General features: G+C 35.9%; 5 protein-coding genes and 1 long non-coding RNA gene across 14 annotated transcripts in view; 3 read left to right on the top strand and 3 right to left on the bottom strand.

Moving 5' to 3' along the window:
• The first annotated feature begins 3,416 nt into the window (after positions 1 to 3,416).
• LOC121410989 (fibulin-1-like) lies at positions 3,417 to 26,984 on the top strand. The gene is made up of 18 exons (XM_041603435.1): positions 3,417 to 3,994; positions 5,883 to 6,133; positions 8,522 to 8,654; positions 9,976 to 10,104; positions 10,525 to 10,665; positions 11,594 to 11,737; positions 12,629 to 12,766; positions 13,508 to 13,648; positions 14,399 to 14,533; positions 14,792 to 14,926; positions 15,517 to 15,642; positions 16,223 to 16,357; positions 16,658 to 16,786; positions 17,275 to 17,391; positions 17,758 to 17,878; positions 22,976 to 23,120; positions 23,952 to 24,069; positions 24,682 to 26,984. The coding sequence occupies exons 1-18, from the start codon at positions 3,940 to 3,942 to the stop codon at positions 24,837 to 24,839; spliced, it is 2,451 nt and encodes an 816-aa protein (XP_041459369.1). The 5' UTR covers positions 3,417 to 3,939; the 3' UTR covers positions 24,840 to 26,984.
• Positions 18,402 to 21,730, top strand: LOC121410991. The gene is made up of 2 exons (XM_041603438.1): positions 18,402 to 18,583; positions 19,270 to 21,730. The coding sequence occupies exons 1-2, from the start codon at positions 18,564 to 18,566 to the stop codon at positions 19,646 to 19,648; spliced, it is 399 nt and encodes a 132-aa protein (XP_041459372.1). The 5' UTR covers positions 18,402 to 18,563; the 3' UTR covers positions 19,649 to 21,730.
• A 1,790-nt stretch (positions 26,985 to 28,774) lies between the features above and the next one.
• On the bottom strand, positions 28,775 to 35,858 carry LOC121410990 (3-hydroxyacyl-CoA dehydrogenase type-2-like). Its single transcript, XM_041603437.1, has 4 exons — positions 35,698 to 35,858; positions 33,069 to 33,233; positions 31,068 to 31,470; positions 28,775 to 30,773 (listed from the first exon to the last, which is right to left on the bottom strand). The coding sequence occupies exons 1-4, from the start codon at positions 35,719 to 35,721 to the stop codon at positions 30,583 to 30,585; spliced, it is 783 nt and encodes a 260-aa protein (XP_041459371.1). The 5' UTR covers positions 35,722 to 35,858; the 3' UTR covers positions 28,775 to 30,582.
• Positions 35,859 to 43,645: 7,787 nt separating this feature from the next.
• On the top strand, positions 43,646 to 54,343 carry LOC121410992 (transmembrane protein 243-like). Of its 2 annotated transcripts, none has more exons than XM_041603439.1 (5): positions 43,646 to 43,779; positions 48,875 to 49,035; positions 49,868 to 49,918; positions 50,748 to 50,852; positions 51,085 to 54,343. In XM_041603439.1, the coding sequence occupies exons 2-5, from the start codon at positions 48,979 to 48,981 to the stop codon at positions 51,202 to 51,204; spliced, it is 333 nt and encodes a 110-aa protein (XP_041459373.1). In that variant the 5' UTR covers positions 43,646 to 43,779; positions 48,875 to 48,978; the 3' UTR covers positions 51,205 to 54,343. The 2 variants fall into 2 exon arrangements, with proteins under 2 accessions (XP_041459373.1, XP_041459374.1); XM_041603440.1 differs by having other exon boundaries at positions 48,880 to 49,035.
• A 2,576-nt stretch (positions 54,344 to 56,919) lies between these two features.
• On the bottom strand, positions 56,920 to 119,266 carry LOC121410994 (mucin-17-like). Of its 7 annotated transcripts, none has more exons than XM_041603443.1 (12): positions 119,047 to 119,266; positions 113,553 to 113,716; positions 94,045 to 94,109; positions 87,380 to 87,472; positions 86,609 to 86,779; positions 86,139 to 86,300; positions 85,174 to 85,338; positions 84,521 to 84,691; positions 66,011 to 84,049; positions 65,112 to 65,423; positions 63,536 to 63,703; positions 56,920 to 58,967 (listed from the first exon to the last, which is right to left on the bottom strand). In XM_041603443.1, the coding sequence occupies exons 4-12, from the start codon at positions 87,465 to 87,467 to the stop codon at positions 58,792 to 58,794; spliced, it is 19,452 nt and encodes a 6,483-aa protein (XP_041459377.1). In that variant the 5' UTR covers positions 87,468 to 87,472; positions 94,045 to 94,109; positions 113,553 to 113,716; positions 119,047 to 119,266; the 3' UTR covers positions 56,920 to 58,791. The 7 variants fall into 7 exon arrangements, with proteins under 7 accessions (XP_041459377.1, XP_041459375.1, XP_041459376.1 ...); XM_041603441.1 differs by having other exon boundaries at positions 113,553 to 113,719; XM_041603442.1 differs by lacking the exon at positions 119,047 to 119,266 and adding an exon at positions 113,938 to 114,071 and having other exon boundaries at positions 113,553 to 113,719.
• A 3,056-nt stretch (positions 119,267 to 122,322) lies between these two features.
• LOC121410995 overlaps positions 122,323 to 144,179 on the bottom strand; it is a 24,209-nt gene continuing 2,352 nt past the window's right edge. The window contains exons 1-2 of one of the 2 annotated variants that reach the window (XR_005969409.1): positions 142,599 to 142,940; positions 122,323 to 125,548 (exon numbers count right to left, since the gene is read on the bottom strand). This is a non-coding gene — a long non-coding RNA (uncharacterized LOC121410995). Of the gene's footprint in view, positions 125,549 to 142,598; positions 142,941 to 144,179 lie in introns of those variants that run through there. The other variant, XR_005969408.1, reaches the window with a different exon arrangement.

Raw genomic sequence — 144,179 nt, forward strand, 5'->3', positions numbered from 1 at the left:
AAACTGTGGTGTTATACAAGCAAAAACCATAGTTTTTGCTTGTATACTTGGACGTTTTCCCCAAAACCATATATGCTTCCTTTCTATATCTTTTTTTTCTCCCCATGTACTCCGAATATAATATAGCTGAGGGACCATTTTTTTTTCTTTTAAAATCGATGGACACGCTCCAGTATTGACATCAACTCATCAACGGTGAAAAATGAATTCAAATTCTTAAATTAAACTTTTGAGAAGGCCCAATTAAAAAAAATACAACAGTGACATTCAAAAGATATCATTCATCTTTTTATTTTCAAAATACAATTATAAAAAAAAACTTCATATCTTCCATATCAGCAAATATTTCATCAGAATCAGATACTGAAAAAACATTTTTCATTTGACACCGCACATTCAGTGTATTCTTGTCCCTTCTTGTACACCTGCGATTCGGCCTTCTTGTTATTTTACGATGAAGTGATCTGAACTCTGCTCCAAATATTTTGACAGCGATTTCTAAAATATGTTTCCGCCTAATTTTTCTCGACAGGGCTCTTGGTGGTATGAGATCAGATCTTGTTTGAAACCTGTCCGAGATGTTTCCCATCACACGTGGAGGTCCTACCGTCATGAACATTACCCTAGCTCAAGAAGTAACTTAGGAGGATAGTGTACGGATGTTTAATCTCACATTCAAGAATCTCATTTTTATGACAAGCAAAAATAAAAACATTTTACTCAAATTTATCATGACATGATAGAAGAATATTTGTACAATTTAACTCTAAATTTGAAACTAATCAATTAAATTGATATTAAACACGTTATACAATCTTATTTGTAGTTCTTGTTTAGTTTGCATAATAAATATAACGATTACTACATATACTTCGAATTGGCTTATGAAGAAAAGTCGTTGTGTGTATTCCAAGGGTAATTGTGACATAAGCCCCTTCCCCTTGCCCAATGTGCCCCCAATCACTCTGCTCCTTCTGGGCGTGATTTATGTACCATCTCTTTCGTGAAATCTTGTTAAATGTCAAGTCCACCCCAACACGTTGATTTGAATAAACAGAAAAACAAACCTGGAAACTTTATACAATCGGTTGTAAAACAAACAAAAAAGAAAAGTAAAAAAATAAAATAAAGCAATGGCACTGCAACAGTCATGTACTGTGCATAACCCAGATGAAATATAAAAGGAGGGGAGTGATGAAGTGATGATGTCACGTATTTACATTTTTCATATTATTTTTTCCTCATTTAAACATCATTAGACTTCAACATTGATTGGAATCGCCTGTGTTGATATGTATTATGGTTCAATCAAGATCTTCTATTGTCCATATTGTCACAGCTGTAAAAATAGAATAAAGAAATACAATCAAATAGTGAGGATGCGACATCATGGGCTTTACTTGCGTCCCATTTAACCTCACAACTTTGTTATTTCCATATGTTGATAACATTTAATTTGAGAAAGCATTATGTATTTTGATTTTTTTACTTTTTTTAACTTATGGTGGACTTAGACTTAGACATTCATGTTATTTTACTTGTCAATTTTCAGTGCACATTCTTTACATGTCATTACCATTACGTATTTAATATAGTCATTGAAAGTTGCTAAACCACCATCGGACATCGAAACAGAATTCATAAATACCGTTTGTGCATGTCATAATTAAGTGTCGTACAGATGAAGGGGGGGGGCTTGGGTACGCTTGTCCCCCAAAATTTTTCATGACTAAGAGAAATAAAGAGGAACGGAAAGAATAGGAAAGAGAGAAGGGTGAAATATGACATTATTTTCTGAATATTATGTCAAAATTTTAGGTACCCCGGGAAGAACAGGTTGGCTTTTTATGGCCAATCTGAAATTGGTCTTTCTCAGTGATATATTTTATATTACATGCATTGTTAAGTTTAATTATTGTTATATTATATATAATTATTTGATCATGTAATGTTTATTTTGTTTGTATTTATGATTTTTTTTCAGTCATGAATTAAAACCAAACCAAACCAAAATCAATCACAAAATCTGACTTTTTGTAATAACGGGTCAAAAAAATTCTTCGCTCTCAACTCAAAAAAAAATTATTGTTGCCTGATATGCAAAATCCTGCCCCGTCCAAAGTTTTGGCTCATTACGCCACTGTCATAATAACTGAATATTTCATTTAATATAACAATATCAAACCCATATGTAAAGATCAGCAAGCTGTGACCAAATAGAAATTACGCTTTCCTGTAAAGTTGCATATAGGTCCTATTTATGAATATCATTACAATATCATTTTCAAGGTATATGAACTTAAAGATGGAAGACGCCTGACGAGAGGGTATTTCCTCAAGAAGGAACAAGATTGCATTAAGTTTCTGCTCATTTCTTCTTCCTTCTTCTTTTCATTTAAAAAGGGGGGAAATTTGGAAGTTTGAAGTCTTTATTGGGCCTACAGTTTAATCATTGCACTAATGGTGTATATATACATGATATACGTATAGACATGCATGCCTGCGTATAGATGTTTAACAATTTTGGTCAGACCATGCATCAGCAAGGTTTGTCAATTAAGTTTGAAATGATAATCAGATATACGTCTGTCTGAGTTCCGCGAGAAATGTCTGAAATTAAGTCGAATTTCCGCGGTAATGATGCATTTATAATCATTCTTTTGAAACCCAACGGAATTCAGGGCCCCCGGAAAAGAAAAACCGGATGGAAATGAATGTGATTTTTTTTTTACCCTGTAGTACTTTACGGGGAATACGGAAAAAATTTGTTGTTTTTGTTTGTTTGTAAAGCAAGAAAACACTGGGCCTATATCTCTATCGGAAACGACTATGAAATATGGTTTGGATTATAGTGAAATTGCAACATTGTATTAGGCCTACTATTGAGCATCATGGAACTATGGTAATTGTGATCCAACGAGAGGTAGGTGTTACGATGTAGCTTCCCCAAAAGATATAAAGGGTGGGGTTGATTGTTTAGGGAAGCAGTCATTGTCTAAGATCGACTACGCCCAGTGGCCACGCCAATGTGCTATTCAACGCCACAAAATGACAAAATAATGTTCGATGCTGCATAACGAAATTCCAAAATCCCCCCCCCCCCCCCCCCCCGCTTCAGCGGCCCCTGAAGAAGGATGAAAGAGTAAGGAAAGACTAGGCCTACTATTGATGCTAAACTTGTTAACTTATTGAGAAAACCTGATCAGGATATGAAATCTACACCGTTCTGCATATGCCCTATTCTTTAAGTCCGATAACTGTAGATATAAAAGGGAAATTACAATGCTCTGATGTAAATGTCACAGGAAATAATGTGTTGTAAAACAAGCAAACAACGGAGATGTCGTTATGAAGTCTAATCTAGGAAATACCGGTGCGTATCAGTCAATCAGCACAGTGCTCCAAAAAGTTTCCGAGTGTTATCCGGCCCGCGCGAATCTGAAGTCATAAATCAATGGGGTTCACATAACGTTGGCTGCAAGCAACAAGGACCAGTCTCCTTTATTTCTGCATGCATCATTTTGAGGCATAACAAAGCTGGCGGGGGCGAGAGCAACACGTGCAGAGGGTACATCACACGAGCATGAACAGATGAAGATGCACTTGGACAGCGCAGAGATATCTTTTCTTCGATAAAGATCCTTGTTCGCAATCAAACTCTCGGCCAATCAGTTGCAAGTTGGGACCATTCATTCATTGTGAATCTACAAAGAGGATTGTATTTGTTTGGTGGTGCTCTACACAATAGGGAGCTACCCAGTGGATTATTGTACTTGCGACGCGGTGAAGGGGTGAAGTTGAGGGCCAAATGTTTTTGTATATTGATTAGAGTTGTGAACGTATCCGGGAATAATACTACACTACACCAACTGATCACAGACTTGGATATCATTAATAAACTTGTCTACTTAAGTTAAGTTATCGTTACAGACGCTAATCATGAATCTCCACATCTTTTGGATAACGCTTGTCACTTCTTGGAGCTTTTGTTATGGTAAGTGACCAAGTCTAGAGCATATTGTGAAGTTTATTATGATCTAACTTCTGAAGGTTTCCATGGCGAAGAAAAATAGTGTAGTAGGTTTCATGGTACACCATGTATCTTTGTTGGGCAAATGTTGAAAAGGACTACCCAAAGTCCTTTTCAGGACCAACATTTGCCCAAGAAAGATACATGGTGTACCCTGAAATCTACTACACTATTTATTATGATCAATTTTATATTTTAACAAATTATTAGAATGCTAATAAATTGGATAACATGGGGCATTTGTTAAAAATGAGAGTATAACACTACAGAAATTGAAGTGTAAAAGCCATCTGTTAGCATGGAGATTATTAATTTAGAAATAATGTATGGCATACATTTACATATTTTGTGAGATCCAAGTTTTAAGGCTAATTAATACGACAGTACATGGCTCCCCGTGGCATATGTGATTATCTAGTAGACATATCACATATGCCATGGGGAGCCATAAACTGGGATCTCATGTTGAATTTTTATGTTTTTTTAATTCAAATTATGTGTTGAAGTGCATTTTTAACCCGTAATCTTTAATTACTATGATTACTAGTCTCCTCTATCATTCACATTGCAGATATATGCACCATGGCATGGTAATATATGTGTCAAAATGAAAATAATTTCATGTTGTATTTGTAGTTTTGACGGGGAAATGGCGCTGAACAATAATAAATGAGGTGGTTAAAATGGTGAATAATTTGTGGCCATTGTAAACTTGCTTGTCAGGAACAGGGTTCTATGCAGTTTGTGAGCTTTTAATCATGGGGAAGGAGGTATAGGCTCCTCAAATAAACTATATGACCAAAAAAAAAGAGATAGGGGAAGGGAGACAAATGTGGGTTTGTCCTTTTGGTGGCCCGAGTGACTGGTCTGCAGATGAAATTTGTAAATATGGCGTATGCGAGATACTCCCAACATGGCTTAGTATTTCATTTTTTCGAATTTAATTAACAACAGGAGGGAGGACATGCACATGTATAAGCCAGGAAATCACTTTCCCATTGACATCCATTTGAAGCACTTGATTTAAACATATAAGAAAGTGTTGTATTTGTTTCATCTCACTCAGGCTACAGTTGTCCAGCCATTAACACCCCCCTCCCCCAGCCCCAGGGGGGGGGGAACTTGTTACATCTGGGTACATAGCCTACATATAGGTATATTGTAGGCCTATCTATCCTGTAAAGTGGTTAACCTAATTTGTCAACCAAAGGAAGTGATTATGGAGAACCATGCTTTCTTTACTGGAAGTGAGGGGAGATATCTTGTTTTCTATTGACAAAGGTTTGAAACCAGACATGTGCCGAAATATTATGTTAAAAAAAATAAGTTCAAAAGTTCAAAGAAGTTGTTTGTGCCTTGGAAGGTTGACATAGGTCCTGCCTACATGAAGAAAATACTGTGATCAGTATTCCAAGCCACATTTAATTCATTACCTTGCAAGTCCATCATTTGAATGTGTAACTTGGAAGTTAAATTGTCAGTGTTTATCAATTTCAAATTTACATTGATGTATGATACCATGTGTCTGATGCAGTAACTCTGATGTGTTTTAAAGGTGGAAGAAAAGTGCCAGTAGATGGGAATATGAATGATTGATTGATTGGTGTGATTTATCAGTTGTAAGTAACTGATGAAAAGTAATTAAATATTGTGGAATGAAAGGTATGGCATAAGTTTACGAAATATAACATTTATAAGCTAGACAAAATAAGCTTAATTAAGCACTGTGGTTGATAGAACAGAAATCCATTGGCTGTTCATTTACATGTAGTTGCTCAAAATATTCTGCAAATTTATGGGTCAATTTTTCATCACATCACCAAAAACATTTGATTCTCTTCCTTTATGATAGCAAACCTGATAGATGTGATGCCAGACTGTTGTGGAAGGGGAGCCTCCTTTGCCAGTTTGGGTCGCACTTGTGATGACCTTGAGACTATTCCTGACATAGCACCTGAAGATCAGGAGACCTGTATGGTTATAATGAAGTCCTGCTGTGCTCACAGTCTAGGACCCGTCTTGTGTGAAAGGGCCATTAATCACAGAATGTCCGTAGGCAGTTGTCACTCTTTAAACAACAGCACATGTTACTCAGCTGGCAAGGTAAGCTGATATTATTTTTGTTTTTATATTAAGAAAATATGCTGGAAATGATATTTTGACATATGTTAACCCATTTGGAGACAAAAGAAATTGTTCAGGTATGCTTACATGAAACATAAAACATTTCAGATGTTCATCGGAATGTAAATCACTTTATAAAGAATGCTTAATTTGTAAGATATAGAATAATTCCAGGTGAGAGTATTCATACTCTTATATTCTATTCAGTAAAGTATATAAAAATTTCTAATAATATGGTTTTCAGCAAAATAATTCTTTATCGTTACTTTCGTTGGGTTAGACTGCATGTATTCAATAGTTTTAATGCCTCTTCCCTGGGTGTTTTTGTTGTTATATTTTCTGAGAACTTAAAAGCTAGAATTTGAATTACTGCACCCTTAACTTCAAATTATGTGACTCCGTGAAATATTGAATCTACTTTCATGATTAAGTTATTTAGTATTGGTTTACTTTTTTTAATTGAAAAGAGAGTCCCTAGTCTGAAATTTGTTTTGACTTAACCTGTGGTCTAAGCTAGTGGTTTGACTGTGGGTAGCCATATGTGACAAGCAGTATATTTCCAATTTAAGAGATCCATTTTGTAAGCATATTTGGTATGATTATCTTTGACACTTACTCATAACTCTCTAGGAATGATGATTTTATTTTTTACCTTAATAATTTAAACTGAAGCAAATAGTCCAGTGAACACTGGACAAAGAGGATGTCAACAAAATTTTACTTTTGACACGTTCAGCTTTATCTGATTTTAACAGAGATATATATTTAAGACTATGGTTTTAAAGGGAAGTTTATCTCCAACAGAAAGTTGATTTTGGAAAAAAAAAATAAAATGAGATGTTCACTCAAAATTCACCAAAAATCAGATGAAAAATAAGAGTTAAAATGTTTAAAAGTTTCGCTTGATTTCATAACAGTAATATGCCGTAATTTCTGGTAGTTATGCTAATTGGGGAACCAGATTTATCACCAACTCACTATTTATTTTGTATTTTATCACTGTAACATATGAAATATTCTAATTTTCTCTCATAGTGTGACTGATTTCTCCATGGAACTGTTATTGTTGTAACCTATATAGGGATTTCATTACAGTACACGTAGGAGTCTTTTTGTCAAATCTGCAAACAATGAAATATTTTGTAATTCATAGTTCATACAATTCAACTGAAGAAGTGACTGATATTCATATCACTGTGTTGGGCATAACTATCTTCTTTTTTCAAATTTTGTGTGTACTGTATCCAATTCTTTTCAACCTCCTCTGGACCATTGTTTAAATAATTCATTCTGTTTGATCACAGGAAACACTACTTGTGCTTGACCTTCAGTCTTGTCACAAGATTTATCTTGACAAGATCTTTGAAATTCATTCAAGGAAAGTTCAAGATGATCATGATAGCCAACAAAGATGTCAATTTCAAATTAATAAAAAACTGTTACATGGTATATTGATTTCAGTCTTTTTTTTATATTTGTCTTCTAGAAAAGAAGTACAGAACTATGATGTATTTTTAGTGTTTAACTTTATCATATGAACATGATTATATTGTAGAACTATTAAATGTGAAATATTGCACATAATGTAAAAAGGTGACACAGGAAGGAGAAAAATTTGTCACCATCAAGTTGAAGGTCAGCATATAGCTTCAGCACTTGAAATGAATTCCTGCCTATTTACTGAGAGTAGCTCAAAGCAAAATAAATTTGAATATTTTAATTCCCATATTTCAACAGTTTCTTTCTTGTGAAATTAGATGCAGCACAGGGGGTTCATAATGCTATTTTTGTCCATTATAAATCTAACCTGTTGAATGATGTGTTGAGTAGGTCCATATTTTGGGAAGTGTTTTGAGAGAATATTATTTGTTTTGAAAAGCAACCCATTAAACTGTGCTTCTGAGACCCCCTGGATGGATTGTTTATATCTTAAACATAGTATTTTGAAACATTATTGTGCAATGGTTTCACTACAGACAATGGAATATTATCCTGCATGTAAGCATTAGCTACATGGAGTCATGTTGTTTGATACAATCATATTTAAACCCAATAATTAATAAATCTTAATAGGGAATCATCTATGAGAGATATTGCATTATCTCTTCCCATTGTGATGGGCAGATCTTCTATTTCTGTATAGGAACTTCACTTGTATTTTCTCTAGCCTTGGATGGCATAATCTTCAACTTTGAAACACTTACAGTAAAGATTGAAAAAATTATAGATATTCCAGGTAGTAAGTGTCTTTGCTAAATTGAACCGAGTGACATTGAAATTGTATTAATGGTGACAACTAAATGATCTTTTTATTGATTTTCTAATGTATATGAAAGTTTTGTTGGGATGATCTATCCTTTTTGGCAGGAATGCTGTGATTGTTGTGAGCTTGGTATTAATGCATATCATGATGGTATCGAGTGTGAATCCATGAGCACAGGTACATCATGTGACCGTGCCTTCACCTACTGCTGTAATGCAGCTGCCTCCAGCTATGATGGTAAGATGAAATTTGTTCACGTCTTTTGAGAGTGAAAATAATTTGATTTGAATGTGGACTAACATAATAAGTATATACATCTGGATAGAGACATCTGAAATGGAAATGAAACACACTTAATACACCTAAACACTTTTCTGCTCTCTCTCTCTCTTTTTCAGCACTTTTGCCCTTTTTGTAGATTCTTTATTTATGATGCACGATAATATGTTTAAGTTGGTGATTAATCATAAGAAGTTTGTTTAGCATGAAGATGAATATGATGCTGATAATAGCAATGCTGGTGATAATAATTCTCATGATTTATGATTATGATGATGATTATAATAATAATGATAATATTAATAATGATAATAATGATGATAATGATGGTAATGATAATAATGATAATGATTATAGTAATGATAATAATAATAATAATGATAATACTAATGATAATACTAAATGATATCTGCAATGATGATGATGATCAAGATAATGAAGATGTGACATTAATAACAGTTTTAAAAATCAACCCTGAAGACAGCTTAATGTCCCTTGTTCCTCTGAGTAAGATTCTGCTTTGTTTATGAACATTTTATGATACTTTGAATGATACTTTGAAAGCTACCCAATCCATAGTTTGTACCAGTCAGCTTGACTCCTTTAAAGTACACTTGTTTGATAATGCTAATCACAGTTTATTACCCTTTATTACCTAAATCTGGTGATAAACTGATGGTACTAACAATAGAGATGAATTCTCACTAGTTTAATACTCAATTGTATGGCTACTAAAGATCATCTATTGAACAGAACTCTGCAAAAGTGATATTAATCAAAAACTGAGGAAGTGTAGGCTATTAGTGTCAAATTTGCCATCTTGAATATGTGCAAAATCTTCTCAAATTCCATGCCTGATATCCAAATTATTTAAGTGTATTTCTGAAATGAGTGCCATAATGTAGGCCTAATGGTCACATCTCAGTCTTGACCATCACTTGGATAATTGACCCCGACCTTTGTCTGCATGTGATCTGTGTTTCCTACCCGGGTTTCACACTGTGTTTCGACATAAGAAATCACACTGTACTTTTTGTATGTTGGCTTACAGGTGTGTGAATATAGAACTTTCATTAGAAGGACAAGTATCGTTGACCATGTTCCTGTTTTCTTTCTTTTGGGGTTACCTTGATGGGAGAATCACAGCATCATATATGATACATGCCTAAATTTGTCTTGCTTTAATATTTTATGACTTGTTTAAATATACAATGATGTATCAATATTGGACTCGAGCTTTAAGTCAGTGTGAAATATCCGATTGATTATCTCATTGCAGAAAATGAATGTTCCCTGACCACAAGCCATAGATTGTGTACAGAACGATGCATTAATCTGATTGGCAGCTATGTTTGTGAGTGTCATCCAGGCAATCATTTACTAGAGGACAACATAACATGTGTGTCAGGTAAGATAATAAAAGTTCCAATACAGGTCACCAAAGTGCAAACAGACCTGCACTCTTTAATAATGTTTGGTTCTGCATGTCTATCAGAATACTGGTCCATTGTCATTCATAAGTTGCATTGAATGTGGTGAAGTAAAGTGAGCTGATCCTTATTCCACATAACAATGCACATTGTATTGTTTTCACAAATAATAAATCTACCAATAATTCTTATCAAGTGAAAAATATATTCCGATGTTGTATATATGAGCATAAAGTAATATTTACAAGTTTCTGCCAACTGCCTATATGTGACCAAATGAGCAATTTTTTTTCATGCCCTGTTGTTCAAAGTGGCTGCGTATATGTACAATGGCTTCAGTACACTTTTCAAAGAAACTTGTGTACATTTTAGAAGGCCAATTATCTGTTTACTTGCAGATGGTGACACACGACCCCCTCCTGTGGTCTTGATGTGTAGTCAGGCACCTTGCCAGCATGAATGTCGGCAAGTTGGCAGAGAATATGAGTGCTACTGCCGAACAGGATATCGACTCATGTCAGATGGACATACTTGTGAAGGTAGGTAATCATGGAGCATGGATGTTTTTCATATTTTCCCAGTTAAAAAGAACAGATTTCGACTTAAAAAGTCTAAGAGGTTTGCCCTAAAAAAGATAATTAAAGAATTCATAACTTCAATTGTGTAAATTATCCCTTGATATTTACAAAAAAGATTTTGTTGAAACATTTTGTTGTGATCCTATTTGTTTTCACTGTTTTCTTATTATGTAATTAGGGGTTGTTTATTGGGACCTCAAATCTGACAAACAGGCTAGTGTCGACAGATAAGAGATAATGATGTATATGTGGGTTTATTAAAGGGGTACTTGGTTATGATTCTCATTTCAGATGAACTCAAACAGTAGCCTATTATAGTGTTTGGTATTCTAGAGAGTAACCAATGCTAGCAATTTTCATTTGTTTGGCAGAATCACCTTTCCTAAGTTATGAAATAGTTATGTTACCTAGCAATAATCCAAAATGTAAGATTTTAGCCGATTTTGTAGCTTCTGCAGTGTCCTACTTTCAAACTGTGATTGATCCTATGATATCATTTTAGTTACCTTGTCCTGTATGATTTAATTTGTACAGTCTTTTGCACAGATCAACAACAATGTACACAACTTGAAAACAATATTTGCATCATTTTGATGTCAAACATTTAAGTTGAATCTTAATGTGAATCATGACCACATGGAAAATGATTCCTATTGAAAATATTCTAATTTGAATATAATTGTTCTTAGAAAGAATTTATTCTTTACCCTACATAAAAGTTTCAAGATACAGCTTTCATGAATCCAGGAATATATGAAAACACCAAGTGATTGCACTCTTGTCTCAACAAAAATCACTCCAATTTTGATATTATCATTAAAAGTATAATTTTACTTTGCTTTTGTTGTGTCATGTGAACTTTATGATTTCTTATGAATGATTTTTCAAGATATTGATGAATGTGCTGTGACTGATCAGCTGGCATGCAACTATGCAGAAAGATGTATTAATACAATTGGATCCTTTAACTGCATCAGTGATGTTGTGTGCAGGAGTGGGCTCAGATACGACCCTACAAATCAGTATTGTGTCGGTAAGAGCCTTGATTTGATTTTTATTCAATTTCATTTTCCATCTTTGTTTATTTTCTTATTACGTTTTGTGCTGCATCATTTAATCCCCACTTGAAATTGCTCTAGAAAAGAAACCATGAACTTCTTTTTTTGATGATGATGATAAATAAAAGTAGACCTACAAAATATTTAATGATTCTAATTCTAAGCAGGGAATTTTAACACAAACGTGTATGATCGTCAGTCTGACAATGAATGAGCATTTGTACAACTGATTCCACATAATCATCAGTGCATAATTAATCCCTAAAATCTGCCCTACAATAAATTTTAGATTTGTGTTAAAGGGCTCAGTGAATTGGTATCTAGGGGTGATGTATCCCATTGCTGCCACCAGAATGGTGATTTTAAAATATTTTTCAAAATGGCAATACTTCCTGTAGAAGAACAATTCTTGAAGATATGTCCTTAGCACAAAACATTCATGGTAGTAAAATTGTAATTTTAAATTAGCTTTAAACTTTTGGTATTGGTATCTAGGGGTGTGTATCCCACCGCTGCCACCAGAATGGTGATTTGTATATATTTTTCAATATAGTAATACTTTCTGCAGAAATTTTTGGTGAAGATAATATCCTAAGCGCAAAACATTTGTGGTAGTAGAATGGTTAATTTGATTAGCCTTAAAGTTTTGCAGGTATGTAAGCTCCTATTTTGACTGTGACTGAACTAAATGAATGTAAGTTTACTCCCGTAATGAATACATGTATGATATATATATCTTAACTCATTACTGAAAATAATTGAAGTAATAACTGATAGTTTAATACTTTCTCCATGTTAGATGGACCTTTTTTATTTGTATTTATTTACAAGCTAGACTCTTTTAATATCTTGTGATTTTGTGACAGATATTGATGAGTGCGCAGAGCGTACAGATACCTGCGATGAACTAAGCATTTGTGAAAACAGGTATGCCAGCTATACATGTCGTCATGCTAGCTGTCCTGCAGGTTACTACTATGATAGAACTTCATCGCAATGCAAAGGTAATGAATGTTTTTTTATCGATTGCAATGATAATAATAATAATTGATATATTTCCTAACAAAACGTTTTTGTGTATTGAAACTTTATTGCTGCTGGGATGACACAAAATCTTGTATTAAAAAAAGTTGAATATCCAGGAGATAAAGAAAGACATGGTTGCCATAACACTGTATCCTTTGGGATAGTTTTCCTTTTTACATGGTGGAGTGGTTTCTTTTTGTAGGTACTGAGCCAAACTTTGGATAAAATGTCAAGTTAATGATGTTCTATTTATTAAATAAAATCAACCATTGCCATTATTGTGTTTTTAATAAAAATCCACTTTATATGGGAAGAACCAGCTTGTTATGTCATGATTTATGATAATGATTGCAAATATGAGGTGCCACTGCGAGTTTTATTTAATTATAGTGATTTTTGCCTCACCTGCATAGCAGAACAAGATTACAGACACTGCTTTTCTGACAGATGCGATATCATGATGATTGAAATCTTAACCAAGGTCACATGATTAAGGTTAAAGGTCATTAAGATTTGATGAATCCAGATTTTATTTTATAAATGGTGTTTTGTGAATAATCATTCATCTTACTTTTTTTCAAAGTCAGCGCTGCTGCTATAATGAAATGCATAGTGCAGGCAAGACTGCCAGAGGAGTTCCATTTGTTTGTTTCATTTGTTTTTACATTTTCATGAGTTTGATACTGAGAAACATTATCCTGATCATCATTTTTCCTTAGATATTGATGAATGTGCTAGGGGAACTCATGAATGCCTTGATGGAGCTCGATGTGACAACCTTCCTGGAAGCTTTCATTGTACTAGGATAGTGCCTTGTGGTACAGGATATACCATCAATGCAAATACGCAACAATGTGTTGGTAAGACCAGCAGGAAAATCAGTGAAATTTTTATCTTTCTCTTTGTCTGTCAATCTCTATCTCTCTCGCTCTCTCTTTCCTTTCTTATTGTCATTCCCTTTTCCATTTTAACTCATCCAAACCTGTCCAAGCTTACCAATATTTGAAAACGTTATCTGTCTTTTATAAAAGTTGGTTCTTCTAACAGCTGAATCCATATTTTCTTGTTAGATTGTATAAACAATAGTTTTTAGTTTAAAGAAAAGATGTTTCAAATTATCTATGGGCATTATTTTCAAATAATGTATATATATATATATATATATATATATATCATCTTAATTTGCCAAATAATATACAATTATATGTGGCACTTCTATAAAGAGGAGAAAAAAGAATCATGCACAAAAAATGCAAATTGAATACACATATATGGAGAGAAGATAAAGTAATTTGAAAATAGAAAATATGTAGACACTCTTTCAACTGATTAATTTCTTCACTAATGAAAAGCTGAGCCAAAATTTGAGAATATTAAATCTATGTAATGAAATACAATGAGAAGTACCTGTAATGACTGTTTACAATCTCTCTTGCTGAGAATACATAAAGTCAACAAATTTATTTTTCTATAATTCATTTCATTTAATTTTGTTTCCAGCTGCAGGCTTTTTAGTATCTATATAAAGCTCACCATATATTTCATCTTTACTTTTTTACTGGAACATTTTTAGTTATATGTTCACTGTGTTACCCTCTCTTCTCACATAGATATTGATGAATGTAGTCAGGACAGCCACACCTGTCAGAGGACAGAATTTTGTAGAAATATCAGGGGAAGCTATGAATGTGTGCCATGTCCACGAGGTTTCAGGACTGATGGCAATGTGAACAGGTGTACACAAGGTAAAGAAATGATTCCAACTTCATGAAACTTGTAAAGCTCTTTACAGAAAGGGTCACTATTAATTGCAATTCCATTTATCAGATGCAATTTGATTATCAACCAGTCAGAATTGTACATGCAGGACTTGCATCTGATTTCTTCAGTAATGTTTGAATGCAAATCTTAAATGCAACCATGCCCTATTCGTACATTCCACTCCAATTTTTCTTGATTTGAATTGTTTTGATGATTATTTACTACTATTAATTTTTTCTTAGATATCAATGAATGTGAGGAAGGAACATTTGAATGCAACGATGGTACACGATGCCAAAATAATGTTGGGAGCTACACATGTATTTCTGTGTGTTTAAATGGCTTTGAGTACAGTAGAATTCGCCGTGCTTGTCTGGGTGAGTTGTCATTATCAGAAAGCAACATTTTCTGTTCTTTGTTTATTGTTAGCATACAGGATTTTCAGAGCTCAATTATATCACATTTATTTAAAGCATACATAATGATAGTTCACATTGTCAGTATAGCCTCAACACAAAGTAAGTGATTTGCCAGCTTTTTGTAAATAAGCTTAGGGCAAATAAAGATTGGTGAAAGTACAAGTAATCTCATTTCAGAGGTGATGAAACTTGGTATCTATAACAAGCGTAAAAATCAGGAGAATGAAAAAAACATTGCTGCTGTAAAACTGTATTTTGTGGAAAGACCTCCTCTTGAAACTGTAATGTGACATAGATTTGTATATGACATCACTTGATGTATTATTCAGTCATTTCAATAACAAGTGGTCTTTTAACGAAATTTGTAAAATTTTGTATTTTTCACAGGATACATATGCTGATATACACGTACTAAGTGTGTCTTAAATAATTTTTTTTTCATTTGTGATTTGTATCTCAAGTTATTGACAATTTTTATTGAGCTAGTTACAACTGTATCTCTTTTGAATGGTATGATTTCACCTTCCTTATTATCTTTGAATATATAGATGTGGATGAATGTCGGAGAGGGATTGCCAATTGTGCACCCTATGAAATCTGTCAAAACACAAATGGAAGCTTTTCCTGTGGTTGTAGACGAGGATTTAGACTAGGCTCATATGGGCGTTGTGTTGGTATGTATAATTTAGCGCAAAGTAAGACTTTTAAGATAGGATATATGTGGCACAAGTTTCAAATGTTTCAGCCAAAACCTAGACATAGGTCTTTGAGAAAGGGTCCTAGAAGAAGACATAATTCGAGGTCAAGGCCAGCTATATTGCCAGTGCTACGTTTGTGAGTGAGGTGGAGGGATATTGGGAGAACTAGATTATTTCCAGTTGACCTAAAATTGCATTTTGATGTTAAAAAAATCAAATCTATGTAACATTTTATTCAATAACGACAGAAGTGAGACAGGAAATTAATAAATTGATAATTTAAAAATCACTCAAATGAAACACAAATTCGACTCGTTTTCAGGAGTAAAAATGATGGCATTTGTCACTGACTCTCTCAGGCTTTTTAAAGCAAAGACACCCCGATATAAGCTTTTGAAGACGGAGCATAGAACAAAATATCCGACCTCGAGGCATACAGCTCTTCTAATTCTTCTGTCACTTTCATTTGAGCAGATATGAATGTACTTGTACATTATGATGTTCTGTACTTTAAAAAAATATCTTGATCGATCATCCCCATTTCCCTTGTTTGCAGATATTGACGAGTGTCGAGAAGGATTGAGTGAATGTGAACCAAACCAGAGGTGTTACAACCTTCAAGGACAGTACCAGTGTCGCAACATGTGTAGAAATGGTTTCAGGTTCAACAATTTGAACAACTTCTGTGAAGGTAAATATCTTTACAACATTTGGGATTTAGATGTATGTCGCCCGCTGTGAGTATAATAGTCCGAATATGTTTTAAGACAGATAAAATCAGCTTTCTAGTATTCATTTGGTCAACAGTTATCTAAACTTTATTTCAATTTTTAGTGATTCGCAACCCTAACTATTTAATTTTGTAATATTCTTCATTTTCTCATTATTTTCCGTACTATTTCGCAATGCAATGCAAAAGAAATTTCCATTCATTGTATTGTACGATCATGCGAGACATCACTTTGTACTGAAAATTTTTATTGTATTTCAGATATTGATGAATGTGCTGAGGGGCTTGATATTTGTCAGAACAACCAACGGTGTATCAATCAAGAAGGTGGCTATGTGTGTCAATGTCCTCCAGGACACCAAGCGAATAGAAATCAAGCTACTTGTGAAGGTAACTATTAAGATTTATTTTATAAATGAAGAAATCATAAAGGAATCAAGGAGAGTTGCAATGTATTGACAAGTTCAAATAAAGTTTTTGATCAAGAGGTTTATAGGTCATATCTCGCCTATATTATTCTATCCACTAGTTAGATAATAGAATACGATTCTTTGAAATTATTCTAGAATGATCTGTAAGATACCAATAGCATGAAATGCATGTGTTTCATCGTTGCATGTTTCATTTCTTGTCAAGTTCATACTAGCAGAACAAAGTCAGATTTTGACCACGGATATATCTTTTGAAGATGTGAAGTTTGTTTTTATGATACATATTATTGATTGTTGAATCAGTAGCAATCATTTCATTTACCTTTTCTGTTGTTGTTCTTTACAATAATATTAAAACTTCCTAAAGTCTGGTCATGAGTTATATACATTTGCAATGTATGTAAATATTTTGTATTATCAAAATGGGATTATTTGTTCTTTGTTCAGATATTGATGAATGTAGTCTTGGATTATGTAGAGGAACGTGTGAGAATCTACCAGGCTCATACCTCTGCACCTGCCCAACTGGATATGCTCTCATGGAAAATAAAGTCACCTGCAAAGGTAAGAACATTGTCTGCATCAAAGTCAATTTCAAGTAGTCTAAGTGTGCAATGCGTGTTTAGAGGAAATCTGAAATGAGGAAAACTAGCAGAAAAACGTGTACTGCTTAAGTCCTTGAAAAAAACGTCTTCTGATTGTCTTGCTTGTTCTGCTTAACATTTTCAAATTTAAGTATCACCTATGAAGACCTACCATCTCTTCAGAAGGACCTACGTGGGAATCATATCCAAGGCAAATGTCCTTGCAAGGGAGTTGTCCTTTTAGAGTTAAAATTAAAGATAATTCCCAATATTGATACTAGATGTGTAGCATGTAATATTTCTAACTCCTACTTTTTTTTGCTGTCTTCATATCATGTGGATTTAGACCTTGATGAGTGCACAGATGGATCTCATACTTGTATTGGAGATGAGGTTTGTTTCAACACACGCGGGGGATACAAGTGCCAGAGCATTAACTGCCCAGAATACTATGAACTAAGAGCAAGGTAATAACCATGATAAACAACCTTTTAATCTGCTGAACTAGAGATTTAGCAATGATATATTACAGCAAGCACTGTACTACGTTGTGCAAATTGATATTTTCTTATTGCTCTTAATAAACCAATGTTATTCTATGCTGTTTATTTGCTTAACAAAGGAAAAGAAGATTTTCTTATGGTGGGGGAATATCAGCTTGCTTTCATAGATTGAATGAAGAAATCACAAAGTGTTTCTGGAAGGAAATAAATTAGTGCAAGCTAATTACTGTTCATGAATACTCTTATAAATTTTATTTATATCCTTTTTATTTTCATTAAACAATTTAAAAAAAACGAGAGTTATAAAATCACATGGTGAAATACTGTATGCTATATTACATTACATAAATAAAATAAAAAATATAAATTGTTGTATTTGTTAATATTGTTTAATGTTTATGATTAACCAAGCCAGCAAAGATAAAGAAAATTATAAACATCTGGATATACATGTAAATGTGTGTGTATATATATATATATATATATGTGTATATATATTCAATCCTCAATGTTACCATAGATGTGCTCAAATGATCTCTGTTAGTTGTTTGTTGTAATGCTAAATTAAGAGCATTACCAATGCAGTGCTTTATGCTCAGTGACTCGGCTTTTCAGAGCAAATAAACGTGATCAGCATAACCAGCTTAGCATGTGGAGCCTCAGTTTATGGTAAGTTTAAATCAAATCGATTTGCAATTAACTGTGCTGTTAATATTTTCCAGGCTATATATCTGTTCATAGTGCAAAACTTATTAGTGAGCTTTCTGCACAGCATATATATTGTGATTTATATATACTCATATATGTGTGCAATTAAGAATAATTTATGACATTGTTATGGAAGGAAATTTGACTTCTTGACCTGATATGTAGAATAATGTCAAACAAAATAATGTTACGTTGTCTAACCACTTAAATACTAAAATTGTATACATGCATGACTTATACCAATAATGTTTTGATGCAGTTGAAATTTTGAACTGATATATTTCGTTCTGATTGATTGTAATTATTTCTGATTTCCATAACTGTTGAATTATATTGTTAATCATGAAATATATGATTATATATGAGTAAAATTTATTTATGTAAAGCCTTTTATATAGTAGGTACAAAAGAAGTCATTGATGATGTGCTTTATATGAAATTGGGTCAATTTTTCAATTGTCAAGAAATTGCACACAATCACAATATGTTCTTTTCATATCTTTATGATTATATTGTTTATTTTGATGACAAAATATTTATAATTTAATTCATTTCAGGAGAGATTCGGTTTTTTGAAAAAATGTCATTCTAAATTGAAGTTTTTGCATCCGAAATAATCAGTTTGATTTCATTCCTTTTTTATCCAGTGTTGACATGTGCATCCGTGTCCCGTGTGAGCCAGGCAACTCTTACTGTTTCCAACAACCAGTGTCCATCAGACACCGATTTATTGCCCTCCCTGCAAACTTTGACAGGAATCGAATCATCTATAAGATTCAAACAGAGGAAAACCCCAAGTATGACTATTACTACCGCATGCCCAGAGGGAATCGAGGGCAGGAGTTCAGGCTGGTCCAGAAGGGCCCAAAGGCCAGTATCAAGATGGCTCGCTCCCTGGTGGGACCTCTGGATTATATGCTCTACATCTACATGGAGATTTACCTGAAGGATACATCAAGGTTGATCGGAGAATACCTAACCAAACTTTATGTCAACATATCACCTCATGATCATCCATTTGTATAGATGAGACTGTCAACAGAGAGAGGATTGTAAAGTGAATGATGGATGAATTCATGAGAAAACTTATTGCATAGTAAAGAACTTGGTTGAAGACTGTCTAGATAAGTATCATGGAGACTTATTACACAACTAATTGTACTAGAGTGTCATGGAACTGATTTCCAAAGCTTGTTTTAGATATATAGTTTGATGTATCTATCGCTTTACAGTCTCACAGTGAAGTGATTGTTTTTACCAGAGCTGTGGTAAAATCCATTTTTATCATTTGTAACAATTATCATGTATAGAATATTCACAAAAAACATCGCAAGTAATGTTTCATGTAGTTAAGTTATATTATGTAAAATGGATGAAATACTTTTGATTTTAATTCTGTGTTACATTCCTATTTATCTGGAGAGGACTATGTATCTATCAAGAAAGTGTTATGCATATTATATTTGCACTCATTGATTACATTGTTCTTTTAACTTCAAATTTTCCTAACATTAAATTTGTAATTTCTGCTACATATGGGGGTTAGGTAATTGTTTACAGATGACACAAGACTGCATAAATAATAGTTTTCTGTATCGTTCCAATTTTAGTATGCGTCAACAATCAACATCAACAATAATTTCTTATCGATTACTTGGAATAAGTATATTTTTAAAACTTATTCTTCAGAATTATATTTTTTGTATTTAATTTCCATACAATAGTAATTTCACAAGCTTTTTGAGAAATCTAATTTATTTGTCTTTCTAAAGTAACAGGGTATTTAATTGCAATGGAGCATCTTGAAATTGGGCAAGAGCTTTTTGATTGCAATAGATTAATCATCAGTAGCTCCAAGTGACTTAAGTATTTGTCATCAATTCTATGAATAGATGGTAATGACTTTTCTTACAACCATTTTACAGTAGGCCTAGTATTCTGATATTTTATCTCCTATCCTATTACAAAAAACATTAAAAAGGAGGAAGCCAAATGCTAATAGATTCACTAATCCCTGTTGATATTCGCCACTGGAAAAAGTACATCTGAAAAATACTTTTTTTGCAGACAGAAGGCATATATGCATGGGATAAATGTTCATATACTTTTATTTGACGTTGCATATTTTGTCAGTTATGATAATATAATGGTGGTAGCCAATATTGAAAGTTGTTTTGATATACATGTATCAAAAACATCCAAGGGTATGATTTGTATATTTGCAAATGATTGTAAGAGGTGCATTTTTTTGCTTTCATAAAAAGTAAATGAACTTGAATTTATTAGAATTAACTTTAATGCTGATTTTTCGAGTCATTAACTAATTAGTTACAACTTCATTGCATAATCAAAGTAGATCTACAATCTATAGGGAATCAGTCGGGGCAGGTACTTTTGATTCATGAGGCCGTTGGAAGTATCCTTCTCCCAAATACTTTGTAAATGTGCCTCGGCCCGAGGCCAAGACCGGCCTCTACCATATCCCTGAATATCTACATGTCGCATATTCTTTCTGTGAAATTTATTCATTACATTATTTTTTAATAGATATGATGCTTATAGAAGTCTCACACAAATGACTTAGTTAATGAAATGATCTAATCGAGAATGAATTGTGAATTTATTCACTGTGACTTTGTTTATAGTTGTGAATTTCTTTATGTACATACTCTTTTATATAAAATATCAAAACTTTTTCATTTTATCATGTTAATTGATATCAATGTTTTGTTCCATTAATAATAAACTTATACACACTTAATAAAACTTTGTTTTTGTCTACATGTTTGATCACCAATAAGTTTTAAAAAAATTGCATTAAGTTTCTCGTTTTGTGATTTTTTTTTTATTAGACTACATTAAAAAATATATATACATTTATATATATTTGAGTAGCCCTTTTGTTGATCCGTTTTGAGTACAATGGTTATCATGATAGGTATTCAAAATAAAGCTTTAGTAACACATTTAAAACCATTTTATTTTTATTAAGTATTCTCCCTGTAAATATTTAATTTAAAAATGTTCTTCATGTAGAACTGAAATAGATTAAATGATATGTATTCCAAATAATTTATATTTATTAGATGTCGGCAGAATAAAAGTTATTGTTTTATTATAGGAGTCATAATATTTTTTTGGCATTCAGTCCATTAATACTTGTTGTTGAGTTTACAGTAACATCCAAACACTTTCCCGTACTATCTTGCTGAATAGAATATGTATGATGTTCAAAGGCTGTCAAATAAAGTTTGCAAATATAACCTTTCCACTCAGTCTAATCAATCTAACACATTCAAAGGTTTATATTACTGTGAATGCTAAACCGCATTTGAGTGTTGTTTGAATGTTATGGAAGGAAGTGATGGATATCTTATCATTCGATTGTTACTAAATTTACTAGACTTATGACTAAATCATATTGAAAAATTGTAATACTGTTTGATTAGTATGAACATTTCTGAGAAATACTGAGAGGTTATTTAACTATCTAAATATCATTCCTGTCTACTTAGGGGAATTAGTTAAACAACTCTTTGTAATTACCATATGTAAAGAAATCATGCATTTAGTGATGCATTAAGATATGAACTCTGGCCAGAGCAGATGATATTTTCAGTTGACATCCAAGTATAATGAACATACATTGAATAGTGATTAAAACATTAGACTTAATGAAATAGTATGGTAAACTTCCTGATAAAATTTGAGAATGAAAAAAAATCAACCAATTAAATTCAATAATCCTCTTAATTAATCCTGGTTTTACTAACTCCCTAATGTCCTTATCATCATGATATCACCAGGAGATATAAAGTGAATGTAGTATTAACAGAATGCCTGTGTAAGTCATTTAATCCATTATGCAATTACCTTAGGATTTGTTGCTGTAGTCTCACTCTGTCATTTTGGTGGCAGCAGTGGGATTAAAACCAGACACTATAGTCATATAGTGTTTTGGTTGCATTTGTTTTTAGGACTAAACAATATTTGTATGTATACATTTGAAAAATTGCAAAAAAACATAAGGAAAAGGTCATGAACTAAAAAACAATGTTCATGGGTTGTTAATTTGGTGGCAGTTGTGTAGCAATAGGCATGCAACCGAATGGATTGGTTACTCAAAGCCACAACACTGCAGCTGCACTCAATTAGCACTAAAATGTAATAGTTGGGCTAGAGAGAAACTTTTGAGATTGAAATGGAGTATACATTGCACTAATTGAAATCACCTGAACGATGTCCTATTAAATGTATGTGTGTCAACCTGTATATAACTCGTGAATGCATCTTGGTTTGGTACGCACTAATTGTTACTATTTTTATTTATTTTGTTCCATCTTTGATGTTTAGCAATGACATCCAATGTGTGAAGCGTTGTCCACCCAATGCACCAAACTGCCCTCGTGGAAACCTCAACAGTACCATCAGTCATACATTTGTTGCTCTTCCAAGTATTCCATTCCTGCGTCAGCCAATCAGACTGCTTACAATAGGGGTAAGTGCATTGTTGCTAATGCTGTATCTTTACATTTCATTATACTCCCCAAATGTATTGATAGTAACATGGCTTGATTGTGAAATTTCAGCTAGTTATACATTGTCCCCTATCAACAATATGTTTACTACAAGTGTTGTAACACTAGTAGTTAAACAAATGTTGATGATATAATGTCTGATCTAGATATACTCTAGATGAGACGTACACAAGGGTACTGGTATTTGTAATCAACATAAAGGAAATTCCATCAAGAGAGAGAGATGTGAAGTAAGACAAATTTAATTTTAAGTTTAAAAAAAAACAGTTGGAAATGCTTAATAGAGGGGTCCCAGTTAGAATTGATTAAAAAAAACGAGTTTATTGTTTAGACAAAACAAACCAGTTATTACCCCTAAAATCAACTGCTGATTTCTAACAGATATTGTTGAACCTCAAATTGTGATTTTAGAAGTGTTATCTGTTTAAGGGGATTTACATGTATCAACATAACTCATATCAGTAATTGTAATTTCTCTGATATGTTCAGTAAAATTCTTTGATAAGCCAAAAATCACTGGTCTCTTATAATGACAACTATCTTACAATGTCAGCTAGTTAGTACTAAGAGCTTTCTTGACTTATTGTCCTGATGTTTCTAATTTGCATAGATGCTAGTTCCTATATCACAAAGCATGATTGATAGTACTGTTGATTTGTATTATTACTTCATTGCACACAATGATCAATGTAATTAAGTGAAGAAAAAAATCAGTCCTATGATCAATCTCTAAACATTCTGTAACAGGGACATGCTGTTTAGAAGCTTATGCACTGTGTTTTCACTTACAGCTTCCTAACTACAGAAGTGCTTATGGAGGACATTCACAGACATACTTCAGATCAGTCAGTGGAAATGAAGACAATTACTTTGTCATTACAAGGTTATTCCCAAGAGGTTTACCTACAGGTTAGTACAAACAATTCCTTTAATCTCCTGCATAGAACAGGTATCCGTTCTATTTGAGTAATAAAGCTAAGCTTGAACTTTTATGCAAGTTCTAGTCCAATCCAATCAAGTCTAGAAATTTGTGGGTCCATGTACAAGGGCATCACAAAAGTTAAATTTGAAGAGACTTATAGAAACAAGTCACAGTGTGGTGAAAGTGTTTCACTTTATAAGGACGACATGTGAAGGGGGCTGAATTCAAAATGCTGATGTCTATCTTCAGCAAAGGAGGCTAGTATATTATGCATTGTTACTGCAGACTCTGCAGTGTGTTGCAGTCTCGAAAGTGCAAGTCAAATCACGATCAATCAACTGTTTCAACTAATCTTGCTCACCAGGCATATCTTATGCTCGCGTGAAACTCTTTTTCAGAAACTTGTTCCATTTATTCTTTTGATTCTCCCCCTGAAATTCTACATTTACTAAAATTGTAAAGGCATTTTGTACCTTGGTCCTATCCAACTGAACTTAATACATTTTTAGCCGACTCCTAAGTTTGACGTGGACAGTCACATTTAGAATAAAGAATTCAAGTGATGTAATTCCTGGTTTTATTGTTTATTTGCATGCAAGGTTACGTGTCCCTCCAAAAACCCATCTCTGGACCCTATGAAACCGTTCTTCACCTTGAGATTGTCACAGAAGTGAGGAATCCAGTCACACGAAGGACAGAGGTGACAGCAACCTCTTACCTGATGATTCACGTAGATGTAGGAGAGCATTCTTACTAAATCCAAAAACCCAAGTAGATCATGATGTATGGGATGCCACTGGATATTCTTGAGACATATGGACAGATATATGATAAGGTAGTAATAACAATGAAAAATATGAGTCATGAGGAGGGTTGTTCAAGCAATGACCTCTAACCTGCAGTCTTCTGTCATACTGGAATGATTTGATATTGTAAGGATAGAGCATTTTTCAATGTATTTATCATATTACTATTCATGAATGCAATGTGAGCTGTTATGTAGTGAGAGGATTTTGTGCTGTGTTAGCGTGTCATAAAAAGGGCAGTGGAAAAACACCTAGTGCCTGTAACTTAGAAGCTTCGCAATATATAAAAGAATTGTAATTGCAAGTCAAAATCACTGATATGCATATTGTTGAATATCCTCACTAGCAATCAGAATTATACTTTGAAATTTGCAATTGATCACAAATCTGTGTTACATTTGCCCTGTATAAGAGATGGGTTAGTATACAAGTAGTATAAAACAATCAGAAGCATTCTTTAGGATTGGTGCTAGGGTGGTGCTAAATACTGTATATTATATTGTCTGAATTCTAATGTTAAATTATGTACATAGACTTCTTTTCATTGTGCCAAATAATGGTGCTGTACTTCAGTGTGCATAATTTTGTTTTTCCATACATTATATGTATCTAGTAAAGTTCAAATGTTGTTATAATCATTGATAAAAAGTTTATGTCAGTTAATCACAATACTCCACATGATATGACATACTTTCTGATAATATTCAGTTAAAGTTGTATGACAGTTTAAATTGTACATGTTCAATGGCTTTTGAGCTCAGAGATAACTGATAACATTTGCATGGTGAGATAATTCCATCAACTCTTATCCAAGTTTTGGGGGGCAAAGGTCTCATCTGGTTATAATCCATGAACAATTTATTTTTGGTCAAAGTTTACTCTGAACATGACCTTCATAATTGATAATTGATTATACACTGTCCCCAAAAAAAGTAGTCAAGGGTAAAATGTGAAAGTTACTGATTAACCCAATTTGGTCATTATCTTTGCCCTCAAAGTGTTCAAAGTCCTGTGTACATTTAATGATTAATAATCAAACATTCATTCCCTTATAAGGAAAATAGTATTTTGATCTATGCAACATCACAAAAAGAATTAAGAGTAACGTATTTGTTGTGTTCTGCCAATCACTGAAGTCATTACATACATTTTTTATATTCTTTCATCTTATTATATGAATGACTTGAACTATTGCTTAGGGAAGTACACTATTTAATGTGTCATAATTCTAAGTCACTTATAGTATTTCTTACCCCAATTTTGTATCAGAGTTTATTTGATACTTTATATAAAAATGTAAAATAATTTAACTAGATTCTTGTATAATTTTCCTTGGAGAAATCATCTTCATGTTTTACGTAAGCTATGAAGGGATTGCGGAGTGAAGCCAAAGATCAATATAGAAGTGAGATTTTACACCAATTTGAAGGAGACCCGTTGATGTTCTTAAATCAAAATTTTTAAGTACTCTAATTGTCAGTCCGTCTTGTAGTCTGAAGGATGATTTGTTGGTTAATGATACAGTGTGACCTGCATTTTTTTAATCATGATTACTTTTTGTATTATCAATCATGTTTATATACACCTCAACTTGTACATATTGTGTGTGTTTTATATTGCACTTTTTATGTAAAGATTTACAGTTACTGTATGCCTCACTTTACAACACTTTTTTAACCAGCATTATGCACATCGAAAATCAAGATTTGCTTAACTCAATCATTTTATAGCCTATAATCAAGCTGGAGGTTGCAACTAGTGTATTTTGCAAGACGAAAGTGCTACACTTGATGCCGATAGGCTAGAGGATGTGAAGAAGACACTGCCATTCCCGTCTTGAGTTAGTCATTTTTTTTATTGATGAATGTCTGGTTACACGGATCCATATTGAAGTACAGTAGATAAAAAGAAAACCACTACTAAAGCAAGAAAGGGTAGAGGCGGTGGTTGCTTCACACTCACTTTAGTCTCGTGGTATCAGACGTATTGCATACATTTATGGGTAATAAATGCCACTGCAGCCTCCAACTAGATAATATTGGCTTTAGATTTTGAAGCCTAACTCTCACTCATCAAATATATATTTTTAAAGTAAATACTGGTTTGTTTCTCGGTTTGTGTGTCTTGTATTGTTACATGTGTTTGGGGGTATCCATGATTTTGGTAATGATTGTGCGGTCCAGGAGTCGCATTTAGTTGTTCTTCAGGGCTCAATCCTGGTAAAGGCAAATGACTAGATATGGTAAAATTATCAGTGTAAATTTCAATGACTGACAATCTTCTCTTAAGAAAGTTGAACTCCCTTCCCATATTTATGTATAAGCTCCAAAAAGTAATCCACAATAAAATATATAACTTTCACATCTGAATCTACAAACAAAATGGTTTTTGTTAAATACAATAGCCCATATTCTGAACTCGGGTTTAAATTAAACCCTGGTTTAAAGCTGTGGTTAAATTATGGAGAGCCAATTGGAGCATGAATCGATAACAGTTAACATTCAATTTATTAATTCAAATGACACCCAAATTGTTGATAATTGTCTTGGAATGATAACTGAAATAGTTTTCTTCAATATGAAAGCAAAATGAAACAAAATAGTTAACATAAGAAATATGCAATATAAACATAATTTTTGGCTCCCCATAATTTTAGCAAAGAGATAGACTGTGGTCTAAGTTAAACCCGACTTCAGAATACGGGCCAAATTGGTATAGCAACAATTTGAGATGATAAAATTTGCATGAATTCCAGTTAAGGCCAAGTTGAATTACACATTTAGATTACTTATTCCAATGGACATGTACCAAAAAACAAACAAAAAGCTCACTCAATAATACTCTCAGATAATTCATGTTTTCTTCCAAGAAAAATATATTTCAATACATATTTATGCATCTATATTTCATTGCAGAAATCATAATCACCTCAATTTAGATGTCCGAAGACCAGCACATGTAAACATCTCTTAGTTTTTATTTATCTTTTTATACAAATAAGTTCGTAATTTTTCTTGCCTCATTTCATTCCCCCCCCAAAAAAAAGATCTAATTTATCTAATTTCAGGTTTTCAAACCTCTTTCTATGCCTTAGTTTTTGTTTCCACAATACATGTACACCAAAAACACACACATATATATATATATATTACATAGGTCATGTAGATTCGAATCAGTGATAGGTCAATACGCCATCACGTGACCATGGCTGCGAGGATCGCATTTGTTATATTCTAGGTTTTGACGTCACCTCAGGGAATATACCGCGTTGTATTTTCAATTGCGGCGTTATATCCACTAAGGTGACGTCACTCGCTGCATACAAGTTGCGCAACAAGGTAGTTGATGTACGCGCTAGTGTTAACGCGTCGATTGCATGAAGAACGCGCTTAATGTATTTAAAAAAAAAACTATTATGACGTAGATGGATCAGAGCAGTAGCAAGAATTTCGGGTTTGAGCCGGATAATGAATACAATTTCTGATGGCGAATCCACATATACTATATAATATAACAGATATTGCCTGGTCTATCGTTTTAATAAATAACATTTCAACTCCCCTCCGAAGCTATATTTTTTCCCTCGGGATAATAATCGGGCAAAATATATTCCCTTAGGAAAAATATAACTCCGTCGGGGAGAGGAAATGTTATATTCAAACTCTAGGTAGGCAATATCTGTATAATATTTGTATATTTTACAAGACAGATATAAGAAGAATACAATTATTGCTTCAATCAGTACTTATTACATGTAACAATTGTCACTTCTATAGGGCTATGGTGACAATTTTCAATAAAAAGTAACCCTAGTGAATATAAACTGTTGATTCTCATTAGTCTATGAATGATTCTGGTTTCATGAAGATGTTTTTCTCATGTTATGCATGACTTTATAAACAACTGGAATATTAAGTGATGGTTAAGGACGTTCCACAGTTATGTTTGTGTGCATTATGATCTGTGCATAGTTTACACTCTGCGCGCTGACGTCACAATGGATGAACAGGTGATAAATTAGCTGCGGGTATGAGCTTATTTTTCTCATCTTCACTTTAACAGCAGATCCGATGCGTTATTTCATAAAGCTAAAAAATTGAATTATTCCATGGACCATTAAAAAAAAATTCTCTACATTTTCAAAATACTTTACTCACCAGTGCTGCCAAGAATCATGAATATTACCCCGAGTTTGAATAAATGGTAGAGTGGTTTTGATTTTTTTTTTCACATCAATACAAAGCTTTCGGCGCATTTTTGGTGTTTTAAAAGCATGTTTGCTCTAATAAAAATGCTAATAGTTTAAAAACAAGCACATGAACCCCTATTTTGTAATGTTTGTACCTCTTAGGTATACCTTCCTCTACAACAGTGAATTTTTGTGAAAATGACATGGATTTTGAATAAAGTGCAGCATTTATTGTACTTTTGTAGTTTGTTACTGAAATTTCACATTTTTTTATTGGGATTTTGTTATCTTTTACGCCATTTCCAAGAACTTACAGTGTTGTTAAACTTAAAATTGCAAACAAATAGCACTATAAATAGATTCTCCATTTTAATGATACAATTATGAACTCTCTTGCGAAATTTGATGATTTTTTCATGTATTTTGACGGAGTAATAGACGTTTAAACTCATTGTTGTAATCTTGGGCGGTCTAAAAATGCCAAATTCTTTTGAATGCGCAATTCTTAAAAACATCAATTTGGGTGAACTTTGAAGCTCTATACAAAAAAAATCAAGCACATGGACCTATGTTAATTTTTGCATATTTCGAATATTAAAGTTCTACAATATCTATATGCAAAGTTTGGTGAAAATGACATGGATTTCACTTTAACTGTGGAACGTCCTTAAAAGGGTTAAAAATTTTAAATTAAGTTGTTTGTACAGTGAAGCACGACTTTGTAAAATATCAGAATATGACAAGCTACTGGTCCCGCGGTCATATTTTTATCACATTAGCCAAAGTTTAAACCATGAACATACATTATTAGTGTTAGGTAATTGACATAGTGACGTGAAAATAAAATGTTGCACTTTGACTTAGTGCAAAAACCTTTGGGCTCACATTTTGGCACTTTACTTTCTTGTCATTCATAAAACTTTACAATTAACTTACAAATACCGGGTACCTCAAACCTTCACAATTTTTATCAGTTTGAATGAATTTCCAATAATCTTTAAAAATATATTGTTAGGAAATATTGTTGATATCATTATCATTTTGTTTTCCCTTACCTTTGCCAGGAAGGGGAAAGCAAACTGAATCCAGGAATTTACATGTGTGCAGGTGGAACACTACACCGGGGTTCCCCATCCAAATAGTGCAATTGGTTCTAATCTTAACATACTAAGGTGATGACTCTTGTTTACAAAGTGCCTCCATTGAACATCTTACCTGAGGAATAGAGCATTTTCTGATAAAACATAACCTGAATATTAACACACAACACAGGTGGAATCAAGCCCAATAATTTGGGTTTAACATTCAGATGCCTTGCACTGAATTTATATTGAAATCGGTAATGACATATATCAAAATTACATGACCATTCTATTCCAATATTGTTCACTCATTCTCGGTCCATCTTTCATAATTTGAAGAGAATACTGCATGCCATAACAAGAGTATGATGACTTGTCTCACCATAGTTGGTGAGATTTGTCCTATCCTATCTTGGAGAGTTTTTATGGTTGCATCCTGAGAGCCCCATCCACACGTATCACCTCCCCATTCAACATTGGATTTTCAACAATGGATTCTACCATGTGGGCATATTCATCAGGATGGGCCAATCTGTTGGGGAAGGGGATACTCCTTGCCAAGAAGGTACGCACCTTCTCTGGAAGCCCTGCCAAAAGTGGAGTATCAAAGAGACCTGTGCAGGGGGAATAAAAATGAGCAGGACATTACCACTTAAGTAGGAGAAAGTTTTCAGAAAAGACTGCAAAATGTTTTTAACCACATCAAAATTAAATTACTTCCAAGTCAAACAAACTGTGGTCCTTATGAAGTAAATATGGGCAGAGTAAGCTATATTATGGCAAGGTTGTTATATGTTATTTAGATGGATTTTCTTCCAACCCCCTCCCCCAAGCAAAGATGCAGATATTAATTTTCTAATGGTATTCTTTCAAGTTTCAACCGTACAAAAAATATCTTCCACACATACCTGGTGCAATGGTGCAAACTCTAATCCCTTGAGAAGCCAAATCCCTTGCAATCGGCAGTGTCATGCCAACAATGGCACCCTTAGAAGCCGAGTATGCTGCCTGACCCATCTGTCCATCATAGGCCGCTACACTGGCTGTGTTGATAATTACCCCCCTTTCTCCATCAGCATTGGGCTCATTTTTACCCATGGCTCCCGCAGCCAGTCTTGCTACATTGAAGGTACCCGCCGTGTTGACCATCAGGACCCTCTGGAATTCTTCTAGTGGGTGGGGTCGGTCTTTATTAAAGTTGTAGGTCTTGGCCGCTACACCTATGCCTGCACAGCTTACAGCTACATCTAGACGTCCAAACGATTCCTTAGCAGTATCTATGGCTTTCGTTACATCATCTGTTGAAGTGACCTGATGAAAATTCAAATACAAACTGCAAAACTTCAGAAAATATACTACATGACGTTGAAAACTACTATAACTCACACAAGATGTTCAGTGATACTTAGTTACTCTTATTTCCACGTTTTATGAACTAGACCAATACACTTACAGAGATAGGATGGTAATTCAACAAATACCCCCAATGTGGCCAAAGTTCATTGACCTCGCATGACCTTTGACCTTGATCATGTGACCTGAAACTTGCACAGGATATTCAGTGATACTTGATTACTCTTATGTCCAAGTTTCAAAAGTCAGATCAATAAACTTGCAAAGTTATGATGGTAATTCAACAGATACCCCCATTATGCCCAAAGTTCATTGACCTTTGACCTTGGTCATGTGACCTAAAATGCGCACAGGATGTTCAGTGATACTTGATTACTCTTATGTCCAAGTTTTATGAACTAGACCAACATACTTTCAAAGTTATGATAATTCAACAAATACCCCCAATTCGGCCAAAGTTCATTGACCCTAAATGACCTTTGACCTTGATCATGTGACCTGAAACTTGCACAGAATGTTCAGTGATACTTGATTACTATTATGTCTAATACCCCTTTCATAAACCCAATTATGCGGCTAATAGCAGCATAATTTGGTCGTAAAATTGGAGGAGGACCAGAGTTATCCGCATTATTTTGATGCTGCTATTCGCATAATAGCAGCATCGGGACAAGATTTTGAGTTTATGAACGCATTTCCAAATAATGCGGATAATTGCCATGGTGCGGTCACAAGGTCACCCTTTTCCAACACAACCGCATCGGAGGGGGCGTGTCCAGTTGTCATGACGATTATCCGCCTCTTTCAGGACGGGCGCTCGTAAAAATAATGCGGCTTATTTTCGGAGTTTATGAACGCAATTTTTATTGAATTATCCGCATTACTCTTAGGCGGCTAATTGGAGGATAGGTTTATGAAAAGGGTATAAGTTTCATGAATCAGATCCAAACTCTGCTATGCAGGTGAGACAAAAATCTTTTCATAATGATTAGGAAATTTTTTTTTAATGTTTCACAGCAAAGGATGTTCTTCAAATGTTCTCACATTCAAAATAAAACAAAAAGCAGCATAAAATGTTTTTCCAAAGTCGGGTGTAGTTCCATCCATGATACATATTACATGCTCATCTGTGTGCAGTTGATTTGATCTTTAGAAGCTAGAGTCAATTTGCTAACATTTTTGGTAGTTCTTCGGGTGTATAACACACACTTTTTAAGTCCCTTTCACAATTACATGTATTTTGAGGCAGTTCACTCTATTATTCACATTCAAATCCAGAATTAAACTAGTAAGCTTTAATTCTACCATTAATCTTTGCTACAATATAAATGAATCATTCCTAAAATTATTTCTATGTATTCATACAATTTAGTAAAAATCAATTCCATCATTGAACAAAGAAGTTGAATACTTTTCTATCAATTGTCTCTACTACAGACTTTTATTGCAATTGTCTCTACTACAGTAACCTTCATTGAAAATAATTAGAAAAATAATGAAGTAACTAAGGTAAAATACTAGGAAATATAAGATATTCTCCAAAGAGTTTTACTTACATCACCAGGAGAAAATTTGCAGTCATCTCCAAAACTTTTAGCTAGGTCTTCACCGGGAGAGTTTGGCAGATCTACAATGACTACTCTGGCTCCATTTCTTAAGAATCTTTCTACAGTAGCCCTCCCAAGACCAGAGGCACCACCTGTAACCAGTCCAACTAGACCCTTCCAAAAAATAGAAAGATTGTTTACTTCTTTACATTCTTAAATCATATAATTTGTATTTGTACATATTTTTGGTGGAAACAAGGGACAATTTTTAAAATTTGAATGCAAGCTATGGCTTCCAACCAGTTTCTGCAAAGTTCAATGAGAAAAGTGTGCAAAAACTATGACTGGTCCGAAGTCATACTCAGACAATGTTCTATCAGTTTCAAAATAGAATATTTTAAAAACTGTACTTTTTTGTCAGTTATAAATTCACCATCAAATTTAAAACATTGCATATGCAATCGCAAGCATTGCCGTGGCCACTGGCCAGGAATTCTTTTTATATGAATGTTTTGGTGGAAACAAGGGACAATTTTAAAAATTTGAATGTACGCTATGGCTTCCAATATATTTAATATTTTAAAAACTGTACTTTTTTGTCAGTTATAAATTCACCATCAAATTCAAAACATTGCATTTGCAATCGCAAGCATTGCCGTGGCCGCTGGCCAGGCATTCTTGCGATTGTGATGTTTTTTAATTGATGGTGAATCTCTGAGTCAAGAAATATTATATTATACTAATTATTTAGTCATAGAAGTTAGATTATTAAATAAAATCAGCTGTTTGAATTGATGTTTTCATCGGATGTACGTCATAACGAAGTGGTTCAAGGGTCAGGCTGTATTATATTTGCTTTGTTGACAAACGGATCGAGGGATATACAGAAGATCGGTCTGGTAAGAAATATCTAATTTTACAATTTATAGTTAAATAATTTTTATCCCTTTATACGCATATAAGGCACATCAAGGTTCATAGATAAATAAAATTTGACCCTACAAACAGATTTCACCCTTTAACTATGGATTTCCTAGGGAAATCCATCTTTGTATACATGTGTCTCTTACATGGCCAGTGGTTCAAGACTCCATGATGAAGAAGTATATGTTAAAATATTGAGTGAAAAAACATCATCATGGAGTCCTCAAGACCATGAAGAGTAGACTCAATGGTCATAATGTACAAGTTCGGATTAAAACAGGGAAGTGAAGTTGCACGACAGCCGCAATAAGTCACTGTTTTTTTCCTCTTTTATTTTTTATTTTTCCCCGTTTTGGTGCGTTTCAAGCCAAAAACGGAACAAGAATCTTATTTTGGTCCAGTACTTTTATTTTTATGACATAAAGACAAAGATCGATGAGCCCCATCAGGGGGATTTTGCATTGTTTTAACTTTTAACCCTAATAATAAATAGGCAGTGTATACAGCCACACGCGTGTGTCTTTACCATCCAGCCACACGCGTGTGGTTATATCCAGAACACCTATCTGTGGATACCGCCACACGCCGCCAGTAATAACAGTAAAACGCGTATGTAGGTCTGACCGTCTATATCACGATCAAAATAACCTCATTTCTTCATTAAATTCTTACATTCTAAACCACTCTGATTTCTTTAAATCGTTTCAATTTCATTCTCACCGTCTTCTTTCCTTGCTTTTCTTGTCTTGTTACAAAAGGGCGCCTGTTAAAAAACTTGTGTCGATTCTCTACTGACTCTAGGCTATGTGCGTGTACGTGCGTACGTACGAAACTCGAGATTCGTGCATGCTTAACGCTTGGTACGAAAATTATTCGTACCAAACGTAAACGTAACCCAAACTGTGTATGTCTACTGCGCTGCGCTAACGCTGTATGGGTCTGCCACCGTACCGCGAAGGAAGCCAGAATCGACACAAGTAGAAAAAGAGAATTTGCTGTTAAACAGACGACCGTTTGTAACAAGACAAGAAAAGCAAGGAGAGAAGACGGTGAGAATGAAATGATCTAAGGATATCAAAGGGGTTTAGAATGTAAGAATTTAATGAAGAAATGAGGTTATTTTGATCGTGATATAGACGGTCAGACCTACATACGTGTTTTACTGTTATTACTGGCGGCGTGTGGCGGTATCCACAGATAGGTGTTCTGGATATAACCACACGCGTGTGGCTGGATGGTAAAGACACACGCGTGTGGCTGTATACACTGCCTAATAAATAATGGCCGATTGGCCGGTGGCTGTACAATAGCGAGCCATCTGTGTACGATAGGGATGCCAGTTGGAATTGATCAGAGACAGTCAGTGTCAGAGGGCCTGAAAATCACCTAGCCTAGCCCTAGATTATTTTGACAAAATTTTTGTACACAAAAGAACTAAAACTATGTACCGGTATGGCCTGAAAATAAATTGCCAGAGCCTGAATTCAGGATTTTGCCTGAAAACTGGCATCCCTGGTACCAGAAGAAATTTAAAACATAAAAATGTTCAAAAACTCCTCAAAACAGTTCTTGACGTCCTCCAACTCGGGACGGTCCGGAGCCAGAGGGGTACGGATGTCCCTGCGCGCTGCGCCACGGCTAGCTCAGCAGGCGCAGCGGTCTCCAAAGTCTAATCAGAACCCAGAACAAGTCGAGGTATTTCATGCACACTTACCTTCACTGACTTTAAAGATGACATACTGGTGAATAAACCGGCACAATTAAGTCAATCAAAACCGCCAATAAACTTGCGTTAGATGTAAATAAATAAATGGCATGCAAAGAGCACAAGCAGGCAAGCGAGCGAGATGACAAGAAAGAGATAATCGTCAGCGCTACTGAATTATGGAACGCCAATTGTGTGGGGGCGGGGCTTTCCTCCCGGCCCGCCGATTACGTTGACATACCAATCTGTGTTTCAACAACATTTTCATCCTACAAGTTGAGATCTGACATCTTTCTCTGATGTTGATTGGCTGAGAGGTACTGTTACTATGGTAATTGTCGGATAAAATGGGAATTGTCGGATAAAACGTCCGACAGGTCCTTTCATGAAACGCTCCCCCGGATAACTTACGCCCATTGTCCTTTGCCAATACTTATGCTGTAAACTTAAGCCAGGTCTTAAATTTGTCATTATCTAGAAATAGAATTATGTCCTTTGTTAAGAGAAGACGCTCCATCTCAATACATTCTCTCTGCATAGGCTAAATCATGGGATACTATATTTAAGTGGGGAGAGAAACAATGGATCCCCCCCCCCGTGTAACAGAAGTCGGTGGCCAGGCCGGGGGGGGGGGCCAAAAATTTCCCGGTCATATCATTGTATGAACAGGATATTTATGATTGTTTCCCGAGCATTTGATATTTCCAAGGAGAGGTGATATCTCCTTGATATAGGGAAGCTCAATGCGTGATAAGAACAAGAAAGAGGGGGGCACAACATGGCGCGTGCAACGAAAACTTGCTCAATATTAAAAAAATCCCGAGCGAGCGAAGCGAGCGAGGAAAAAATCACCTTTAACTTTAAGATTGATTTTGACATAGTATTGACTTACATCTCGATCCCTTTCCTTTACTTTCATCTTTTCTTTTTTGTTCTCGGTTGTAGATTTTTTCGGGGCCAGTGCTATGCGGATCGGATCCGGGGCAATGGCGGCAACAGGGCTTTTAACCTAAGAGGCAAATAAAATTTTGGGACCGAGGGGGGGGGCTTATTTTGCCTATTTTATTAAAATATCGCGCGAGAAGCGAGAGCTAATTTCATTTCAAATATAGTCCCTACTGACTTGAAAAGGGACTTGTTAAGTACTAGCTGTTTCCATTGGGTCATGAAGATGATATCTCACCAAATTAATAATGCGAGCGCGTAGCGCGAGGTGAAAATTTTTTGATAACATGAGATGATACCTGGACGTTCTATACACTTTTTGTAATCATGAACTAGATGGCTAATTCGGTGAAAATATTTAATTTATGAAAATTATGAATACGCAAGATGTGTATCTCGCTAATTATGAAAACTCTAATAACATATCTTGTGAACAGATAATTTACTTGTCTCAATTATTATCAACTGTGAGCGCGTAGCGCGAGCGACATTTTGAATTTTATATAATGACCTGAAAGATCTATGTTGGTGACCAAAATTGTTGGGAGCGCAAAAACAGTGAATGGATGAAAAAAAAAATCAAAATTTTAAGAACAAAAAAGCGGTTTTGGAGAAATTTTGCAGCTTTAGCAGGATGCTTTTTTCAACAGTAACTATAATTTTTTTATATTTTATATATGTCTTTTTTTTTGGGGGGGGGGTTTCTGCACTGGGGCCTATCCCTTGGTGCCGCAACTGGTCTAGGACGGAGTTCCCGGAATTTTGTGATGTTTTTAAACATTGCAGATGGCCAATTTTTTTTATCAAATCGCGTAATATAATTAACGTCAACGCAGTTGCGGATAATAAACGAAATATTTTGAGGCAGCACAACATAGCACATCGGAAAATTTTGTAAAAGTCGCCAGCGAGCGAAGTGAGCCATAAAAAATTGACCTTTTAAAATGATTTTGAATTAAATTCTAATTATGTGCACTCTAAAAACAAATAAGTCAAAAATGACTAGTTAATAGGGTCAGCTGGGTGCAGCTGTTATTCTAGTAATATTTGATTATTTTCTAGTCATATTTTACTTGAAAAGAGTTATTTCTGACTAGAATATATGTCAGAAATGTGAATATCAGTGATTGCCATATTAGTTGCTCCCAGCTGACTACTGGTCTAGTCAATTTGACTGACTTGTTTTAAGAGTGTGATAGTAGCTTTAGAAATTTAGCGAAAGTAAACATTAAGAGGCTTTTTAAGGTAAATCTATAGACAGCGTAAAGCTTTATTTAAGTCAAAACATAATATAGGGGGATATAACCGCCCTTGGCTCACCTTTGGCTAATGATATTTTTCGCCTGACCATTATGGCATACAATTTACACTAGCGGATCAAGGGTGGGAGGCACACAGCCGAAAATTGCCCCCCCCCCCCGGGAAGCAAAATCAACATTTCATAATATCAAGTTGTCACTTTAATCATTTTGGGAGCAAATTGATATGTTTCTCTTAATACTTGAGAAGCAAAATTGGCATTTGTAATGTAAAAATGCCATTAAAAGAGAGGTGTGCCCCCTCTTTTAAAATTGAAGACGTTTTTGTGCTTGTCAAATTTTTTTCGGGTACGAAATATCCTTAATTTGTGGTTGAAAGCATTTCTTTTTGCGTGTCAAAATTTTCGTCCAAAAAATCCCCCCCCCCCTTCTTGGAAAATCCTGAATTTAGCAAAATCATAATAGACGCCATCCACCTTTCTTCCCGTTCTTTGTGGGTTTTTTTTTCAATCCTCGGCAGCCCGGTCGTGATATCTTTTTTTTTTTCATTTTTCTTGCCCCCTTTCTTCATATTTTGATCTTCCAATTTAGCTTTTCAATAAATATAAATTCAATATAGGCGAACTCTGCGCGTCAAATTATAATATTACTTCATTTTGCATGTGAATATAAAAAAAACGGGACAGATTTGAAGTCTATAAAATTTTTGTTTCAAATTATGATGTCTATATTTTGGTGTTGATAGGTGCTCTAAGGTCTTATCTTTCAAATGCTATTAAAAAATTTCGTTTCGTTCGTGCTTGAGCGAACACGGAATGTTTTTGTTTGGGGTTAAAAAGGAGGCTTGCGCCAAAATGGCATAAAATTATAAATATGATGATCGGACTTCTTGCTAATTAGCAGACTTTCTCTTGTCCTTTTCATTATCTTTGCCATAATTTTCAAATCATGCGATCAAAATTCATTACAGATCTATGGATTTATTTAAATTGTTCTGTTGTTGTTTCTTTTTTTAATATGCTCTATGTAAGCTTTGAATATTCCTTCTTCAAGCTAAAACAATTTTCAACCGAAGTATGGGAGAGCGTGAATATTTTTTCAAATCCTTTCATTGTGTGCTACAAAGGTTATGGTCCCTTTTGAACAGTGCCACACAGATGGGCGGGGGCTCGGGATGCCCCCCCCCCCTCAATCAAAAAAAAAATCATTACCAAGAAAAAAAGAGGACAGGAAATAAAAGGAAAGATAAAAAGTAAAATATGATATGATTTTTCTGAATATTATGTCAAAATGTATCACAAAATTTGATATAATAAAAGTGGGAATATTTGCGTGCTCACTTCGCTCGCTCACAACTTTTTTTTTTATACATTTTACCCGACCTGCCATATCTAGCTCCTTCAAAATTGACTCAATACACCATTGTTCCAGTGTTTCCTGTCAAGCAATTTAACGTACCACTGGTCAAAGAATCAATGACCCATTGAAAAATACATTCATGTCTTTTAAAGGTACATAACATGATTTGTTTCATATAATTAAAGGATTTGAATAATCACAAGTTTTTCCAATTAATGATGCAAATCTTCTTGCTTGGATTGACAAAAAAATCTTATTTTCTCAGTTACTTATGAAGGAAAATCAAAAGGTAAGAGAAGTTTAAATGAAAAAAACATAATAATTTAAGTAATTATTCAAGTAAATAAATAAATTTATGAATAAAATTTGCCAGCATAATTCGAAAATTGTGGCACAAATAATGAAAAGGTCCAGAGGAACTCTCCTGATTAGCAAGAAGTCTGATCAGCATATTACTCATATTTTGCAATTCTGGCGCAAGCCTCTTTTTGAACCCCCAACAAAAACGTCCCGTGTTCGCTCAAGCATGAACAAAATTCATTTTTTTAATTGCATTTCAAAGATACGATATTAGAGCACCTATTAGCACCAAAATATAGACATCATCATTTGAAACAAAAAAATTATAGACTTTTCAAATCTGTCCCGTTTTTTTTTATACGCACTGTAGTGCTTTCCGGTGCTTTATCAGATATCATTTCAACATTTCATAATATCAAGTTGTCATTTCAATCATTTTGAGAGCAAATTGATATGTTTCTCTTAATACTTCCATGAGGCACTCGCTAGCGAACGAAGCGAGCCAGAAAATTTGGCATTTAAAAATGATTTTGAAATAAATTTACCTATATAGGTTAGGACATAATAAAGGGGGATATAATTAGCCCTTGCCTAGCTAACCCTTGGCTAAGGATTTTTTTTTGTCCTGATTGCGACCATTTGCATAAAATTTATAAAGATCATAATAGACGCCATCCACCTCCCGTTCTTTATATTCTTTTTTTCAATCCTCGGCAGCCCGGTCGTGTTATGAAGTTCTTTTATTTTTTGTCCATATTCTGATATTCCGATTATCTACCTTATTTTCCGTTTCTTTTTGCCACTTAAATTTCTCCGATTTTCCCGCAATTCTTGCCGTGTAATTGAATAATATTTTTTTTAATTTTACATCCCTTTCTTGATAAGCGTGATAATGTGGTAGTTTTTCAGGATATTTTGTATTTCATCACAATGATGTTCATATTCCTGTCTTTAATTCTCTCACTTTCTTTTTACTTCTTCCCTTTCCCTCCTTTCCCTTTCCTCTTTTTCTTTTTTCTTTCCCTTTCCTTCCTCTCTTTCTCCCTTTTCTCCTTCCCCTTTTTTATTTCCAGGTGGAATCCGCCAGGAGAAACAGCTTGACCCCCTTACTGCCAGTCTGCCACGCCACTGTTCGCGCAGAAGAATTTTATGTTCCCTACTACTAATTATCTATCATTGTCAATTTTTTTTCTGGTACGAAATCCTAAAAAAGTCTTCAAATTCAAAAGAGTCTTAATTTTTCATTCCGTTTTTACACTTAATTCTGCTTCTCAAAAGGGGTTGGGGCACGTCCCCTGGATCATTTGTGACTCGTCACGGGGGCAGGGGTACATCCCCTGAATTAGTTGTGACTCGTACGTCCGTCGAGGGGGCAGTCTGACCCCCCCCCCGTACGCTAGTGTGAAATATGTAAAATAAATTAACGAAGAAATTATGAAAATTTGGGTACAAAACAAATGGAGAGGTGTCCAAATCAGCCATATTGAAGCAGTACGTTTGCAAATTAATTTGAGGATCCATATCCCCATAGAAAGTTTTAAACGTCCATAATTAATTTGCTTGATGAAACTTTTTTTAAATTGTTCTTCTCACTTTATTCTTTCCAATAAGATTGCTTCTCTTCTTGGGCTAATTGGTTTCCTTAATTTAAAAGTTGAAAATCGATATCAAAATGTCAGGATTAAGTCTGAAGAGAAAAAAATCATTTTAAGTGGCAAAAGGCATGCACCTAGATGCCAGCGGGGGTCAAATAAATGCCCCGATAAATGCTCCAAATTTAAGGGGGTAGACGAAAGGACAGATGGAGAAAAGCTAGCTAAGAGAGAGAAGAACTGCGGTCTAATCCTGTAATTCCTGTGCCCGGGGGGGGGGGCACTTACATTGACGAGTGGATACCATACGCGACCAAAAAAACACGTAAAAAGGATGTCCTTTTCACGATAGGGCACGTGACGTACGTAACGTGATAAGGGTGTCAAAACACAAAAATAATGAAAAGAGGGTCTCTATTTCGCTAGGAAAATTACGTGTCTAGGGTCGAATTTGCGGGGATGATAAAACAAAATTAAAATGTTTTATAAAGGATGTCCTGTTTGCCCCAACACTTAGGGTCCGATTTGCGCGAGGTGTAGAAGTTGGGGTCGTACTAAACCAAATAGGGTAAAGCCGACGACCGAAGGACCCGTAACAACAAAACATTCTTGTACTTGTTTAGGGTTTCATTTCAGGGAATATTTGCCAAGATTATCGTTTTGTTTCCAATATTTGTTAAGGGTAGGGTTTCACACGCCAATACTTGTTAAGGGGTGCATTTTCAGAATATTGAAATTACGTGTCTAGGGTGCTTTTCGAGCCCCCTTGGTCGCGCATGGTATCCATTCGTGAATGGAAGTGCCCCCCCCCCCCTGGGTTCAGGCGCGTAGCCAGGGGGGCGGTGGGGGCGGTCGCCCCCCCCCCAAAACGTCCCCAAAAAGAAAAAAAAGAAGGGAAAAAGAGAGGAGAAAAGGAAAAGGGAAAGGAGGAAAGGGCAGAAAGGTAGCTTTGTGTTTTTTTTTTATTATTATTCTTTATTTTTTTCTCAAAAGAGAAACTCCTTCACTCTTCTTGCTCTAAATTTATACATGAATTTTGCTTCCGCGCTGCGCGCGGTTAAATGACAATATTGAAGTTCTCCATTGTTTCCCCCACCATTTCTCTAACCCTGTTTTTCCACCTCAGCTATGTGCTTTTTGCCAGTTAAAGTTAAAATTGTATACATTAGGGCATGAATTTGAGCCTAAGGTTAGGCCGAAATAAATATATGAAATTCGTGTCGTATTAAATAAAAAAAGTACAATATTTTTTATCAAATTGTATTAAACTTCATGTCATGTCCCTGTATACACTCATCTCCTGTCCTGTTTTGCGCCCTCAGTTTGAAACACTTAAGTTTCTTTATATTCAAAATGAAGCGCTTCAGGATAAGTAAAAAAAAATTAGGCATCCTTTTTTTATATAGATAGATAATTTCAATAAATCACAGAAGTTTCAACTTTTTGCGCACTATTTCCTTGTAATGAAGTTCAATAATCTTAGAAAATCAATTGAATTAGAGCCGATTGGGTATTAGAGATATCGTCCGCCCTTTGAAATTTCAGAGTTTCATTGCTCTGCGCGGGGAGGAATATCTTCCTCTACCAATCTTCTCTGTTTTGCGAGTTAAAAATATGCACTATGTTGCTAAATTGTTTGTAATCAAATCTGATCTTTCCAAAGAGAGTATTCAATATATCTTTGAGAATACCCTTTTCTCGGGCCCCTTTTTATGGCAAGAAAAATTGAGAAAACGCTTTAGCTTCCGCGCTTCGCGCGGAGTTATTATCATTTCGATTTCCTCCATTGTATACCTCTTTTGTGCGTTCACAATCACTTTTGAAAACAAGGTTCAAAATCGCAATATAGTCAACCGAATTGGAGGTACTAGAGACAAGAGAAACGGCTCCTTTTCATTTTAATTTATTAAACACTAAAAGCTTCGCGCTTCGCGCGGGACGGGGAAACTCCCCCTCCCTGCACCCACCCCCTAGGGAGCGCGCTTCGCGCGCTCTGTAAGTGTTGGCACGCTTCGCGTGCATTTACCGCCCCCTCCAAAATGAAATCCTGGCTACGCGGTTGCCTGGGTTCCTGTGGCATTTCGGTTCAGCACAAGTGTTTCATGCGAAATTCGTATTTCATTTCAATAATTGAAATTTTGATCACATTGCCACACTGTTGTTGTTTTTGCTTGTTTTTTTTTACATTTGATAGTTTTACACAATATTGTTACTGCATATCACGCATTGACCCCCCCCCCCCCCCCCCCCCCCAAAAAAAAAAAATATATTTATTAATGATCGGAGTAAGAAAAGAAGGGTGGGAAAAGAGAGATCAAAGGAAAGCGAGTTGGAGAAGAGGAAGGACAGGAGCTACATAAAAGAAGTATTAGAAGAAGAATTGAATGAAGAGATGAAGAAGGACAAGATAATAAACATTTTAGGGTAATAATACTAATACAGGAATCGAGGAAAGCAGAATTTAAATTGGGATTCCCAGGTACAGGTATGCGTCATATCATGATATCATGTGACTGACATCGTCGTGATGGACTGTTGATATTGCCCCATAATAAAGGCACTATTGCCACCGTATATTTTACTGCGTCATCTAAACCAAGAATCACAACAGAACAGACTATGAAGTATGGTGCAAGGTATGCATACGTCGTATCAGGAGCATAGATGTTTTTTAGTTTTTTTTATTTTCACGAACGATAATGTTAATGTATTTTAAGTGGTGGTGACATGACTGCATGGGATGACCGCCTGTACTTACGCTGTGACTGTGTGAGTGTGATGTGCCTGTGACTGTATATCGGTACCGGTACCTCAGCAGGTACCCTCTGCTTCACCTACAGGCAGGTACCGAAGCCACCGACAATGTAGTGCCTACCCGCCGAACCGAAGGGTACGCCTCCAGCTGTGCTACACCATCACGACTGCCGAGGGCCTTACGTGAGTGTCTGTGTTGTAAGGCCACGTTATTACCAATCCTTCGAGTCCCTCTACCTGGCCCTGTCTGAAGCCTCGTCCCAGTGCAAGCGATCGGTAGGGGGGGGGGGCATAATGCAATTTATAATCGGGGAGTACCATCTGCTTGGGGCTCCCCGGGAGGGGTTAATGGACATTGGTAGCAAGGGTGGTGTTATATAGCAATATATATGTATCTATTGGAACCCCCCTTGTGCCTGTGCCCCTTAATAATGGAGCAGTTCATCCCCTCTTGCCACCACCCCTTCTCCTTGCTACCAATGTCATCATTATGCCCTAAAATGTACCCCCAGTGCCACAATTAAAATCCCCTCAAACAGAGGAGGTGTTATATAGCAATATATTATATAAATTGTGTACAATCTATTGTACAATATACTGGATTATATGTACGACAAATATAAAATTATCCCGAGTGCAGGTTTATTTCACCGAGGCCGAAGGCCGAGGTGAAATAGGCTTGCACGAGGGATAATTTTATATTTGGAGTTCATATAGTCCAGTAATATTGTATGATAGAACGTTCACTATTTATTATAGTAAATAGATCCCTTAATCTAAGCCCCCCATCATGGATTTTGCCATCCAAAAATCGAAAGTTATATTGTACATATGTACAATATAACTTTTTGAAGGGAGGTCACGTGGTACAAATCCAGCCAATCACAGCTCGTATTTTACTACCACTATTTACTATATGTATCTATTGCACCCCCCCCCCTTGACTTGTGCCTGCGCCCCTTAATAATGGAGCAGTTCATCCCCTCTTGCCACCACCCCTTCTCCTTGCTACCAATGTCATCATTATGCCCTAAAAATAAATGTACCCCCCAATGCCACAATTAATAAAATCCCCTCAAACAGCATGAACAGAGGAGGTGATATATATGTATCTATTGCCCCCCCCCCCCACCTTTCGCCTTGACTCCCCTGGAGAGCAGTCAATTGACCAGCCAGGCCGATAGGCGATCGAGCGCGCTCGTACGTTCACGGCCTTGTAGCTTGCAGAAGACTTATTCTCATTGTAAGTGCATTTGTGACTTTTGCCTGAAGTTAGCCTAAAATAATTTGGACCCCTAAAACAGAGGATTACCGGTTTGTGTATAGTGCCATAGTCAGTGGCCTATAATATATACATCACATGTACTTGTATTATTATTTCTGTTAAACCATGGGCATGGAGGTACGGTCCGTGGGGGGGGGGCAAAAAAAAGTAGTAGTAGGCCTAGCTAGGTCTGTGCCGCGGGCGAGACAAAGATGAAAAAACGGGGGCTTATTGTAAAAAGGAGGGTCCTCGGAACAGGCTTCGCCTTCGGAACTACAAATGTTTGTGAAAACGGGGGTCCTTGGAACAGGTCGCCTGCGCCTGAGTGCTTATTCATATGAAGTATGGAATAGGCATACTTGCATTTAACCCAGGGAGCTCACCGTGCACTTACTCATACTCACGGGACTAGGGTAGATTGTGGTCACAATAACTTGGAAAGAAAATTGTGAAAAACAGAGATTATGTACTTCCATCGATTATATGGATGAAATGAAGGTCTATCGTGTGGCCGTGAAGCGGCTTTATTTGTTCTTTCTCTCAATAAGACAAAAATGCTATGCCTTGGAACGGAAATTTGAGTGTAAAAATGGGGGTCCCCTCTGCAGCATATTCCCACTATGCATTATATACTGAGTGCCCCCCCCCCTGGACCCAGGGAGCCCAGGATTCGTCCATGTAATACTAGGCAGACATATACTCTCCAAACTGGGGTAGAATGGGGTTGCGATAGCACTCCAAATAAAAGGGGAAAAATAAATTATGCACTTACCTCGATTATATGGATGAAGGTCTTTCGTGACACAGAATCCTGACATCAATCAAGGCACACCTGGACCCTCAAAAAAGGAAAAGTTCTGTCTTGTTCGTTCTCCTGTCGAAATTGAAAACAAAATGGCTGATCAATACCTCTAATACCTCTTTTTTGAGGGTCCAGTTTGTGCCTAGATGTCAGGATTCTGTGTCCCGATAGACCTTCATCTGTATAATTGAGGTAATTGCATAATTTATTTTTCCCCCTTTTGAGAATATATGTCTGCCTGGTATAACATTGTCGAGTCCTGGGCTCCAGCCCATGCAAAGCGGAGCTCCCTGGGTTATACACATGTGTGACCAAAAATGTGTTTATATAAACTTGAGGGGTGTTTTTCAGTTTTGGACGCAGCCATAGGCCGTGCAGGGTATCAAAAACTCCAATATTTTTTTAACCCTTTGAACCCGATAGGCCGGAATACCAGCCTACCAGTAAACGCGCATATACCCGATGGCCGGATTACCAGCCTACAGCCATGTGACTTCAAAACATGGATTCTAAATGTCAGGTGATCTTTTAAAAATGATGTCATCTTTCTAGTATGCGTAGGAATATTTGGTCGATAATTTCAGTCAAGGTTGGCAAGGATTTCGGAAGGATTTAGCATAAAAAATGGCCCAAATATGCCACTTTTTTGTGGTTGCTCATGTGGTATGTGCGGTAATACACAGTGTAATACGCGGCGAGTCACATGCTTACTATGGGGAAGCAATTGGTATATCTGACTTTGGTGAAAACAGTGATTTTGAGCCCAAAACAGACACTTAAGTTGATGTTTCTGTTTTTAGACTAGGTCTACGAGAAGGTAAACAACTTCAGCTGGCTCAGTCTGGGTACTAGATGGGGGAAGATGCTGTTGGGTCTCGATTCATGGGAGTTTGTGAAAGTGGTCGATATGTGCAAATATTGAAATAATTAGGGTTCAAACGGTTAAAAGAGTGGTTTTGAAAGACTGGTCTTTAAAAAGTCAATCGCAGGGTCAATCTAGGTAGATCTAGCCAAATGTGTTAGAGATATGTTTTTTCCCTGGGGCTCTTTCTTCCTTGTTTCTGAAAAGTGTTTGGGTTCTTCCCGATTGTAAGCAACGGGCCTGGCAAACGGCCGGGAAAACTTGTTAACTCTTACTATGCCTGGCCCAATACCCCTCTACTACCAGGGATATTCGAGGAATCCTAAATTGACCGAAACGTTAGCAAAGACTGATTTTAAAACGGTCATAACTCTTTACCCATACAATTTATAATGAAACCTTCTACACATGAAATGATGCAGGGTTCATGGATTTCATCATCATGTTATGACCTTTCAAATTTGTGTTTGGAAAAATTGAGAAAAGATGAAATATTTTACATCTTTTTTTTCAATAAGTAAAACCTAGAAAATTATGATTTCATGAACATTTCAAAGAGTAAATAACCCAAGGAATTGTAGAGATACCAAGAAATTAAGAAGATAAAATGAAAGTTCAATGTTTACCTTTTCAAATGACGTATCTATTGATGTAAGTGAACAAACAAAAATTGGAAAAATAATGCTCTTTTTAATGAAATACTATTTTGCTATTCAAGTTATTTCCTCTGAAATACGAGAGGGTTTATACACACACAATTGAAACTGTCCTTTTCCAAAAAAGGGCATTGTCGTCGATCAAGTGACCAATCACAGCACAGCTGCGATCCCACGCAAACACACACAATAATATATTAGAGCCATGTATCTTCACAGTGCAGCCAACCGTACCCTTACATTCGTGTACATAGTCTTCAAAACAAGACCCTGTAATTTTTTAGAATGCGCGGTATTCTGCAACAAAATTATTAGTGCAGAGTAAATTTTATGTCATTTCAATTCTTGTCAATATTGTCGTAATGCAAAACATGCTTTAGAAAAATCGTAACCTGGATACGATTTGTGGTATGCGATGCACTCAACTATGTACTGTTTTGGAAAATGTAGGCGATTACTATCCAGTGTCGGCAACAAACATTTGCGACCCACTCAACTATCGTTCTAAAGCATGAATCAGTGTAAAGTTTGGTCATAGTTTGTCAGGGTCTATTCGTCGTACATACTGGCTTTTGTACTGTAACAAAGTTATTGCCGGTCACAAGGAGACAAAATATAGAAAACTAAAGATGATACATTGAAAAAGAGGGATCGGACAGATTCAATACTAATACCCCTTTCATAAACCTATACGGATAATTCAATAAAAATTGCGTTCATAAACTCCGAAAATAATCCGCACTATTTTTACGAGCGCGCGTCCTGAAAAAGGAGGATAATCGTCATGGCAACCGCACACACCCCCTCCGATGCGGTTGCGTTTGAAAAGGGTGACCTTGTGACCGCTCCATGGCAATTACCCGCATTACTTTCGAAATGCGTTCATAAAGTCAAAATCTGGTCCCGATGCTGCTATTATGCGGAAAATTGCAGTATCAAAATAATGCAGATAACTCTGGTCCTTTTCCGATTTTACGACCAAATTATGCTGCTATTAGCCGCATAATTGGGTTTATGAAAGGGGTATAACAGGTTTGGGGTGTAAAATCCCACAAAATAATGTGGGCGTTCTTGGCAAAGTACACAGAACTTAGAAAAAATGTTTGTTTTTCGTGAATCAAGAAGAGGAAATGCAGATCAGTTACAAACTTAAAATCAATACAAATTTTCAAAATGAAAATAAGCCTATTTGTTCTGTATTTCTGGTCTGACCCCAGGGATAGAGAGCTACATCGATATGGCGCTGTACAGTGGCTGCCGGGCCTATGATCACTAGGGCAAAAAGAACCTTTGGAGTGTTCTATTTCATTAGAACAATAAAATTTTGATTTGGATTTAGATTGTAATCCATGGCAGATAAATTGACTGTAGATTATTTGTTTATCTCATCCAGTGCAGAATCTACATGTCTGATGTGAAGATCTCATATCATCTACCAAGAAGTTGTACTCTTGAATCTGCTATGAATCGAGACAAGTGAATTTGTGGATAGCCGAGATGAGTGCTTACAATACAGACATTCAAACTCCTCTCTTTGGGGAAACACAGACATGGGTAAGATTGACTTCCAGATAGAGGATTACGACCTTGTTAATCACAAAATATAGATTTAATCAGGGGCTTATCTAGGGGCATGGGTATATGCCCCTAGCACCATATTTAGGGGATACAAAAAGGAGAAAAATTAAGTAAAAGACAAAGAAAGGTAGATGAAAGCCCCAAAGGAACAGAAATTTGAAATTTAGAAATCACATGAGCATTTAAACAAGCCATAATATAGGTATCAAAGGTTGGAAGGGGTACAATTTTACTCATGGCTCAGTTTTTCATACGGGTAGACCACTGGATTTTAGCAGTTAATTTATTGCAGGAGCTCCAACACCAGCCACAATACCTGACTGCCTGATAGTGGGAATGAGGTCAGTCAGTTTCAAGCTATCATTAATGTGATGGCCATCAATTACTCTTGATGTTATTGCTTAGTTTACTCGCCTGAGGGATATGTGTTCTCATTTGAACATGGATGCTAGAAGCAACATCATACTAGTACTTACATTCATTGGCTGAGAGTTGAATTCAAAGCTAATGTTCTTTTAAATTTCACTAGATAGATAAACATGCATTGCATGTTGTACTGGTAGTCTTTTCTTTTATGAAGGTTGTCAAAAATCAAAACCTGAACAAGAATGTACTTACAGAGAATTGAGCTGTGGATCATAGTTCATTTGAGAGGGGCAAAATTATATAATTCACAATATTATTCAATATGACATAATCAGAGTAGATCAGATGACCACTGTATCAATAGATGTTGAAGCTGTGTGTTAAATGAAATAGTCTGATAGTATCTGATTTACAATATGTGCACAATTTTTTTTTATTTCAGGAGCGGGTGGTGAACCTTATAGTTGGTGTTGTCTTGGTTGTCATAGTTACGGTAAGAAGGTTTATATTATACAAGGTAACCCCTTTTATATCTCTGTCTATTCTAGTAATTCATCAGAATTGCCATGAGACCAAAATTGATTGGAAAAACTTATTTCAATTTTCCTGTCATATTTCTATGGATTGTAGAATTGAACACGATATGCCATACACATGGTCATGATTCTTGGTTTAAGCTTGTACAATTAAACAGCCTTTTAATTAGCATTATAAATCAAAAGTGAAAAGGCACGTATTGAACAATCCTAAAAGAGTATTGTGTGAATCGAGTTGATGAGTAGTATCATATCATTAAAAGCAAGATTCATGATGTAAAAAAAAAATATTCCTTTTTTCACAGTCATGAAAATCATGAAACTTGTTTTGTTAAGCTATCCCTTGCTACATGTAGGTGGCAATCTTCATCAGACAGTAGTTGTAGAAAGTGTAGTTGCTTGCAGCCTTGCAAGCGAAAATCTAACCCCCCAAAATGGTTACCTTTTTGATTGTGGAAATAAAAAATCTTAACACATCAGATGGACCTCTGAAGTGGTGATCCATGATTCGTTCACTAATTTTAAGCTTTTGGGGTTTTTTTATCAGAAAATGTTCATAAATATTTGTTTTTATATGATGTGTTATTTTAAGTTTATTGTTTGACTTTGTGAGTATTGTGTGATAATTCTACTTTTTATGATGAATGATTTGTTAGGCAAGGTCTTGCTGTGAAACAGTGTACTTTAAACCACTCTTGAGACAAACCCTTTACTAGAAAGACTTGATCAAATAATCATATTAATCAAAATTTTGTTAATATTTTTCTGTAATTTTTTCCTTTATAGGTTACTTTCATAAGTGCATTAGTCTTCCCTTCATGGCCTCCGTTGCCAGTCAACATTTTCTTCTCTATCTGTATAATCTTCGTTTGCATTGGAAATATACTGCTGGTAAGTACATGCATTAGGCTGTAATTCAAATTTCTTTTTGAAGCAGTAATGCTTTAAGTAAAGCCTGTCGAAAGCTCTGTGTTTGACTTTAATGTGAATGATATGGATGTAGCATTTAACATTTAGTCAAGTACCATTATCCATCATTTGTTCTCAAGAGTAATAAGATCTGGCTAAATGCTGTATTTTTTTTACTAAGATATGTTATCTTTTCTCGTCACAATTTCTTCAGATTTACTGGTATAGACAAGGAGATGTGGATCCCAAGTTCAGATTGTTGATTTACTACAACAGCTTCTGCGTGATCGCTCTCTGTGTTGCTGCCAACCTCTACTTCCATGAGGTATCGTGAAATTTGGAGTTTTACTTCTGTTTAGCCATGGAATACCTGAACTTATGCAAACTCTAGTTACCATGAATTCTGACATAAATGCTGCTCTTAACAACAAATAAGTTTAAGCTTTTTGAAGTTATTCAATGTCAAAATGAATTGAATCAAGGTGTGGAAGATGTGAAGAGGATACTTCAGAGTGGCATTTATTTTCATTTGCCACTTGACACCCAGGAGAGATGAACTATCAGGGACATTAAGGTTGACAAATCCATCAAACCAGGGTGTAAAAAACACAGAAGTGTGCAACATCTTTATTTTGATTATATGATTATTTGAATGAAACAATTAAATGCATATTTTGCTTTTACTTTAGCTTTCATTTTTTTTTTGCTTTTATGCTCGGTCCACTCTTACTTATCCCTGAATTTATAGGGATTATACAGACCCTTAGTTTTTCCCCAACAGAATATTACCAGTACATTTACTTCATTTAAAGTACGTTGTAAAACACACATTTTTACATAAATTACATGTATGATAACAGTCTATTTTTTCTTTATTCAGTTGGTATGAAAAATTGCTGTGAAATAGTCGGTTCTAATTCAGGTAAATACTATAGATTTGATTTTAAAAACAACTTCTTTTTCAATTATTTGTAGGAGTCTTATGACCTTTTGAAATGCATTTATAGTAAAAGAAGAGATAATTTTCATTCATTTGATTTTTTTTTCATGCTGAATGTCGATCAAAGTCAAGAAATCCAAGCACTGGTGACAGTGGTCAGCAGTAGTTTGAATAGGTTGATGGGAGTGCTTGAAGATGTGTTGGTTCTATCAGTATAAATTACATGAATATGTGGTTTTTTAAAGTGGATTTAATGTGTCAGTTATCGATAAATCCAAATAGTTTGAACCATGCTCTGACAATCAATAATGGCATGCTATATCTCTTCATGTATGTCAGTTACACTTTGGATTCGAGCATAGAGGCCAAATCTTTCATTTCAAATCACCATAGATTTAAAAAACCTATAGCAGTGAGATCTTTGTTCATTATTCTTCAAATGTATTCCTTTGATGGATTTTTTTGCCAAACCTGTATTAGTATACTTCTTCTTTTCTGCTTTGATTGATATCAACTTAACATCTGGATGAATTTCCCCCTTAAAACTTGCATGTCTCATTGAGCAATAAGGATTTTACTTAGCTATAAAAGTATCCTCTTTCACCAGTCAGAGAGACAATGTAGTAGAGAATACAATAGATTTTTGTCAATTCACCTTTTTTTTACAAAGCTATGGTACATTGTTCAGACTCTAATACAAGTATGCAATATGGAGATTCATGTCAATGTTTCATTTGTAGAAATGAGATATTAACAACATACATTTCATTATCTTGATAGGAGTCATTTGATTTTAACCACTCATAGTGACAGTTTAGCCTTGGTTCAATTTTTTTTTTTGGGGGGGATGAAAAAAAAAGGTTACTTATATTTCAGTTTTACTTCACTGGATTTTATTTATGACCAGATTATTGATTCGTTTTAACATAAACCTCATCTCTCATTTGCTTTATATTTACTTATTCTCCATTTTCTTTTTATTTCACTTCAGATTTTATTATTAAACTTGTGTGCATGATTTTCTTTAATTTGGATGACAAAAAACTGTTATCAAGTATTAAATTATGACCCCTTGCACAATTCTAGTTATTGATGTCCCTTATGATTTTTATGCAGTATGCACCCACACACAATTATTTTGCAAGATTTCCTTTTATCTCTTCTTTGTAACCCTCTGTGTCTCCAAATAGTTTCACTAGATCAACTGCATATTATAATGCGAGACATATATTATTATGAAAGTATATTATGTTACAATAGAATTGAATTAGAAGTTGTACATACATGAAAATATATACCAAGTATGAACTTGTATCTTCAACTCCTGTCGATAGTAGGTGCTGCATAACATTACCCTATGGCTGTTTAGTTGATTAATATTGGTAAGGTTTACATTGTAAGGGAAGCAAGGTCGGTATAAATATACTGGTACTGACAGGATAAGAAGATAGTGTTTGAAATCAAGGTATTAAATTCCAGACAATCCATAGGAATACCATCCAATACTGTGATCCATATTTGGATCAGTGTTTGTTATGTTGTGCAATATTTGTATCCATATGATAAAACATTATACTAATGATTGTAAACCATATCCCTTAGTCAGATGTTGTGTATGATGGACTTGACAATTACAACTGACCATTAATGAATTTGTGCTTCTGGTGAATGAGGGTTAAGTAACAGTTAATGCTATGGTTCAAACCATTCTTCATTTGAAATATTCACATCCAGGTTTTTATTATGCTTATTTCACATTTTATTCAAATTCATTTGATTAAGTAATGGTGTAAGGTACAAGAAATGTGAAGGTTATATGAGTATTTGCTGAAACAATGCTTAATCCCTTATTTGCCATTTAATATTACACTCTTGTATGTATGTTGTAGAAAACTTGTCATATATTGTGTAGCTTTTAATAGTACCATCACTCCATTAAAGTTCTTCAGAGGGTTTTGAGCTAATGGTAAAAAATATGTACCATTTTCTCCAGGGGTAGAAGGGGGTTTGAAAATTCAAGGGTTATAAATTTACCTTTCAAGCATTCTCAATGATCACACTGTGATCAGAATGTGCAGTACAAATTAATTCGAAGTTAAATGTCATCACTGCATTTCACTAGTTATTTTATAGATTATTAGCAATAGGTGTATATGGATTTCTTTGAAATATGAGTATGTTTTCTTGTATGTTTTATTACATATATGTTTTCAAAAATAAGATTCTTCATTGTAAGTGGTTCAGATGTAATATGATTGTGTTTTCATGTTCATCTTTTTTTCTTGCACCATCCTTCAGTTGTGTTTATGCAGGACTTTGCTAAATTTCTGTATGCTTTACTTTGTTTTACACTCATTTTATGTTCAATTTGAACTTAAACATTAATATATTTCATACATTCTTATGTAGATATTGTAAACATTATACATATTCATTTTATGAAATCTATTTTTTAGAGAAAATCGTAAATCTTTTGTAAATATCCAATGTCACATATATAAGCCAATTTTAGGTCTATTAAAAGCTGAAATTGCTGTATGTGAAGAATTGCTTTTTTTCGGGTATTTTTGACAATTTGTATTGTTTATGATAGTTTTTAGACTTTGTCATTGAAAAAAATGTATACGAGTTTGTGAGATGTCATGGAAACATTTTGCCGAAAAGTGAAAGAAGGTATAAGAGAGAAAATAAAGGGGAAATCAAAGGGGAATCCACCCTAAAGTCAAGTTAATTGTAACATCAGTAAATGATTGAAATCAATAATTGAAATTCAGAAATCCAACAACTTTGGGGCTTTCTATTTGTTCAAGTTTTTAGTTTTGTGATGTCACCTGAAAGCTTCTCTCCTGTATGTTGGGTTATGAATAAATCACCACTTTTGAAATAATATTTGGATGAGTTTTATATCCACCTGTGCATTGAATAATGGCATCCCCTATTGAGAAACATTTAAAACATGGTAATTTTTCCATTTATGTGTGTATAGGAACACTTGAGGGAGCAGCATGCAAGCGATGTCACAGAATTAATGGGGGGGGGGCTTTTCAATCATATTTTATAAAAAAAATTTCAACCATTTATTTTAATTGATACTTGGCAAATTCATTGATATGTTGGCTGGTTTGGTTGTACGAAGCAATGAGATTATTTGATGTATTATGTTATGCTTTTGTTTTTTTTTCTTCACTGGTGAGTGCCTTGATATGATGCATATGAAAAAATCAATCTGGTTTCATTTTCAATCTATTTTTATCACCTTCAGAAACTCAAATTTTACTGACAAGATTTATTTGCAGACAATGTGTCACAAGAAGCAGAACAGTGAATTCTATACTGTTTATTCTATGTTTGAATTGTTGGTTAAAGCATCTTCTACCAAGCTTCTACCAAAGAGAGTATTATCAAGGACATTGAAATTCGGTTAAGTAATTTTGATTATGTGCCCATTTCTGGTAAATTCCATCATTTTCAAATTTTGCAAACTTGGGGGCAATGGATGATAAAAACAAGTGGAATGCCTCTGGCCGTCTCACCTGCATCACGCGGTTCAATATAGCAGCAGTGCTGACTTTGAATACTACTCTAACTCGCACAAGATGTTCAGTGATACATGGTTACTCTTATGTCCACTTTTTATGAACTAGACCAATAAACTTACAGAGATATGATGGTTATTCACCAAAAAACCCCAACATGGCCAAAGTTCATTGACCTTACATGACCTTTGACCATGATCATGTGACGTGAAACTCAAACAGGATATTCAGTGATACTTGATTACTCTTATGTACAAGTTTCATGAATCAGATCCATAAACTTTCAAAGTTATGATGGTAATTCAACAGATACACCCAATTCGGCCAAAGTTCATTGACCTTTGACCTTGGTCATGTGACCTGAAATGTGCACAGGATGTTCAGTGATACTTGATTACTCTAATGTCCAAGTTTAATGAACTAGCCCAATAAACTTCCAAAGTTATGATGGTAATTCAACAGTTACCCCCGATTCGGCCAAAGTTCATTGACCCTAATGACCTTTGACCTTAATCATGAGACCTGAAACTTGCACAAAATTTTCAGTGATGCTTGATTACTATTATGTCCAAGTTTCATGAATCAGATCCATAAATTTTCAAAGTTATGATGGGAATTCAACAGATATCTCCAATTCGGCCAAAGTTCATTGACCCTAAATGACCTTTGACCTTGGTCATGTGACGTGAAACTCATGCAGGATGTTCAGTGATACTTGATTAACCTTATGTCCAAGTTTCATGAACTAGGTCCATATATTTTCTAAGTTATGATGACATTTCAAAAACTTAACCACAGGTTAAGATTTCGATGTTGATTCCTCCAACATGGTCTAAGTTCATTGACCCTAAATGACCTTTGACCTTGGTCATGTGACATGAAACTCTAATAGGATGTTCAGTAATACTTGATTAACCTTATGGCCAAGTTTCATGAACTAGGTCCATATACTTTCTAAGTTATGATGTCATTTCAAAAACTTAACCTCAGGTTAAGATTTGATGTTGACGCCGCCGCCGCCGCCGCCGTCGCCGTCGGAAAAGCGGCGCCTATAGTCTCACTTTGCTTCGCAGGTGAGACAAAAACTGTTGGGAGTGGCCATTCATACATTTTTAGAAGCATATTAATGCATGCCAAGATGAACTAGTGATATGGATTGGATACATGATATACAATTTCAATTTTTTATTGCAAACATATGCAAAATTTGAAAGTGACAGGAGTTTATTATATTGCTCCTAATTCAATGTTCTTGGTATCTTTGGAGTAGAAGATGCTTCAATTAATGATGTTAAAAAAATGAAGAAAAACTGCTCAAAATCCACCATTCTGCAACGGTTTGAAGAAATGATATGGCAAAGCCTATTTCATTGAAATAACAAAACTATGAATGAGATTGAAAAGGGGAATCATACCAAAGTATCAAATGAACAGTGATACTCTTATCAGGGGTTTCTTTCTGAGTAAGTACATTCATGATCATAGATTTTAATATGCATATTTTCAAGGTTTGAATACATCTATTTCTAATTTTTTTAAATTCCAACAAGAAAAACATGCAACCATACTAAAATTATTTCAGCAATAACATTTTATTACTTTATACTTCATGAAATAATTTACAAAAGCTTCAATAACAAATTATTGGTATACATGTATACTATTTCAACATTTTTTCTCTCTGCACTTCTCATATTGTTAGTACAGTCATGAGTGCTTGAAAGAAGATATATTTCATATCATAAGTTATAAATATGAAAGAAAATATTTGCCCCCTGTAGCACAACATTAGTTTAACAGTCGTTTGACAGGAGATTTCAAAAATTACAATTAATGTTACCACAAGTCATCCATAATAGTGTCATATAAAAAGGTTTACGGTTTCTTTATATTTTGTATTGCATGGTCTACTTGTATCACTTACATACATCGAATGCATAGTTTTAAATGACATTATGAAAGTTCAAAAAGGCACATATCACAATATCAAGGTGTCTATACGCACATAAAAATTTGTAGATTTTGTAGTAATACAACATCATATTGTTCTCTACAGAACTCATCTTTGCCCTTTGCCATTCATTGATGGGTCTGCTCAAAAAACTACATTTAAGTCTATCATATGATTTCTTACTCTCACAATGAATATCTTTGTTTGTTGCAATCCTTTTATCATGGTTTCTCCTTTTTCAATCAAATATAAATTGACAACAAATTTTTCATGTTAAAGAATCGGTAAAATAGAATTAGTTACCAATTGCATAGTAACAATAACTTTCTCACTTTATCCACCCCTCCCCTTTGTAACCCCACCCCCTCCCTTCACACTCTCTTGCTCTCTCTTCCTTGCTGTCCCTCCCTCTCTCTCCCTCTTCCTCTCCCTCTCTCTTTTATTTTCTCTACTTCTACCTTGCCTCCAATAAGATAACCACTCTTGATAATCCTCTTTATTATGCAAGGAGTTAAATAACAAATAGCCTACAAATGTTAAAACACGTCAGAATTGTCAAAAGATTTTGCAGTTATTCGTCATCAGGTCAATTTCTTACATTTTGCTTTTCTAATTGCCTGTCTATAATAAGTTATATTTTTGTATGTCATAAGCACCAATGAATGAATATGTACAACAGAAGCAATAGTTTCAAGGAAAATGCAGCATACTTTTATGACGTACACACACATAGCAGCTTCTGCCCACCTCAAGGCAGTAGATACAAATTGAACACTTCTTTAGCTTTCATATCTACAAGCTGAAAAAAAATGTTTGTTGATCATGATTATAATTGCCAGGATTTCTTGTGCTTTTACATGCAAAAAGTCATAAATATGAAGGTAAAGATCATATTACTTTGACTTAACGATTATATATATATATATATATATATTTATATTAAAATCGGTATTTTACAAATTGGCCAAATATGAAAAAAAAAATTCCCTTATTTTGCAATCTTTGCAAATTATTTGTTAATCTATTTGTTTCTCAGGATTTTTGATACGCTTCGCTGTTGTTTTAATGCGTGCAAGTGTTTGCATGCAATAGAAAAGATAAAAAAACAACAGCATAATTTTGGTATTTTTTCTCACTAAGCATGTCAGAGATTCCAGTTGTTTCTCCTTCATAAAATATAGACAAATTAGTACACCTCATTCGTCAATTAAAAGATAACACTTTGAAGAATCCCCTTCACCTCGTGGCCCTCTGCTCATCCATGAATCCATATACATGTCAGCAGAACTTGGCCCTTGTCTGCAGTCAAAGTGATGAACATCCATTTTGATATGACTTTAAAGGACATTGGAAAATAACTTATCACCTTTATAACGTCACATCCATTGCACATAAGCATGTTACACCACCACTTCACAGCTGAAGTAAACACTAATCCCATCACCTCGTATCAGTTTTCATTTATCATATAAATATCTCAAACACGAGTTTCCTTCAAGAGTTTGTCTTACACACTCCATCTGATATTTTTTCAACCCCAGCTGAACCTTCTGAACATATAGTGCTTTTCTGAAGTTCACAGCTATTAGTGTAAGTCCGATTGTCGCTTCCACATACAGGATTGTAAGCAATGGGACACTCGAATTCTTGACAGGTTATATCACCGTTAACTGCGTAGAGAAGAAGAATAAAGTATATATACATTAAGTAATAATGATTGTTAGTATTCTATTAAACATAGATTGCTTTACTTATAGACCACAGTTTTGTGGAGCGTCTGTTGCCTATTCGCTTTACTGTTGTGCAGATTGTTTTAATCACATTTCATTCACATTGTACATTAGTAATGATCGTTCTCGTATTAGGTCTGGTTCGGTTTTTTTTTGTCTCTTTTCTTCCCATTTTACTTGTCTTCCTTCAAACTTGTATTGTCTTTTTCTCTTGCACAGCACACTCTCATTTTCGTTTCCCTCTTCTTGCACAGGAGCATGGCGGCGTGTCTACTCTTTTAGCGTATCTAGTGTAATTCTTCCCGGCTCCGACGTCTGATTTGTCTGACTTCCCATTCAGCTCGTTATGCAACGATGACCTGTTGTCCCTTTCATCACAACACGGCGCTTCGTCAGAAAACCTCTATTTTGATACTTACATAAAAAACTACCTGAATGATAATACTGCTGATCTTAACTCAAACTTTGACCCAAATGACCCATGTGGGCAGCTTATTACTTCACAGTATTTTACAGAACAACATTTTAAATCTTTAATTAATTCTAGCAGTCTTGAAGAAGATATTTTTCTTCTCCATCTGAATATTCGTAGTGCCAATAAAAATTTCGATAAGCTAAAATTATTTCTTGATAGAAATCAGTTTCCGAAACATTCAGTCATTGGATTAACTGAAACGTGGTTTTCGGAAAATCCTTGTTCTCTTTTTGCACTCTCCGATTTTAATCTAGTTGTTAATAACAGAACTCTTAGACCTGGTGGTGGTGTTGCACTTTATATACCCCAGCAATACGAATATAATCTTATAAATAATATGACTTTATCCAATGACGCTTTAGAATCACTCTTTGTTGAAATCATCAATCCAAAAGGAAAAAATCTGATACTGGGAGTCTTATACCGACCCCCTAATTCAAATACTCGACATTTTCTGGAAACCCTCAATGACTTTTTACTCAATCCTTTTCTGAAAAACAAAGATTGTTTTTTTATGGGGGATTTCAACATCAATTTAATGAATTGCAACAATAACAATATCTCGCAAGAGTTTCTCGAAACGTTTTTGACCTTTCTTACCACTTTCTTTCTTACCACTAATCACTAAACCAACGAGAGTGACTAACACTTCTGCAACTATTATAGATATTTTTAGTAATGTAACTTTTCCTACCCCCCAAGCTGGTATAGTTCTTAGTGATATTTCTGATCACTTTTCAATTTTTGCGAAGCTGTCTAAAAATAAACTTTTTAAGAATGAATCATATAATACTTCCTATCGTAAAATAACCGATGATAACATTTCTCATTTAATTAATGATTTAGACAATACAGACTGGTCTACCATTTTTGACTCCACAGAGGTTGATGTAGCTTACGACATTTTTATTACCAAATTAACATCTTGTCTAGACACCAATGTCCCTCTTATCACCCACCGAAAGTCAAATTATAAAAAAATCCCAATACATCCGTGGATCACTAAATCTATTTTACGATCTATTAATCGTAAAAATAATCTTTATTATAAATATATTTCTAAACCTAACGAAAACTCTCGTTCTAAGTACACTTGTTATAAAAACACCCTTACCACATTATTACGTATTGCCAAAAGGGAATACTACACTTCCCAATTGAACATTTACAAAAATGATATGAAAAATACTTGGAAGATTATTAATAATGTACTGAACAAAAAGAAAAAAAGCTCTACAATCACAAAAATAAAGTCAAATAATACTATTACAGACGACGCTAATAAAATCACAGGAGAGTTTAATTCATATTTTTCAAATGTTGGCAACAACTTGGCTAAAAATATACCTCGAACTAACAAATCCTTTTCTGATTTCCTTGACGACCCTAACCCCAATTCTATGTTTTTCAGCCCTACTAATTCTATGGAAATCATAAACATTGTTAGCAATCTACAGAATAAGAAAAGCCCGGGGTATGACGGTATACCAAACTTTCTTCTAAAAAAATCATTGCAGCCATCGTTGATCCATTGGTACATATTTTTAATATCTCTCTTACCACTGGACGGGTCCCCAATAAAATGAAAATCTCCAAAGTCATCCCACTGTTCAAAAAAGGTGATAGCCAACTCGTTTCTAACTATCGTCCAATATCCTTACTAACTTCACTATCTAAAATTCTAGAAAAACTGGTCCATACCAGAACTAGTGATTTATTCAAAGTACATGACATTTTTTCAAACTTCCAATTTGGATTTCGTAAAAATCACAGTACTTCCCATGCAATTTTGTCATTTATAAATAAAGTCACCACTTCCATCGATAATAGTTGTCATACTGTCGGTATCTTCCTGGACTTCTCCAAGGCCTTCGACACTATAAATCATGAAATTCTCCTTCATAAACTATGTCATTATGGAGTTAGAGGGAAGGCCTTGGAGTGGTTCAGGAGTTACCTCACTGATAGGACCCAATTTGTATCAGTGAATAATTGCAATTCGACTACTCTTCCAATTACTTGCGGTGTCCCCCAGGGTAGCCTACTAGGCCCACTTCTTTTTATTACTTACATCAATGATATTAAAAATACATCAAATTTACTTTCATTTATACTTTTTGCTGACGATTCCAATATTTTCTTTTCCCATGATGATATTAACCAACTCGTTAGAACCTTAAACTTTGAACTAACAAATGTTACAGATTGGATCAAGGCCAACAAACTTTCACTTAATCACCAGAAGACAAACTACATGCTTTTCAGTAATAAAGTCAATACTCTAACTGACAGGATTTTCTTTGATAATTTTGTTCTTAATAATGTTTCCACTACTAGATTCTTGGGTGTCCTTATTGACGACAAATTATCCTGGAAGCCTCATATCGATAGTATATGTAAAACAATTTCAAGAAACATTGGAATTATTAATAAACTTAAACATTTTCTCCCTTCCCGCACTTTGTTAACATTATATTACACACTTATTCTACCATATATTAATTATGGAATTATTGCGTGGGGATGTGCAATACAAACACAAATAAATAGAATATTACTTCTCCAGAAAAAAGCTCTAAGAATAATTTTTCAAACACACTTTAGATCACATACTGATATCTTATTTTTTGAAAATAACATTCTTAAAGTAAATGACATATATCTTTTCGAACTTAGTCAATTTATGTTTAAATTAAGCAGGGACGATCTCCCCGCCATTTTCTTTAATATGTTCCGTAAAAATGCTTCCGTACACAGCTACCCAACAAGGCAACGTCTATGTTATCATCTTCCTTTAACAAGAACTTTATTTGCAAAAAACTCGTTTGTCTTCTCCGGGCCTGCCTATTGGAACTCTCTGCCTCAAGATTTCAAAGAATCCCCTAATGTAAATATTTTTAAACGCAAACTGAAAAAAATGTTAATTCTGAAATATTCGTCGCAAACAGGTCAAGCTGAATAACTAAAATAACTGATTTAATTATACTCAACTTTTATGTATATGAGTTTATATTATATACATATAGTCATGTATATTATTTGTTTTACATTATTTTTTCTTCTTAAAACTGCAATTAGCCAAGTACCTGCTCCTGCTGCCTGCCATATTTCTTTTCTACTTAGTGTATTGCACTGCTCTGTCCCTTCTGCCCCCCCCCCCCCCTCACCTCCCCCTCTCTTAAAGTATTGTATAACGTAAATATTTCTTTACATGACCCATCAGTTACGTTTTTTCAAGTGCACAAAAATTGTATTTATTTTTAAACAAATTTATTATTACGAACCAATATTTATTTGTTGTAGTTTTATATTGAAACTAAGTTAGGGGCTTGCCGCCTGTACAAGCTTTGCTTTTTTTCGGCAAGTCCCTCCGTTTTACTTTCAAATACAAATGTCATTGCAGATAAATTTATTTACTCAATTGTGTTCTTTAAATTTATGATTATTTATGTATACATATTATATTTCGTAGTATTTTCGACCTTGTTTTGTTATGTTTATTATATTATTGCTATGTTCATTATACTATTGTGAAACGGAAATAAATAAATCAAATCAAATCATACATTGATTAGTCTTCAACGAAATAAGTTTCCCACTGAAATGAGAAAAAAATTGGTCAGATTTTTTTTTATACATCAACTTTGTCCGAGACGTTGAATTGAAAGATGTATAGAGCGGCAATATGCAAATAAAAGAACCGATGACATCAAACACTATCTATCATGAATATGAATGATTAAAATCTCTCCTTTTTCCTCCGTTTGATATGGTTTGACGGCACTCTGCTCATGTGGAATTGTAATTTAATTTACATTATTATTCGATGAAAAGCTCCGTCATCGTCAGATCTACAAACTGATTTTCTTTATTATATCAAAATAAGCTTGCTTTGAGGATGGTATTCCACATTCATTGATTTTGTTAATGACATGAACCTTTTCATACTAGTGTTGATTCAAGGATAATATTCATTGGACTGCACATTAACTGAAAAAAATACGACATTAAAATCAAAATTAAAAAGGCCTACCTAAGTCGAGGAATCCATTAATACACTCTCCTTGATAAGCTACTCGAAGATCAGCATTTCTTCGTAAGCACGCTGTCTGGTTGATTTTACATTCTGATTGATACGTAAAGCCATCGGTACCACATACAGGACATATTTCCTTCCCACACTGGCCACATTCTCGTATTCCTAAAGGGATAGAAGAAATGGCGTAATCATTCAATACCTGTAATTTGCTCAATCAATCATCTTATATCTACATATATAGTTATTGATAACGTTATTATTTATTTAACATATCAGCGTTGAATTAAAGGCTTTATAATCAATTATATTCTTAGTAAATTAAGAGGCTTTTATAGGAGGAGATAATTTGTTTAACAAATTTTCGGCATTACTCCTACTTGTTTAAGATCAGTATGCTCGATCTGTAATGAAAATCATAAGATCAGTATGCTCGATCTGTATGGAAATCATAAATCATAAGTCAGAAAAAATTGGAACCAGCGGGATTCGAACCTGCCATCTACTGCTTTCCGGGCAGCGACTCAACCACCAGGCTATTCTGGTTCACGGTTAAGCCACGATGAACTGGAATTCAAATACCCTCCAATTTTTTCTGACTTATGATTTATGATTTTCATACAGATCGAGCATACTGATCTTATGATTTTCATTACAGATCGAGCATACTGATCTTAAACAAATAGGAGTAATGCCGAAAATTTGTTAAACAAATTATATTCTTGTTGATCTTCGTTGGATTCTCATATGTTTGGTTATTATTATTTGCAATGAACGAGACATACGTATGGCTCATAATAGTATTTGGTGTTAGATTATAGAGGTATTTATAGACAGTGAGTTGAGAAAATTTTAGGTATACTCTACAGTTCCAAGTACTAAAGCAGAAATAAAGAAAATATGTGAACATATCACAAGGCTGTCAGAAAGGGGAACGACCAAAACTATAGAGAGAAGAAAAGGATAAAAAAGAATTAATGAGTATGAAAAATATAATTGGATCTTGTTATTCATGTCTTCTAATAGAGTGTAAGATAACCCTACCTCTCGGTCAACCTACCCCCCCCCCAACATCATTTTACCAAGGGGATAATTTGTATTCAAAATAGGGAGTTACACGACAATTGCTTCCGGCTTTATTTCTATCAAGATATAGGTTTAGGGTAGGAACAGGTTAAGTGAAGGGTTAAGTCTTGGATACAGTCTAGCGTTGTATCTAAAATTGAAGTTGTTCATTCCATAAGTGTGTTGAGTTTACAGCGGAGAGCAATTGTCCCAGGAGTTTGTCACTATCAATGGTAGATGTGAACTCATTAGATAGAGTAGAATGCATACCATTCTGGATCACGCCTTTGAAACAAATGTGACAATTGTATGCAATAAAAGGAAAAGGGAAATAATTTCCAATCAGCAGGAAAAAAATTTATATAGTAAAATGTGTGACTTAGGTAGGAACAAAAGGTATAATGCCACTGGCATCGATACTAATAAATACTCCTTCTCAATTTGTCACTTGTAATGCCTTAAAGCTCGACTCTTCTATCTTTAAAACAGCAAGTAAATGTCTACATACTGGCCATAAAAGCTGGTTGATTGAGATGAACGGAAGCTGGAACTGCAATTGAATCTCCATCCATATTTCCACTGTATCCATCTGGCTCTTCCGTTCTCTCTGGTACTGCATCTGTTGTGGCTACTATCGCGACGGGTAGCTCACTTGCACTGGTGAAAGACATCGTAACTGATTCACTTGATTGGCTTCGTGTCGTTGGTGATGATGGTAAAGACGTTGAGGTATACCTGTTTACCGATGGAGGTTGAAGAGTGGTCATCATTGGCGGGTAGGGTGGGGGAGGTGGAGGAGTCGATGGTATCCTGACACCATCTATGAAAAGAAAAACAAAATATTGAAATAAGGTTGTGAGTGGTATTCTTAGAGAACAGTGGGGTGTTGATATGAAATAGTGAAACAATGATGAAGTGTGATCTCAGTAAAGAAGGCGTGGCAGAGATGTAGAATGAACCCGAATTCTTCTTAATTATAAAAAAGTATTGGAAGTTATGAAGTGCGTTTTCTTTTTTTTTATCTCGCTAAATAGAATGTAATATATAATCTATATCATCTTCATGCTACACTATTCGAAATCCTTCAAGGTGTATTTTGTTTTATTTGCAACGAAAGAGAAACGATATGTGAATTCTTGAGTGTGCATGGTAACGTGACAGCAAATTACGAGGCTTTGGAATATTTTCAACTCAAACACGGCGCCATGTAATGATGGGAATTATCTTCATCATCATTTCTAAATACTTTTTTTCGCGATCGACACTCGTCTGTCATTGAGACTACAAGATGACACAGATAAATGTATATACCCTCCTAATCTCTATCATTTTCAAATCAGTTACTGCACACTTCAGTCACGTGCACGGAAAAATTGGAGGCAATGAAATGATACTAAAGGTTCTCACCAGTCCGTTTAGTTGTTAATTTTGACTGCGTCGTTTGTCGATCATCAAGGCTGGTTCTCAAAAGTGTAAATAAAGTTGGAGATTGTTGGCCACCATCTGCTACGGTTGTGCTTTCGTCTCCTGACCCATAACTTGTAAAGACCTCAGCTGTAGTCATTGTTTGACCTCGTGGAGAAGATTTAGCCTCAATTATTCTGCTTAATGTTGACTTCGTCTTTGATGTAGGTGATACTTCCGTTTGATTCGATGTAGATGATGAAGTTACTGGTGGCTGCGAAGTTGAAAATATTCCTCCCAATGTTGTCATTGTCAAATTTGTTATATAGTTTATTCCGTCCGATATCATGTCGGTAACTGCAGTTCTTGGGGTAGAAGTTTGTTTTGACGGAGTGATAGCTTCTTGACTTGTTGGTGTTGATACGCTATCGTTCTGATTTGTTTCCTCTGGTGCAATTCTGGTTGGCATTCTTGAAGTAATAATCTTCAAAATACTTGGAGATGTTTTTGATGATGTAGTACTCATATCACTGGAAGTAAGATTTCTAATTATTTTTTTTAACGTGGTATGAATTCTTGGCGATGATGTTGACAACGTACTTTCTTTTTTTACTTCTTGCTGGAGAGACGTAATTGTAATAGAAATTGTGCTAGCACCCCCTTGAATCATGGGGATCGTCGAGCTTCCAACACCAGATGTAACTGATGACAGGTCTGGTGACTTGGTGCTTGGTTCCTGCAGCTCAGTCACTTTTGAATCTTCATCATCCGTTAATACTCTATTAGCCTTCATAGATGTTAACAATTTTGCCGAAGCTGATGGAGACATTTCCAATGTTGTATGCATTGTTGATGATATCGAGTCACTTGTACGGAGTTCGCTTTTACTGGCCATAGCAGTACTGCCTGTGGTATGCGCATCAAGTTCCTTTACAATGGTAAACCATGTACTAGATCGTTTGTCTGTTGCAGTCGGACCAGTTCTTGCTGATGTTGTAGAAATCATACTTTCACTTGTAAATCCAGATCCTACTTCTTCATTGGGTTGATTAGTGGCAATGTCGCTTGTACTTGCTGTAGACGGTATTGAGGTACTTTTAAGCGTAGAACTCGGTTGTTCTTTTTCTGATCCTGTAGGTATACTCGTGATTTCTCTTGGTTGGTTCGAAGGGATGATTGAAATCGACAATACAGGAGTTGTCAAGGTTGGAGATTGTACACTGCTTGGAGTTTCGGAGGAAGGCTGTGTTGCAGTATGCCTTCCTTGTAATTCTTGAACGCCCCGTTTTTCAGTGTAGCTAGGCGTTACCGTCATAGATGAAGGCTTCAATGTTGCCCCTTCTGATTCAATTCCTCTCTTAGTGGTCAAAAGTTCTACAGAAGAAACAGTTTCATTATTCGTGGAAACCGACGTCGGTACTGCTCCATCAGACGGTGATGGCATTTTAGTCATTTTAATATCAGAGAATATTGTAGATACACCATCAACCATTTGTGGTGACATGCCACTACCTTCTATGGTTGTTTCAAAAAGCCATTCATCAGTTGTCTTTTGCTGAATTGTAGATGTTTGTGTAGACGGAGTAGTAGGATCCTCTGATACTTTTGTTTCATTCTTTTGAAGTGGTTCAGGGAGTTTACGTTTAGTTATATCTGACACCAACGGTAAAGGTGTGGTGACAGGAGGAATAGACTCAGTAACAAGCAGAGTAGTTAATGTAGCTATTTCGCCTGTAGGTCCTTGACTTAATTTCGATGTTGATATTATTTCATTTAAAGGGGAAGAGGACATTCCACTTCCTTCAACAGTTGTTTCAAATAAAATTTCTGCTGTAACCTTTTCATCTAAGTCTGTTACTTCAGCAATGGTAGACAGTGTAGGGGACGTAGACGACATCACTTCCAGCTCCGAAGAGTCAGTTTTGGGGTCGGTAGTTGTCTCGTTACGTTTAATTTGTGCCGGCTGTCTACGAGTAACGACATCCCCATCAGGTTTTTTAGAAGAATCTGTCCTATGTGAAGTTGTTAGAGGAGTTGTTCCTTCTGTGGTAATTATTGAAGTTGTAGATTCTATTTCCTTCATAGATTCTGTGACTTTTATTCGATCTGTAGTAGCAGCTGCGTCTTCAGACTTTATATCCATTTCTGTTACAAGTACAGTAGACTGATATCCAATTGTTGGTGACATTCCACTTCCTTCAACAGTTGTTTCAAATAAAATTTCTGCTGTTAACTTTTCATCTAAGTCTGTTACTTCAGCAATGGCAGACTGTGTAGGAGACGTAGACATCACTTTTAGCTCCGAAGAGTCAGTTTTGGGGTCGGTAGTTGTCTCGTTACGCTTAATTTGTACCGGCTGTCTACGAGTAACAACATCCCCATCAGGTGCTTTTGAAGTATCTGTACTTTGTGAAGTTGCTAAAGAAGAGAATGTTTCTCCTTCGGTAATTGTTGATGTTGTAGAATCTACTTCTTTCACAGGTTCAGTGACTTTTCTTCGATCTGTAGTAACAGCTGCGTCTTCAGACTTTATATCCATTTCTGTTACAAATACAGTAGACTGATATCCAATTGTTGGTGACATTCCACTTCCTTCAACAGTTGTTTCAAATAAAATTTCTGCTGTAACCTTTTCACCTAGGTCTGTTACTTCAGCAATGGTAGACAGTGTAGGAGACGTAGACGACATCACTTTCAGCTCCGAAGAGTCAGTTTTGGGGTCAGTAGTTGTCTCGTTACGCTTAATTTGTACCGGCTGTCTACGAGTAACAACATCCCCATCAGGTGCTTTTGATGTATCTGTGCTTTGTGAAGTTGCTAAAGAAGAGAATGTTTCTCCTTCGGTAATTGTTGATGTTGTCGAATCTACTTCTTTCACAGGTTCAGTGACTTTTCTTCGATCTGTAGTAGAAGCTGCGTCTTCAGACTTTATATCCATTTCTGTTACCAATACAGTAGACTGATATCCAATTGTTGGTGACATTCCACTTCCTTCAACAGTTGTTTCAAATAAAATTTCTGCTGTAACCTTTTCATCTAAGTCTGTTACTTCAGCAATGGCAGTCTGTATAGGAGACGTAGACGACATCACTTGCAGCTCCGAAGAGTCAGTTTTGGGGTCGGTAGTTGTCTCGTTACGCTGAATTTGTACCGGCTGTCTACGAGTAACAACATCCCCATCAGGTGCTTTTGATGTATCTGTGCTTTGTGAAGTTGCTAAAGAAGAGAATGTTTCTCCTTCGGTAATTGTTGATGTTGTCGAATCTACTTCTTTCACAGGTTCAGTGACTTTTCTTCGATCTGTAGTAGAAGCTGCGTCTTCAGACTTTATATCCATTTCTGTTACCAATACAGTAGACTGATATCCAATTGTTGGTGACATTCCACTTCCTTCAACAGTTGTTTCAAATAAAATTTCTGCTGTAACCTTTTCATCTAAGTCTGTTACTTCAGCAATGGCAGTCTGTATAGGAGACGTAGACGACATCACTTGCAGCTCCGAAGAGTCAGTTTTGGGGTCGGTAGTTGTCTCGTTACGCTGAATTTGTGCCGGCTGTCTACGAGTAACAACATCCACATCAGGTGTTTTTGAAGCATCTGTGCTATGTGAAGTTTTTAAAGAAGAGGTTGTTCCTTCTTCGGTAATTATTGATGTTGTAGAATCTACTTCCTTCACAGAATCTGCGATTTTTATTCGATCTGTCGAAGCAGCTGATGTTGAGACATCTGTAGTCATTGTTTCCTTGTCAGTCAAAAATGCTGTCGATAAAATTTCAATCGTTGGGGAGGGTGACATTCCACTACCTTCAAAAGTTGTTTCGAATAGTTCAGTGTATTTTGTTGTCTGTTCCATCCCTGTCATATCACCAATTATATTAGTAAATATAGAAAAAGGTCTTTCTGTTGTTGTTGAGACTATATTTTCTGCAGACGTAGGAGTTACAGCCGTACGTATCTCCTGGCTGGTCGTAGTACTGATAACACTAGAAGTTGACATTTGGTCACTTGCCCTGGCCATCGATTGTGTTGAACCTTCAGTCATATTTCTGTTTCCGATGGGAGAGCTAGTAACAACCGGCGTTGTTTCCTCGGCTGTTGACCACAAGTCTGTTTCCTTAAGGGATCCTAATGTACTAAGGTGCTGAGTCTTTAGGGATGATGGTATTCCACTACCTTCAGTGGATAAAGCAGTACTGCTTGTAAAACTAGAATCTTCTGTTATTTGTTTAAAATCTAATTCTTTTGAAAACATTTCAGTAGTAAGTTTAGGTGATGTTACTTCTACGGTTGGTTGGCTAGTGAGTGTAGCAGCAGTAGTATCAGAAAGAGTGATCGTTCCACTTTTCACCGTGGTCAGTCCAAATTGTGTTGATACATTTGGACTTGATTCTGTTGTAATGGTAGGCAAAGTTACAGTGGTAAATAAGTTAGGTTCATCCGTTTCTTCTTTCATATCTGCTGCTGTTGGTGATATTGACGTTCCTCCACTTGTAGATTCAGCTGCAACGGTTTGTCCGTCCACGGTTTTCGATTCGCCACTCCCTTCAGAGATCAAAGCTTGTTGAGTAATACTCATATTCGGTGTCCCTGTCACCCCGGTGGTCTCTTTAGAATAAATAGTTGATGTTGTTCTTGGGGTTCCACTGGTCTCATTTCGTCGAATCACTTCTAGTGACTTTGGTGTTGTCATGTTTACCACCAACAGCGTATCCTCACTAGGTTTAGTAGTTGAGGAATATTTTGTCGTTTGATTAATTTTTCTCAACGTCGTGATTTCTTTTGTTGAAACTTTAGTTGTTTGACCTTGGATTGATGTTGACAACAATGTGGATACTTCTTCAATTATTGGAGAAGAGGATGCAGCACTACCTTCTGTCGTTTTTGTTTCTTCAGGTGTACCATCTATATCTGCGGTTGTGTATGACAGAGTGGTAATTCTAGAAGAAGGCGTTGAGCCACTTCCATCAGTGATCACTTCAAAGAACGTTGTTTCTTCAGCTGGATGTTCAGTGTATTTAGTCAAATCCGCACGATCTCCAGTTAATATTTTTTCTATAGAAGTAACTGGGTCGATGGTCGCTGTGACTGAACCAGTTACCAAAAAGCTTGGTTGGTCTGTTGTAACTTTTGAAGATGTAGATTCAGCAACTGTGTCTGTGTATAAAGTAGTCGAGGAGACAGTGCTTAAAAATCCTGGTTCATCAGTTTCTACTTTCATTACACCCTTTGTTGGAGATACTGATGTGCCTCCTCTTGGTTCTGCAGTAACAACAGTAGATAGTCCTGGCAATGTGGTAAATTCTCCACTTCCCTCGGTAGTTTGGGCCGGTGGTGCACTTTCAGTTGTTTGTGTACCTGCTACTGTAATTGTTTCTGTAGGATAAATGATCGATGGAGTTTCCATAGCTGCTCTGGTTACATTTTCCTGAATCATTTCTGGTGACTTTGCTGTTGTCATGTTCATCTCCAATGACGTTTTCTCACTTAGTGTAGTTGATGGATATTTCGTCGTTTGGTCTGTTTTTCTTATCGACGTTATTTTCGCTGATGTAGCTCGGGTTTCATCTCCAACTGTTGTTGGTAACACTGTAGAAATTATTTCAATTGTTGACGAAGACGGTGCAGCACTGCGTTCTGATGTTGTTCCTGGGTCTTCGGTCTCTGTAACTAAGTGAGTACTCAAGAAGCCAAGTTTTTCTGTCGTAAATTTTGAAGATGTAGATTCATCACCAGTCGTTGTGTATGACGGGGCTGTTACCATTGAAGGAGCAATTGTGCCACTTCCGTCAGTGCTAATGTCAAGTAACGTTGTTTCTTCAGTTGTTTGCTCCGTGTATTTAGTAAACTCTGTATTAACAATAGAGGGAGTAACACTCGTCTCATTCAGTACAATAAGTTCTGGTGATTTACGAGTAGTGCCGTCCAACTCCGGTGATGTTATCAGACCATCAGTTGTCGTTGATGCTGAATACATTTCGGTCTCTATAGTAGATGATTTAGATTTTGAAGGAAGAATTCCAACAGTTGAAGGGGAAGACGATAAGCCACTACCGTCCAGTGTCGTTTCAACATAAAATTGTTCTGTTACGGTTTTATTCAATTCTTTTTGCAGATTAGTAGAGGAGATCGTGCTTAAGAGGACCGGTTTATCAGTTTCCACTTTCATATCACCCCTTGTTGGAGATATTGATGTGTCTCCCGTTGATTCTACAGCTACAACGGAGGTTAGTCCTTTCATTGTTGTTATTTCTCCACTTCCTTCAGTAGTCAAGGCCAGCGGTGTACTTTGTGTCGTTGGTTTATCTGGTAATGTGATGGTTTCTGTAGAAGGTATGGTCGATAGAGTTTCGGAAGTTACAACAGTGTCATTGTGCTGAAACATTTCCGGTGACTTTGATGTTGTCATGTTCATCTCCAATGACGTTTCCTCACTTAATAGAGTACTTGATGAATATTCCGTCGTTTGATCTGTTTTTGTCATTGATGTCGGAACTTGCGTTGCTTCATCTTGGATTGATGTTGGTAATACTGTTGAAACAATTTCAATTGTTGATAAAGATGAAGCCGCACTCCCTTCTTGCGTTGTTTCGCGGTCGGTAGTTGCTGTTACTGAACCATTTATCAAGAAGCTCGGGTTGTCTTTTGTAACACTTGAAATTGTAGATTCCATACCAGCTGCTGTATACGATGGCGTAGTGCTACTGAAAGGAGCAATTGTGCCGCTTCCGTCAGTGCTCATATCAAGTAACGTTGTTCCTTCACTTGGTTGTTCCGTGTATTTAGTAAGATGATGAACCGTTGGAGGTGCACTTGTCCCGTTCTGTAAAATGGGTTCAGGTGGTTTACGTTTAGTGGATGTTGTCAAACCATCAGCTGCAGTTGAGAGTAAATCGATTTTGGTCTCTAAGGTAGAGAATGCTGTCGAGGAAGGCACAATTTCAATAGTTCTTGGGGATGATGATAAGCCACTTCCATACGGTGTCGTTTCCAGATGATATTGATCCGTTTCGTCTATACTCAATTCCGTTTGTAAAGTAGTCGAGGAGACAGTGCTTAAAAAGCCCGGTTCATCGGTTTCTGCTTTCATATCACCCTTTGTTGGAGACACTGATGTGCTTCCTATTGATTCAACAGAGACATTCGATGTTAGTCCTTCGAATGTCGTGAATTCTCCACTTCCTTCTGTGGTTTGGGCCGGTGGGGGACTTTCTGTTGTTTGTCTACCTGTTACTGTAATTGTTTCTGTAGAAAGAATAATCGAGGGAGTCTCCATAGTTTCAAGGGTTACATTTTGCTGAATCGTTTCTGGTGACATTGCAGTTGTCATGTTCATCTCAAATGACACTTCCTCACTTAGCGCAGTAGTTGATGAATATTCCGTCGTTTGATCTGTTGTTCTAACCGACGTTACTTCAGATGTTGGAACTCGGGTTGTTTCACCTTGGACTGATGTTGGTATCACTGTAGAAATTATTTCAGTTGTTGACGAAGATGGTGCAGCACTGCCTTCTGCTGTTGTTTCTTGATCTCCCGTCTCTGTAACTGAATCAGTTATCAAGAAGCCAGGTTCTTCTGTTGTAAGTTTTGAAGATATAGATTCAACACTAGTCGATGTGTATGACGGGGCAGTGCCACTTCCGTCAGTGCTCATGTCAAAGAACGTTGTTCCTTCACTTGGTTGCTCCGTGTATTGATGAACTGTGGGAGTTGCACTTGTCCCATTCTGTACAATAGGTTCAGGTGATTTACGTTTAGTAGATGTTGTCAATCCATCAGCTGCAGTTGAGATTAAATCGATTTCGGTCTTTAAGGTAGAGAATGCTGTCGAGGAAGGCACAATTTCAACCGTTCTTGGGGATGATGATAAGCCACTTCCATACGGTGTCGTTTCCAGATGATATTGATCCGTTTCGTCTATACTCAATTCCGTTTGTAAAGTAGTCGAGGAGACGGTGCTTAAAAAGCCAGGTTCATCGGTTTCTACTTGCATATCACCCTTTGTTGGAGACACTGATGTGCTTCCTATTGATTCAACAGAGACATTTGATATTAGTCCTTCCAATGTGGTTAATTCCCCACTTCCTTCCGTGGTTTGGGCCGGTGGGGGACTTTCTGTTGTCTGTCTACCTGTTACTGTAATTGTTTCTGTAGAAAGAATAATCGATGGAGTCTCCATAGTTCCACGGGTTACATTTTGCTGAATCGTTTCTGGTGACATTGCTGTTGTCATGTTCATCTCCAATGACGTTTCCTCGCTTAGCGCAGTAGTTGATGAATAATCCGTCGTTTGATCTGTTGTTCTCACCGACGTTACTTCAGATGTTGGAACTTGGGTTGTTTCACCTTGGACTGATGTTGGTATCACTGTAGAAATTATTTCAATTGTTGACGAAGATGGTGCAGCACTGCCTTCTGCTGTTGTTTCTGGATCTCTCGTCTCTGTAACCGAATCAGTAATCAAGAAGCCAGGGTCTTTTGTTGTAAGTTTTGAAGATTTAGATTCAACACTAGTCGATGTGTATGACGGGGCAGTGCCACTTCCGTCAGTGCTCATGTCGAGGAATGTTGTTCCTTCACTTGGCTGCTCCGTGTATTGATGAACTGTGGGAGTTGCACTTGTCCTATTCTGTACAATGGGTTCAGGTGATTTACGTTTAGTGGATGTTGTCAATTCATCAGCTGCAGTTGAGATTAAATCGATTTCGGTCTTTAAGGTAGAGAATGCTGTCGAGGAAGGCACAATTTCAACCGTTCTTGGGGATGATGATAAGCCACTTCCATACGGTGTCGTTTCCAGATGATATTGATCCGTTTCGTCTATACTCAATTCCGTTTGTAAAGTAGTCGAGGAGACGGTGCTTAAAAAGCCAGGTTCATCGGTTTCTACTTGCATATCACCCTTTGTTGGAGACACTGATGTGCTTCCTATTGATTCAACAGAGACATTTGATATTAGTCCTTCCAATGTGGTTAATTCCCCACTTCCTTCCGTGGTTTGGGCCGGTGGGGGACTTTCTGTTGTCTGTCTACCTGTTACTGTAATTGTTTCTGTAGAAAGAATAATCGATGGAGTCTCCATAGTTCCACGGGTTACATTTTGCTGAATCGTTTCTGGTGACATTGCTGTTGTCATGTTCATCTCCAATGACGTTTCCTCGCTTAGCGCAGTAGTTGATGAATAATCCGTCGTTTGATCTGTTGTTCTCACCGACGTTACTTCAGATGTTGGAACTCGGGTTGTTTCACCTTGGACTGATGTTGGTATCACTGTAGAAATTATTTCAATTGTTGACGAAGATGGTGCAGCACTGCCTTCTGCTGTTGTTTCTGGATCTCTCGTCTCTGTAACCGAATCAGTAATCAAGAAGCCAGGGTCTTTTGTTGTAAGTTTTGAAGATTTAGATTCAACACTAGTCGATGTGTATGACGGGGCAGTGCCACTTCCGTCAGTGCTCATGTCGAGGAATGTTGTTCCTTCACTTGGCTGCTCCGTGTATTGATGAACTGTGGGAGTTGCACTTGTCCTATTCTGTACAATGGGTTCAGGTGATTTACGTTTAGTGGATGTTGTCAATTCATCAGCTGCAGTTGAGATTAAATCGATTTCGGTCTTTAAGGTAGAGAATGCTGTCGAGGAAGGCACAATTTCAACCGTTCTTGGGGATGATGATAAGCCACTTCCATACGGTGTCGTTTCCAGATGATATTGATCCGTTTCGTCTATACTCAATTCCGTTTGTAAAGTAGTCGAGGAGACGGTGCTTAAAAAGCCAGGTTCATCGGTTTCTACTTGCATATCACCCTTTGTTGGAGACACTGATGTGCTTCCTATTGATTCAACAGAGACATTTGATATTAGTCCTTCCAATGTGGTTAATTCCCCACTTCCTTCGGTGGTTTGGGCCGGTGGGGGACTTTCTGTTGTCTGTCTACCTGTTACTGTAATTGTTTCTGTAGAAAGAATAATCGATGGAGTCTCCATAGTTCCACGGGTTACATTTTGCTGAATCGTTTCTGGTGACATTGCTGTTGTCATGTTCATCTCCAATGACGTTTCCTCGCTTAGCGCAGTAGTTGATGAATAATCCGTCGTTTGATCTGTTCTCACCGTCGTTACTTCAGATGTTGGAACTCGGGTTGTTACACCTTGGACTGATGTTGGTATCACTGTAGAAATTAGTTCAATTGTTGACGAAGATGGTGCAGCACTGCCTTCTGCTGTTGTTTCTTGATCTCCCGTCTCTGTAACTGAATAAGTAATCAAGAAGCCAGGTTCTTCTGTTGTAAGTTTTGAAGATTTAGATTCAACACTAGTCGCTGTGTGTGACGGGGCAGTGCCACTTCCGTCAGTGCTCATGTCAAAGAACGTTGTTCCTTCACTTGGTTGCTCCGTGTATTGATGAACTGTGGGTGTTGCACTTGTCTCATTCTGTACAATGGGTTCAGGGGATTTACGTTTAGTGGATGTTGTCAATCCATCAGCTGCAGTTGAGAGTAAATCGATTTTGGTCTCTAAGGTAGATAATGCTGTCGAGGAAGGCACAATTTCAACCGTTCTTGGGGATGATGACAAGCCACTTCCATACGGTGTCGTTTCTATATGATATTGATCCGTTTCGGCTATACTCAATTCCGTTTGTAAAGTAGTCGAGGAGACGGTGCTTAAAAAACCAGGTTCATCGGTATCTAATTTCATATCACCCTTTGTTAGAGACACTGATGTGCTTCCTATTGATTCAACAGAGACATTCGATGTTAGTCCTTCCAATGAGGTTAATTCCCCACTTCCTTCGGTGGTTTGGGCCGGTGGGGGACTTTCTGTTGTCTGTCTACCTGTTACTGTAATTGTTTCTGTAGAAAGAATAATCGATGGAGTCTCCATAGTTCCACGGGTTACATTTTGCTGAATCGTTTCTGGTGACATTGCTGTTGTCATGTTCATCTCCAATGACGTTTCCTCGCTTACCGCAGTAGTTGATGAATAATATGTCGTTTGATCTGTTTTTCTCATCGACGTTACTTCAGATGTTGGAACTCGGGTTGTTTGAACTTGGACTGATGTTGGTATCATTGTAGAAATTATTTCAATTGTTGACGAAGATGGTGCAGCACTGCCTTCTGCTGTTGTTTCTTGATCTCCCGTCTCTGTAACTGGATCAGTAATCAAGAAGCCAGGTTCTTCTGTTGTAAGTTTTGAAGATATAGATTCAACACTAGTCGCTGTGTATGACGGGGCAGTACCACTTCCGACAGTGCTCATGTCAAATAACGTTGTGCTTTCAGTTGTTTGCTCCGTGTATTTAGTAAGCTCTGTATGATCAACAGTTTCGGTGACTCTCGTCTCATTCAGTACAGTAAGTTCCGGTGATTCACGAGTAGTGGCATCCAACTCTGGTGATGTTCCAGAACCATTGTTTGTTGTTGATGCTAAATCCGTTTCGGATTGTATAGTAGATAATGTAGATTTTGAAGGAAGAATCTCAACAGTCGTAAGAGACTTGGTTAAGCCACTTCCTTCAGGTGTCGTTTCAATTTGAAATTGATCTGTTTGGGCTTTACTCAATTCTGATTGCAAAGTACTAGAGGAGATTGTGCTTAAGAAACCCGAATCATCCGTTTTCATTTTTATATCACCTCCTGTTGAAGATATTGATGTGCCCCCAGTAGATTCTACAGTAGCAATAACGGTTAGTCCTTCCAAGGTTGTTATTTCTCCACTTCCTTCAGTAGTTGAGGCTGGTGGTGTACTCTCTGTTGTTGGTCCATCTGTTACTGTGATGGTTTCTGTAGAATAACTGAACGGTGGAGCTTCTGTAGTTGCAACTGTCTTATTTTGCTGAATCATTTGTGGTGACATTGTTGTTGACATGTCCGTCTGTGATGACAATTCCGTATTAAGCATAAAAGTTGATGAATATTTCGTCGTTTGATCTATTTTTCCCATCGACGTAGATTTAGCTGTTGGAACTTGCGTTGTTTGGACTGTAGGTATTGTTTCTATTGTTGATAAAGACGGTGTCGCACTGCCTTCTGTTGTTTCTGGGGCGGTGGTTGCTGTTACTGAGCTAGTTATCAAGAAGCTTGATTCCTCTGTCGTAACTTTTGAAGACGTAGACTCAACACCAGTCGCTGGATATGACGGGGTAGTACTTAGTAAGAGACTAATTGTGCCACTTCCATCAGTGCTCACGTCAGGTAACGTTACTTCACTTGGTTGCTCAGTGTATTCAGTACGCTCTGTGTGATCAACAGTTGGAGTAACGCTCGTCTCATTGAGCAGAACAATAGGACCAGGCAATTTACGACTAGTGAAATCCAACTCTTGTGATGTTGTCAATCTATCGGCTGTAGTTGACACTACATTTGTTTTGGTGTCTGAGGTATACAAAGATTGCGATGAAGACACAATATCAATAGCTGTTGGGGAAGATGATAAACCACTTCCATCCGGTGTCGTTTCAAGAAGAAATTGATCTGTTTCAGTTTTCCCTAATTCCGTTTGTAGAGAGGTCGAAGAGACAGTGCTTAAAAAGCCCGGTTCATCAGTTTCAACCTTCATATGATCACCTGTTTGAGATATTGATGTGCCTCCTGTTGACTCTACAGTTACGATGGAGGTTAGTCCTTCCATTGTTGTAATTTCTCCACTTCCTTCAGAAGTTAAAGCTGGTGGTCGACTCTCTGTTGTTGGTTCATCTGTTACTGTGATGGCTTCTGTAGAATAAATGGTCAATGGGGCTTCTGTAGTTGCATAAGTCTTATTTTCCTGAAGCATTCCCGGTGACTTTGCTGTTGTCATGTCCGTCTGTAATGACGTTTCATCGCTTAGTGCAGTAGTTGATGAATAATCCGTTGTTTGATCCGTTTCTCTCCTCGACGTGATTTCAGCTGTTGGAACTTGCGTTGCTTCATCTTGGACAGTTAGTAATATTGTTGAAATTATTTCAATTGTTGATGGAGATGGTGTAGCACTGCCTTCTGCTGTTGTTTCTTGATCTCCCATCTCTGTAACTAAATCAGTAATCAAGAAGCCAGGTTCTTCTGTTGTATGTTTTGAAGTTATAGAATCAATACTAGTCGCTTTGTATGACGGATCAGTGCTTGTGAAAGGAGTAATTGTGCCGCTGCCGTCAGTGCTTGCGTCAAATAACGTTGCTCCTTCAGTTGGTTGCTCCGTATATTTAGTAGGCTCTGTATCCAGCGTCGTTTGAATGAATGACTGCTCTGTTGCATTTACACTTATCCCTGTCCGCACAGTATGCAAAGTAGTGGCCAATGAACTGGGTTCACCCGTTTCTTTTTTCATATCAGTTCCCGTTGATATTTTATCACTTGTAGGTTCTACTGTGATAGTAGGAGTTTGTCCGTCTACGGTTACTTCACCGCTTCCTTCTGTACTTAATGCTGGTGGAGTAACATATGTGGTTACTGTCCCTGATAGTGATACGATTTTCGTAGTATAAACTGTCCCTGTCATTTCTGTCGTTGTTCTTGTATAATTCCGTTGAATCTGTTCTGGAGGCATTTTAGTAGTTAAGTCTGAAACCAATGATGTTTCTCCCGTCTTGAGTGTAGTGGTTGCTGAATCTTCCACAGTTAAAAATGTAGTTTCCAATGTTGTAGACTGTGGAGATGATGGCGTAGATGCCGGCGATGAAGTTTCTTCCGGTTCTGTTGGTGTTGTGGCATCTTCAGTCAATGTTTTTGGTGTAGACTGTGTAGTTGATGGCGTAGATGCCGGCGATGAAGTTTCTTCCAGTTCTGTTGGTGTTGTGGTATCTTCAGTCAATGTTCTTGGTGTAGACTGTGTTGATGGAGTCGATGCCGGCAATGAAGTTTCTTTCGGTTCTGTTGGTGTTGTGACATCCTCCGTCAATGTTTTTGGTGTAGACTGTGTAGTTGATGGAGTAGATGGCGGCGATGAAGTTTCTTCTTGTTCTGTTGGTGTTGTGGCATTATCAGTCAATGTTCTTGGTGTAGACTGTGTTGATGGAGTAGATGCCGGCAGTGAAGTTTCTTTCGGTTCTGTTGGTGTTGTGGCATCTTCAGTCAATGTTTTTGGTGTAGACTGTGGAGTTGATGGCGCAGTTGCCGGTGTTGAAGTCTCTTCCGGTTCTGTTGGTGTTGTGACATCCTCCGTCAATGCTTTGGGTGTAGACTGTGTAGCTGATGGAGTAGATGCCGGCAATGAAGTTTCTTCTGGTTCTAATGGGGTTGTGGCATCTTTAGTTATATTTTTTGGTGTAGACTGTGTAGTTGACGGAGTAGATGCCGGCGATGAAGTTTCTTCTTGTTCTGTTGGTGTTGTGGCATCTTCAGTAAATGTTTTTGGTGTAGACTGTGTAGTTAATGGCGTAGATGCCGGCGATGAAGTTTCTTCCGGTTCTATTGGGGTTGTGGCATCTTTAGTTATAGTTTTTGGTGTAGACTGTGTAGTTGATGGCATAGATGTCGGCGATGAAGTTTCTTCTGGTTCTATTGGGGTTGTGGCATCTCTAGTTATAGTTTTTGGTGTAGACTGTGTAGTTGATGGAGTAGATGCTGGCAATGAAGTTTCTTCCAGTTCTGTTGATGTTGTGGCATCTTCAGTCAATGTTGTTGGTGTAGACTGTGTAGCTGACGGAGTAGATGCCGGTGATGAAGTTTCTTCCAGTTCTGTCGGTGTTGTGGCATCTTCAGTCAATGTTCTTGGTGTAGAATGTGTTGATGGAGTCGATGCCGGCAATGAAGTTTCTTTCGCTTCTGTTGGTGTTGTGACATCCTCCGTCAATGTTGTTGGTGTAGACTGTGTAGTTGATGGAGTAGATGCCGGCAATGAAGTTTCTTTCGGTTCTGTTGGTGTTGTGGCATCTTCAGTCAATGTTTTTGGTGTAGACTGTGGAGTTGATGGCGCAGTTGCCGGTGATGAAGTCTCTTCCGGTTCTGTTGGTGTTGTGACATCCTCCGTCAATGTTTTGGGTGTAGACTGTGTAGCTGATGGAGTAGATGCCGGCAATGAAGTTTCTTCTGGTTCTAATGGGGTTGTGGCATCTTTAGTTATATTTTTTGGTGTAGACTGTGTAGTTGACGGAGTAGATGCCGGCGATGAAGTTTCTTCTTGTTCTGTTGGTGTTGTGGTACCTTCAGTAAATGTTTTTGGTGTAGACTGTGTAGTTGATGGCATAGATGTCGGCGATGAAGTTTCTTCTGGTTCTATTGGGGTTGTGGCATCTTTAGTTATAGTTTTTGGTGTAGACTGTGTAGTTGATGGAGTAGATGCTGGCAATGAAGTTTCTTCCAGTTCTGTTGATGTTGTGGCATCTTCAGTCAATGTTGTTGGTGTAGACTGTGTAGCTGATGGAGTCGATGCCGGCAATGAAGTTTCTTTCGCTTCTGTTGGTGTTGTGACATCCTCCGTCAATGTTGTTGGTGTAGACTGTGTAGTTGATGGAGTAGATGCCGGCAATGAAGTTTCTTTCGGTTCTGTTGGTGTTGTGGCATCTACAGTCAGTGTTTTGGGTGTATACTGTGTAGTTGATGGAGTAGGTGCCGGCGATGAAGTTTCTTCCGGTTCGGTTGGGGTTGTGGCATCTTTAGTTATAGTTTTTGGTGTAGACTGTGTAGTTGATGGAGTGGGTGCTGGTGTTCCTTCAGCTTCTGCTGATGTGGTTATATCTTCAGTCAATGTTTTTGGTGTAGACTGTGTAGTTGATGGAGTAGATGCCGGCGATGAAGTTTCTTCCGGTTCTGTTGGTGTTGTGACATCTTCAGTAAATGTTTCTGGTGTAGACTGTGTAGTTGATAGAGTAGATGCCGGCGATGAAGTTTCTTCCGGTTCGGTTGGGGTTGTGGCATCTTCAGTCAATGTTTTTGGTGTAGACTGTGTAGTTGATGGAGTAGGTGCCGGCGATGAAGTTTCTTCCGGTTCTGTTGGTGTTGTGACATCTTCAGTCAATGTTTTTGGTGTAGACTGTGTAGTTAATGGAGTAGATGCCTGCGATGAAGTTTCTTCCGGTTCGGTTGGGGTTGTGGCATCTTCAGTAAATGTTTTTGGTGTAGACTGTGTAGTTGATGGAGTAGGTGCCGGCGATGAAGCTTCTTCCGGTTCTGTTGGTGTTGTGACATCTTCAGTCAATGTTTTTGGTGTAGACTGTGTAGTTGATGGAGTAGAAGTCGGCGATGAAGTTTCTTCCGGTTCGGTTGGGGTTGTGGCATCTTTAGTTATAGTTTTTGGTGTAGACTGTGTAGTTGACGGAGTAGATGCCGGCGATGAAGTTTCTTCCAGTTCTGTTTGTGTTGTGGTATCTTCAGTCAATGTTCTTGGTGTAGACTGTGTAGTTGATGGAGTGGATGCCGGCAGTGAAGTTTCTTTCGGTTCTGTTGGTGTTGTGGCATCTTCAGCCAATGTTTTTGGTGTAGACTGTGTAGTTGATGGAGTAGATGCCGGCAATGAAGTTTCTTTCGGTTCTGTTGGTGTTGTGACATCTTCAGTCAATGTTTTTTGTGTAGACTGTGTAGTTGATGGAGTGGGTGCTGGTGTTCCTTCAGATTCTGTTGATGTGGTTATATCTTCAGTCAATGTTTTTGGTGTAGACTGTGTAGTTGATGGAGTAGATGCCGGCGATGAAGTCTCTTCCGGTTCTGTTGGTGTTGTGACATCTTCAGTAAATGTTTCTGGTGTAGACTGTGTAGTTGATAGAGCAGATGCCTGCGATGAAGTTTCTTCCGGTTCGGTTGGGGTTGTGACATCCTCCGTCAATGTTTTTGGTGTAGACTGTGTAGTTGATGGAGTAGGTGCCGGCGATGAAGTTTCTTCCGGTTCTGTTGTTGTTGTGACATCTTCAGTCAATGTTTTTGGTGTAGACCGTGTAGTTGATGGAGTAGATGCCGGCGATGAAGTTTCTTCCGGTTCGGTTGGGGTTGTGGCATCCTTAGTTATAGTTTTTGATGTAGACTGTGTAGTTGATAGAGTAGATGCCGGCAATGAAGTTTCTTCTGGTTCTAATGGGGTTGTGGCATCTTTAGTTATAGTTTTTGGTGTAGATTGTGTAGTTGACGGAGTAGATGCCGGCGATGAAGTTTCTTTCGGTTCTGTTGGTGTGGTTGTATCTTCAGTCAATGTTTTTGGTGTAGACTGTGTAGTTGATAGAGTAGGTGCCGGTGATGAAGTTTCTTCCGTTTCTGTTGGTGTTGTGACATCTTCAGTAAATGTTTCTGGTGTAGACTGTGTAGTTGATAGAGCAGATGCCGGCGATGAAGTTTCTTCCGGTTCGGTTGGGGTTGTGGCATCTTCAGTCAATGTTTTTGGTGTAGACTGTGTAGTTGATGGAGTAGATGCCGGCGATGAAGTTTCTTCCGGTTCTGTTTGTGTTGTGACATCTTCAGTCAATGTTTTTGGTGTAGACTGTGTAGTTGATGGAGTAGATGCCGGCAGTGAAGTTTCTTTCGGTTCTGTTGGTGTTGTGGCATCTTCAGTCAATGTTTTTGGTGTAGACTGTGTAGTTGATTGAGTAGATGCCGGCAATGAAGTTTCTTCCGGTTTTGTTGGGGTTGTGGCATCTTCAGTCAATGTTTTTGGTGTAGACTGTGTAGTTGATGGAGTGGGTGCTGCTGTTTCTTCAGCTTCTGTTGGTGTGGTTATATCTTCAGTCAATATTGTTAGTGTGGAATGTGTAGGTGATGGTGTAGATGCTGATGATGAGGTTTCTTCCGTTGATGTTGTTGTTGTATCGTCAGCCATTCTTGTTGGTGTAGACGCCGGTTGTTTTGTTGATGGGAAAGTTACCAAAGTCGTCATTTTTTCTCTTTCAGTTGTTTGTGATGTTTCTACTGATAATGTTGTAGACCTCTGTATTTCTGCTGCAGTGGTTGTTTTCCTTTCTGTGCTCGTGGTAGTTTGTGCTTCTGATGGAATGGTCTGTGTAAATTCAGATTTTGGAGTAGTCTTAGTGGCTGCGATCATCCTTGGTGTAGTCTTGCCATCTGGAATCGGATCTGTTACTCGACTTCCATCGGGTGTTGTTAGAATAGGGTCTCGTGTTGGTTTGGTCCGCAATACAACGACTGTTGAAAAATAAGTATAAGAAACCAAAAAAAGGGATTTGAAATAGTATATCATGTAAATTTCTGACTGAAAGTAAAATTGTCACCTACACGGATTTCGGTATTTTCTATTGTCTAGATCATGATTTATTTGAATAAAACCTCCAAAATATAAAATAAGGTCTGTGAGAGACCACATTACTTACCATAGATTAGTATTACTTTGTATTATAAAATCATAAACAAATTCGTTTTACTGATATCATATTTCACTTTATTTATTCATCATATGACGACAAATATAGAAGTAATCACTTTGGTAATCATTACTTGAATAAATAATTATCAAGGTGGACGGTAACAACGTTTATCAAAGAAATGCAATGAAACCTATCGAAAAGTATATACTTTATAAACAAAACTGCAGTATGATTTAACATATTCGATGCCCAAACTTTTATTTAGAAATAATTCTTAGGGCTTTATTAGTACCTTCTTGTCTGCAGACACCAGGGTAAAGAAGCCTCATGTTCCGAATGTCTCTCATACAAGCAAAGTAGTCCATGAAGCATTTGTTGAAATATGTCTTTCCGTCCATCCCGCACACGGGATCGTAAGTCAGATCACATGAATGTTTCCGACATTTCCTTCTCTTCCGCCTCCCTTTCAACAAAAGAAACATATGATATATATCCTAAGATCTGAAATTGTAATAATGTTGCTTGATTTTTTTTAATGCGTAGTTTAAGTTTATAAACGTTGATGTGAATTTTTTTAGACGGTGCTAATTACATGGCATGTCTTTGTATGATCTAAAATATGTGAAATAATGATTCGCCTTTTATTTGATATTTAATGTAGAACACAAATGAAATATTACGTGACTGTGATCACATAAGTCGTCGCATTGCTCTAACAATTCAAACTCAACGGCAACTTCTAAATATATTGTCATTTCTAACAAAATCATATCAGTATGACCGTTCTTAATTTACAATGATGAATCTTATTGCTTAATCAATATTGTAACGATCAGTCAACCAAGCCTTTATTGAATAAATCATTGTGATAATCAAAGTTGTGGTTGCAAAAGTAATACAGAACAAATGGTATAGGTAAAAATAAGACCAATCTTTAAACCTCACCTTTGAATTCACATTCCCCTTTATGTATCGGAGATGCAAGATTTGGATCGTTTTCTATGCAGGCTGTGATCTGTAATATACCTTGGTTGACATACGTTTTACCATCTCGCCCACATACTGGTCTGTATTTTCCTTGGTAATCCAGAGGACATCTTCCCGCCAAACCTAAACCATAGACAATCAGAATAGCATTCAATTTCATATCAGTTCTCTGATAATTACAGTGATTGTTTGAAATAAAACCTTTCAGTCGCCAAATACGGATGTGGAAAGCTAAAAAGAATAATTGAACTACCCATATAAAAAGAAAAAAAGGGAAAATGTTATATTTTTACCTTTTATATTTTGACGAAAATAATTTCAAAATTTCAAAGAAACTTTTTTTCCATGCAAAAACATCATCAATAAAATTGGCTCATGCAATTCAATTCAATTCAATTCAAATTTATTTTCATTCTTCAAAATGATACAAATAAGTACAAGATAGATTGATTCAATTTAAATAAACAATAGCATGAACAAAATTTAATATTGGAAGAAAAAAAATACATATTTGAAGGTAATATAAATATAAATTAACATACATGGCAAATTAAATCAATATAATCAATATCATTAGATATAATTGAATCAATGCAATTATATATCATAAGAAGAATGGAGGGGTCCACTGAAAAGCAAAGCTTGTATAATGTGGACCCCTCAAAAAATTATCAATCATGTGAAATGTTTTTATCCTGTTAGGTAAACGGAAAATGTTAATTTGAATTTTTCTTGTTCAAACCTCATTTCTCCACGTCATGTGTCATTGCCTCAAAATGCGGTCTATGAAATAGGCCTACAGCTATTCTAGTACTTTGGAAGAGCTTTCTCATTTCGTCATTGGCATGATTGGTTAAACCCCCCAAAAAATGAAAGTCAAATGAAGACGGTTTTTAAGCGATTAATCTTCTACAATAAAGTACCTTCTTCATCACAGTATCCAGTATCAATTTTAACTAAAGACGGGTTTCTTGATTCGCATGCCATAGCTTCCAGTAAGCATGGGTTGTCATAACTTCTTCCATCACTGCCGCAGACAGGGGATACTATGTCAGGACACTCTCTTGGGCATTCTTCTACCGGTACTGCAAGAGTGAATGAAAGATTGAAAGAAAGAATGTTACGTGCAATTTACAATCCACCCCTTTCTTATTTCTTATCATGCTAGTAGGGAAAAGGGTTAAGGTAACATTTTTTATTTTATCTAGAACCTGTTGTACGGCCAGCTAATAATTAAAGCTGGTTACCCTTAATAGGTGAGATATTATCATTACAAAAAGGGGGAAAGGGGGGACATTGTTCATGGTGAATAACATCATCATATTTTGTAATTAACCATTTGTATAATGATATATATTTATTCTACAAGACTGTTGAGAATGCATTTACTTACGTACTACGGGATGTCGTATTCTACATCTTCCCTGGTAAGCAATAGTCAGGTTAGGATCTTTTCTGTGGCATTTTATGGAGAACAAAACACATATGCTGTAGTAAGTTTCCCCATCGGAACCACAGACCGGTGCGTAGTATCGTGTACATCTTCTGAAACAGGGATCATTCGCTGATCAAGAGAGGGAGAGAGAGAGAGAGGAAAAAAAAAGCGGGTAGAAATAGCAAATTATATTTCTGTTTCACATCTCATAATTTCTTTGTGAAATATCAGTTGTTCCAAGTATTAGGAATGCTGCTGTTATGGAAAAGAGTAATTGGAATGATGGAGGGTTTGGTAAAAATAACAATGGACATGGGAAACCATTTCTTATTAAAAGCACAAGCAATGTTTAAACATGAAAAAATGTTGAATGGTCCTTTAAACCAACGTTAAAATGACGATTGGTGACAAACCGGTAAAAACATGTATAGCTAATAAAAAAAAAACAAGAATCAAATACGATGCTGTACATTCGCAAGTATGATATATCACGTATATAATTTTGATTATTCTTGAATAAAAGTGTCATCCATTAAATTATTTATCATGAAGTAGTATAAGCGTAAGAAACAAACGTGATAACGCATGACTGTCTGTGAAATACCATGTATTTAATATTGCATTTGACTGGAATTGAAACAGAAGGTTTGATTTTTAAAGTCGGGATAAAAGAAAAACACCCATTACTTAAAAATCACTGACGGATCTTGGGTATATGGTAATACTTACGATCATAGTGGAATGGGTCGTAGGCTTTAACAATGGATAGGCAGCAAAATAAAATACAGAGGAGCGCCCCCACCCGGTCCGCATCCATGACACCTGGAGAAAACAATATTGTTCAAAGTGAAATCAGCAAAGAAAGTGAAAATTCGGTGGAATTTTACCATTCATACATATAAGACATTAAAGCAGATACCAACCAATAGCGCCATCTCGAGTCCTCAACTACTCATACCTGGCCAGTTTCCTGACCCATAATGCTAGTGTAGTCTAGTAGTATAGACCCACTTGAATGATAATAATTTTAATTAACTACTCAATACATTTATACCGCAATAATCATGTTTCCGCGTAGCAAAACAATTACTTTTCCTCTCAAAAACATTTGAGTTTCTCTATACGAACACAATATAGGTCAATTTATTCTCTGTAATATAAGTTGATATCTGAAAACGTATATTATTTTGTATTTATAAAACACAGTCAATGAGAGACCGCACACTGCAGTTCACTCTTCCTTTAATAGCAGGAAGGTAATAGAGAAAGTGGCAGGTACAAAGACGGCTTTAAAATTAATATTGTATGAGTATAGAAATGTAAACATGTAAGGATCTGGGTGGAATTATGATTTTTTTATTTCCCTTTTTCCTATGTTATTCAAAATATTAGACTTTTCAAAGGGTTGCCAATTCCACATCCTTTCCAAACCAATCTCCATAATTCCAATAATATATACCGACAAATCACTGCATTCAGTCTTTGATGAGTTTTGAAACTAATTTCAACTTGAGAATATCTCTCTAAAAACATGGTAATGATAAATTATTGGATATGTAATTAAGGCCTGTTATTCGCTTATCGCTTAGGATTCGTTATGATAGTATCTTTATTATAATAATGTTTTACATTATCAATAGTTACATAGTATCATTATTATTATCATAACCCTTACCATTATTTTTTCATCGACATCAACATCCTCTTCCTCTTTATCGCTATTAATATTGCTCTATTGTCAGTAGTACATAGGAGTAGTAATAATAGCAGAAGTAGCAGCAGCAGCAGAAGTAGTACTTGGAGGAGGAGGAGGAGTAGTAGTAGTAGTAGTAGTAGTAGTAGTAGTAGTAGTAGTAGTAGTAGTAGTAGTAGTAGTAGTAGTAGTAGTAGTAGTAGTAGTAGTAGTAGTAGTAGTAGTAGTGGTAGTATTTTTATCAATATCCTTATCCACATGATTATCATTATCTTTGTTTCCGTTGTTATTATTAGTGCGGAAGTTTTTCCGTAAATACACACTTCGTCAATTTAGACCTTAGATTTATTCTTGCTTTTAAACTTGACGACAGACTTTATGGGGCGAGGGTTATTCCAACCTTAGACTTGTCACTTGAAATCGTTTCATCTCAAAGATAACCTATGTCTGAACCTCTAAATAGTACGAGTGATGATGTTGCGTTTAAGTTGATCTAAACTAGATGAAACTCCCTATCGCTTTTCAGTGTCGTCAGCTCACAATCAGCCCACGCCTATAATTCTATTACGAATATTAATCTAAGCTCTGTCAACAGTTTTATCCGTTTGACAATCACTTCGACACGACAGAATATATCAAATATGGGTCCATTCATGCACTTCATAAAATCCTTATTTTCTCAAGCCTCTCGTCACCCACTTGTACCCCAACACATCTGTATGTACGTTTGGAAAGATTTAGGAAAGATTTTTCTTCAAGCGTGTTCTTCCATGTCCACTGATTTTATTTATATTTTTTTCATATCTCTCCCCTTCTCTCAATTTCTCTCCATTGACCTACATATTTTCTCTCGTTGTCTCTCACTCTTCTTCTGTTCCTTTCTATTCCTCTTTCTTTCTCGCATACACCCACGCGGTAAATTGCCAATTCGTCCACTGCCAACTCGTCCACTCACCACATGATCTACCTTCATTTAGTCTAATGCCATTCCGTCCATCAACGTTTCGTCTAACAATCACTTGGTCCAATAACCATTTGGTCAAATCGTCACTTCGTTTAATCAACAATTCGTCTATTCCCATTTCGTCTAATAACCAGTTGGTCTAATATTCATTTTCTTTTCATTCATTTTGCACAATATTATTGATACTTTAGTTTATTAAAGACCAAATGGTATATGGACTAAATGGCAATTGGACCAACTGATTATTAGACTGAATGGCATTAGGCTAAATGAGAGTAGACCATGTGGTGAGTAGACGAACCTATGATTGACCAAATGGTAGTAGACGAATTGGAAATAAACCCATGCACCCACACACCCCCAACTTTATCCATCATATGCATTTCCTTCATCAAATGCGCATGTTTTCATATAGAGTGATTAAAACATACATTCATCAAATTTAAAATCATAATAACTGATGTAGTTTGTTGATTTCTACCTTATTGTAATTCTTGCACTCTGTATCTCTTGATTTGATAATAATAAAAATAGCAATAATAATAGTAACAAAACCTGTGACTTATAAAGCGCCAAATCCACTGCGTATAGGCTGTACAGTGCTCAAGGCGCACAAGAAGTAAAAAGAAAGGTTTTAGGAACATTTTTGAAAGACTCAACAGTACTGTATTTGTACATAATAGATAGGTAGAGAGAGAGCACTTTTGATCGAAGTTGGTACGAAAATTGAACGGGGAGTCAAAATGTGCCCAGGGGCGAGGCTAGTATATTCCCATCACTGATTTGAAGAGGATACTGGGATAATCCAAGTGCTGAAAATCGACCCAGATCCGGTTCAAGATTCAACCTTTATCCCAAATTCGTTTAACGAACCGTTTCCTCATGTAGACATCACTTTGATCTATATTAAACCATAACCCATATTCTCTGTATACCAGATCAAGGGTTCAAAATATTTTCATGAATCCGAACTGCATCAAAACCGTGTTAAATATTCCCAAGTCTGGCTGATTACCGATGCTCATGTGTTCAGTACTAGGTATCACCAATTTCCTAGAAATGTTATTTGTCAGCACATACTATACCACTCATCTGCACACTCGTGCAAATGGAAATAATGACTTAAACTAGAATAAAGCTTGTCTCAGCGCAAATTTACGAGTAAGCTGGCTTTGATCAAACCATGGACCTACTACATGATCAAACGAAGGAGAGCGACGACATGGTCTTGGACACCCGATTGCTTGGCCATGATTCCCCTTCTCACAGACCTTGGAAAATTGAAGCGCCCTCTTTATATTTGCCATTAATTTCTGTAATACAGAATTGTGTCCTGTATAAACTGGTCCTTAAATTATTAAAATATATGTCCTGCAGTTATGTTAGTGTGAGTGGGATAGAAACCAGAAATATCAATAATATTCTCACCCAATTCAAAAATGACCTTGGAGTTCCTAAAATCCTGTCATTAATATCTTAAAGCTTATTACAATCATGTACCTTCATTCCGAACTTTAATTCTTCCAGGAAAGGACCTGAAATGAACCCGGTCATGTTATGTATTGAAAAATTCTTTATCGGAAGCAGTGAAAACTAATAAACATGTAATTGTTTCATTCTGTGTTAATAACAAACTCAAAATATATAGATCGTGCATAAAAAAGGGTCAGTTAACAAAATAGGTAGATATGACTAAGAAAGATTTAGTTAAAGGTCAAGTCCACCTCAGAAAAATGTTGATTTGAATAAATAGAGAAAAATCAGACAAGCACAATGCTGAAAATTTCATCAAGATCGGATGTAAAATAAGAAAGTTATGATATTTCAAAGTTTCGCTTATTCTTAACAAAATAGTTATAGAACGAGCCAGTTACATCCAAATGAGAGGGTCGATGATGTCACTCACTCACTATTTCTTTTGTTTTTTATTGTTTGAATTATACAATATTTCAATTTTTACGAATTTGATGATTAGGACCTCCTTGCCTGAATCACAAAATATTAAAATAATGGAATTCCACGCGTTTATAGGGAGGAATTAAATTTCATTTCACATGACAATGACGAGAAAATCAAAATATTTCATATTTCACATAATAAAATACAAAAGAAATAGTGAGTGAGTGATGTCATCAGTTCCCTCATTTGCATACCGACCGAGATGTGCACATAACTGTTTTGTGAAATGAAGCGAAACTTTAAAATGTCATAACTTTCCTATTTTACTTCCGATTTTGATGAAATTTTCAGTGTTATGCTTGTTGAATTTTTCTCTTTTTATTCAAATCAAGTTTTTGTTGGGATGGACTTGTCCTTTAAGACAGGCGTATTCAACTTAGGGTGGGAGGCTGATTATATCCACCCATTAAGTCCGTCATCTCGATGTGAAAGAAAATCCCTTAAAATTGTTGGGGGTATGCGTCGTTATAGCAAAGACTTTACTTTAGATTCATTTCTGTAAAGCTATCGCATAGGTGCTTGTCGTGGATGCGCCATTTTTATGGGGATTACCTCCACGGTGAGAAATATGTAGTCTTGGTACGCCTAAATGACATAGCAGAAAAAATAAATGTTCTGATTGATGAAGGTCTCAATTGATATACGCCCAATTTCTAAAAATTAGAACACATTATATGAACACATGCAGTTTGTGCATGAAATATGAAAACGGAGTCCCGCCCTTTCATAAGTTTTCTGTTCGTCTATTGAAAATTTTCCACGAAATTAAAAATAAACTCAAATAAATGAAAGAGATAATGTATAAGGGACAATTATGTAGTCACGAGTAGCTAGGTTATTTGCATGTTATAAGCCGGGCTCAAATTATTCGAATGGAAACTACCTCTCGAAATTTCGCTGAAATATTATGGAACGTTTCAACGCTCGATATGTCACTATTTTAATTTAGTGTGTCCGATGTAAAATTGAAAAAACACATTTTATGGTCTTTATAGCTTTGTATTTACAAGAACTACAGGTGGATTCCTGTAAGGTCAAAATTCCGAGTTGAAAATTGAATTAAGCCGGGCTCAAATTATTCGAATGGAAACTACCTCTCGAAATTTCGCTGAAATATTATGGAACGTTTCAACGCTCGATATGTCACTATTTTAATTTAGTGTGTCCGATGTAAAATTGAAAAAACACATTTTATGGTCTTTATAGCTTTGTATTTACAAGAACTACAGGTGGATTCCTCTAAGGTCAAAATTCCGAGTTGAAAATTGAATTCTCCTGCAATTAAAATATCCTTTGTAGGCTATGTTATTTATTTAATTGCATCACTCTTGTCAACAATTTCATTTAACACTTTTGAAAGCACTGTAAATCTGAATAAATAATTCGCTAAATACAATTGTTAATGATTGTGTAATAATATTATTGTGAAACTTAGTAAAATCAAACTAAAACTTTAAAAAGAACCAGTAGAAGATGATGCATAACCTTCTTTCACTATGGTGATGAACCGTTTTACGTTAGAATGTAGTTTAAAGGCCCATATGCCCTCAACTAAAGTTCAAGGTTGTAATCATTATTCGGGTTATGATGTTGATAATTTGATTAGGGTATAGTGTACTAACGGCGCACGAACCATAAACCGTACAAGTAGAATAGCCACATAGCTGAAGTTTTGATAATACACCTGGATTTAATATCTCCCGTTACAATTAATGTTGTTTATATTCCTTTGCACTTGACTTGCATTGCCCACGTGGTCAAACCATATATCAACAAGTTAAGGAAAGAAGAGTCAAGTGCAACGGTGTACAAACCTGACACGTATACAAATAAGAGTGGTTCCAATAGTTAGGGAAAGTATGTTGCGTACTGTACATTAACTCGGAATTATCATATCATGCGGAGGGGAATTATATTATGTTCATACTGGTCCAGGGCTATAATATAGGCCTATCCATCTCTGTTCGATAAACCATTTAAGTACAAATTTGTCATTGCTGCAATTGTAGCAGTTAATCATAATCAAAGTATCCATGAAAGTAATGATTATTTGAGCGATGATTTGTTTTTGTTTTCTGCGTGAGGGAACATTGTGTGTAAATATTTATACGTATGTATAGGCCTGAATGAGGTAAATTGCCAATTCGTCTACTCCGACTCGTCCATTCTCCATGCACATGGTCTACGTTCAGTCTAATGTCATTCCATCAATCAACACTTCGTCTAACAACCATTTGGTCCAATCATCACTTCGCCAAAAAGACCATTTCGTCTCATAATCAGTTGATCTAATATCCATTTTATTTTTATTTATTTCGCCCTATTTACACTTAGTCCAATTAGACAGAATGAAATATGGAGGAGATGGCTATTGCACTAACTGGTTATTAGACGAAATGATGAATGGAAGAAATGGCAATTATACTATGTGGATAATTGAAGAACCGATAGTAGACGAGTTGGCAGTTGGACGGATTGGCAGTAGACCAATTGAAAATAAACGCTGAAGGATGTCAAAAGTTTATTCAATTTTTTAATTCTTTTGAGAACTGATATCGCATTTACAATAACAATGACACAAAACAAATTTTGCACTGAGGTATAATTTTATGTTGATGTTCTGTTGCAATTTCCATCTCTATATATCAACATTACATCGTGCGATTTTAATAATTCCATAAATCTCCCTTTGCTTTTCATAGCATAAAGTCCCTCCTAATTTTTCGCGTAAATTTACTCACATTATAAAACAAAATCTCAAATAAAACCGAGAGTTACCTTTCTTGCGAGGCGGGTCGCATATCAGTCACACATCCGTCATCGGGTAATGTTGGGAATGCCGTCTGTAACAACGAAACAAACAGATTCACATCAATTATCATCGTTTCCTTCTCATCAAACACCTCAGATTTCTACAATATTGAGATTAATGACTGTTATTGACGAGTTCTGACACTGCTCATTGGTCGTGATCTCGTGATGCTATAAGACGACAGATTAAAGTTATTCTATAATGACGTGAGCATAGGCGTGTCATCATCTCTTGAAGTCTGAAGTCATGACTTGTCTGTTGATGCTGGATGTCAAACTCTGTTCTTCTTTACTCCGCAGATGAAACTGAAAGATCTAGATAAGACAGGCGTATCGAGGGATATTTAGAATATTAAATCAAGATCTTATTTAGTTCATCTTTGTCAACTCGATGGCTATTATCACTTTGCTGTTTAAAAAAGCTTAACAATAGGCCTGTTGTTTTTAGTTTTGAAACAACTTAAAAATTAATTTTGAAGGTGGCAATGAAGAACAGTTAACAAAATTTAGTGAGCATTGTAGTCTTAAAGTCATATGTTTATGTATCATTTAGTATATCGAGTCTTCTTCAAGGGAAACAATATTATGGAACAAAAATATTCATTATGGGCCCTACTTGCTTTCATATACATGATGATTATCTTAACATATTTAAAAAATCACAACCACAAACACAACCCAATCGTGAATGCATGGTCATCGCTGCAGAAGACAGTCCAGACTCGTGGCGGATGACTTGTTATCAAAAAGCAATGAACTTTATTAAGTAATTTCCTATGGTAATTTGCAGTCTACTGTCATCTACTGTTCTGACAAATGCGGAAAAGGGTATCCAACAATTAGGGATTATAGGGCCTACTTTGAAGGTGTAGGATTACCCCGATGTGTTGAGTGGACCAATAATTCATAGTATCCTGCAAAGCTGATGTGAGAAAAAAAAATGATAAAAACACCTGATGGTTTCTGCTCAGATTTAGTTATTGTTTTGTCCGACGACTCATGGTTTAAAGAAAAAAATCATAGATTGGAGATAATCATAAATATTATTTAAGCTTCAAGTTCAATATAAGCTCCTATCACTATCAATTGAGAAGTCGCGTGGCACACTGAACACTTGACTTAATAACATGCAGGAGTGTGCAAATGGTTCGCCCGTAAGAGCTTGACCACAGAAATCTTGAATATTACAGAAAACATAAAGTATGTTAACATATTACTAAACAGAGACATCGAATTGATTAACCCTAACAGTGACATCTTCACTGTCTGTTTTCATTTTTACTTTAATCTAAACGATATACGATAATCAGGTGGCAATAATCTATAAGCATTCCCCGGGTCTTTGCAAATGACTTCAATTTGTCTTAAGATGAAATTAAGTGGGTGAAATTGGGGGCAAGGCCATGGAATATAGGTTTGGAACTGGAATTATTAATCAATAGAAGACGGAATAGTGTAAGATAAGACAGGAAAATTGAGTAAATTGCTAAACGATGCAATCTGTTTGACGATACCTCATCTATGCACGGTGGTTACCTTAGATACTGAAAATAAAACCTCAAGAAACAAACAAACCTTCAAGCGGTTCCAGTATTACAGTGAAAAAATACATTTTCATAGTATGAATAAATTCTAGTTTAGTAAGATATCCCAATTTCATAAGTTTAATTTATATGAATTACATTAAATGTTACAACAACACACTTATATATTTTTGTTTTCCGACCTTTATTCTGTTTCAAGGTGACTAAGGGCCTTTTCACACGTAAATCTTGAATCATCATTAATGATGATTGCAATTCGTCTTTAGAATCATTGGACCTTTCACAAGGAAAATTCGTACCGCAATTTGAGTGAAACTTAACTGGAATTCAACTCCGGAATAGAATTTGAATTCGTGATTCTAGGTTGGTTTCACACGTGCTAAAAACTCATCATTAGCCTTATTTTTCACTGGAAGCATCATTCAATTCCGATTTTTTTACCGTGTGAAAGGGCGGTTATATATATATATATATATATATATATATATACGATATACGATATACTCGATATACGACTGCATAAAAGAGAATGGTTACATGATGATAACCATCACTGGCTAGCCGAATATACCTACGTAACGTTTGAACACAAGGTATAGTATAAAGAGCTTCAGGTTGGAAAAGTATATACCTTTCTGAAAAGATAAGGACATTTTTTTTATCTAATGCTTATTTTCAATTATTGGATTGAATCATGGATTACATCATAGTGAAACTATTCATCATTAAGAAAATTGAATTGACCATTAAATAACAGGTTTCTACATTTAACTGCGCACAATTCATGAACGTAATATTAAATGTATTTCTCGATTTGGACGTCATTTTATGCATACATTACAATGTTATCGCACATTTACCATGTTTACAACAAATACCTTGTTCGTTTTCAACCCTGTATATTACATTGAATAAACCCGATGCACTATTTTTCGTCTGTCAATGTGAACCAACTTTATTACTAAAAACAATCTATTTTAAGTCTCTCTTTTTAAGCAGGAAATTATAATCCGTGCAAAAACTGCATAAATTACGTTTGGGTTCACCGACACTCAAATAATGATAATTTTCTCCATTGCACGTATACTCAACGTGACAGACTGCTATTTCCTCTATATAGTCACCGAATTCTAGTGGTGTTATGTGAGGGAGTGGGGTCGATGACCCGATCACAACACATGACCATGAATACATCACAGGAATTAACATTGCTACAAGAAAATGTAGTTCCGTAACCATGGAAACGTATATGTAAGTAAACATTTGTCTGGACCTGCTTGAAAGAGCCCAGAGTTGAATAATGCATTGATATTTAGTTACTTCCGGTTAAAGTGCTTACCGTTACCAAAATAGGAACAGAATCAAGTCGAACAGAATTGTTATATTTTAGACCTATTCGTGATAAACAATTTATTACAAAATAAATGTTGATTTGGAAAACTATCATTGTATTTTTCGTAAATGGAATAATAATGCTCATGAAATTATAAACCCCTACTTTAAGAATTTTTTTTTCACATTTATATGATCTCAAAATAATGTTTATGACTTAATAAGAATAATGACACAATGGTTTTATGTAGGAGCTACTAGATATAAGTAATTTTTTAATTAACTGACATTTCACGAAAATTAGTATTTCAAAAGGTATTAATAAGAATTAACAGAAAGTTTAGAAATCCTGTTTAATCTGCGCACACTTTTCTTTCGCTGATTTGATTCAAATAATTCAGAACCTCATAAAAGAAATTTAAATAAACAAATTGTTCAAGAAACAAACAGTTTTGAGAAACATGAGTTCCCCAAGATCGTCTGGCAGGAAACTAAAGTATTCCAAGACAAAGGGACTTCCATGCAGGAAGTCATACATTATACAAGAATTTCCATTTCGTTGAAAAACCCTATTCTTATAGTTACTTTGACGTCAACTGTGCACGCAACATGATGAATATCCACTCTTTAAATGTACTAAGTGATTAAAAAATACAAAAATTAGCCAATGACTATAACAACTGACTAACAGGAAGTAAATGATTCTTATTTTAACAAATTTGACATCACAACCTAAAGAAAAATACAACACAAGAACCTCGTCACGAGTTAGGTAAGACAACAAAACCACAAACATATACCATCAGGGGCGGTACGTGTACGCGAAGCGTGCCAAATCTTCACTTTCTTGGAGGGAGGGTGCGTGGAGTGGGGAATCCCCCCCCCCCTGCGAGAAACGCGAAGTCTTCGATTTTTCATAAAGTTCAAATCAAACGTAGATGTCTCTCTCGCGTCTCTCGTACATTTATCAGCTCGAATTCAATTGACTTATTGTCATTATGAAATGTGATATTTGAGTGAAATTATGAACACGCAAAGGAAGATAAGATTGAGGAATCTGAAATAATTCCTCTTTCCGCGGAAAGCGCGAAAGCTCAAATGTTTTATCAAACTATGAGAAAAGAAAACAAAAGGACATTCTTTGAATCATATCAAATGCCTTTCTTGGTCAAATCATATTTGATAGGGCACACATGAGTAATACAGACCCCCATTCACCCACGTGTTATATCATAGCTCATCAAAAAATCATTAAAAATCAATCCCTCGATAGATTTTGCTTTAATTCACTGACATTAGTCACAATTAACAGTGCATTAAGACTTGACATGTTAATCAGGTACTTGACCAGCTCAATCAAAAGTTAAATGGCCTGAAATAAGACTAACCATAATTTCGGCCAGTTCATCGCCAGAAAAACCAGAACTGCATTGTGGGTAATAATGATTAAAATGAAATACAAAAATGCAGTCTAGCCTTCCCAAACGCCTTGATTATGAAAGAGTATGAACATAGCATTATGTCTATCGTTTTTCTTTTGATATACAAACATTTGATTTATTTTTAATGAATTATTTTAATCAACAAAGTCATGTGATCTTTACTTACGCCTGTCCGGCATGCATTGCGCGCAGATGAATTACACTCGTGTGCCCGATAGCAAGAAATTTAGCCATATTAATCATCTTTAACTCGAAGACGGGTGTGCAGGGAGATGATTTTTTTTTGTATGAAGAGAAAAACGTCTCGTTTACATTTTTGTTCCATTGAGATGAATACCTTTTCCCGCTTTCTCCCTTCTTCTTACCATTTCTCCCTTTCCCCGTCTTTTTTTCTCTTTTTGAGACGTTTTTGGGAGCAGCCGCCCCTCTGCTCCCCTCCTGGCTACTCGCCTGCAATACATTCACCCATATCAAGAATCTTTCGAAGTTTCCTATAGCATTTAATCAATCGTGTTTTATTCAAAAAGTGGCCGTTAAAGTATTTTAAATTTGCTATTCATTTACTTCAAGTATATAAAACAATATGATGAGTACATGTTTTAAGTAAACTAAATACTCGTCTAATAAATTAATTGTCATGGGAATCTAGCATTCAATTTGGTGTATGTCACGGTACACAGGTGAATATGACTGCATTCCTGATATACATCCCCATGCAGTTCACCGTCCGCCACGCGTGGTCTCCGGGGTGACCAAATGCAAAGTGATCGCTTCCTCCTGTGGTTTTATGACCCCCCCTTACAGTAGACCTCCGTGCACTTTACTTTCGAAGTTTCAAGGTCATAGACGTGCCTTTGGGGAAGCAAGATGATTTAAGAAAACATCCGCTACACAAGTGAAGCCATGATGGTATCATATGTGATTGTAACAGTTGCAGAGCATGAATGTCAAGACAGGTATTCTGAGGTACGTCGGTGAAATTCAGGGTGTCTCATATACTGAGGTTGTAATGAAAGCTCTGTTACGAAATTCAAAAACTATTATCTATTTGAATTTAGTTGACAAGCAGTGATGCGCGTCCTTGATTAAATGAATAAAGATTTTTTAAAGGAGATTATACGAGCTAAAATTGCAAATCTCTTACCATACTATTCTTATGGAGCACCAGTGGTGCTGATAGACATGAACGCTTTAAACATAATTTTTACAATAATCACAATAATTGTCGCCGTCGTCATCATTGTAAGTATTATATTTTATCACTTTATTTGGATGATTCCGAATTCGTCTGTTGTAAAGACAGGTGAAATATCTTAATGATTTATAATGACGCACGCCGTTAAAATTTCTTTTCAAAGATTTTCATAAAAGTCCCTGCTCTTTGCTAATCCTTCTTAAATCTAACATTGAGTGGGCTCTTTTACTTCACAGTTCTTTTTGACAGGAGACATTCAAATGATTTGATGCTTCGTTTATTCTCACTATTAACAATGAGGTCACTTCGACATCTTATCTCGTAAAAGATATCAGAATGTCGGAAAGAGCCCCCCCCCCATTTTCTTAGCCGTTAGCAACATTTGGAACTGACAGATATGATAATATCAAATATCATTTTACCAAACCAGATGTGCTAGAATCGTTGTTGCCATCAGACCCAATAATCATCTCGTGTCTGTGTACAGTGTATATAGGAGACAGATGGCTACATTTAAGAATCATTTTGTTTTCAGAATGAGGGGTTTAAATCGTGGCTGCATATCATTTTCATAAAGCCATACTCGAGAAGTCACAGAAAGAATAGGTTTTGTAAGATCACGGTGATTTGTCAGCTTATCTATTTCTGTTTAGTTCTGACATAATTTAAGAAAGACAAGCGTTGTGAACTAATCAAAATATATTTTAAGAAAGAAAAAGCAAAAATAGAAAATCGTAAATTCGCAGAAAAGCACATAAGGAAGCGTGTATTAATGATAGCTCAGAAATGTCTATTGACGTATCACCATGATCATTCTTGCTAATCACTGGGACATCATGCCTACATATCATTTACAAGAATCATTTCGAATATCAGTAATTTAGTGGATTCTGTTCACATTTTTCGAATTTTCCAAATGGAACTTTAGTTTTCAATCCTATCCAGATCTTCTAAGTGTGATCATTCTTATTAAAATTCATTATTTGCTGACATTGATATAATACGTAAATTAAAAATACACGCAATATTACTTTATTAATCTACTGAAGATGTAGACTCATTTTCGGTGAAATATAACAAAGAGGAAATTTTAGTATTAATGTGAGATAATATTAACAAATATGTAAGAATAAGGACAAGGAAATGATATCTAAGCTTCATAGCTGGTAATTAGTGGCATTTTTATCACTGTTTTCCCACAACTACCATTTACCGTCATAGGGCATAACCTTGCTGATATACGGCACAAACGACGATATTACCCCCTCTGGGCATATATGAATTAAAATCAAATCAAAGATAAAAAATTGCCGGGCATACTAAATGGGTTTGTTATTTTATCTTTAAAATCATATTACGAATAAATATTTTTGCAGCCCATGCACAGGCAAAACCCATACCGTATTGTATAATACCCGGTTAGGCCAAACTATCAAGTCAGCAATATTTTCATAACCTAGAGAAGGGGTATATACTCTGGTTGGCAGTAGTATACGGGATCATCGGCTATCTATGGCATGTTGACGTTTGTGTTTATAACCAGACCTTTTCCCATATCTGTCTAAACACAAGCAGCTGGCGGACCGTGACTTCATCATGTACATGCATGTATTTATTATACAAACCACGGCGATGAAAATGATGGCCGAATGACAGATGGGTGATAATGGATGATAAATAGGTTGCTGTCTGAAGATGATGCTAGTTTCTTGAGTTAAGGGAAATTACCTGGAAATGATGAAAGTTTGTATTATTTTTCTGAAGGGGTAGACACTGGCCTGATTAGTAACGATTGCGCCAGCTCCCTCAGTTGTGTTTTCGTACAGGAGCCAACATGTAACTATGTTGAAATAAATATTTCATAGGCCTAATAATGAGTAGCCCTATAAGTACAAGTGTATGACCAAAGTAATGTCATTCAATTTCATGAAATTGCTCCAACATCAAATAAATCTCTCTACAACGTGTCCCAAATGAAAGTTCACTGTAATATACCATGGAATAATTAACAAAATCGCATTGATAGTTAACAGTTAGGTCTATATATGTTTTTTGAAAGCCCAATTAATTATGAATTTAATGTTACTGTAAAAGTTCTCAAAGATGATGGGTGAAGACGAATAGCATTACTGCAAGATATTTTACGTGTTAGAGGCAAAAAATCTGGCATTGAAAACTTCCAATGGATTGAAAAAAAACAGTGCTTTTAAAATCAACTAAGCGAGACCAATGAATCTTTTACAAAAATTTAATGTAATATTCAATGGACTTTCTAACTCAGAACTCTTATTATTATACTATTCGGTAATAGGTCCATGATTTCAGAAGGATTTTAGCAGTCTCCCAGTGGAAATCTTTAAGGGGAACACAGTTGTTGTTATTTTATCTTCTTAATGATTATGATATTGTAACGTAGTCTTTCTTGCTGTTTCCTTTCATTGCCTCGCTAAAACACAGCTGACAGCTGATAGCAAGCTATTATGTGATTAAACAAATAAACTTAAACGAAACTCAAATTTGATTCTTAAAAAATGTATGCTCCTTTGAAATGCATGTATCACAATACCAATAGTCTTGCCTATAAACAATTTTATGACCGATTGAAAATAAATCCGGGTACCCTGTTAGAGAAAGATAATAATGACCATGTTTTCACTGCATGCATGTTAGGTTTATTACAACATGATCACATCACCGAACTGGGTATTCGGCGGGGTATTCGGATCAAGTAATATTGATACGAAGGTCAACAAACGTAAATGTGCCCCTTCGATCACGTGTACATCTTGTAATAAATGATTTTGTTTTGTCTTTAATAACGTTATATCGTTGGGAGTTAAGGATTTTCACTATGTTAATGATATTTTGCATTTGATTTGCTCTTGTTTTGGTCTTAAGGATGTGTTAAATATACCCTTAGCAAAAAAGAGAGTTTTTTAGAGGGTTCCATGCTTGTACCGTATTTAGGAACATTAAAGGTTCCCTAAATGATTCTAAATTACCTTAAAAACCACTTTGGAAATCTTTTAGGTTCGTAAGAAAAATCAGTTCTCGAGCACTTAAAGAATCTTTTTAGGAACCTTCTCTCTCCAGTGTTCCAGATAGGGAAAAAAGTGTTCCATTTTACACTTTTTAAAGAGTGGATATTTTCTACTCTATATAGGCCATGTATTTAACCTTTCTCGTTATTCTCTGTATCATGGTCCCATCCTATTTTGACATGTTGTGATATGTCTTGTTTAAGATAGTTCAGGGGATGCGAACCATGACAGCGAAGTGTGGGGTAGAGGAACAGTTTACAGCAATACAAACATATACTAGGCTTGAAGACTGGACGATAGATTGATTAATATGACGTTAGATTTATTTACATGACATCTTTATATACCAGTGAGCAATAATTAATCGGCATCATTGGCAAGAATCCGAACCACCACCCCTCCCACACACTCACACACCTACACACACGCTGGCCCTGGAAACGATTTTTTTTTTGATTTCAGTGGGGGTACTGGGCTGAAATCTCTCCTCAAAGGTGGGGGGGGCACAATTCATTTTTCCATTGTTCTAGTATATTACACACACGTGCAATTATAATGAATTATATGAATACAATTAGATATCAAACAGAAATAACTTCTTAGATATATCAATAAAAAGTGCGAGTTCGAAGCGCAAGCTAAAAAACTGTGAAATTTCACGTATTTTGTCCTGAAAATTGAACATATTCAGCAATGTTTGTGATCCTGAACAAGATGCGTATGTAACAGCGCGAGCAGATATTTTTTATATGCGTTCTGGTCTGATCGAAAAGGTACCTGTCATATAGATTGTTTGCAATTAACTATGAAGTCAAATTTCAACAATCAAGTAATGTGAGCGCAAAGCGCGAGCTGAAAATGTTGACAATCTGACCTGAAAACTGGACATTCTAAGCACTTTTTCAATCATGAACAGGATAAGTATTGATGTATTGATGCGAGCGGAACCAAAATTGAGATTTCAGCCAAAATAACGGGACACTCTATTCATGATTTGTAAATCCGGAAAAGGATTGGTAATTGTGTAGGTTCCTACATTAATATTGTGAGCGCGAAGCGCGAGCAGAAAATTTTTGATATTCTGATCTGATAATTTATCATTTAAGCACTTTTTAAATACATTACATTTAAGCTGCGTATCTGAATAAATATGAGTGCGCGTATTTAGATTTAGGCCTGGAATCTGGGCATTCTAAATACATTTTTTCTTATGAAAATCAATAATGCGAGCGCGAAGCGGGAGCGGAAAATATTTGATATTCCGATCTGAAAGAGGGTGAATTTAAGCATTATTTCAAGCACTGTGTATAGGAAAATTGTGAAGTGGGAGGGAGATTCATCATTTTCATCACATTTCTGTCATTTATCATACCTACCAGATTTCCAGGGGGTGCTGCCTATAGAAAATAACACATGCAGCACCCCAGGGCCATGACACACACCCACATAAATTTCGTTCATTGGCATCATGAGGAAGGCATTTTAGGGGCCTTGTTCGTTTTTTTTTTACATGACACATTTTTATGAGAATTTGCAAGATAGCGAAGCCAGAAAATAATCGACAATTAAATATTTTCATATCTAAATTTGGTTTGAAAAAAAAATCATTAGCCATCCAAATTGATTGTTCAGATTATTTTTTTTTCTTCTTTTTAACACCTCTGTGGCCTCCTGCGTCCCCTCCCCCATTTGTTTTCATATGGCGACGCGAGGAAAAATAGGGAAAAAAAAGAAAAAATAAAAACGTCGGAGATGACACTCTTTTATTCCCTTGCATAGATCACATCATGGGGCAATTTATCTTTCATATTCATTTTAAGTCAAATCCACAACACCACCCCCCCCCGCATGCACTATCCTTGATCTTCAATACTAGGGTTCACTGTACTACATGGCTAAAACAATGATTCACCGTTAAGAACGAAGTTAGCTGATCTGATTACCCAAACCCTTGACTGATTGACAGAAATGATAATGACCATATAATTACAGAACATAAGGTTTTAATCGATGTACACATCTATTTTATCAGTTTGGGAAATCTTGATTCGTTTAGCAAACAGCTAGCCTAGGAAGAAAAAAAGCGAATTAATTTTACAGAACACTCAAACTGATGATAAACATAGACCCTGGTATGAACCAAACTTTTATTTTACCCTAGCATTATCATCATCTTTTCTACACGTTAATCAAATTTCTAGTCGTGGCCTGAAAATTGTTGTATATTTTACAAGAGAACCTGTATTTTTTTGAGAACTCGCTTTTAAATTGATATTGAATATTCTGTTCTGACCTCATCATTTTCATTTTATTGTAAAAAGTATTTTTGCTAAAATCACGATCACGTTTCATGTGTGGGAACTGAACCCTAAAATCAATTTTCCATATTTTTACATGCGACATTAATAACGGTACTTGTCTGGGTAGATTATGAATTGAACTTTCTCTTAAATTATCACCTTAAGGGGTCATAAAAGGTCAAGATCAACTGTAATTGTGCCGAATCCTGATTAAAGCTGAATCCTGAACACAAAATATATTTTTTAGCTGTAAGGTTACGTGGAATTAACAATTCATTGGGTAACTTCAAATATTTATTTCGTATGAACCCAGCCCCTCATTTATTCTCATTATCCCCCCCCCAAAAAAAAAAAAACACACACACCCATACAATGCAGAGCTCATACTCCTTTTGTTGTCCTTTTTATCTGAAACTTGTGCTATAAACTTACTTTTTATAACAAAGTAGCTCCGCCGCATAATTAGAGTAATGAAACAAATGTAGAAATTGTTGTAGGGTACGCCACAGCATTTCGGTTTAATTGCGAGAAAGCGGAGGAAGCGTGCAAAAAATTCGATATTTTTAACATGTTATTAACTTAGATTTGGTGGACAAAACAATTGTGAAAGTGGACAGATATTTAAGGTAATTTTCGATAAGAATTATTATATGAAAAATAACAATACCATGCATTTTTTCCCCTAAACTGTAAGTTTACCATTATCCCACTACAAACATGGGACTGCGTTAACAACACTTCATCAATTCAACTAAGAAGTAAACTTCCTTTATACCTGGCACGTATAAAGCTTAGACCTATAATTTAGGGCCCTTTAATAATGATCAAGAAAAATTCAAAGGAGTGGGGGTGGGGCGATAATTGAGGTCATTATATGCGGTTTCTATTTCCTTTTGCATGGAAATCGGTTGACTGTTAATTGACAAAATATAGGTATATGATGGCGACTTGTTGCCATATGTGATTTAAGCTACTGTAGCTAATAATTTGACACCCCATTGAGATGTAATTACCTTACCTAGTTTTGCTCACGTGAACCTCAACTTAAACTTTGCATTTCTGAGTGCTGGGAATAAACCACTGAGGAAATGGAGCCAAATTCATGCACCGCAAAGCTCTTTTCAGGTCTGCGAAACTGACTGATTTATAACACCAGACGATTTAGCTCCAATGACACACCCAACATTTGTACTTTTCATTTTCTCATACAATACCTAATGACGGTATATGGATTAGTGTAAAAGGGGAGTTCACCCTGACGCAGAGTTGGTTTCAAGAAAAGCAGGCGGAAGAGAAACGTGGATGAAGCTTTAAAGAAAATTCCTAAAATTATAAATGATTTAGATATGTAAGTGTTAATTTTTCGATGTAACATGCGATCTCTTATGTCATGTGAATAATTTCAATAACAATTTTTTTTTCTGCGTTCACAATACATTATCGAAAATATTTACATTGTTTGCAATATACAAAATAATCCATAATGTACAAAATATAAACATAATGCAAAATTTTAAAAATTGTGTGGGCATATACTCCACATTTTAATGATAATAAAAAGTAACATTAACAAATGAGCGCAGGAGACCGCCATCGTGAGCGGTTAAGCTTGTAATTGATGGCGGCCTCATAAAAAGGGTTCGTGACTAGGATTGGTAATTACTGAACAAGTGGGTGCAATGCAGGTGCAGGTGCGGGTGCTGTAGATAGCAGTAGAATTTATTATTATTTCTGATTTGATTTATAGTGCTTAATAAGGATTAATTTGAAGTATGGGATGAATAAGATTGAATATTTCTTTCAAGAGTTGATTTTAAGGAGTATAAAGTGGAACAAGATTTAATGTTGTCTGCAAGATTATTCGAAATGTCTGGACCATGATGTCGAATTGATTTAGAGGTAATTAACAGTCTGGAGTTTGTGAGATGAATGTTTCCAGATGTACGAGTTGGGTAGGTATGGACAGAACTATTGAACTTAAACATGTCATCAAAAGACGACGGGAGAAGATTATTAATATACGTAAACATAATGATAGCTACTTGAAGAGTATAAAAGCCGGCAACTTTTAGTGTTTTCTGTTTGAAAAATAAAGGAACAAGTGGAACGCCTCTAGCAGCAGTGCTTACTTTGAAAACAGCTATTAAATAATAATTCACAAAAGAAAATACTGATATGATAATAAAATACTATGTCCTAAAGACCCAACATGACCTCTGACCATGATCATGTGACGTAATACGTGTGCAAAACATGCTTGATTACCCTTATGTCTGTTTCATAAACTACATGTGTAGATCCAAAAACTTTCTAAGTTATGATGCCAATTCAACAAATACCCAAACACGGCGAAAGTTCGTTGACCCTAAATGAACTTTGACCTTGGTCATGTGACCTGAAATTTGCATAGGATGTTCAGGGATACTTAATTGCTCTCATGTCTAAGTTTCATGAACTACATGTAGATCTATAAATTTTCAGTTATGAGGACAATTCGGGACAATTCCATAAATACCCCGAACATGGTCAAAATTCGTTGACCCTAAGTGACCTTTGACTTTGATAATGTGACCATAAACTGAAACTCCGAAAGATTGTTCAGTAATACTTGATTACCCTTATATCTACGTTTCATGAACTAGGTCCATATACTTTCAAAGTTATGATGACATTTTCAGAAATTAACATTCAATGTTAACGACGCCACCGTCGGAAAAGCGGCGCCGATAGTCTCGCTCTGCTTTGCAGGCGACACAAAAATGCCGTTTCTAGAGAAAAAAAATGTAATCAAATGTATGCATTCAATATATCATTAGAGACATCATATCATACTCGTTTCTTTGAGAAAAATTATTTTACGTCATCATATACCCTTGATGTATGGCAGCTACTCGCGTATACATCCCAAAATCAAACTGTATAAAATACACAATTTTCTTATTTTCTCGTGGATTTTCGTCAAATCTTCGAAATCTTTATACGTCTTGACCCCCCTCCCCCCCCCCCCGGTCTGGGAGAATTCTTTTTCGTTTTAAGAACAGAGTATTCCCTATCCCGCGTTACATTAATAACTTAAATAAATGAAAGAGCCTCTTTATTATTCGACATAATTATTCAACGGACAATTTCAGATGTCGTTTAATTAGTTTTTCTCCCGTTTAACAAATTTCCATGACCTTTTTACAAGGGGGTAGCCCCTATACCGGCAGTGGATATTTTTCGTATTCCCCTTAATACAGTGCTAATCCAGTGTTTCCTTTCTAGCCATGCATCAACGTGGACCTGAAATGTAAACCATAATTATGTACACAGGCCTACTCAATACTTACATCTAGCAAATTATAAGCACGTTTTTAGTATATACCGTATGTTGACCGATCAGTGTATACACTCTTAAAATGTTGGGCAACATACTCTCTACACAACAATAAACAATTGATTTAAAAAAAAATTATCCAACTCTGGGTAGTCTTCAACCATAGCTAACATTATTGGTTTAAAACTGCCCAGAATTTGATGAAATTTTAACCAATTGCTGTGTGAACAGTACGTTGTCCAACATTTTCTAGGTAATACCATTACGGCCTTTAATATCCAACTTGACGAAGTCATCATTGTAGATCCATGATTAATACAAGCGACCTAAAATAACCGAATGTAAAGAATCATGAATTTCCTACGTTTCCTACAGTTATCCATATCCGTCTGATCCGCCTGTTTTCCTTTTGCCCACGCATCCCACCACCACCCCCCCCCCTCCGCCCCTTGGGCCATCAAAAGAACCTACTCCCTTCGTGGCATATCCCTGGTTGGATTATCTGTTAAGTTGGCATGGCTACAATATACCACTGGGGGTGTGTCAGAAAGATCGGAGTTTTCAAAGTTATTAAACCACATGAAATAGAGTGCACAGAAAGGACAACCAATACCAACATGTATCAAGGATGAAAATATGGTTTTCATTGCTAACTCAGTGATGACACGAGCATTCATGAACATGAAACGTTGACAACATTCAAGATCTCTTTGATATCACCAGACTCCCATCGCTATTTTAGGTAGTTTTATTGTAATGTTCAAACAATAAGAAAGTGCTATTAATAACATGTACGAAGATACTTTAATTTGTTATCATAGTATTATCTTTAAAACGTCAATACATTATCCACGTTATTCTCAGAGAATCTTGTTCCAATTATCAAATCTCAACTTTGTGATTGGTGATGAGTCTGTTCGAGCTCAAGTTAAATCTTGGCTGACACTTTCCATCTGCATAATTGTGCAAGAAACTTGCCAAAGTATGTAATCCCGCTTAAAATAGATGAACATTTCGAGACAATTAAAACACAAAAATAGTTCAACATCAAACTCATCATGGTTTAAAGGAAGACAAGTTTGATCAAAGTTAAATCAATTTTCTGACTACCGTCATTATTTGGAATGCAAGATTAATCATCTCCCGAACAGGTATGACTTAACACCAGACATATTCGTAACATAACCAGACAGTTAATGAATTGATAACAAACCCTGAACCTTGCAAAACCGGTTTACATGATCTCATTTTGTGAAAGGTTGAATGGGTTTTCATTGATTACATACGAAAACTTTGAAGGGTAAAGAAAACATGTACTTCGTCGAACGTGTCTGATCCCTGTAATTTCTCTTTATAATAAAAAGACTGCTGTATAAAAATATGAATCAAATTATTATATACAGGAATTATAGTTCTTATACATTATCAAAACCTTTCCTTATGATTTTTTTTGTCGATAAGAACGTCCGATGTGAATCTAATCCCCATTGACAACTTGTGTAACCATTAAATGAACATGTATTTGATATATATGTGTATTCTACTTGGACACATTTAGTCCGTTCGACTCCGTGCCGTTTTGTGTTTTTTCTCTTCAAGCAGAAAGGGAAAGACAAAAGACTGGAGACATCAAATAGAATTCGGTATTGAGTGAATGAACATAAATTTGTTGAGAGATATTGAGATTATGTTGAGAAATGCTCGAGATAATTCTTGGAATATTGAGATCGCATGAAATTAAAATATAAGAATGGATTGAGTGAACTCGAAATTTAAAGTGATTGTCCTCATTTCGTATTGGCCTACAAGAACGCTAATTAAATCATCACATTGGTTACTCTCAGATTGGTCATCATTTCTTGTCTCGAAATCCTGGTCTCTGGCGAGAGATACATGTGCATCTCATCAAACCATCTCGGTAGTTCAGGAAATCATTCTGGCCTTGTTTCGAGTTTTGCATCGGGTCATTGATAGAAACATGCCACGTGCAATACCCTTAAGTTTATGTCTTGGTTGTAAGCTTGAAGTAGAGATCCAGTTCTTTACTTTTTTTAACCTTCTACAGTCTCCCTACATATTTCAATTTCTAATGAAATTACTCTTTTTACATTCCACTTTCAATCCCTTACGAGAACTCCGAATGCACCTTTCCAAGCACTGAAATTCTACAAACGCGAGGGATGTTTACTTTTGTAACTGAAATAAAAAGATCATGTACAAGTATGTCTCACAATGGGGCGATGCCATTACATTTGCTCCGGCGACAATTGCTCCGCTCTAAATTCTTCACACTAATCGAATGACTAACTTCAACCCGGGCTTCAACCCTATAACCCTAACCCTACATCTTATACGAAATTAAGCCCTGGGGAGCGTTTCATCAACATTTTCATCCGACAAGTTGTCAGATCTGACAACTTTCCTTGATAATGATTGGCCGAGAGTCACTGCTACCATAGTAATTGTCGGATAAAACAGTACTTGTCGGATAAAACGTCCGACAAGTCCTTTCATGAAACGCTCCCCAGGGCAACTGTCGCAGGAGCAAATGTCGTGTCACCCAACGGGACTCGAAACCACACATACACCATTACTCACTTTAAAATTAACGACATTACAGAGTTAGTGCATTCGTCAGTCATCTTGACGTTTGATGTGGCATATTTTCCGCGGCGCCTTTGAAAGACAAAGGCTAGCTTTAATCTTTAAGCGTTATGAGATATTATTTGTGATTAAACAATAAAATTCTGAGATTTTTCCTCATTACTTATAGTAATAATGAATACCGGAAAATTTCGCAGTTAGTCACAAGAATACACACAACATATAATTATAGAAAAGGCGTCATTTCAGACAATCCCTGACCCACTTATGGCAGGTGGTAAAGCCGATACTCTTAAACACTGGGATGTCACCAGCCTGAAACCGGCTTGTCAATTAACACAACGTCTTTAACCCAAATGTTCAATCATTTTGACTCTCTTTCTCCTACTACCTTGTTTTGCCAGAAGGTCGAAAGTTAATACTCTTTCACTACTCAAACTGCTCAGAAACGTCAAGCTTCCAGAGTCAGTTGACGCAATGAATGGAGCGAATGGTGTTATCCTTCCTACAACTAACAAATAGAAATAAGGTAATGGCTTGACAATTTATTATGGTCCCGCCTTTTATTCGTCGTAAAGCCATTATACGTCGTCTTCTCCTCAACAATCTAGTCCAGTTGTCATGATAGTATTTCAGACGTCTTTCATCACTATTTACCGTAATAACTATGAGCAGATTTTTTAGTTCAATATTTTGTATTCCATACTACTATAATCAGTGGCGTAATGAGCCCAGAATTTTGAGGGGACTAGATATGGCTCATCGTATAAAATTTATCGTTGCGAGCGAGCAAATTTTTTAAAAATTTTTATCACAAAAATCAAATTCTGTGATAAATTTAAACATGATATCCAGGAGGTAATATCATATTTCACCTTTCTCTCTTTCCTTTTCGTTACCTTTCATTCTTTTTTTTTCTTGGTCGTGAACATTTTCTTCTTTTTTTTTTTTGGGGGGGGGGCTCTTGCCCCCCCCCATTTGTACGCCAGTGACTATCATCAAATAAAAGACATTATGCCTAGTCCACAACACTCCTCATACTTGAGAGATATTACATTATGCTTCGCTCTCTTTTCTTGGCTTGGCTTGCCAGGATCTATAGGCAATTCTGGAGGAGACAAGAACTCAAGAGAAAGATTGTTTAATCACGATCTCCGCTTTTGGATATCACTCAGTCTTTATTACGCAACAGTTTCCATTACTCATCATAAAAACAGCCATGGTTACATAGGCAGCATTACGATCCGGTACATTACTGGCATTTCTTGAATATCAACTAATATAAACTTAAGGGAGGTATGATACACCTGCTGATTAGCTGTCACAAGATCTAGCTGGGATTCGAACCCACGACCCTCTGTTTCATAAGGGCCGTCTGCACCATCCCGAGTTTTCAAATTAGCGCGCTATTTCTGATCCGGCAAATTATCCCGATCTGAAAAATCTCGAGATTGTTTGTAATGCAGACGCAATTATCGCGCTAGTTCGTAGGATTAATCTCGAGATTGCAATCCCAAGTCAACTCGGGTTTATTTGCAAAATAGCGCGCTATTTACGAATTATCGCGCTAATTCGTAGGTGCAGACGCACTCGGGTTTGGACTCGGGTTAATTTATTCATGACCTTCAGTCCATAATGCAATTCGCGTTCCATTTCCGCCTTGGTAAAAACATAAACAGCGATTATACCGAACGCATGCGAAAGTCAACTTTATCATAGCGTTCATCAATTCCCCAATCAGCAACGATGGTGTCAAGCCCCCCGTGAATGGATTTTGGGAGAGACCAGACCGATGGGGGAGGCGCTCATTATCGACGATAATACTGACAGCATTGTCGTCTTATTCCTTCGCAAAATGTGAGCAAATAGCATTTCTTTCCTCCCCTCTCTCCCCCCTCTGTCGTTGCCTCGGAGTCCGCCATCATATTAAACGAAGAATACTTCACTCGCTTATAATTATAGCGCGGCTGAGCTGAGAGGATTGTTGCATAACAACGGTCGAATTCGGCGAAAGGGTACACGCACTTGATTGCATATCGCGGGAAGTTATTCAAAAGCGCGGGCCGTTGAAACTCCAAGATCGAAAGTGCGCATGCTCGGAATATCGGGCTTGTTGCCTCGCTCGAGCAAGAAACGCTCTTCGTGCGATGGTGCAGACGGGGTTTCTTGAATCTCGAGATTAATCGCGAAGAGGGCTGATCGGGCTAAAATCTCGAGATTGAGCAAACTCGGGATGGTGCAGCACCGCCTAAAGTCCAGAGACTAACCCATTGGGCCATAACGCTCCACATATTATGATCGATAGTATCAAAATGATACTCTGACAAATTGTGGTGACAATGTTTTAATCAGTTGAATTTACTATATCGTCTTTATACACAAAGCCAAATTCACTTGTTTAAGAGCGAGATTGATTTTTTAAAGAATGATGAAATATAAGATATCTATAAATGACAAAACTTTACCAGAGACCACTTTGTTCTCGCTAATTTAGTGCGAACATCCTGCAAGTTCGAGTTAACTTGGCTCCATTCAACAAAGGAAACTGATAGTCTATACCCCTCTAAACTGGCAACGTCTCATTCTCTTGCAGTTTTAAGTCAAGACGGAAATAAATCCTTGTGATTACGTCTGTAGAGGGGTGATATTCATTATCCGGAGCTTATGCAGGCTTTAAATAGACAATATCGGAAATACTCACCAAAAAATGATACAAATCCGTTACTGATATTATTGCCTCTCCGGTTTAGAAAAAAATCCAGATCCAAAGAAAGAAATTCACCCTGGTTTCCCTGCTGATGGGCAAGATGAATTAGCGTTGATTACAGGTGATGTATTCCAGATTTTTGATATGTCACACGGAGACTGCTGAAAATGCAAAACAAAATGTTCAACAAGTAAATATGGTCCTTGGTTGTATTCTTCCAAGAACGAGGAAATTGCAGTTTACACAATCAAGTATGTTCTCCTTCGAATCAGATGTGCGGTAACTGTTCATTCTCGGGCGAAAAGATGTGCCGTATTAAATGTTACAAATAGAATGACCCAGTTAACTATTGAATGGAAGATGTGGATAAAGTATGTACCTCTAAGAAATACCGAAATGTACTCGTTGAAACCTGACATTGACTCCCCACATGGGTCGATTGGTGGAGCTTCATTAATTAGATCCCTGCTTTCGGCATACACGCGAGGAATTAGGGGCGAGACATAGATGAAAATGATCAGCCAATCCCATCACAGTACGCCGCACTTGGGAAACTTTCATGAGACATGGGCGTGACTACAGAACTGAAGTTTACTCAGCTTGCCAATCAGCGTGTATGTGCTGAGCATGCGCTCTTTCTACCGTAGTTCCTGCGTTCATATCGTTTCTCAGTCAATGAGATTCTTGACGGGATAGAGTCAGGATAACTCGCATAATAGTCTCATGTTTCCGACGTACGAAGATAGACCGAAGTCAGAAGTACCCGTATTACATTCCTTTGCTTTCACTTACATTTTGAATATAAAACTGCACTTCTGAGACACAACTATAGACAATTTAATGAATTTCGTTACCATAAAATGAAAAGTGTGCTATATAAGAAAAAGAATTAATAACCATGTGTCTGGTCCATGTTAATGATTGAAAATGATATATTTCAAAACATAGATGAGAATGGAATGCTGATATTCATCACCACTAATTATATCCAGTTATAATCATTAGACAGTTAGAGATATCATTAACTGAAAAAGGTATTCTCTGGCATCGCAGGACACCTCTCTGTGACCCACGTTGTGTTTTATTACATGCACAACCCAAATAGCCAGGAGTATTTTGCCTGGGAACGGCCAAGTTGAATATATCTTTAATGATTTCTCCATCTGTCATAAAGCCCCGGGCTGTTTAATAGTAGAGCTGAGGGTCTTTCGGGACCTTTGCGTATTTGGGGCTTTAGTTATTATCATAACCATATTCAGACAGGACATCGAATCCACGCAACAGAAACACAACCGATGAGGTGACATACACCCGACCTATATCGTCTTGACAAACTTCGTGAACTAATTTTGTTATAAATAACATACCGTGTCTCCGTTGACCAAAAAAAACCCTCAAGTTCATTTTCTCTACATTCATCATTGATTAATTGAGATCACGAATAAAAATAAGTTTAAAAAAAATCAAGGTATACGAATAATCCAAACAAAAACATTGATTGGACAGTATATGTTTTTGGCATCAGAAAGTGCTCCCTTTTGCAATCATGGCAATGAAGCAAAAACGAAAGAAAAAAACCCAACAAATATTGAAAAAGTAATTTAACATGAGCATTCATGAGGTTATTATGACTTGCCACTTTGAAGTCATGTGTTAAAGCGGACCTTAACTCACCCTAGGCCTATATATCACTACGTTGATTTTTTTGGGGGGTCATGTTTTATTCCATGTTGTATAGCTCTAAAAATGTTATTTATGACAACGAAATAAAATGCCAATACAAGTTTTGATAATCCACTGAGATTCACAAATTACAATTAAACAATGATATACGAATTTCCCTATGTACGGAAAATGCAGTTACATTTTTTGTTTCCTTTGAATAGAAACCAAGTAATCCTAGCTACCCTTTTTAATTCAAATTTGGTATCATAGTTACAATAACCATTTATTGGATCAATCCTAATCTTTGCTCCCATATTTTTTTTTTTTTTGCTTAAATATCAATCTTTAACTATATACCTCAGGGTACTCCTCCGCACACCAACGTACATAGTACGTGCCGGGTCACCTTTATTCTGGAAAGGAAGGGGGGCTTGAGGGATTTGATATGGGATTTGAAAATCGATGGATTAAGTGGGGCTATTTTAAGCCTCGGGAGTCTCAAAGTGCGGGTCGGCACGGGATCAAGCCCCTAGCCGCGAAACCACGGACCTATGCACAGCGCCAGCAGCATTTTCACATTTTTGTATTTTACTCATTCGGTTTTGAGCATTTTCGCTTTGAACGGGTGCATACCCAAATACAGCTTTCACGTCTGCTCGGTCTATAGTAGCTTAGTGCACTCTTGAAAGGATCGAGTCAAAATTTTACCATGAAGACGCCGTTTCACCTAATATTCATGATATTGATCGAAGATAACATGTACATTTGTCAGGTAAAATATCAGGAAAATGTATTTTATTCTCAAAGAATTGCGTGAAATGTACACAGCATTCAATTTTCATGTAGGCCTAATATTATTTTCAAGAACTTTGAGTAAATAAATGTGCAAGGAAGTCGAGGTAACAATTGATGCTGGTATGTAAGCAAAATAGAAAATACGTCAACTTTATGCACTTTACATTGCTCTATATCAAAAGGAAACCGCGTCAATATTTTCAAGACAATACACCTTATGATTATTATTAGAAGGAATGACTTGATTTGCCACACAATACATTTGTTTAATATGCGATATGCAATATCCGAAGGACACATGCTATTTTGAGAGATGCCCCTCCCACGGAAAAGTTCTTCATAATTCTATAAACACTTGTTTATCAGCCCTACAAGTGGATTTCTCAATCATTTTTTATAAGAATTGGGCCCTAGTTAAAGTTGGAATCTATATAAGAGGTGCTGATCAAAATAACTTGGTAGTACAGATTCTCCACCATTCAATGACATAAGAAATAGATTGAAATCGTGCTCAATGTGGATGGCTCATACTCCTACACTCTTAAAACAAATCAGTCAAATTGACTAGACCAGTGGTCAGGTAGGTGCAACTAATATGACAATCACTGATAGTCACATTTCTGACATATTCTAGTTAGAAATAACTCTGTTCTGGTAAAATACGACTACATAATAGTCAAATATGACTAGAGTAACAGTTGCACCCAGTTGACCCTATTATATGTTTTAAATAGTCATTTTTTTACTTCGTCTGTATTCCTTTTCCTTATTCCCCCATTTATTCTTTCCATATTTAACCTTAAAATTTCTCCCCACACTATCTATCGTCTGCCTTATTTCTCTCTATTTGTTTTGGCGCATTATCATTTGACGAAATGATTTCACTTCTCATTGGATTAAAACTATTTCATTTCTCAAAAGAAGCAATTACAATCTCATTTTCATTCCTTTTTACCTTTCATCTGCATCTAATCAAACGAGTCAGCTATTAATGACGATTTTCCATGTGGAATAAAGGACTCTGAATATTTTTGGTTTGAAAGTTGGATATTGAAAAAGAAAGATAATTTTTTCTGGACATTTACGATGGCGTGGGTTATCTTGATTTCTTTAGTGATATCTGAAGCATGATGGAATGTGCTTGTTAAACTCACGGGGGTGATCTTATAGTTATAGGATCCTCAAAACATTGTAACCAATGGTCTGCCCACTACATCATTAATCATGTTTCAATCGTCATGTCAAGAAGTCATTATTACTAAAGATTTGTTCGGGTTTTTGTTCATGACAGGTCTCTCAAAACGATAATCGGGCTATCACGTTTTTGATGTTTGTGAAAGAATATGTTACTCTGAACATATATGAAATGATTATACAAAATAAAGATTTTTTTAATGATCTTTCAATTCACTTAAATTCTGAAAAGTAATGCCCGGTTGATTATTTTATTTCTTAACAGGATAGTATGCATCAGTACATTAGAGTATTTATACACTCTACTTATTCCCGAAGGGATACAAATTATCATTTCACTTATACTTATTCCATATTTGTGCACACTAACCACACCAAAATAAAGGTATAGCTTAGTAACAACCCAACACCCCAGCATGATTATAGTGATTACATAGAAAGAAGAAAAAACAACCTTTAGACCCAATAAAGTTTTTTTTTACTAAAATGGTGTGAAGGGGGATGTACATTTTGTTTTATTAATAGGACTTCAAATATTAGCATCATCGAGCTCCAAAGGTAATCATGATTGTCAATGAATTAGCAAGATAAAGACAATAAAAATTAATCCAACACCACACATTCCACATCATGACGAAGAGAGTAAAGGGGAGGAGGTAAAGACATTTTTAATTAGAAATTGTTAAATAATAATTACTTTACGTTCACCGTGCAATGGGAGCGATGGGTGTAAACATAAAATCGATAAGGCTCTTCTACAGTGGCGTATATGTGGCATACTTCGTTAGCAGAGGTATTTTTTTTGGGGGGGCACTCTGCCCTCCCCTCCCTCCCTCCCCTCCCCCGGGTACGCTTATTCTCTAATTCAGTGAACCTTATCCTAATAATACTAGTAGGATAGGAAGTAACACCTCAATACTATACTAGCCTTGTTGGTTTGACAAACTCTAGGTTTATATCAAAGTATTTTGATTGATACTGCATATGGTAGACGGACTTAAGACGTCTTCAGTGTAACCCATCCCGGGTCAATGTTATCCGAGATGAGCTGAAAGACCAATAGACGACCAAAGCTTTAGGGTTATATAGGAAACTGAAAATTTTGAGAGGACCCAGTGACCTCTTCCACATCAATGTCTGCTAATGCACGCAACAAGAATGTGAACCAATGTTACGTCGAACATTTAAAGAGAGAGAAACATACATGCATATACAGACCTATCCAAATTTTATATCACGTCAAATAAACAATAACTCACTTTATAGTAGATGTAGGCTATTAACTCAATATACATTTAAACTAAACATTTATTTTTCGTTTCTTTCTCCATAAGAGACGTTTCCTATATAGTGCGTGTGATTAAGCCCTTAATATTTTTTCACAAATAATTATCTTGTTTTGATTTGGCAAACTTGTAACATTTCTACCGTCATATCTAATAAACATCAATTTCAAGCATTGCTGGCTCTCGATATTGTATCTTTACAAATAACATACCTATATTAAATCATATTTTATTCTTCTTTTATAAACTCATTGATGTTTGCTTATAAAAATTGATGTTTTTCCAACTCATACCAAACAGTTTAGCAGTTTAGACATGGTCATGTAGACCTGAATTTAATGTTTTTTATATATTTTTTTAATAATGCTGAAAATTGTCGAATTTAGTTTTCATAAAGCAAAATGTCAAGTGCACTAACCTAAACGTTCTCATGAACAGAAAGTGATTTCAAGAGCGTTGTCTGACATATCGCTTCATATACATCCCCTTCCCCATAACAACATGAAAAGTAGAAAAACAACACGATGTAATTAAAACACAATACTTACAATAAAATGTAGATGCTCGTTTTTGGATAATCCTTTGGATACCTCAATGATGGAAGATTCGAATAGAATAGTCAAAGATTGAATTCTTGACCAATTGATGTATGCAGCTTTTGAAATTACATAATCTACCTGCAGAATATACATTTCACAGAACTACTGTCAGAACTTTGACGAAAGGTAATTGAGCTGGCATTAAAAATTGATACATGGGGGGGGGGCATGTTAAGGCCCCAATAAATATGTATCACCATGCTTGGCTAAATCCCAAGGCAACTTCGAACCACCCCCCCCCTCCATGTATCTCACAGCAATGAAAGATGATAGGACTTATAGATCTGAGATGTTTTATGATTGGAGACTGAAATCTATACGGGCAACGAAATCATTCCATGATGAAATACACGTCATTAAAATTAAGAAATAAGAAACAAAATTGGAGTCTATCATGCGTAACACTCGTGCTCTTCACGTGCTCCAATGTATTAATTTAACTATGCCGGTATTAAATATTTCTTCTTAATCCAAATACATTGGTTTCTTTAAACAAAAAAGAGAGAAACTTAAACCAACCTAGTTACAAGGACTCAGCTAACATGGTGATACACATTACAAAAAATTAAATATTTGTGATGAAGTTTCTAGCTACTTGTGACACCAAATATGCTTCGTTTATCACTCTTGAGTCAGCCTTAGAATCGTTCTTATGCAGTGCATATACAAACAACAATAATGATCTTTTATCTAATAATTCATCTATTAGGTAAAAATATGCAAACGTTACTTGAATCAAAACAATTTTAAGTAATAATGATGTGTGATATAAGGGATATGTCCTTTCGGATCGCTTCATTGTGTTAGTTCTGCTGCTTTTATAAGAGAGTTTTGTATAATCTTGGATAAAGATCTTCAGGAATTGTAGATTTTCACGCAAACATGATGCAAAACATTTATTTAAAAGTATTACATATCTGGGCCCCTATGCATAAACGTTACCATTGTAGTAACTTTACCATCCAATGGTGACTACCACAGGAACAATGCTCATCAACCAATCAAAATCAAGGAGTCCATGAAAGCTACAATTGGCTGGCAAAACACCATAATAGTAATTTTTATGCAACGGGGCCCAGTTCTATCCATTACATAATTGCCACTTCTTTACTTTGAAAAATCGTTATACGCACATACCAACTTTATTCTGAGTGGAGAGGCACATGAATTCTGGTCTGCATTTGTATTCATTCTCAGTAAGAAATTATTCAAAGAAGTACCTATTCAAAATACATTTGTTAACGAGCCTATCCCTTCTAATGCGGGGTAACCTTGACCTGCAGACATTTTGCCAACTTGATTTTGACACCGAAATTTCAAACTCTCCTTGCCCATCCATGCGAGATGCTTTAAGCCCTTATGAAACGAAGAAAACTAAAATTCATAGCATGATTATGAACTCCCGTAATTCATTTGCCTCCGTAGAAAAATGATAGGGAAATCCTAGTTTCAATCCTCTTCCTTTTTTGGGGGGAGGGCACACTCCAGTTGCGGATCTAGAATTTTTCAAAGGGGGTACTTTTAAAATTATGACAAGCCCCCCCCCCAAAAAAAAAGAGGGGGAAAGGGTCATTAAAAATGAAGGGCGTTTACTCCCCTCTGATCCTGCATTGTATATGCCAATGACATAACACTTGGTTGTCATGTGATTATCATGACATTTACATTTAAAGATGGTGCAAATTCATACATAATAATATATGCAACTTAACACCATATATGGTGTTAAGTTGCATCGCACCTTTCAGGGTATAAACTGCAATTTCAGGTGCAAACAAGGACAAAGGTGTATTTTGCACCCATAACATTATGGATGGAAGATTGCCCCCAAAGGTGATACCAGTTCTGTATTTAGGGTGTCAACATGAACCTGATTTTTTTTCTTAAAGTGTATAGTGTGTTTTATTCTAAACATATTTCGGGGCCCTTGACATTATTCAGGAAAAATACTAATCCCCATCCCTTCGACATTTTGCTGAGGTAGACATTTTAATCTGTCTTTGAAGACGAAAGTAACAAAACCGAAGATATTATTTGCACAAGAAAATTCTTAAAATTGTATGAGTGATAAAAATGTTGCCACCGCCGGAAGCATCTAATGTCCCTTCAGGAAATCATGTTACCAAAAACTTCCTTTACATCCAAAGTCAACTGACTGACAAACAAAAACAAAAAACACATTTATGTAATGATGGCAAGGTGAAGGTTGGCAAATGATTCACAAACATTTCACCCTCTTTGTGTCGATGTGGCGTCTGTAATTATTGTTCATTCTTGATTGGGTAGGAAGGCCTCAGTATTTGTCACGCAACATGAAGAAAAAAACCATCCCAAGAGAATGCTATCTCATCCTGGTACGTATTATTCAACACTCAACATTATCACGCACAACATAACATGTCCGTCATATGTTATACAATTCTGTCACATGTAATATTGTGAACACAAACCGAGAAGTATGGGGGCAGAATCCCTTCTGAATTTGTTGTTGACCAGTCACCAAAACTTACTAGGCCGGGAAAGGGGGGGGGGGGGTCTTGCAACTGCATTTATTTTGCTAAGCAACCCATTTGTAGTGATACTCACAAAGTCAACAAATGATGGGTGCTGTAATGGAATATTTACTATTAAAGTTCTAATATACAAGTAAACTTTTGAAGTTGAGATACTTATATTATTGCTGGACTTTTCATTAATAGATCACCCTTCATTTGAAGGCTGACCCCCCCCCCCACTAATTTTCCCTACTGACTTTGAAAACTACAATCAATTCCAATCTATGAACCGGGGGGGGGGGGGGGGGCATTCATAAAGCTGTTCGTCAGTTAAGAGTGACTTTAAGATCGACTGGTGATCCTTTCTTGTGGTAAAATGACATTCAACATTAAATGTTCATTGGTGATTATGTAGCGCATAAGAAATGTTCACCAGTCGTTCTTTAAGTCGCTCTTAACTTAAGAACAGCTTTATTACAAACCTTCCTGGTATGTTCCTTACACAGTGCTCTCCACGCATGATCAATCAAACACATGAACACAGTTTACTATTTTAGATTTTGGCATTTCGTCAAAATTTTTAACAAGATAGGAGGGGAAAAACACCCTAGTCTGCAAGTATCTAATTACTTTGCGTCCCCATTTCTAGCCTTTCTAATTATGGTGTGCAAGATAAAACAGGTACATGAAGGGGACAGAACAGCAACAGAGAGGCAAGAAAAAGAGGGGGTGGGTGGCAAAGAGCCTCATGATTTATTACTTTCTTCTGATAGTATAAGTTCAAATCTTCAACAGGTAGATCATATGGTTCATATTCACTTGGTGTCCAACCAGATAATCTACTTCTCAGATAGTCTAGTACCACCAGAATGGTCTAAACCCTTTCAGTACTCTATCAATTTGGTATTATTGTTGTTTGATCTACTTTACACTTGTTGTAATTGTCATTTAGTATAAATGTCTAATTTTCACTCCTACTTATTTTCTAAATGAAAATTTTGTTAATAAAAAAGTCATATAATCATATAGACCATTAAAGTTTTGTTAGAACAAGTAGATATAAGACAAAATTCGAATCGAATTGTCTGCTCGAAATTAAAAAAAATATGTTAAAAGGGCTAAATGGTAATATTATAGAGCAAATGGTTATAAGACAATCTGGTAATCTAAATGGAGGTATTGCTGCTAAAAACGTGATGGATATGGGATCGTACTTATTTCCAAATGATTATTTTATTCATATCAAACTGAGGAAAGATTCAAAATGTAAATTCAAAAGGGATTGTTCCATGGTATCTCTGCTGACATTAAAGGAAGAATGTACAAAATCAAATAGAAACATTAAAAAGACCTTGAATATTTTTTAGTTTATTCATTTTTTTCTCTCTTTTTTAAATATCCAGAAAAGATCTCTTGAAAAATAAATTTACAATTCAAAGCATTATAAAAGTTCAGATAAGTCTTTACAATATATCTGCAACAAATAATCAGATGTCGAATAACTCCAAATGTTCACTTTACAACTTTTTTCTATTGTACATGAACTTGTCATGAAATCAGGAATCACCAAAGCAAAGGAATATTGATAAAATTGTTATAATCTGCTCCAAATAAAAAAAAAGAAATGGTGTCTGAACTACATATTTTGTCTGGTAAATGAAACATTAAGCTCTATTAAGTTTAATAGCTTCCATGTTTCATAATCATTTAGGTACATGCAATTATAAAATGTTTTTTAATGAGCACATTTTAATTACGTTACATGTACTTTACAACCCTGCCCTAAAATACTGCAGTATGGATCATCATGGATTCTTCAGCCTTCTGAATAAAAGGTGCAGGTATGAATAAATTATATCATCTCCACCAATAACCATTTCCCAAATTCTGAACTGCAGATCATAGTTATTTCATATGGTAGTTATCATATTTCATTATATTGATCCAAGGACTGAATGTGCATTTTTCATACCCTGCTAATGCCTGCATAACATTATTTAATTAAAATCTTCATACAGAAATCATATGAACCATGGATACAGTGCAAAGAATGGTCACTCTGTGTTCCCAACTATTCAATTCAATTCATTCCATTTCCAGTTAAAATCTTTCTAGTTTTTATGTGTGTTTATGAAAATATATGAATAATTAGAATAAATATTCATTATAATAACAAGATAGGGTAATTAATTTGTGCACATATCCATCTTGTTAGGTGCTGAAGGCGCTCCTATATCACCCCAGATATGCTGCTCTACTGATTCTATTGCTCACAGCTTTTTGTGGAATTTCTTCCTGCAGGTACCCATTAACCTCACCTGGGTCAAGTGCAGCAAGATGTGGATGAATATCTTGCCGAAGAAAATCAACGCTAGTGGTTTTGTGGTTCTGACTCTGAAATTTCAATCAAAGTGTCTCAGGTTGGATCGAAGGAGGTGATTAAAAAAAAAGAAATTCATCCACATCGAGTTGCTCTTGAACCAGATGAAGATAATAGTTGCCAAGTAGGATTAATTCCTCTAAAGCATTGCGTACTGTGTTATGGCTGCTGAGGCAAGAGCCAGGGTGACCATCTTCAAAGTCCTATGAAAGTGCCTACAGACTTTTTCCATACTGCAATATGAGCTTTAGAAGAACAGACTATTATTAGAATTATTCTCCTGTTCAGTTTTGATAATGTTGTATTTGTTCTAGATAAGTACAACATGAAGAAGAGAGGGAATGGGGGTGTCTTTGTTCAGTGCCATTTACAGAATCACTATATTTATTTTATTCATGCTTCAACATTTCTGATAATTATTTCATTTGCATTATCCACATTTTTCTTAAATGCATTTAGGAAAACTGACAAGGCATATTAGCACATATAAAAAAAACCCACTAAACTGACTAGCCCATGGAAATTGATGTTGTTACATGTGTATTGCTGGTGAGATATTAAAGGGGATAGTGAAACTGACCTTGATTGTGTTTTGAAAAATCAAGAAATAAAAACAAAAATACAGAATTATCAACAAACTTGGAAAAACATAACACGGAATGGATTTATGTGATCTAAAATTCTCTGTGTTCAATTGATATTGTAATACAAAATTCTATGAGAAAAATATATTTAGTCATTATGAAACTTTTGGAATTTTATAATGCAGCTGATTGCATGTAACAGAGTAAAATAAAAATTATTGTCATTTATATATGCCCGCTAGTTTTGATGGACTTTCATCAAACTTTCATTAACATTTTCCTGCTTTTATTAAAAGCATCTTGATATCAGTGTGCAGTCAAATTTTAAGATCTTCACAACATTACAACCAACAAACCACTTAGAAGTAAGATATGACCTTGCTTGTGAATTATTCCACCCCTCAACTTCTTCACAACTCAGTGAGATATTTGAAATATTGTGCAGTGGTCCATTACCTATTCCCCTGAACCTTGAATGAATACTCAGACCTTAAGTAAATCAGATGCTACTGTATTGCAGTTGAACCTGAGATGATACTTGATGACGATCGGACATAGAACCAAGACAGAGAAACCCATCATATTGAATTTCATGAAAGTTCAAGTCTTTGCAGATATAGACGATTTCTCTTATCGATGTCTTGCCCTTTTTTGTCTCCTTGTTCTGGTTTTAGGTTGCTTGTCTTTTGGTGCTTTAACATCCTCTTCCATTACCTCTGCTTTTTTTACTTCATCTCTCTGGACCTCTTCTTGTTGGACCTCTTCTTGTTGGACCTCATCTTGTTGGACCTCATCTTGTTGGACCTCAACTTGTTGGATCTCATCTTGTTGGATCTCATCTTGTTGGACCTCTTCTTGTTGGACCTCTTCTTGGACAGCATCATGGTGAACATCCTCCTCCTCATCGTCATGTTGTTGTAGAGTATCAAGATGACCTGGAGACCCCATCAATTGATGATCATCTCCCTGTGTCTGCAACACCGGTAATGGACCTGTAGAAAATGGGATAGAAAAAAAATATGATAATTAACAAGGTCAAGCATGTAGGGAGATCAATTTTGAAGATGATTGTATTTTGAAGGATTATAGATCACTTCTTGACAATGCTGCTGTATAGAAAACTAGATAGAAAGAGGAACCTAATATCAGCTCAAATCTATTAAGCAGGAAAAGAAAATCAAATTTTCAAGAAATAAAGAGTGCTTACTGAATTGTTAAGGATGGTATGTATATCTGGCACAAGTGGAAATATTGAAGATGTAACAAATGAATCTAGGAAAATGAATATCAAGACAGGACAATGAGTTGTGACACTCAACAATAATTAGAGAAAAAAGGAGATATGGATAGTACAGCTACATCTATCCATGTTATATTTGTCTCAGCAGACAATGGTAAATGATTGGACAGAAAAGGATAAAGCATTTGGTAAATAACAAACGCTTCTTTAATGGAGTAGCTGAATACCCCCAACGACAGTGACAGCGATGACATCAACAACCATGCCAAGTGATGGACAGTTCACCATGTCACATCAAGGATGCAGTGTCAATCTTTCTTCTCCTATAATCTTGAAGATTGTCCATAATTCCTCCTGTCCTGTGGACAGCTCAGCTGAGTATGACTGAATGCAAATGTACAGCTAGATATGAGGGGCAGTGCTACAGGGGGAGGGGGTGGGGGTGACCTCCCCTTCTACAATTCTCAAAGAGATAAGAGATGGCAAAGAAGAAGAAAGAATACTGTAAAGAGGAGAATCTGTTGTATAACTACATGATACCTTTCAACTAACTGTAAGGTCACATGCTCCCTTCCTTTCTCAAAATACCCTGTTACCACCCTGATTCATAAACTTTTAATATTGAAGGCTTAATAAATTGCCTCCTCACCATGTAATTTGTAATATAAGAGGAAAGAATATTGAGTCATCTACCAAGTGAATGGAGTCTATAAGGTCGGCATGCAAATTTCATAACCGTCATTCCGGTGTAAAAATTCCTATATTTCTTTATCATCATTTTTTTTTAAATAACTGTTTCTATTACAAATAACACAGTACATACAATATTTCATTTTAATACTTATTTTCATGATTTTGTAATGAAAATGTTCAATTCTTGAGATCAACCCATATATTCAAAGGGAAAATCATGACATTTCTTTACACAAAATTACAGTTACGGCTCATAACTACATAGCAAGTCAGTTACGGCTCAAAACTATAAAAGATATCATTAATAAGTCTACTAAACCGTTCTCACTACCTTACTAAAACTAGTTTAGTGGAAACTAGTTAAACGTGTAATGAGAACAGTCGAAGCGATCTTGGAAGAGATCTTCCAAACCGGTTCAGAAAACTAATTCGCGATGTAACTTTCAAGATCGCTTTGCCTTGTTAGACTCGATTTAACGTGAGGACACAATCGTTCTGCGGGAAGTGATCTTCGCACATTTTGAGCGTGCTACTCAAGATGACAGGTGTAGAATGCCTACGCTGCGGTTTTGAAGTTTGCGCGAAATGTGTCATCCCACTGAGAGCGTTTCCATATAGCAACAAGATCGCTTTACGTGAAGTGATTTTGAAAACCACTTTCATGTGATCAAATGGGAACGCTAGCAAAGCGATCTTCCAAACTGCTTTCCAGTCAACCAGTTTTAGAAAGCGTAATGGGAACGGTGTCTACTATTAAGTGAATATTATCTAGGCCTTTGTTTTCTTAAAATACATTTAGAGCACGAAAGGCATAATTTAAAGTTCTATTCCATAACTTGACACATTGACTGATCAATTCTTTAATTTGCAGTGGGATGGAACAGGAAAAACTGATTTCTAGTAGGCAATGGGTTAGTAGCCTTCTATGCCTTTGCATATATCTAAAGAAGATAGTCTTAGAGGTTCATGAAACAGACAAAATGATACATGGCATCACCTTGAACTCGGCATGAACCAAACCACCCACTGGCACACAAGATCATGGCCAGTCATCACACCATGATTAATGGTCACAGAAAGAAACAATGCAACTTTTCCATGACTACTCATCTATTTTTACGATTCAACAGAGGCAGAAGAATTAGGGTACCTGTTGTAAGGTCGGATATTAGGAGCCTAGACAGGTTGGATTACAGTGAGACACCTGCAGATGGTCAGAAGGGTTTCTGGTTGGTGGATCATGTCATGTGTTGTATCCAGTCACCAAGGATCAATGCTAAATGCATCCGAATCAACTTCCTTTCCAATTTATTCAGTTTATTACATTAATGTTGAGCTGTAAAACCACATGTCAAACAGCGATTGCATTTCATCAAAATCACTTTGCTCTCAAATTCACTTTGCATCAGCAGTCAGAAGCTCATTTATTCACTTGCATTTTATCACGATGCATAATCAAAATAGGAACTTATTATTTTATCCATCAAAAGCTCATTAACAGTAATTTTGGTTTATGATTTGTTATATTAACCACAAAAAGTCTGAACATACACCTGTTGAGAGGTGTCATATCATGGAATCTACCAGTCTCAGGTAACAGGTTCAGGTATATAAAACCATGCTACAAAGTTTGAGTTCAAATGAAATGACATAATACTTTATATATTGAAATGACATACTTGAAAATATGTTGAGAAGGTGGTAGTGCTGATAAACGTAATAAAATTTGAAAGGATTGTGTGTATCTGTCTCTTTTAAAGCCCTACAAAGTGAGCACTGCAGATTTGACGCACCCATAGCGACATCAATGAAATTCTCTACATTTAAACACAAATCAGAATAGAAGAGAGACATGCCTGACATGGTGGCATTCATCACAAAAGTGCATATCTTTCAAAATTCCAATTTCGAATCCAGAAAAGAAACATTATAGAAAAGGACTTTATAAAGAGAGAACAAAAAAATAGGGGAGATTACTTTAATATTGATTTTATTTAATAATAATAATATTGATAATACAATACACAATTCAGGAATCTCTTAAGCTTGACAGGAATTAAAGAATGCACAAATAAATATTTAAAAATACTCAAACAAGTTATCATTTAGTCAACATATTTCAACAATCATCACACACAGACCTTTCATTCATTACATCTAATCCAATTCACATGTCACGAGGACCATTTGCATTGCAGTGAATAAAGAAATCAAGAGCAACATAATAACGTGCAAAATGGGGGTTGACAACCTAAGCCTTCAACTTGATACTCAAATCTTTCTAGTCTGACACTTTCTTGAGTAAGTAGAAGATATTTTGATAGCTTTCTACGGTGAGGTTATAATGGAATTCTATTCATTTTATTTTCGATTTTCCGCAATTCCCCAAAGGTTCCTGTAAGACCTTGGCAACATTACCATCTTCTACACAAAGCACCTTGTTCTGATTATCAGTGGGGAGAGAAAGGGCAACAAAGGTGCACTCATAGCCCCCATCCATGAAATAGTGGGATGGTGGAGGGTGGGTGTGGGGTAGTGGGTGAATGGGTAGACATGGGGGAATAGTGAGTCAATGTGCTATTTAGAATGTCATGATAGGTTCTTTCTCAAAGGTGCTGTTCAATCATTTTTAAGAATTTAATAGTCATGGTATGCTGTGGAATATTTACTGATTGGAAGCACTGAAAATTTGATTTATTAACGCTCAAAATCAGCTGTAAAGGCACACACACAACCATTATCAAAATTGTTAAAATGTAAAAGAAAGTTTAAGAAAAGTATGAATGAATCTCTCTCAAATCAGAGATTCTAGAAAATGACTGGATCCGTCCTACCTCCTTTTTTTTAAAAGCATTTTAGATACTGGATAAGACAGGCTGAGGCTGAGAACCTTGATGTATGCAGATTAAAAGTCAAATTTGATGAAAAAAGTGAACCAAAATGTGCTTCCTAGATTCTATAGGCTTATTTTTGAAATTTAGTAACCCTACGGATCTGGGAGCCATATCACTCAATTGTCTGGAGTGGATTCCGGAGAATAAAGTCAAGAATAAATTCGTGGGTGTACATCAGGCTTATCTCAATATCAATCCTTCATTGCCCAATATGATAATTCGCTGGACAGGAACTGGGTCTACTCCAGTTACAGTACATCTGATTACTACCAGAGATAGAGTTATACTCGCTATAGCTTTGATTTGAGCTATGTTCAAACAACCATTTTTCACCAATGCGATAGTTGCATTTAACCAATTAGGTTATATTGGTCATAAAAAATAAACACCTTTGTAATAAGAATACAAGCATGAAACAATTACCTAAAAAGGTGTGTTTGTATAATGTTTCTTGTGCAGAAAAATGTTTATGAAAGATTGTTTGAATGCAAATGAGATCTTAAATATGAATCTTTGATTTCATTCAGGGTTGGGCGTGCATTGCATATCAGACTGCGCAGTATCATGCACAGTGTGATGACTAGAAGGGAGGAGAGAGGGAGGGAAAATCAGCATTGATGAAAAATCATTCAAAAACTCTCCAGTAATAACCTTATTTTGTGTTGGCATTTTGATTTGTAAAATCACTTGAAGACATCCATGTACAGAAAGACGGATGCAGGAAAGAGATACAGATATAACTGAGGAGGGACAGAGATAACAAGTTTGTAGCCAGAATTGAACCCTTGACCTTTCTAATCAAGGAAAGGGCCCTGCAGGATCCTTGAGCACCACAGGACTCTTTCCTATCAAGTAACCATGGTAACACAAAACTGCATGCAAAATGCATTGAATATCAAGAAAGAAGGAGTATATTTGGTGACCTAAATATATACAAATTGACAAGAAGTATCAATTACCAAATTACGGATCTCTTAAGTATTTTGAAATAAGACTGTTTGACTAATAAAGTCATCCTAGCTTCACCCATTCATTCATTAATTTTGAAATCATGCGCTAATGGAGATATCATTCATATCACATGGAATCCACTTCATGTCACTGATTCAGTCATTGTGTAAAAATGTGTCAAGTTAACATTAATTACAAAGTGTTATTTTCCTATAACTTCAAAATTAGTTTCTGCGACTACACTCTATCTGATTTAGTTTTATGTCAAATATAAAGAAGTTTTAGATAACCATCATATCAGCATCAGTCTTGGAGACATATGGCTATCGTAAAGCATGTTCTTGGCATAGGCCATTGAGAGACATGATGTATGATTGTTGCCTGATTGTTGGTTGCAGTGCAAGGAATTATCTTGACAGAGGCAAGGAAAAGTTAAGAAACAATTACACAACATCGTCATTATTCTTGCTCACTCCACCCTCCTGTTTCCCCCATTGAAATATTGAGGAAATAAAAAACTTGAGACAATCACTCTTAAATTTCAAAATATTCTAGATATCAATTACTTTTGAATCATGATACCATCATTAAGAGAGATAAAAAAAATGAATTTACTTCATCAATGTTATTTTCCTATATGGTTGATCCAGTAGCTGTTCATGCTCTATGATATTTTCCACTTAGATAGCAAGAGATCTTGTCTTCACAAATGTACAATGCAGGATGTGATGACTGTATTCTGTGCTTGTCTTTTTCAGTGACAGATCTATAAGAGCTCAAGTAATCTGCCAATTGTAACATGGACCTACTACTCTAGCAGTAGGTCCATGATTGTAAATCCACTTCTTTTCTATTGCCAATGTCACCATAGTTTCGTGACAAGCAATTTTTTAAAATCTGGAACTTCATGATCGGGGTTCAAGATGTTAGCCTAAAATGTCTAAAAATGCAAAAAAAATATCATAATTTCACTGTCTGTGCATTAGACCCAGTGTATGTTCTATAAGCAGCAAGCATCATGTGATATATCATTCCAGACAGTCTTGTTTGTGGACAGAGTAGTTTCATGGAAGAACCTTTAGAAGATAACTATGATAACTTACCATAACAACACTCCAGACCAGATGACCATCTCAAAATAAGCACATACCATTACCTGCGGTCTCTTTGATGTATGGAAAACCAAACATTGTCTTGTCACTGCTTTTTCTTAGCCCATGCAGTAGTCAAGAATATCCATAATTTTGCTTTATACCCTTGCTACTTTTCATCACATACTATCTCCTATGCTTTTATTGTGAACACTACCATAGCAGGGCCAGAGAGTGCTTAACTATTGAGATGAGACTAAACCATCATTAAAAAAATAAACCAGTGTAAACATATAGGAGGTGAGGGAAAGTTTTAGTATCATCATTGGCAATGGAGCTATTAGACCTTCCTTGGCCAAACCAGTATTGCAGGACCTAAGACCAAATTCCAGTGTTAGAAAAACAAATCTTAGTAACAGTATGCATTCATAAAATCAACAAACTATATATTTCTTGTAAGTACATGAAGAAATCACTCTAAAATTGCTCCAACCAAAGGGAAAGTTGACGACAGGGAGAGATGTTAGAGCATGTGAATCCTACGCTCAGTGATAGAGTGTCTGCCTCATGAATGGGAGGTCATGGGTTCGACCCTCAGCCGAGTCATACCAAAGACTTACAAAATGGGACCTTCTGCCTACTTGCTAGGCGCTCAGCATTTAAACTGGAGAATGGTAATAATAACACAATTGAAGTGGCTACCCTGGGTAAATAAAACATTTTTTTGTTTTATATGTAAATGTATACTGTATACATCAATTTTCAGATAAGATGATCAATCCAAATATTGTGAGAGGTCAGATCACTGGAAAACATCATAGAAAAACAAAAGCTCAATGACAGCTCTGAAATGTCTGAACAAAACCAGCGATCCATTGATACATTCCCAGGGAAAACAATACAAACCCCCAAAACATCATTGCAAATGACTGAAGAAACCACAAAACATAATCCTCCTGGAAATTTGTCTAATGAATGGTCAATGACACTCAAAAAGTCTAGTGGTCTTCCTTTCTAGGAATACACAATTTATGACCAGTTACATCAGGTCAAAGCAATTAGAAACTTGAGATTCATTGCATATATGACCCGTAATGCAATATAATTAATTTCCTCATTAAAGTACAAAACTCATTTAACGGGTAAAACTGAATCTATAGGAAAGCATTACAGAAAGTTCCTAAGCTAACTATGTTACTTCCAACCAATTTCATTAGAAAAAGAACCTGGAAATCTTTATATCAAGATGATTCTCCATTCCCTTATTAAAGAGAAGAAATCATTCTAAGTGAGGAAATAAAGAAATTATCAATGAATGAATAAAAAAGAATTGTTGATGTAAAAGTGAAAGCCAATACAGTGAGGAGAAAGAAATAGTAATATGGATAGATAATACACTTACAAGGAAATTAAGATAATCAATGAAAAAGGGGAATTATCAAAATAAGACTTCATACTATGTATAGACAAGTTTTGTGACTAGTACAGATCAAACACAGTTCAAATACACATAGCCTTTAATATAAAACAGACAATTCCAATTTCCTAACTTCTCAGGCTACTTTCCTTCAGAGTACTAGACTTCTCATTTGTTATTCTTCAGGCTATCATAAAAGAAAACGATGCCATCTCATTAAATTAAGTCAAATTATGGCAATTGAATGATTTTGACATTTCAATGGCGTTCTCTGTATTTCATAAGTAATTAGGCACTGTATCATAATGGCTTCATGCTGCTTCCTAGTTATATCAGCTAAATAATGCACATCCCTTCACTGCTAGTTTGGTGACAGCTATACTTATTTGGTAGAAAATGATGGTCAAAAACTAGTTCTTATACTTTCCCATCCTCAATCAAAGTCACCCTCCTTGGTAGCTTTGGCAGTACATGGTTTGTAAACTCTGCTTAACCCCCAAAACAAAGAATATTTATCAGAACCACTAAAAGTCACTTTAAATAGTCTCATTTAAAGAGTTAATAGAGGCAGAGCTATCACTATTTCATAACCTCATCATGAACCCTCCAGTCAGTAATAGGCTCAATATCTCCATGGTATGTCTTAGATGAATCTATGTAAAACAAAAAAATTTTAATTGTAAACAAATTATTCTCAAGTCATTATTTTTTCACAGCATTACATAAATTATCATTTTTTGTAGCCTATATGTATCCTGTACTTCTTATGCTTAAATCTTTGCATGTTTACAAGTAGATTATAAATATGCACTACAAATGAAGGGGATAATTTTGGTAAAATATCTTCACACATCTCTGATTATTATATATAATTCTGAATATCAAAAAGGCATATAACTATGACAACAGATATTACAATTCAACATCTGAAGACAAGAGGGCACAAAATGGCTTTTGTAATCACACCGTGTTTCTCGCGTACGGTCAGATAGTCATGTAACCCGGCCATTTGAGAACAGGGCCCTCTAAATTCCCGAAACATCAGGTCCAGTTTACCCAACCTTTTGTATATTAGGCTATAATTTTTACAAAACATCAGGTAAATTGCACCCAACCTTTCAGGAATCTATAGGGGGTCCTTTTGTCAAATGGTCAGGTAAACTGGACTGATGTTTCGGTATTTTAGGGGGGGGGGCCTTTTCTAAAATGGTCGGGTTATGCGATTGCCCACGACCAGATGCGACAACCTGATGTGATAGTACAAGCCCACAAAACAGGGCTATTCTAGATTTTTAATGGAAATTAATTTTTTTCACTGGTTAATGCACTATAAAAGGAAAAATTATAACATGGGTTAATCATCAACAACTTACATTTTTATATTTCATTTTATATCATATTGCAACCAATAAACACATTCGACATAAAGAGGAGCAGATAGATTCTTTCAAATTTCATTTCTTTCAATAAACTCCCAGAGGTGACCCTGGCATATAAATAAATTTACCCTTTCTCCCAGTGTAAAAACAAGGTGATTGGTGAGAATAACTCCAAGACAAGAAAAAGAAAAATGGCGTCAACTGACGTGTTCAACATCTTGTCACAACAGTCATAATAATCAGAAAAAATTTAGTGAAAGATTTACGACCAGGTCACAAACGCATTTCCTGAAGGCCTTGTCATATACTGCCATTTAGCAAAACCATCTCACAGAAGTTAATATTTTAATCATTTTACTGTCAAACTTTATTTCAGCTCGTTTACAAATGCATATAGTTTAGTTAAGTTTAGTTTACTCCAACAATGTTGTAGAACTAAGCCTCTCCATCCATCAAAGTAGAATGTCCATTACAGCTCTCCTTCAGACAAAATTAGATGTGCTACTTATGTTGGAAGGAAGGGGTGGCAGGGGTATCGTGGACTGCAAAACATTCCATCAAAAATACTAAAAAAATTGAAAATTACTCAGAATCAGAGGCAATCTTCTCCTAACACTTATCCAGTCTATTCTTAAATGCAATCACTAAACAAGCATTCACTATCTCCAGTGCATTTGTATGCCATTCATGGCAAGAAGAAAAACAATTAAAGGTATTATCAACTCCAGTGAATACAAATATTGTAAGATGCAAATGACATCAATATGTGACAGAACCCAAGACTGGACCTATCAACTTGAGAATGAATTACATCCTGGCATACAGGAAGACAAGGAACATCAGACTCAAATAGACAAATCATTCAAAATGTATAATGATTTAAACAAGGCGAGTGCAATTTATTTGATACACCTGACCTGTCGACAATTTGATAAGATAAATTGCTAGCTTAAGCGGGCACGCAGTCCGTAGTAGAAAGGTTTGCACTCAACTGAATGTTATTTCAAGCCATTCAGAAACACACGCTATGGGCTTACGTCTGAATTTTGAGAAGTGCCTGAATTCTAAGGGTTAATTTCATCTGGCAAGAATTCATTAAGTTAACAAATATATCAATCGTAAAAGGTAAATGCTAGTTTTGGTAACGATATCAAAAAGAGTTCGTACAGAATCCAATGAAATGACCACTAAAGTGTCTGTTTGTATAAGGTCAATTCCAGCGTAACGGACATGACGTTCAGACAAATTTTTGTAATTCAAATGTTTATACAGTAGAATTAGCAGTCTTTTGATAATTGTTACTAAGCTTATCAGACACATTTAAGTATCAGTTACATACACATAAAATTTCAAATCGTTTCATTGAACAGTTGCGGAGAAATTGCACTCTTTGTGAGCGTAACGGACATGACACGAAATGGACGAAGCATTTTTACCTCCTATTGCTTATCAAAATTCCTGTGAATTCTTAGATTGCATGCACCTGACATTGGTGTTAATTTAACCTTAAGACCATGCTCTATCCATAAAATAGTGTTTAACAACAGTTTTGCAGTGCATTCTGTATTCCGAGCTCAAAATGTAGCGTAACGGACATGACACACGAAGCGTAACGGACATGACAGTTTTGTCCACTTTTTGTAAGCGAATATAATTATTTTATTACAAGATATGGTACAAGTCTAATTGTTTACATGTTAAGGCTAGAGGTTAGAGACACATATCATAACTGGTAATCTGTAATATCTCCTATTATTTTGCATTTTGAGAGGGGGTCTTTTTGTACAATATTTATAAAACCAAAAAATATTTAGAAAAAATTATTTTACACCGGTTAACAACAGTTAATAAGTATTTTCCAGTTACTACCATCCGCCACACCTTATTAAAGGAAAAAAAGTTGATAGAAAAGATTATTTTTTATTCATGCCCTAATATTTGATAATATACTAGCGTAACGGACATGACACCCTAACGAAGTGAACTTCATCAGTACTTCTTAGTTTGAAAATGGAAGAAATATCAATAATGAATGTAATTATGTAACAGCAAAGTACCTTTACTGACAATCTAATGAAAAATATGTAGATATTATTAGCAGGTATCATTAAATTAATAGCTATAGCCTAAGTGATAATTTTATATTGAATACATTTATCGTACCACTACGACACACTGAGAAGACCAAATCTCTTTTTTTTTTGTGAGAAGAAAACAAAATTTACCAGACCTGTATAAATCCATGAAGAACATATTATGGAATGTATTGTATGATAAAGAATATGTACTAGTATTAATGTCAGTTTTAAGATTACAAAAAATGGTATTAAAATTTAATAGCAGTACCTGGAAAGCGGTCTTTCATTATCGATTATGTACGAGTTGAAAGGTAATCGGAATGCTTGTAAATAGCTTCTGAGATTTTTTTTTCATTCAAAATAACTATCATCCTGAGTATAATCATCCTTTCATCAAATCTTGGATGTTCTAAATCTTACAATCTTGCTTGCTGACAAACGTGGCTGTATCTACATGTAATTTTGTTGTATTGTCCGCGCTGCTTGTGTACAGTTGAAGATACATCATTCAAATCGTTATTATGGCTGACCAAAATACTATGACATAATTTATTGATCGCGCCACATTCTTTCCACGGCCCCTTTGCTTTGTGATACTGCAAAGAAGTGCCACTGTAGATTCATGGATTCATAGAGCTACATGTACATCATGAAACACAGATATCCGAATACAAACTTGCTTTTAAATGTGATCCCATGCCATCACTGAAGAAGTACATGTTGAGGTTGGTGTAAGTCAGATACTTTGAAGTAATATCATCAATGATCATTAATTCACAAGTTGGAGTTTTATCATGCTCCAAACTGTCAGTGCAAGAACCTAAGATAATCAAATGTTTGTTCAAACACGAATGATGCAGATTGTGATCTGAGTATGTTGCCAGATCTAGCTGCATCTTATCCTAATATTATGTAACATACCGTTAATTCTCAGAAAAATCTACCAGAACAAGAGCTGAACTTTCATCATTCACCAACTTCTAAAAATAGCTTGAATGACATGCAGATTCTATGAAATATTACATTCAGCTATCCTCAAACAATTGAGACTAACCTCAGTCTGTGACACTGAGCCTAATATTTTGTTTTTGTAAATGCTGCCATTTGCCATATATAAGGCGTCATGTCCGTTACGCGAATTGTCATGTCCGTTACGCCATTTTTATGAAAATGAGAAATGGTAAGGGAAAATGATTGCTACACATGGTAGGGGGTTTAATTCTAACATAGAATCTGAATCTGCAGTACCTTTAGACAAATTTCCTGTAAGCTGTGAAAACTTTAAGTGAAAAACGTAACGGACATGACACTGATAATGGTAAAGAAATCACACAAATCTGAAGACAGATTTCTGTAAAATTGATGAATGGCATAAAATTTAACAATTATTTTCTGTTGATTTAAACATTAATCAACTATTCAAAAGTTAAAAGAGACCTCTGGGACCTTGTTTGCTTTTAGTAGAGACAGAAAAGATGAATTGTTCAAAAATAGCCAATTTTTTTACATTTTGCAATATACTATTCTATTTTTTTGATGATGGAAAAAACTACCAAATTATATCAATATTGCGATTTTTCTATTGGAAATTGAGACTTTATAGATTACTTTTTAAGAAAATTTTACTGCTTGAGTGAAATCTGAAACTTCATTTTTTCTCTAAAGTGAACATTTTCCATGGAATTGCCCATAAATAAAACGCATGTGCAAAAGGATTCTGGAAGAAATTGTGTAATTACTGAGAAATCAGCAAATAAGCACGGGATTTGGGTAGGGCGTCAGGCCCGACGCCCTAAGCAATAATTATACATTGTCCCACGTGCGCTTATCTGTGTTGGGGATTTTCGGTGTGAACATTTTTCAGCATAGATTTCAAGATTTCACAAAGTCCAGTTAATGTAACTGTACCAGATCTAGATCCTCGATGATATACTAGCAATTAAGCCTTGTTTTACAGACTTTCTCATAAAATCAGTGTTAACTGCAACTACTGGAATTTCTCTTTAAAAAGTTTGAATACCGTGATTTCAAGTGAGATCTTGTCATTCTGGACATGCATATTTAACATATTAAATCATGAATAGAACTCTGTAAGGAAGATATCACTTGTGTGAATGTCATCACATTCAACTAACTTATCATGACAATAAAACAAAATGAAACCTTGGCAACCATTATCTTTGATGTATATCATCATCACTGCTCACCGCTGAGAAGGGCAAGTGTTCCTGTGGTTAGAAAGATTGCTAGCCGTGACAAAGTGCTGAGATAATAATACTTCTAATAAGAGTCTCTCTCGACTTTTCAAATCAGTCTAATAGGCCCACCTAGCATCACACATGTCTGTTGAAGTACTATCCCACCCCTGTTCCTCCCATACAACCTAAAATTACATGAAAATAAACTATCATAACTAAAACCACCATTATACTACAAATGTTATACTTTTTACTTCTAGGCCCACCTAGCATCACACATGTCTGTTGAAGTACTATCCCACCCCTGTTCCTCCCATACAACCTAAAATTACATGAAAATAAACTATCATAACTAAAACCACCATCATACTACAAATGTTATACTTTTTTTCCTTTTTCATGCTGTATTAATGAAACTATACCCAATGTTGTGGCCCAGTGGATAAATCTCCAGACTTTCAAACAGAAGGTAGTCAGTCAGAATCCCAGCCATGGCTTATTTTCCTTCAACAAGAAAGTGATCTATATTGTATGGTACTCAACCGATGTGAGGTAAATGGGTACCCAGTAGGAACCCATTACTTCAAATGCTTGTGTGCTCTAATAGGTTTGCCGGGCTAAATTCAGGGTAGGGTAATATATCTAAGTCCTTCAGAAGCATCTAGAAATGTTAATGGTATGTGAAATGCACTACACAAGAAGTAAATATTAATATTGTTATTATTATTATCATTATTATTATTAATGACATTCATGTTTGACTATAAAAAAATTAGAATATTAAAAAAGTGAAAGAAATATTAACATTTAAGATGTTAAATTCCTTATCTCTAAAATTATGGGAATTTATGCACTGGCAGGCGATTTAAGGATAGATATATAATATTTATAATTTGGAGAAAATCATACAAAAGCACAACTTCCCCCCATAAAAAACAACAATAACAGAACTTCAATCCTGAAATAATAATAAGGGGAATAACTTTTTAAAATACTTTTTACATTAGTATGCAATAAAATGCAGAATGGCCTCATCATTTTTGGTATGAAGCAGCAAGTTTCTATGTCTATGATTAATGTAATGACATTCATGTGGGCATGAGTCGAACTTTGAGGTGTACCTGCACTTTGGTTAGATAGCATGTGAGAGTTAATGGGTCCAATATTTTAACAGGTCATACGGAAGTCAAAGAATCTCAAATAAAAACAAGTGTTGCTAGGGCGAGCACATAATACGCCCGCCTGTAAAGCGGAAAATGGAGTTATTGGTCAAGCAAGAAAAATGGAAGTAGGTAACTTCACCTATGACTTCACCTATGACCTCAAAATCAATAGCATTGCTGGGATCTATGCTAGTATCATATACACCAATTATATGAGCCTAGGTTAAGTTCAACTAAAGTTATCACGTTTACAATCACTGCAGAAGGGTAAGATGAAAACATGACACTGTGACCTTGACCTTTTACCATTTGACCTCAAAATCAGTAGGCTTCTTTGCTTTGAATTCACACTTGCATCATACACACCAAATTATATGGGCCTTAGTTAAGTTAAACTGAAGTTATCACGTTTACAAGGACTGCAGAAGGGTAAGATGAAAATTTGTCACTGTGACCTTGAACTTTGACCTCAAAATCATTAGGCTTCCTGGGATTCATTCTAGTATCATACACACCAAGTTATATGAGCCTAGAATAAGTCATACTGAAGTTATCGTGTTTACAAGGAAAAGTTAACGGACGGACGGACAAACACTGAGCATTATACCATAATTACCGTCTAGGACGGGCGTATAAAACAAGATACATTATACCTACTAGTTTCATAATCAACATCAATGATCTTGATATTCCATGCGGTAATTGGAATTTCATAACATCACAAAATGCATTGGACTAAACTTCAGGATTACATGGCAAGATTCATTCTTAGACATACTGATTTCATTATGTACCTGTTACATCGAAACTGTACCCATAAGTTTTATACTACCATGATACTATTGCCCTGCATTGACAGTAATGCGTCTTGACCTGGGCCTATCTTAATCTTTATTATGTTTTGTATTGACTTTGTAAATTTCTTTCCTTTATTGTTATTTCAATAGAGTGATATCAAATCAAAAATTGTATACTGGAAAAGGCAGTTGGGCTAAAGTCAGAGGAATGACATCTAATTCCTTTGGAACTAATGGAATCATATAGTGCTGTTATATAGGAAAATATGCTTTTGCTTTCAAATTATACTTACTTCATTCCTAAAAACAGAAGTTCTGTATTTTTTTTTATTTTTAAGTACTGTATACTACAAGATTAATTCCTTCTCAGCATGTAACCATTAATGTAATTGTAAATATACTTTTTCATCATGTGCCATTGTTTTCTTTACATTGCACAGAGACATGAATACAGTCATGAACTTTTCATGCCCATTGCATTCCTGTATGAGAAAGTAATTGACTATCATGAGATTTTAATCTTCCATTCACAGGGGGAAATATACAAAAGAATCTACATTTTACATGATTTATGAATAATTCAGTTTTGAAGAAGGAACTGCAGAGCTATATTTAAGAAATGGTCTTTAAAATCATGGTGTTTTTAAACACTGAACATTACTGAACTATATTACATGAAAATATGAACTTCAGTTGAATTTATAATTTGTGCTTTTGCTTTAACAGCTCTTGTGTGTGATGAGGTGTGCATTGGGCAAATGGCAAATAATCCAGAATGAGGACTAAACAGAAAAGACACCTATAGAATATGAGACACCCCTGCACTACCATCATGTTCAGTGAAGCCATTAAATAGCAATATAACACTTGATTATTATTTTTTGTGCAATAATTTCCCGACTTGCACCATATAATTTTGTGAGATCAAAAGAGCAAACATTTTCTTAATCAACATCTGCTCCAAGGTATATTTCAGCATGGTGAGATACTCACTCAGTCAATCCTCACATTTATTTCAGGAAATCAGGAGATAATTCTCTTACAATAACAACATCATGCAGAAACAGTTGATGTTTTGCACATTACAACATAAAAAAACCGGTATCCCTGAAAAAGAGACAGTTGGAATAATATACACCTGGGAGTCTATTAAAGCCTACACAAAAGACAACAAACCCACACACTACTGTGATCTGTTAAAGTCAAATCACAAGGTTTGCAGCGGATAAAATTGCTTAAATTCTAGAATGTCTATAGGAAATACCACAATGGTAATTATGTGAGTGTAAAAACGACACACCTGAATTGCAATTGAATAATCAAAGCATAAATAACATCATGCTTAACAAGAAAAGAAAAATTATCTGGATATGACGAATGCTTATTTAATCCAGTTTGTCTCGCTCCATCCCCCTAAAAAAAAGAGTAAAATAGAAAAAATATATCATGATTATTTCAAGTCAAATGGTGATTTTGATTTTATATACCTGAGTGAATAAGTAAACAAACATGACTTCAAATTGAAGATCCAAATAAAAGAAAAAAAAGAAGACTTTACTTCAGATAAGTGCATGTATTAATTAATTAATGGGTATGTCATTGAGTTACTGAATGGAGAGGCATACATGTAGAAGGGAGGAAAATGGAAGGGTACAGATAGGGGAGGGACAGATCCATAATTTCATAAATGGAAGAAGCACAGAACACATTTGTTGAGTATCCCCCCCCTGCAAAAAAAGAAATTAAGCTCTCTCTTGCCGAAAGGACACAATTACCTTTAAAACATGATGACACCCCCCAAATAAAAATGCATATTTTATATCATGTCCACTACCACAAGACACAGCTCTTGCAACCCCATACCCCCCATGGAACAAGATAAAAAGAATGTGTGAAAGTGAGAGAAAGTCTTTCAGAATCAACTTTTTCCTTGCTAAACATCTCTGTGTATAAAAGAATAAAAGAATTACATGTAGGCCTATATCAAACTGCTCTCTATCATCAAATTACCTTTGATAAAACCAAAATAATGTCAGCATAAGGGACAAACTTTGACCAAATGCTTTTGACAAACTGTTCATTGGAGTTCAGATTTTCAGGGTTTATCAAATGAAAACACATGCATGAAATATGGCTCTTACCTCATTTGAATCACTGATGAATTCCGCCTGCAAATAAGGTCCTTTACTATGTTCATAGTCATAAAAATGAGTTTATTTTTACAAGTGCGATTAAAAGCATGACCTCATGGTCACATCCCAACAAGTTCAATGATTGTGTCAACCAAACAAGACAGTCGATTTGCAGAGGTGCAAGAAAAATGCCCTCATTAGTTACTTTCACACCTCCCTGATTGCAAAAGTACTCCACATTCATATCCACCTGAACTAGATCAATTTCTCCAAGTTGATGAGCGTGCAATTAAATTTACATCCTAACGTGTGTGATGTGCATTCTTCTTGCCTCATATTCATACTGTAAACATCCTGCAACTTTCGAGAAATACCTGTAAAAAATCCTGTAATTTTGAAAGGTACCTACTAATTTGCAGATATTTTAACTTGGGTAGGCCTATCACTGTATATTACAAGTAATTTGCTTTCACACTCACAAAAGCACAATATATTTTGTGACAGGGTTGGTGTTAAAACTCACTATACCTTCATTTCTCATTTGAGGGGGAGGGGGGGGGGGGATAAGTATCTTTGCATGTGTATATATGTTGGTGTTGCTACATGTACATGTATATTTGATTGAGTTCTGGTGATGTTCAAAGCTCATTAGTATGCTGAAATCAATTACCCAGAAAATGTTTGAATGTGATAAACGTAAATTATGTATCCTTGAAGCATTTTGGTTCTCTTTTCTACTGTAAATGATTTTGAATTTTTTCATATGAGAATTTGAATAGTGACTTACAAGATGTATTTCATGAAATACATAGGATCAAAACAACGAGTGCTCAATCTTGTGTGATTCAAGGGACAGATACTTTCTGTTATGACAAATTATTTTTAGAGAAACATTTTTCCTACATGTAGGAAGTCAAGCTTGACTACTCAATGTCCTCCTCTTCACTTTTGTGGAGGCTCTGAAATTTTGTATTATATTGTTTCATCACATGTAATGTAAGCAAACATTTACTATTCCATGTAGCAATACAATAATTGTATGAAAGCAGTTTAGGGTAGAGAGCAATTGCTAAAGAGTACAGTTTGAATATTTTGAAGAACCTGGGTCTCATTTGACAAAATAAAAAAATCACAATACTTTATACACCTAAGCATGTTTTAATCATACACAGTGGAATTTGGTGATTTTAACCTTCCTCAGTTTTGTGCTACCTTTATTTCTTTATTTAAAAATTCGTGCAAAAACTTTTTCAATACACATGCATTTCTCAGAAAATTTCTCATTTTTTTCGCAGGCAATAACTTCCATATAAATGATTGAACTTGCATACTTGACAGATATCTTATCAATAAAAAGCTTATAGCTGAGGTAGAGTTATGTCAAACACTTATCTATAATGTACCTTGTGATACATGAACAGGACAACACAGACCTGAATCATATTCAAACACAAGTTCTATAACTCCATGATTACTTTGCTTGACTATTTCTGCAAACACAACATCACATAATCATATTGCTGTAAGGGCGTGATAGGTCTAGCCCGATAAGGGGCAATGCTATATAAATCTTACAGCTATGACACCAGA

This window comes from Lytechinus variegatus, chromosome 3 (assembly GCF_018143015.1).
Source record: "Lytechinus variegatus isolate NC3 chromosome 3, Lvar_3.0, whole genome shotgun sequence".
Classification (NCBI taxonomy): Eukaryota; Metazoa; Echinodermata; class Echinoidea; order Temnopleuroida; family Toxopneustidae; genus Lytechinus; species Lytechinus variegatus.

What these genes read in the sequence shown, in the direction of transcription:
- LOC121410991 (XM_041603438.1), top strand. Translation starts at nt 18,564, where the DNA reads ATGTGGAGCCTCAGTTTATG. An exon ending in ATGTGGAGCCTCAGTTTATG is followed by an intron (nt 18,584 to 19,269) that starts GTAAGTTTAAAT and finishes TTTTTTATCCAG; the next exon opens with TGTTGACATGTGCATCCGTG.
- LOC121410994 (XM_041603443.1), bottom strand. Translation starts at nt 87,467, where the DNA reads ATGGATGCGGACCGGGTGGGGGCGCTCCTCTGTATTTTATTTTGCTGC. An exon ending in CGACCCATTCCACTATGATC is followed by an intron (nt 86,780 to 87,379) that starts GTAAGTATTACC and finishes TCTCTTGATCAG; the next exon opens with CGAATGATCCCTGTTTCAGA. An exon ending in TAATGGATTCCTCGACTTAG is followed by an intron (nt 58,968 to 63,535) that starts GTAGGCCTTTTT and finishes TTCTCTACGCAG; the next exon opens with TTAACGGTGATATAACCTGT.
- LOC121410992 (XM_041603439.1), top strand. Translation starts at nt 48,979, where the DNA reads ATGAGTGCTTACAATACAGACATTCAAACTCCTCTCTTTGGGGAAACA. An exon ending in TTGGGGAAACACAGACATGG is followed by an intron (nt 49,036 to 49,867) that starts GTAAGATTGACT and finishes TTTTTATTTCAG; the next exon opens with GAGCGGGTGGTGAACCTTAT. An exon ending in GCATTGGAAATATACTGCTG is followed by an intron (nt 50,853 to 51,084) that starts GTAAGTACATGC and finishes CAATTTCTTCAG; the next exon opens with ATTTACTGGTATAGACAAGG.
- LOC121410989 (XM_041603435.1), top strand. Translation starts at nt 3,940, where the DNA reads ATGAATCTCCACATCTTTTGGATAACGCTTGTCACTTCTTGGAGCTTT. An exon ending in CATGTTACTCAGCTGGCAAG is followed by an intron (nt 6,134 to 8,521) that starts GTAAGCTGATAT and finishes CCTTTTTGGCAG; the next exon opens with GAATGCTGTGATTGTTGTGA. An exon ending in CAACATAACATGTGTGTCAG is followed by an intron (nt 10,105 to 10,524) that starts GTAAGATAATAA and finishes GTTTACTTGCAG; the next exon opens with ATGGTGACACACGACCCCCT.
- LOC121410990 (XM_041603437.1), bottom strand. Translation starts at nt 35,721, where the DNA reads ATGTCATCTTTAAAGTCAGTGAAG. An exon ending in CATCTTTAAAGTCAGTGAAG is followed by an intron (nt 33,234 to 35,697) that starts GTAAGTGTGCAT and finishes ATTTTTTGGAAG; the next exon opens with GGTCTAGTTGGACTGGTTAC. An exon ending in AGTTTGCACCATTGCACCAG is followed by an intron (nt 30,774 to 31,067) that starts GTATGTGTGGAA and finishes CCCCCTGCACAG; the next exon opens with GTCTCTTTGATACTCCACTT.